We start from the raw sequence: 144,179 nt of genomic DNA, 5'->3' as shown, positions 1-144,179 counted from the left end.
GCAACAAAAACACATGCTGTCTTATGGTCAGAATGGATTTTATTTCCAAAATATATCAGGTAACTATGAGTCAAGTTTACACATTGCCATTGAACTAAAGGAAAGAGAGAGCTTTAATTATAATAGAGATTATAATCATAATTATGATTCTAATTGTAATCATACAATATTTTTGTAATTTAATGTGAACTCTTGCTGGGGTAAATGTCAGGCTCTCAGATCCCTTGTAATAAATGGAACAAGCTAGTAGATGTAATAAGCACTTTCGAGCCAGCTTAAAATCAAGGGAGCTAAATAGTTAGGCCTTGAAACAGGGCATAGGGATTGCAGTTTATGATTAACAGCCGCCTGCTGATGGTAGTGTAGGTACTTTTGTAATTGTTTTAATGATTTCAGCATCCAGCCAGCACTAACTGTACTTTTGATTGACTGCACACATCATGAGGAGTCAATATTATAAATGGTTCGCACAAGTTAAAGCTTATGTGCAGTGCTTAAAGACAAAGTGGTCTGTGGCTAGAAAAAGTGCAGGCATTTATATAACCTGGGAAGCAATGAAGAAGGAGAATGCAAGCTCCAAGGGATCTGGGCACAGTACTATGGCTTTGCTGTGGCACAAAGAGAGAGGCCCATTAGACATAAGCCAATCAAACAGAGAAGGACAACATAAGGAGTTGAATCCCAAGAATGCACAATAACCTCCATCAAATTGTTAGGATCAATGGATGTTTCTTATAATCACATGTTCAACACTACTTAATGCCCTACCATTCTCTTTGTGATCAATAAGGACTCATACCCAGCATCCCTATGCGTTATCAATTCTTACACATAGAATTACCTAAGTAACACCTTAAAGCAATATTTCAATATTTATATACATTACCCGAAATAAAACTAGGAAGTTGAATCATCCAAACAAATATACTAACACTTAATGACAGGTTTGTCTGTGTTTTGCAGGACTTGGTGTCATACAGCTGAGGCATGGGGGAGCTCATTGGAAGGAAATTAGATGTCCTAATGTGGTACTGGATAGTGAAAAGATAATTGATGCTGAGGCATGGCAGAAATTATCAGCAATGTTGATTGCCAAAGGCACAGTAAGAGCCTAGGATGTTATTTCTTAAAGAGCATGAAGGAATCTAACACTAAGTAGCACAGGGCTAGTTGCAGAACTATGACACATTTATGGACTCCACAATTTTCCAGTGACAGTGTCTAGTGTCCAAAGCATCTTCAACAGTAGAACAAGTAACAGGCACCTACCATCTAAATGTTGCAGTGCACAGTACAAGCCAAGATGAGGACAACATATGACAGTCAACCAAATGATCACACAACTAACAAATAGTACCTATCATCTACCATTCTGTTTCGTTTCATCATGATCAATATTGGACAATTAAGCACTTGAACATGAAGAAGAAGCTCCTTGAGTATTTAGTAAATCACATTAAATTCCATCACATGGAAGCAAAAGGCAAGACTAAAGCATTTAAAATGATCAAAAGTCAGAAATACTTAAAGAATGGTCTCCTGCTAAGATCTCTCCATCAAAGATGAAAGGCCCTTTAACGTCTGCTCCTCTTTTAACACCTGTTTGAGCTGCTGAGCATTTCTACTTTTGTTCCCATCTTCAACCAATTGAATTCCAGTCTGTTTGGTATCCAGAAGCTGCTTAATGACCTCACTCAAACAGCTGAGATCAATGGATGTAACTTTAAATGTCGTATCCCACGTGCTACACAATCAGCTTTTGGCACAGCTTAATTCACTCTAAAACTCTTCCCAGCAGAATTTCAGAAGAGAGTAAAGGTACAAGTGAGAGACATTAGATACGGGAAGTTTGCCAGGATCTGACAGATCATACAGTTTATGAGCTTTATAACATATGCTCTATTTTGAAATTCCTAATTAAGCCAATAAATTACTATACATTTCCAAATGAATAAGGAAAAATGGTAGCAGTAAACAGGCATGGATATAATAAGCAATATAAACCTATTTGTAATGTAAATTTCCAAATAACATAATCTATTTAAATTTGCCATGTTTCTGATAAAGGGTGTGTGCACAAAAATTCTGTGAATTTTTTCTGGTATCCACTGGAGACATCTTTATCACATAAGAGGTTCATTCGTGAGTCTTTTAACACAAGTCCTTGAGCCTGAGCCAGGTGATGTATGTTTTCAAGCTTTACTGCCTTCTGCCTGATGAGAGAGTTGGGGGGGGTTTGGGGGAGACATACTACACGGAGTGCTGTCACAAGGAAGCAACATTCAACATCCAGACCTTGCTCTCATCTCACTGCTGCCTTCGGAAAGGAGGCTGATGTGCCTTATTTCCCACACCACCAGGTTCAGGAACAGATATTGCCCTTCAACCATCAGGCTCCTGAACACTGTGGATAACTTCACTCACCTCAACTTCTGAACTGATTCCACAACCTATGGACTCAATTTCAAGGACTCTACAACTCATGTTCTCAGTATTTTTTTAATTTACTTATTACTTTTTTTGTATTTGCACAACTTACTTCTTTTCCACATTGGTGTTTAGTCAGTCTTTGTGTGCCGTTTTTCATCGATTCTGCTTTATTTCCTTGTTCTACTGTGAATATCTGCCAGAAGATGAATCTCAGGGTAGTACATGGTGACATGTACATACATTGATAACAAATTTACTTTGAAGAGAGGAGAGAATGCCCAGGTTAGAGGGGGTGTTTAATTACACTGGCTGTTTTCCTAAGGCAGTGGGAAGTTTAGCCTAAGTCCATGGAAGGAAGTCTGGTTTTTCTGTGGCCTGAGCTACGTCCACAATTCTGCTGCGACTCATGGTCTTGGACAGACTACTTGCCGTACCAAGCTGTGATGCATCTGGAAAGGATCTGGAAACAGCTGAAATCACGAGGTGAAGCCTCCCTCCCAGATGTGCTGAATAACTTCTATGCCCGTTTTGAGGCAGAAAATGACGTGGCGGCGAGGAAATCCACCCCTCCCCCCACAAATGACCAGTTGTTGTGTCTCACCATGGCCGATGTAAGGAGAACCCTGTGTAGGGTCAACCCATGGAAGGCTGCTGGACCAGACAACATTCCTGATAGAGTGCTCAGAGGATGTGCAGACCAATTAGCAGATGTTCTCACTGACATCTTCAACATCTCCCTGAGCAGCACCACTGTTCCAACGTGCTTCAAGGCCACCACCATCGTCCCCGTGCTGAATAAGTCTTCAGTGTCCTGCCTAAATGACCACCGTCCCGTTGCACTTACATCCATCATTATGAAGTGTTTCGAGAGGCTCCTCATGAGGCATATCAAGACCCTGCTGCCTCCCTCACTGGACCCCCTGCAGTTTGCATACCGTCCCAACCGCTCAACAGATGACGCCATTGCCATCACCCTCCACCTGGCCCTAACCCCCCTGGACAAAAAAGACACATATGTTCGGATGCTGCTCATAGACTTCAGTTCAGCATTCAACACAATCATCCCTCAGAAACTGATTGGAAAGCTGAGCCTACTGGGCCTGAACACCTCCCTCTGCAACTGGATCCTAGACTTCCTGACTGGGAGACCTCAGTCAGTCCAGATCAGGAGTAGCATTTCCAACACCATCACACTGAGCACAGGGGCCCCCCAGGGCTGCGTGCTCAGTCCACTGCTGTTCACTCTGCTGACCCACGACTGTGCTGCAACACACAGCTCGAACCACATCATCAAGTTCGCCGATGACACGACCGTGGTGGGTCTCATCAGCAAGAACAACGAGTCAGCTTACAGAGAGGAGGTGCAGCAGCTAACGGTCTGGTGCAGAGCCAACAACCTGTCTCTGAATGTGAACAAAACAAAAGAGATGGTTGTTGACTTCAGGAGGGCACAGAGTGACCACACCCCACTGAACATCGACGGCTCCTCGGTAGAGATCGGTAAGAGCACCAAATTTCTTGGTGTTCACCTGATGGAGAATCTCACCTGGTCCCTTAACACCAGCTCCGTAGCAAAGAAAGCCCAGCAGCGTCTCTACTTTCTGCGAAGTCTGAGGAAAGTCCATCTTCCACCCCCTTCCTCATCACATTCTACAGGGGTTGTATTGAGAGCATCCTGAGCAGCTGCATCACTGCCTGGTTTGGAAATTGCACCAGCTCGGATCACAAGACCCTGCAGCAGATAGTGAGGTCATCTGAGATCATCTGGGTCTCTCTTCCTTCCATCATGGACATTTACACTACATGCTGCATCTGCAAAGCAAACAGCGTTATAAAGGACCCCACACACCCCTCATACAAACTCTTCTCCCTCCTGCCATCTGGGAAAAGGCACCGAAGCATTCGGGCTCTCACGACCAGACTATGTAACGGTTTCTTCCCCCAAGCTATCAGACTCCTCAATACCCAGAGCCTGGACTGACACCTTACTGCACTATTGTCTTGTTTATTATTTATTGTAATGCCTGCACTGTTTTTGCACATTATACAGTCCTGGGTAGGTCTGTAGTCTAGTGTAGTTGGTTTTTTTTTTCTCCCTGTGTTATTTTTTACGTAGTTCAGTCGAGTTTTTGTACTGTGTCATGAAACACCATGGTCCTGAAAAACGTTGTCTCATTTTTACTATGTACTGTACATAGCAGTTATGGTCGAAATGACAATAAAAGTGACTTGACTTGACTTGGAATAAAGTCAGATAAATCTCAGGTCAAGGTAGTAAAGGAATGTTGAGTCCTATGGACTTTGCAAGAGTACAAAATTTCCTGGGTTTCACAATGGTCTTAACAAGTTCCTACCCTATGAAAGTGAAATGTATAAGCCACCTTGTTGAGCAAGATGCCTTTGGAATGGCTTTAATTGGATACAAATTAAGGAGACAAACTGTGCTGTACTACTTTAATGATGAGAATGAGCTGACACTGCAGGCAAATACCTCAGTAGAAAGGCTTCTTTATGAACCATGTTGCAGGAAAGTCAAACTCAGCATATGCAAGTGAATTTGGGGGATATGGTGATATGAGTTGAGAAGGAGCTTTGATCTGGGATGCTTCACCAACGTGTGGCGTGACCACAAAACACAAGGAGTTTTCTTCTCCCTCTCTCTGCACAAATGCTGCCTGACTCGCTGAGCTTCCACAGCAGCATTGTTTCTTCCAGATTTCCACCCAATGTGACTATTGAACACCTCTCGTCTTTCTTGACCTTTTCTCTCTCTCTTCATTCTCTAGCTAGTTGCCATAAATGACCCTTCTTAATCTGTCATCGCATGAGTTAATTTGAAAATAATTTTTGTTAGAGTATGTAACCAGTAATCAAAATTAAGATGTTAATGGCTATAATTGCAATTGGCTCCAGCTGAATTTTTTTTTGCTTCAAAAATAACTAGGAACTTGTTTCAAAAAAATAGTTAGGCATTTAAATCTTAAACATTTCAAATGTTTCATTGTCGCATATAGAAAGCACATGAGTGCTAGTGTTATACACCAACTAATTTGCAGTCATTCATTAATCAGAAGTTGCTGGATGAACCCACCTGAGACATCACAGGCATTTACATGAGAGGTTCTGGAATATAAACTCAAATAGGCTTGATGCCTCAGGCACCCTGTACATTAGAAACTGTTACAGTTTTGAAATCATCCCAAATTTAGCGATCAACTTGCAGGAAAGTTAACCCATGCTCTGGCGATCTTCGACCACAGGAAGCTGTTTGTTACATTGCTTTCTGTCCAAGTGAAGCAAGAGGGCAGTAGGATTTAGTTCTGAATTGCTTGGCTCATATTGTGATGTGCAATGAAGCATTTGAAGCCACGGCCCTACATGGTGATCTATGTTTGCCGCATAAAGTCATTGTTTCTCAGACAGTAGAGAACCTGGAGAGAGAGACACACACAAGAACATATGACTACGAACTACTAAAGAACATTATTAAATATCTGAACCTTGACACTAAAAATGAAACCTGGATTTAAACCTTGACGATAAGAGAGTTCCCCACTTCTTGCACTCTTAATGGAAAAATACTCCACAATGTAGGAAAGGAATTGGCCATGAGCAGGCTTAGCTACACCATAAATCAGAGTTTTCAATTACTATGACAATGACTCCAAAGATGTCTAATCATTGATTTTTGCCCTTTCTGTTATTGTAGTTACTGATACTGTATTGTTATTGGGTTGTATCTTTAATCAGAACTATTTCTCTAATCTAGCAGCAAAGTGTTGAGCCCTTCCGTACATCCAAGAGTAGAATATTAGACTTCCTGCGTTTGCTCTGATAGCCTTTCATAGAAACTATTCACATAAATCCCACTCCTGAAATTATGCATAGTTTTAATTATTTTGTCAACATTTTAATCAAATATTCAGCTGAATTTGTTAGCACTCAACACATATTATCAGTGATTAATTTCATAATTCATTTTTGCTTATTACTAATCAATGATGTCAAAGACATGGGCAAATTTCAATCCTCCACACAAAGAAGTGAAGGTAGTTGATGATATGCAAAAGAAACAAAGCAAAAGGAATTCTGGTACTAAATAAAATCAAACAAACATTTTATGCTAATGTCTTTGAAATGACTTCATATTCAGCACACATGCTCAAACATTTGGAAAAAGTGAAAAGATGTATTTACGTAATTCATTAGACTTATTCAAGTGGTGGAAAATGTTCAGTTTTACAGAATAACATTCTCAAATACTTAAAGCGGTATGTATCAATTTTTACACAATTTATTCTTCAATTTACAGTAATTTTACATCTTTGCACTGTTCTACTGCTGCAAAATAACATTTACACCACAATGATAGTAAAACTGATTCTGAGTCTTATTCTGATTTTGTAGTCACTGAGGTGTGGGAATTGCAAGGTCAAAGAAGTCCACAGAAATTGGAAGAAAAGACATCTTGTAATATGATTAGTGGCCATTAAATTGGGCAAAGTGAAGGTAGAGGTTGAAAGAACTGAGGGAAACCCTACCATAGATTATTATTAACAGTTGGAGAATATTAACACCTGTGCTGGTGAGCAAATCCTGAAAAACTGGAAACAAAAATCCAATATTTAAACTGTGATAGTATATTTCTTGACTGCTTCTGACTATGGGAACAAATTATTAAATCCCTCACAGTAGAAGATTAAGTCACATGATAAGCACATTGAGTTAGCAGACTGGACCCAGAATTGACATGTTCATAGACGGGAGAGGGTGGTTGTAGACAGATGTGTTCTTTATGATTTAATTTTTATTGAATTCTTTTACAAATTTTCCCCGAACCCTTGAGTCAGTATTGAAATTATGTAAATCATAGCTTACAAAATATAAAATTATCCACAAAATAAAAACAAACAAGGCAGAAGTAAATATCGATATAATAATCATGTGTATCTATTTAGACCTCTAATAACATAAAAAACTACCATTCAGCAATATGCTTCACCACTACATTCACCACTATTTCCCCCCCAGGAAGCCTAAATATTTGCCACAGACAGATGGTTTTTAAGTTGGATGTCTGTAACTAGTCGTGCTTCATAAGGATCAGTACTCGGAACTCTGTTGTTTATAATATACTGTGCCTATAAAAAAGTTTTCACACCCCTTGAAAGTTTTCATGGTTTATTGTTTTACAATATTGAATCACAGTGGATTTAATTTGGCTTTTTTTGACGCTGATCAACAGTAAAAAGACTCTTTTGTGTCAAAGTGAAAACAGATCTCGGCAAAATGATCTAATTTAATTACAAATATAAAACACAAAATAATTGATTGCATAATTACTCACCCCCTTCAAGTTAGTATTTAGTAGATGCACCTTTGGCAGCAATTACAGCCTTGAGTCTGTGTGGATAACTCTATCAGATATGCACATCTAGACACTGCAAATTTTCCCCATTCTTCTTTACAAAATTGCTCAAGCTCTGTCGAATTGCATGAGGATTGTGAGTGAACAGCCCTTTTCAAGTCCAGCCACAAATTCTCAATTGGATTGATGTCTGGACTCTGACTTGGCCACTCCAGGATATTAACTTTGTTGTTTTTAAGCCATTCCTGTGTAGCTTTGGTGTTATGCCTGGGGTCACTGTCTTACTGGAAAACACATCTTCTCCTAAGTCACAGTTCTCTTGCAGACTGCATCAGTTTTTCCTCCAGGATTTCCCTGTATTTTGCTGCATTCATTTTACCCTCTACCTTCACAAGCCTTCCAGGACCTGCTGCAGTGAAGCATCTCCACAGCATGATGCAACCACCACCATGCTTCACAGTAGGGATGGTGCGTTTTTGATGATGTGAGGCATTGGGCTTATGCCAAACATTATCGTTTAGTCTGATAGCCAAAAAAGCTCAATGTTGTTTTAATCAGAGTATAAAACCTTCTTCCAGCTGACTTCAGAGTCCCCACATGCCTCCTGGCAAACTCTAGCCAAGATTTCATGTGAGTGTTTTTCAACACTGGCTTTCTCTTTGCTGTTCTCTCATAAAGCTGCAACTGGTGAAGCACCTGGCCAACAGTTGTTACATGCACAGTCTCTCCCATCTCAGCCCCTGAAGCTTGTAACTCCTCTGGAGTTGTCACAGGTCTCTTGGTGACCTCCCTCACCAGTCCCCTCTTGCACAGTCACTCAGTTCTTAGTATTTTGAGGATAGCCTGCTCACAGATTTCCAGCTGTGCCATATTCTTTCTATTTCTTGATGATTGACTTAACTGTACTCCAATGAATATTCAGTGACTTGGAAGTTTTCTTGTATCCATCTCCTGACTTGTGCTTTTCAATAACCTATTTGCAGAGTTGCTTGGAGTGTTCTTTTGTCTTCATGGTGTAGTTTTTGCCAGGATATTGACTCACCAACAGCTGGACTTTCCAGATACAGATGTACTTTTTCTACAATCAGTTGAAACACCTTGACTGCACACAGTGATCTCCATTTAACTAGTTACATGAATTCTAAAACCAACTGGCTGCGCCAGTGATGATTTGATGAGTCATAATAAAGGGGGCGAATACTTCTGCAATCAATTATTTTGTGATTTATATTTGTAATTAATTTAGATGACTTTGTAGAGATTTGTTTTCACTTTGACACTTTCACAAAAGTCTTTTTCTGTTGATCAGGGTCAATAAAGCCAAATTAATTCCACTGTGATTCAATGTTGTAAAACAATAAAACATGAAAACTTCCAAGGGGGTGAAGACTTTTTATAGGCAATATCTACTGATGACTTGGATGAAAACACGGGTAGTCCCATGAGTAAGTCTTGAGATGCCGTGAAAATTGATTAAGTTATGGTTACCAAGGAAGGTTGTCAAAGTTCAAAGTGCAAAGTAAATTTATGATTAAGGTACATATATATTACCATGTACAGCCTTGGGGTGCATTTTCTTGCAAGCATTCATAGGAAAGTAAGAACTACAATAAAATTTTATGAAAAACTATACATAAATAGAGAAAGACTGACAAACAACCAAAGTGCAAGAGAAGCTGCAAGTAAAAATAATACTGAGAACATGAGTTGTAAAGTGGCTTTGGAAGTGAGGCTGTATGTTATAGAATCATTTCGGAGTCATAACGAAAGAAGTTTAACATGCTGGTTCACGAGCCTGATGATCCTAGAGTAATACTGTAACTGTGCCTGAAATTGGTGGTGTGGAACCTAAGGCTTCCCAAAGATAGTAGTGTGAAGAGAGCATGGTCTGAATGGCTGGGACCTTTGATGATTGATGCTGCTTTCAGGTGACAGTGCTTCATGTAAACGCACTCATCGGTGGGAAGGGCATTGCCTATGATAGACTAGCCCATATTCACAACTTTCTGTAGTCTTTTCCATTCCTGGGTATTGGTGTTTCCATATCAGGCTTTGATGCAAAACAGCTAGATACTCTCCACGGTGCACCTATAGAAGTTTGTCGAAGTTTTTGGTGACATGCTAAATCTACGCAAACTTCTAAGAAAGTTGAGGCCCTGTCATGCCGCCTTTGTGATGACACTTATGTGCTGGCCCCAGGACTGTTCCTCTGATAGGTTATTGCCAAGGTATTTAAAGCTACTGACCCACTCCACCCCCATTCCCTTGATGAGGGCTGTCTCACGAACCACCAGCTTCTTCCACCTGTAGTTGATAATCAGCTGTTTAGTTTTGCTGATGTTGGGTGAGAAGTTGTTGTTGCAGTAGCACTCAACTAGATTTTCATTCTCTCTCTTATATGCTGATTCATTGATTTGGCCAATAGTAATGGTGTTGTCAGCAAACTTAAATGTGGCATTGGAGCTGTTCTTAGCCACATAGTCATACGTATAAAGCGAGATGAGCTGTGGGATAAGCAAACAGACTTGCGTGCACCTGACCTGATGGAGGATGGTGATGAGTTTTGAGTGGATGGTAGAATGGAATGCTGAGCTGTAGTCAGTGAAGAGCATCTTGACATGTGCATCTTTATTGCCCAGATGTTCCAGATCTGAGTGGAAGAACCAATAAGGTGGCACCCGCTATTGACCTGTTGCGACAGTCGGCAAATTGGAGCGGATTCAAGTCACTCCTCAGACAGGAATTGATATACTTCATGACCAATCTCTTACGGCACTTCATCATGTCCCTGAGGCACGGTTACCACATTCTTCTTGGGCTTCGGTATAATTGATGCCTGCTTAATGCAGGTGGGTACCTCAGACTGCCGAAGTGAGAGGCTGAAGATGTTGGTGAACACTCCAGCCAACTGAAGGCACAGGCCTTCAGTACCTGGGCAGGGACACCGTTCGGGCCAGATATTTTCCATGGATTTACCCTCTTGAAAGATGCTCTCACATCGGCCTCAGAGACAGAAATCACAGGGTCGTCAGGGGGCTGTGGGGGTTCATGGAAGTGCCTCCATGATCTGTTAGTCAAACTGACCATGGAAGGTATTAAGTTCATCTGGGAGTGAAACGTTGTTGCCATTTATGTTGCTTAGCTTTGCTTTATGGGATTTGATGATATTCATGCCCTGCCATAGCAGTTGAGTATCCCTCTATGATTCATGTTTGGTTTGGAATTGCTTTTTTGCATGCAAGATGGCTTTCTGGAGGTCATACCTAGTCCTCTTGCACTTCTCTGGTTCACCGGTTGTAAATGCCACTGATCTATCCCTCAGCAGTTTGTGAATCTCAAAGTTCATCCAGGGTTTTTGGTTGCGGAAGAACCCGAATGATTTTGGGGGTATACACTCACCCATGAATATCTCCAAAAATTCTGTGACAGCTGTGGTGTATTCATTCAGGTAATCTGATGTGTCTTTGAACATAGCCTAGTGTATGGACTCAAAGCAGTCTCATTGTTGTTCCTCTGCCTCCTGTGACCACTTCTTTGCTGTCCTTATATTTAGTGCCTTGCTCTTTAATCTCTGCCTGTATGCAGGTAGGAGGACAGCCAGGTGGTCGGGTTTCCTGAAGTGCAGTCTAGGGATGCATCGCCAGGCATTCTTGGTAGTGGCCCGAACTGTTGGGTCCTCTGATACTGCAGGTGATGGGATCATGGTAGTTGAGAAGAGATTTCTTCAAGCTAGCCTGATTCAAAGGAATCAGTAAGATAGAGATCAGTTGAAAATCTGAGTGGATGAATGGCAGCTGGAGTTTATCTCAGACAAGTTAAACCCAGAGTTAAGTCTAAGAGGATGTTGCCAGGTCTATAGGCCCTGAGTTATAGGGAGAGGTGGGCCAGCCTGGGACACTGGAGAATGAAAAACAACCTTATAACAATACTTAAAATGATGAGAGACATAGATAACGTGGATGCTAATAGTCTTTTCCCCAGGGTAAAGGAATCCAAACCCAGGAGGCATAGGTATAGGGTGAAAAAAGAAAGAATTAAATGTCATCTGAGGGGCAACATTTTCACACAGAGGGGGGTAGATACATGGAACAAACTGCCAGAAAAAGTGGTAGAGGCAGGTACAATGGTCTTATTTATGAAGCAGCTGGATAGGACCATGGAAGGGACTTCCCAGCTGTAAGTACATTTAAACTCAATATCCTCTCCATCAACATCAGTAACTATCTGAAAAGCAATTTTCTTGTCTTTAAAAGAAGGTGGGGATGGTTCTTGAGATGGTGCAGAGTCTACAGTGATTACTAGCAATCATCTATTTTAACTCAACGTCATCCTGCTTCAGCACTTAACACCTTTCTAGACAATGTAGATAGAATTCTTTCAAACAGCAAGTGAGAAACATTGTCCTTTCAGACATTGTTAGCTATTTTGTTATAAAGTTGGAATATGCTGCCATCGTGTGGTAACCTAGGGTAATTGATTGACAAAACTACTATAATGCACAAAATATTTTATCTACCGGTAGTTAACATTAAGCTCGCTAATTGGTGTGAGCATAATTAAAATCATGAGCTATTGTTAGGAACCATTTAGTCCTTTGAATACTTTCAATGTTTGGTTAGACCATAATTGATCTGTACTTTAACTCCATTAAGTTCTCTTTGTCCTACCCCAACTCAAAAAAAATGTTTAAAGTTAGTCATGAAAACAAATATTTCATCTCACATGTATTGCTTTTATACAGAATATAAAGTACAGAAAGAGTTCATTTCACTCAACCAGTTTTGTTGACTGAAATTTTAAAAAATGAAGTGCTGGAGGAACCAGCATAACTACCATCAGGGAAGAGGTACAGGAGCCTGAAGATGCACACTCGGTGTTTGACATCAGATTTCTGTATGGTCCAGGAATACTACCTCACTATTTTGCTCTCTTTTTTACACTTTAAAAAAAAAATATTTCTTATTGTAATCTGTAGTAATTTTTATGAATTGTACTGTAATGCTGCTGAAAAACAACAAACTTCACAACATACGTCAGTGATAATAAATGTATTTCTGATTGTCTCAGGCATCAACTGTGGAGAAAAATGGACAGTTGATGTTGTGGGTTGAGGCACTTCATCTGGACCAGATCTTGTGAAAGATTCCAGCATCTGCATCGCTTCAGTCTCGTTGTTCTGCGTCGTGATCTGGTACAGCAATTCAAATGCACAGGAGTATAAGAAGATCTGGAGAGAAATAGACTCTGTTCAATACATCACGTTCACATCCATCACCACCATCTATCATCAAAGATCCCTATTAACTGAACTATGACCACTTTCATAGCTACATCGGACAGGAGGTACAGAATCCCACGTCCCACACTGCCAAGTTCAAGAACAGCTACTTTCCTGGAATTATTTGGTTCTTGAACCAATCAGCAAAAACAAATCAGTGCAGCTTTACAACACTATAGCTACTTCGCACTAAAAGTTATAATTGCGTTCTTTGTTGTAAAAATTGTTGAAGTTTTTCTTGTGAATGCTGCCTACACCCAGTCATCACTTTATTGGGGATAGAAAGTACCTAATAAAGTGGCCATTGAGTGTATTTCTGTATGTCTGTGGTCTTCTGCTGTTGTAGCCCATCCACTTCAATGTTCGACATGTTGTGCATTCAGAGTTGCTCTTCTGTGCACCACTGTTGTAACGGGTGGTTAATTCTGTTACCGTAGCCTTCCTGTCAGCTTGTCTGGCTATTCCCCTCTGACCTCTCTCATTGAAAAGACATTTTTGCTCACTCACAGGATTTTTTTTTTTTTTTTTTGCACCGTTCTCTGTAAAGTACAGAGATTGTTGTGTGTGAAAATCCCAGGAAAGCAGCATTTTCGGAGATACTCAAACCAACCCATCTGGCACCAACAATCATTTTGCGATCAATGTCACTTACTGTAGATCCTATTTCTTCGCCATTCTGACGTTTGGACTGAACAAAAAAATTAACCTCTTGACTACGTCTGCATAGTTTTATGTATTGATTTGCTGCCACCTGATTTACGAATTAGATATTTGCCTTAACGAGCAGGTGTACAGGTGTATCTAATAAAGTAGCCACTGTGTGTATACATTACAACCCTGCCTACATGTATAATTGGGCATTACTGCATAAACTCAACTTGACATTGACTTTAATGTCATACACCCTCTTTCTAGTTCTGCTTAACTGTTAGATATTAGTTAGATCAATGCTTATCCATCCAAATTTAACGGATGTACTTCAGATGTATGCAATTCATCTCACAATGTAACTTTTTCAAATTTTTGTATCCTCTATGTCAGAAAACATCTGAACAAGGTTTTAACCAATTCAGCTTATTTTCAACTTCACTTTTGAGCACTAATTCCTTTTTACAGAGTTACCAAGTTCAGTCCACTCTGGGATTAGTGGGTAGTGTCACGTACCCCATGACTGGGTTAAAGAACCAGCAGAAATGGAAAACACAATGGAGTCTGGTATTGCTATAAACTAATAGTGTTTATTAGTAACTAAGCAATACAGTAATATAAATGCAAATATATCAAACAGTTTAGCAATTATATATATATATGTGTGTGTGTGTGTGTGTGGAAATGGGATCAAAACTAGGCTCTTTCAAACCTAGGGGTAAATGGGTACAGTCTTATGATGATGAAGAGAGTTCAGTTCAGTTCGTGATATTTAGTTGAGTAACGTTGGAGAGAGAGAGAGAGAGATGAGAGGTGACCTGTTGCCATCGATCTTCCTGTTGGCTTCCGAAATCCTGTCGTAGTCACCGACTATGACCATGTAACATACAACCGTTCTTCAGTTGTGGAATTATCACCCAGGCAAGGGTGGATACACAGATAATTCCGACCAGTTGCACCTTTTCACACTGTGAGCCACTGATCGATTTCCCCGAATAGATCCTTCAAAACCCCACCTTCATGTGGGTGCACAAAGCTCGTTGAGTGTCCGACACAGTGTGTGTCTCATGGTGTGTCCGTCTGCGTGTCTGTCTGTGTAACAGGGATCTGGTTTTTATCTCCACATGTTGGACACCAGCTGTCCATCAACTTGCTCCTCCCTTCTCTTTCTGCAGGCACTCTAACAAGCAGGCACGTAACCTTGGGGAAAAGGTAAACAAGCTGGCAGATAACCATAACATCATCTTTCGAGCAGTTCCTGTTGATGCACCATCAATAACTCTCGGAGACTGGAAGTGAACGATAGGCTTTCATTAACAGCAAAAGGGAGCACAACATCTCGAAGACTGAGGGAGGAGCAGTGCCCCAATCACCTTTATACAGGGGTCTGTGGGAGGAGCCACAGGAGCAGTCAGCAGAGGGGCGTGTTCAGACAGGTATACATAGTTTGCCACACCTGTCTCTCTCTCTCTCTTTCTTAATATTGCTCTGGATACCTTCTCTCTCTTAATAGCAGCACAGTTCATAGGGTCTATTCTAGACCCCTTTACAAAGTAGGGTTACCCCTAACAATAGAATGGACAAATAAACCACTCTTTCCAGGAATGCTTGAAAAATTCTATGTTTTAGAGGACAGTTCATGAACTTAAAAAGGGAGCAAATTCGTAAGCCTAGAAGATGGAATTATTTGAACATGTATTGTTTATCTGTAACTCAAGTACAAAAGTAGTTTTATTTGGGATGGACCATTCCTGCAATCATCTAATGGGTGAAGCTGTGCCCACTGAGAATAAGTTCATCTTTGTTCTGATGATATTTTCCCAGCATTAATCATACCCAAGTCACAAATAACGCTTCCTCTTCTATCGTTAGTCTCGATAGACCATGGATTTGTGGGTTGGAAAGTTTCCAGGGCGCAAGCCTGGACACGGTTTTTTTTTATGGAAGACCGGCAGTTGCCCAAGCTGCAAATCTCCCCTCTCCATTCCACTGATGTTGTCCAAGGGAAGGGCATTAGAACCCATACAGCTTGGCACCGGGGTCATCGCAGAGTTAAGTGGGGTTAAGTGGGGTTAAGTGGGGTTAAGTGGGGTTAAGTGGGGTTAACCCATCGCGGGGTTAAGTGCCTTGCTCAAGGACACGCACGCAGCCTCAGCCAAGGCTCGAACTAGCAACCTTCAGATCAGTAGACGATTGCCTTAACCACTTGGCCACGCGCCAACACATTGGAGTCATAGGGAGTTGATGAAACTATGATCTATGTTAAACAACTACAGGATCACATTGTGCAGATATCAGAAATGAGATGGAATGAGTTGTACCTGCAGTGTGTTATTGATATCTGGTGCAGAACATTTGCCTCCCTTACTGTCGATATACAACATTATGGAAAACGACTCAATGGTGGTTCCTTCACTGCTAACAATCTATTTATTTAAATAATTGTTGATCAATGCCATTCCTTGAAAAAGAGAGATCATCTCTCCTTTTCTCACAAGGGACCTGAATATACCAACCCAGCACATTCGTTCCTGGTATTGATTGAGAGTATTTTAAATTGGGGTGATCACAAAGGACAAGTGGAATGATTTCCCAGCCAAGCCTCACATCATGACAATAACAGCCTAAATTGAATTATATTCCTGGATAGTGCATGTGCTTGAAGGTCAGTTAAAAGCCTGCAATACTGAGAGAAACATTGAATGTAATTTGAAAGTATCTCTCCAGAAGCGCGTTTCAGAAGTACAAAGCAGAAGTGTGCCTACTTGCTTCTACTAATCAGATATTCTGGATTTTAACTGTGTCATCACATGAGGCCACATGCCACTCAATTTAAGGCGGCTCACTAGGGCCAGGTCTCAAGGGAACACAGAATTTGTATAATTAGACTGTACCAGAAAACCTCCACCCACTGCCCTGAATACTCCAAAATATCCCTGGCACTTACAGACATAAGTAAGTGCAGATGCTGGAATCTGGAACAACAAAAAAATGCTGTGGGAAATTTGGCATTCAGATCCTGGCCTGTAAGCTTCCTAAGTTTTAGTGGTTCAATAAATTGACAGATTAGTTCCCTCTATTTCTCCATTTTCTTCATTTAAAAGCCTTTCTTTAACCAAGTACTTACTTACATGATATGTTGTCAAATTTACTTTGATATAATTCCTGAAAAGTATCCTAAAGCAGTTTTAAAATGTTGCTTTTGAATACATAATTCCATAAGATACAGGAGCAGAACTAGGCCATTTGGTCCATCAAGTCTGTTCTTCCATTTAATCACGGCTGATCCAATTTTCCTCTCAGCCCCAAAACTTTGCCTCCTCCCCTTATCCCTTCATGCCCTGACCAATCAAGAATCTATCAACCTCTGCCTTAAATATACATAAAGGCTTAGCCTCCACAGCTACTTGTGGCCAAAAATTCCACAGATTCACCACTCTCTGGCTAAAGAAATTCCTCCTCATTTCTGTTCTAAAAGGACACCCCTCTGTTCTGAGGCTGTGTCCTCTAGTCTCAGACTCCCCACCATGGGAAACATCCTTTCCACATCCACTCTATCAAGGCCTTTCACCATTCGATAGGTTTCAATGAGGTCACCCCTCATTCTTCTGAGCTCTAGTGAATACAGGCCCAGAACCATCAAACACTCTTCATATGACAAGCCATTCAATCCTGGAATCATTTATGTGAACCTTCATTGAACCCTCTCTACTTTCAGCACATCCTTTCAAAAATAAGGGGCCCAAACCTGTTCATAATACTCCTAGTGAGGCCCCACCAGTACTTTATGTAACCAGGTGAATGTTGACTATCATTCTTTTATTGTTAAAGTACACTTATGTATTCATCTTGGCAATGCAAAAATAGCTATCAGTACCTTTAAGAGAAGACAGTGAAGTCATTTTGCATGGGTGGAGTAGAACGAAGAGTTGCCATGTTCTAGAAAGGACGACGTTCGAATGCTTTTCCCAGGTTTGGTGAGGAAAGATTTTTATGAGTAAAATTGATCGATGCTGGAGTAGCATGATTGCAAAGTCCTTAATCAGCCTACTAGGTTAGTCTTTTCAATAATTCAACTACAAGGCAATATATTGTAAAAGTTCTTATAAAAGTTTATTTGTCTTTATTGTTTCATGACTGAATGTGAATGTAACAGAGTAATGTGAATGTGTTAATCTCTGTTCACATAGTGTGAGCGAGGAGAATATACTTGAAGGTCTAGCCTATATGTGTTTGGAAGTTAAGCACTTGTGTGCCAACTGTGAGTACATCTCTTAGTTAAGATGAGATGTATTTATTCATATTTTTGATGTGTTTAAGGCACAGGGTTGGTGGGATTCTAATGTTGTTTGTATTTTGTTTTTAGAATTGCTGCTACTGTATTGGTTTCATCTATTTTGTTTTAGTTATTTTCATACTGCATACGTAACAAGGGTATGGCCCAAAGTTAAGCTGAGATTGTAATAGCGGGAGCTTTTAAAAATATTTATTTTGACATTTTTATTTTGATACCCTCTTTCTGCAATAAAACATCTGAAATAGATCAAGGAATTTAAGATCTGAAAAAGTATTTTTATCTCTGTGTGTATTTTTCCCCAGGCTACAAAATTTATTAAGATTCAACATTACATCCTTGCTTTTATACTCTAGTCCTCTTGAAATGAATGCTAACATTGCATTTGCATTCCTCACCACAGATGCAACCTGCAAATTAACCTTTAGGGAATCCTGCACAAGGATTCCCAAGTCTCTTTGCACTTCAATTTTTTTGAATTTTCTCTCCATTTAGAAAATAGTCAACACTTTCATTTCTTCTACCAAAGTACATGACCATACACTTCCCGACACTGTTTTCCATCTGATATTTATTTGCCCATTCTTCTAAGCTGTCTTGGTCCTTCTGTAACCTCTCTACTTCCTCAAAACTACCTGCCCTCCATCTATCTTCATATCATTTACAAACTTTGGAACAAACCCATCAATCCTAATCATTGACATAGGCAAGATTTTCCCTTGAGAAAACCATGCTGACTATGACCTATGTGCCTCCAAGTACCCTGAGGCTTCATCCTTAAGAATTGACTCCAATATCTTCCCAACCATGAAAGTCAATCTAACTAGCCTACAGATTCCTGTCTTCTGCCTCTCTCCCTTCTTGAAAAGTGGAATGACATTTGCAATTTCCAGTCCTCTGGAACCATTCCAGAATTGACTGATTCTTGAAAGATCATTACTGATGTCTCCACGATCTCAGCAGCCAGCACTTTCAGAACCCTGGCATGTACACCATCTGGTTCAGGTGACTTATCTACTTTCAGACATTTCAGTTTCCCAATGACCTTCTCTCTAGTTATGGTAACTTCACACATTTCATGCCCCGACACCTGGAACTTCCACCAAACTGCTAGTGCCTTCTACAGTGAAGACTAATGCAAAATACTTATTCAGTTTGTCTGCTATTTCGTTGTCCACCATTAGTACCTCTCCAGCATCATTTTCCAGCAGTCTAATATCCACACTCACCTCTTTTATACTTTATGTACCTGAAGAAACTTTTGGTATCCTCTTTAATATTATTGGCTAGCTTACTTTCGTATTCCACCTTTACCTTCTTAATCAAGCCTGCTGAGTTCCTCCAGCATTTTGTATGTCTTGCTCTTTACCTTAATTACCTTTTTAGTTTCCTTCTGTTGGTTTTTAGAAGCTTCCCAATCCTCTGACTTCCCACTAATTTTTGCCATATTATATACAATACCCTCTCTTCGGCTTTTATGTTGGTTTTGACTTCTCTTGATAGCAACTGTTGCGTCATCTTTCCTTTAAAATACTCCCTCCTCTTTAGGATGTATATATCTTGAGCCTTCCAAATTGCTTCCAGAAATTCCAACCATTACTGCTCTGCTGTCATCCCTGCCAGTGTCCTTTTCCGATCAATTCTGGCCAACTCCTCTCTTAAGCCCCTCCAATTCCTTTTGCTCCACTGCTGAAATAGCAGGATAGCTAGAATGAATATCTGGCTTGAGCGGTGGTGCAGGAGGGAGAGTTTCAGACTCTAGGGCCATTGGAACCGCTTCTGGGGGAGGTGGGACCAGTACCGTCGGGATGGTCTACATTTGGGCAGGGCCGGGATCAATGTCCTAGGGAGACTGTTTGCTAATGCTTTTGGGGAGGTTTTAAACTAATATGGCAGGGGGATGGAAACCCACACAGAAAAGAAGAGGGAAGTGATGCAGAGACCAAAGCTAGAGTTAGTGAAGAAAAAAGTAAGAGTAGAATGCATAAAAATCAAAAGCAAAAATCGCATAAGTCACTAGATTCTAAAAGGACAATGAGTATAAGGGCACTTCATCTAAATGCCTGTAGTATTAGAAACAAGGTTAGTGAACTTGTGACACAGATCAGTACCAAGGTATATGATTTAGTGGCCACTACAGAAACCTGGTTGGAAACTGGAGATGACTGTGAATTAAATATCCAAGGGTATCAGTTAATACAGAAAGATAGGCAGGAAGGCAAAGGAGGTGAGGTGGTGCTCTTAATTAAGGATGAGATCAGGATAATTGTGAGAGTGTCATGGTCCGGTCTGAAGTCTGCATTCCGGTTCACGGTCCGGTCCGTGGACTCTGGACTCCGAGTCCTCCGGCTGTCTCTTGCTTCAGTTGGACTTAACCATAAGCACCTGATACTCATCTTGATTCTGGGAATATAAGTGGCCCTGGGATTGAGTGTGTGGGGGGGGGGGGGGGGGCATTTGGTCAAAGTTCCCTGGGAGCAAGCGGCCGGTGGAAGGCTAGAATGGCCACTTGCCATCTTTAGGTTGTGTTGGAGAACCATTGCTTCTTGGAGCCTTGCTGTCAGTAGTCGGAGCTGTCATTGTGGTATGGATTCAGCTGTTTCCCAGGCCAGCTGGGTGGCCGTCAGCCATTCCGAACTAGGTAGGGATCCGGTTGTTTCCGTAGCCAGCTAAGGTTGCTGGCCGTAACTGCGACTCGGAGCTACCCCGATGCAGAGATAGAACTGTCTGTTGTTCTTCTGTGTTTGTCTCTTCCTGTCCTTGCCCCGTGGGGTAAGTCAGGCCATTCTGCCGTTGCCCTGTGGGATGATCTGTCTTGTCCTCTCCTCCGTTGGGTAAGTCAGGCTGTTCTGCCATTGCCCTGCGGGGGGAATCTGTCTCGTCTTGCTTTTGCCTCTGTTGGGTAGGTCAGGCTGTTCTACTGTTACCCGACGGATGGACCTGCCCCACCTTGGTGTGGAGTGAAAGGGTCTGTGTACTGTCCAGTCTCATGTTAGTGTCCTGTTAAAGATGAGTCCCGGCTTGTCAAAGAATAAGTCCTGGCTGTATGTTGATGTACAGTTTCTAGTCTGCCTCCAAGCTCCAGCCTCCAAGTTATCCAAGTCTCAAGCCTCAAGACCCCAGCCTCAAACCTCAAGACTCAAGAACCCAGGCCTCATCACGTCTTCACTTGGTTTGGGGTCTGAGCCCGAGTCACGACCCAGGTTCTGGATCCTTGTGCAGTCTCGGGCTCGGAGTCCAAGCCCAGGCTCCTTGTTCCCAGTCCCTCGTCCTGGTCCTGCTTCACTAGCCTAGTCTGCGACCTGTCCCGTCCTTTAGTTTTGTCCCATCCTGTTCCTAGTACTTCAGTGTCTGTGTCCTGCATTTGGGTCCATTCCCAACGCCCCCCCTTATGACAGAGAGACAATATGAGATCTACGGAGCAGAACGTTGAGTCCATCGGGGTAGAGATTAAGAATAGTAAAGGGGAAAAAATCACTGGTGGGAGTTGTCTATAGGCAGTTGTCTAATAAAAATATTGCAGTGGCAGAGGTGATTAACCAAGAAATAACTGAGGCTTGTAAGAACGGAACAGCAGTTGTCATGGGGGTTTTAACTTCCACATAGATTGGGTGAATCAGGTTGGTCAAGGAAGTCTTGAGGAGGACTTCATAGAATGCATCCGTGATGACTTTCTAGAGCAGAGAGAAAATGCTATCGTAGATCTAGTTCTGTGCAATGAGACAGGTAAGATTAATGATTTTGTAGTCAGGGATCCTCTTGGAAAGAGTGATCATAGTATGATTGAATTTCACATACAGATGGAGGATGAAATAATTTGATCTAAAACTAGCGTATTATGCTTGAACAAGGGAGACTACAACAGGATGAGGGAGGAGTTGGCTAATGTGGATTGGGAGCACAGGCTATTTCGTAGGACAGTTGAGGAACAGTGGAATAGTTTCAAAGAGATTTTTCACAGTGCTCAATGAAAGTATTTTCCAGTCAAAAGCAAGGACAGTAAATGTGGGGAAAGCCAGCCTTGGATAACTAAGGAAATAAAAGATAGTATCAAATTAAGAGTTCATGTGTACAAAGTCGCAAAGAGTAGTGGGAGACTGGAGGATTGGGAGAACTTTAACAAGCAACAAAGAACAACTAAACAAGAAATAAGGAAAGGGAAGATAGAGTACTAAAGTAAATTAGCACAAAATATAAAAACAGATAGCAAAAGGTTTTATAAATATATAAAGTGGAAGAGGGTGGCTAAAGTCAACATAGGTCCCTTGGAAGACGAGAAGGGGAAAATGATATTGGGTGATGAGGAAATGGGTGAGACATTGAATGACTATTTTGTGTCGGTCTTCATGGTGAAAGACACATCTAATATAAGAATGATGTTATGGACGAACTGGGAGGTGAGGATCTGAGTAAAATCACTGTCACTAAAGAGATAGTGACGAGCAAACTAGAGGGCCTTAAGGTAGATAAGTCCCCTGGTCCTGATGGGATGCATCCCAGGGTGCTGAGGGAATTGGCAGAGGTTATAGTAGACACATTGGTAATCATTTACCAAAATTCTCTAGACTCTGGGCAGGTCCCAGTGGATTGGAAGACAGTAAATGTCACGCCACTTTTTAAAAAAGGATATAGGCTAAAGACAGGTACCTATAGGCCAGTCATCTTAACAACTGTAGTCAGGTAAATGCTTGAAGCTGTCATTAAGGAAGAAATAGTGAGACATTTGGAAAGGATGGGTTCCATAAGACAGACACAGCTATACAGGGTACTGGTGAGGCTGCACCTGGAGTACTGTGTGCAGTTCTGGTTTCTATACTTGAGGAATGATATACTGGCTTTGGAGACAATGCAGAGGAGGTTCACCAGTTTGATTCCAGAGATGAAGGGGTTAACCTACGAGGAGAGATTGAGTCGCCTGGGACTATACTCTCTAGAATTCAGAAGAATGAGAGGGGATGTTATAGAAACATACAAAATTTAGAAAGGGATAGATAGAAGTAGGAAATTTGTTTCCATTGGGAGGTGAGACTAGAACTAGAGGACATTGCCTCAAGATTCAGGGGAGAAGATTTAGGATGGGGATGAGGAGAAGCTGTTTTTCCCAGGGAGTGGTGAATCTGTGGAATTTTCTCCCAGGGAAGCAGTTCAGGCTTCTTCACTAAATATATTTAAGATACTGTTAGATTTTTTACATAGCAGTGGAATTAAGGGTTATGGGGAAAAGGCAGGTAGATGGAGCTGAGTTTACGGACAGATCAGCCATGATCTTATTGAATGGCGGGGCAGGCTCCATGGGCCGGATGGCCTACTCCTATTTCTTATGTAATACTGAGATCTTTGACTTTAGCTTCTCCTCAAGGTAAATTTGGTCACATTATGATCACTTTTCCTAAAGGTTCTTTTACCTTAAGCTCTTTATCAATTCCAGTTCATTGCACAACACCTAATCCAGAATAGCTGATTCTCCCGTGGATTCAACCATGAGCTGTTCTAAAAAGCCAACTCGCTGGGATTCTAGAAACTCCCCCTCCTGTAATACAGCAGCAACCTGATTTTCCCAAACTACCTGCATATTTAAGTCCCCCATGACTATTGTAACATTGCCATTTTGGCATGCATTTTCTATCTCCCATTGTAATTTGTAGACCACATAGAACATAGAAATCTACAACACATTACAGGCCCTTCAGCTCACAATGTTGCTCTGACCACGTAGAGACTGACTGCCTAGAATTTTTCCAATGCATAGCCCTCTATTTTTCTAAGTTCCATGTACTTAGAGGCTCTTAAAAGGCCCTATAGTATCTCCTTCCACTAACGCTGCCGGTGGTGCATTATATGCACACATCACTCTCTGTGTGGAAAAACTTACCCCCTGACATCCCCTTGGTACCTATTTCCAAGACAATAAAACTATGTCCCCTTGTGTTAGCTATTTCAGCCCTGGAAAAAAGCCTCTGGTTATCCAAACAATCAATGCCTTTCATCATCTTGTACACCTCTATTAGGTCACCTCTCATCCTCTGTTGCTCCAAGGAGAAAAGGCCAAGTTCACTCAAACCTATTCTCTTAAGGTACACTCTCCAATCCAGGCAACATCCTTGTAAATCTCCTCTGCACTCCCTCTGTAGTATCCACATGCTTCCTATAGTGAGGTGACCAGAACCGAACACAGCACTCCAAGTGGGGTCTGACCAAGGTCTTATATAGCTGTAACATTAGCTCACGACTCTTGAACTCAATCCCATGGTTGATGAATGTCACCACAGCATATGCCTTCTTAACAACACTGTCAACCTGCGCAGCAGCATTGAGTGTTTCAGATCCTCCACATGCCAAGAGATTTACCATTAATATTACATTTTGTCTTCAAATTTGACGTACCAAAGTGAACCTCTTCACACATATCTGGGTTGAAGTCCATCTGCCACTTCTCAGCCCAGTTCTGCATCCTTTCAATGTCCTGCTGTAACCTCTGACAACCCTGCAGACTATCCACAACACCCCCAACCTTTGTGTCATCACCAAACTTACTAACCCACCCTTCTACTTCTTCATCCAAGTCATTTATAAAAATTACAAAGAGGAGGTGTCCTAGACCAGATCCTTGCAGAAAACCACTGGTCACCGTCCTCCATGTAGAATACGAATCATCTACAACCACCCTTTGCCTTCTGTGGGCAAGCCAATTCTGGATCCACAAAGTCTTTTTGGATCCCATGCCTCCATACTTTCTGAAGGAGCCTTGCATGGGGAACCTTATCAAATGCCTTACTCAAATCTATATACACTGCATCCACTGTTCTACCTTCATCAATGTCTTTTGTTACATCCTTACAGCTGTTTAGGGGTCTGTATACAACTCCCATCAGGGTCCTTTTACCCTTGCAGTTCCTTAGCTCTGTCCATATTGATTCAACACCTTCCAACCCTATGTCACCTCTAATAATTTGATTTCCTTATTTACCAACAGAGCAACGCCACCCCCTTTGCCTTCCTGTCCTTTCGATACAATGTGTATCCTTGGACATTAAGCTCCCAGCTATAATCTTTCAGACAAGATTCAGTGATGCCTACAATATCATACCTGCCAATCTGCAACTGTGCTGCGAGTTCATCGAACTTACTCTGTATACTGTGTGCATTCAGATACAACACCTTCAGTCCTCTATTCCCCCTTTTCGATTTGGTCCACCTTTTACATTGCAACTTATCCTCTTGACTGCAGTTTTGCCCCATCATCAGCCTCTCCTCACTACACATTGTCTCTACCTCATCTTCAGCATTGTTTTCCACCTTTCCTACAACAGCTCAGGACACTAGTCACACCATGCTCAACCTTTTGATTCCACAACTTCACCACTAACTGTTCTGGCACTCTGGTTCCCATCCCCCTGCAACTCTAGATTAAACCCCACCGTGCATTATTAACAAACCTTCCCGCTAGGATATTGGTCCCCCTCCAGTTCAGGTCCAAACCATCCCTTCTCTGGAAGAGAGCATAATGATCCAAAAATCTTATGCCCTCCCTCCTACGCCAACTCCTAGCCACATGTTAAGCTGTATAATCTTCCTAGTCCTGGCCTCACTAGCACATGGCTCAGGTAACAATCCTGACATCACAACCCTGAAAGTGCTGCCCTTTAACTTAGCACATGTTAACTCCCTCCCAGAACCTCCTCACTCGAGTCATTGGTACCTCCATGGACAATGACTTCTGGTGTTCACCCTCCCACTTAAAAATGCTGAGGCCTCACTCGATCTGAGATATCCTGGATCCTGGCACCCAAACCATCTAGGAATCTCGTTCTCACCCACAGAACCTCCTGTCCATTCCTCTAAATAATGAATCCCCTATCACCACACAGTGCCTCTTCTCCCTCCTTCCTGAGTCACAGAGGCCGACTCGGTGCCAGAGACCCAGCCACTGTGACTTTCCTTTGTTAAGTGATCCCCACTGACAGTAACCAAAGTGATAGGGCTGTTGTTGAGGTGGATGGCCACAGAGGTACTCTGCACTGGCTCTTTAACCCCTTTCCCCTTCCTGTCCTACACCTTGGGTGTAACTACCTCTCTATATGTCCTATCTATCACCTCCTCAGCCTCCCAAATGATCCAGACTTCATCCAGTTCCAGCTCCAACTCCTTAATGCAGTTTGTTAGAATCTGCAGCTGGATGCACTTATATAACCATATAATAATTACAGCACGGAAGCAGGCCATCTCGGCCCTTCTAGTCCGTGTCGACGCTTACACTCACCTAGTCCCACTGGCCCGCACTCAGCCCATAACCCTCCATTCCTTTCCTATCCATATACCTATCCAATTTTACTTTAAATGACAATACTGAACCTGCCTCTACCACTTCTACTGGAAGCTCATTCCACACAGCTACCACTCTCTGAGTAAAGAAATTCTCCCTCGTGTTACCCTTAAACTTTTCCCCTCAACTCTCAAATCATGTCCTCTTGTTTGAATCTCCCCTAATTTCAATGGAAAAAGCCTATCCACGTCAACTTGATCTATCCCCCTCATTATTTTAAATACCTCCATCAAGTCCCTCCTCAACCTTCTACGCTCCAAAGAATAAAGACCTAACTTGTCAACCTTTCCCTGTAACTTAGGTGCTGAAACCCAGGTAACATTCTAGTAAATCTTCTCTGTACTCTCTATTTTGTTGATATCTTTGTTATAATTCGGTGACCAGAACTGTACACAATACTCCAAATTCGGCCTTACCAATGCCCTGTACAATTTTAACATTACATCCCAACTCCTATACTCAATGCTCTGATTTATAAAGGCCAGCATACCAAAAGCTTTCTTCACCACCCTATCCACATGAGATTTCACCTTCAGGGAACTATGCACCATTATTCCTAGATCACTCTGTTCTACTGCATTCTTCAATGCCCTACCATTTACGATGTATGTCCTAGTTGGATTATTCCTACCAAAATGTAGCACCTCACACTTATCAGCATTAAACTCCATCTGCCATCGTTCAGTCCACTCTTCTAACTGGCCTAAACCTCTGAATTTTTGAAATCTTTGAAGCTTTGAAAACCTACTTCATTATCCACAATGCCTCTTAACTTAGTATCATCTGCATACTTACTAATCCAATTTACCACCCTATCATCCAGATCATTAATGTATATGACAAACAATATTGGACCCAATACAGATCCCTGAGGCACACCACTAGTCACCGGCCTCCAACCTGACAAACAGTTATCCACCACTACTCTCTGGCATCTCCCATCTAGCCACTGCTGAATCCATTTTACTACTTCAATATTAATACCTAACGATTGAACCTTCCTAACTAACCTTCCAGGCGGAACCTTGTCAAAGGCCTTACTGAAGTCCATAAAGACTACACTTCTTGCAGTTGTAGTCGTCAGGGAGACTGGAGGTCTCCCTCACTTCCAATATCCCACAAGAGGAGCTATCCTGTCCTCGCTGAGCAGATATAAAGAAGTAAACAAAAAAAAACTTGAGCTTTTCTTTCCTTTGCTTTCTCTCAGTGAAGCCTCTCTACACGGAAGCCTCAAAGAGCATGATGAAAAGAAAAATAATTGTAGAAATTAATGCTTGTGTTTTGTTTTAACTGGATGAACATACATGAACAGAATTTATTGTCCAGCCTTAACTTGCGAAAGTGATGGTGAGGTACCTTTTTAAAACAATGCATTGATGGCACAAATATGGTGGCAAAGTAACAGACAGCAGTCTCAGACTGGAGGGGGATGAATGGTATTCTCCATTTATGGTTATTACTTTGTTTGGTCAATATTGTTTTGGTTGGCATGGTAATGCAACAGTTAGCACAATTCCTCCACAGTGCAGGCAATCACTGATCGAAGTTTGATTCTCGCTGCTGTCTATAATCTGTACATTTCCCCTAATCAGCTAATCATATGGCAACAACTCATTGCATATAAGCAGGCGCAGTCAAGAGGTAGTTGTTCAGACTGCACCTGTGGAATAATTGTTAGTTCCAGACAGTGTGGCTTGAATATCTCAGAAACAGCTGATCTCCTGGGATTTTCATACACAAGGCTCAAATATGTGCAGAGAATGGTGCATTAAAAAAAAATTAAAATCCATTAAGTGGCAATTCTGTTTGTGAGAACATGTTGTTAACAAGAGAGGTCAGAGGAGACTGGCCAGACTGGTTCAAGTTGGCAGGAAGGCTACAGGAACTCAAATAACCACGTGTTACATCATCAGTCTGCAGAGGAGCAACTCAATGCACAACACTTAGCACATTGAAGTAATGGGCAGAAAACCATAAGAATATACTCAGTGCGTACTGAGTGCATGTTACCATAAACTAACTTGAGATTCATTTACTTGTAGACATTTACAGGGTAGAAGAAATACAGTAGAAGGTTCACCAAAATATCCTATACATAAACAAACAAGTCCTGATGAAGAGTTTCAAAATGTCAACTGTACTCTTTTCCATAGATGCTGCCTGGCCTGCTGAGTTCCTCCAGCATTTTGTGTGTGTTGTATACAAAAACACCAATGGCAAGACAACTGTGCAAATAAAAATAATGAGAACATGAGAGATTTTAAGGTCCTGATGAAGGGTATCAGCCCAAAACGTCGACAGCGCTTCTCCCTATAGATGCTGCCTGGCCTGCTGTGTTCCACCAGCATTTTGTGTGTGTTGTTTGAATTTCCAGCATCTGCAGATTTCCTCATGTTTGAGATTTTAAGGTAGTTTTTTTCCCCCTAACATCGTTGGTCTGCACCCCATCACTGACATTCCTCGCGTTTTGAAAACTAGAACTGCAGATACTGGAAATATGAAATAAACCGAAACAAAATGCTTGAAACACCCAGGTCAGACAGCGCCTGTGTAAACGTCCTGGATACTTCAAAGGCGTTTTCAGCATTTTCTTGATTCTCCAATTCTCTCCACTTTCTCCTTGTCTCCAGCTTAAAACCCATTCTTACAGTGAGTCCTTGACCCACACTGTCCACTGCGGTCGTCTCGCCACGGTCGCTCCCATCACTTTGTTCCTGATTTGGAATTTCAGCATCTGCAGGATTTTACTCCAGAGTTCGTACGTCACCCCTTTCACAATTAAAAACCACAACTCCCATGACGCGTTTCTCCACCGCGCATGCTCGTTGCCTTCGAGGGCCTAGCAGAACAAGGAGCGCTGGTCCCCGTGCTCCAGTGAGCCGGCCAGTCGGGGGGTGAAGCAGAGGCTGTCAGGAGGAATTTTGCCTCTGTCTCTTCTGCACGACCGAAGTGGCAGCTTAAAGAAGCCGGAGGCCATGAACAACTCGTCTCAATTTCCCGCGCCCAGTTCTCAGCAGCGCGTCTCGGCGGCGACAACGACGTCGGGCAGGAACAAGGTGAGTCGGGACCGGTCTGGTCTCTGTCACCACTTGTCAATCAAACAGTCACGTGACCCGAGTTTCTTGGGTTCGCGTTGTTAAAGGGTTTTTCAAAACTGGCTTTTGTTGAATTGCTGAGTGTTGACATGCCTCATTCATAAGTTTAGCACATTCTTGGGCAGGACTGTTAGTAACAAGCCTGATGCTTGTACTTTTATTTTAAAAAAAGTGCATTCTACCAAAGCACTACTTCCTGGTTAATGTAAACTATTATACTGAACAGTGAACAATGTTGTATGTTTCAGGTATATTATCACTGTCTATGTCGTGAAATCTGTTGTTTTGTGGCAGCAGTATAGTGAAAGACATAAAAATTAGTATTTGTACTAATTAATAAATAAGTAAAACCTGCCAATGAAGAATAGTGAGGTAGCATTCATGGGCCATTCGGAAAGTTCATGGGAGAGGAGAAGAAACTGTTCCTGAATAGCTTTGTGTGGGCCTTCAGGATTCTGTGCCTTCTCCCCGAAGGTAGTACTGAGATTAGGGCATGTCCCAGAATTACCAAATCTCCTCCAACTCGTATTGAAGTACAGACGGTGGCAGGCCTTCTTTGTGATTGCATCAGAGCGTTGCACCCAGGATAGATCCTCTGAGATATTGATGCCCAGCACCTTAAAGCTGCTCACTTTTGCCAGCCTACCCCTTCTGTGTTCTCCTGATTTCCCCTTCCTGAAGTCCATAATCAATTCCTTAGTCTTGCTGGTATTGAGTGGAAGATTATTGTGTGACATTTGTCAACTAGCCTATCTACCTTGCTCCTGTACTCCTCCTTGGTGCCATCTGAGATTCTGCTTACAACAGTAGTGTCATCTGCAAATTTATAGATGGTGTTTGGGTTGTGTCTAGCCACACAGTAGTGAGTGTAGATAGAGTAGAGCAGTGAGTTCATTGTCAGTGAGGTGATGTTATCACTTATCTGTAACATTTGTGGTGTCCTGATGAGGAAATCAGGAATCCTGTTTCAAGATAGAGGTACAGAGGCCTGGACTTTGGAACTTCTTGATTAGTAGTGATGAGATAATGGTATTAAATGTCACACTGTAATCAATAAATAGCAGCCTGAAGTGCGTATTATTCTTGCCCAAGTGCTTCAAAGCTGAGTGAAAAGCCAGTGAAATTGTGTCTGCTTGAGACCTATTGTGGAGGTAGGCAAATTGCAGTGGGTCTGGGTTGTTGCTTAGGCAGGAGTTAATTCTAGCCATGACCAGCCTTTCAAAAGACTTTATCACCGGAAGTTTAAGTGGTACAAGTGCTACCGATCAGTCGTCATTGAGGCAGCTCACTCAGCTCTTCTTGGGCACTGGCATGATTGATACCCTTTTGAAGTACGTGGGAACTTCCGATTGCATCAGTAAGTGGTTGAAGACGTCCTTGAACACTCCAGCCAAGTACCCTATGAGGTACACTGTCAGGGTCTTGTGGTGGTTCACCTTCTTAGTGGATGTTCTGACATCGTTCTTCGAGACAGATCACAGGGTTGCCAGATGATGTGGGGATTCGCACCGGAGTAGTTTTATTCTCCATTTCAAATCATGAATTAAAGGTGTTGAGCTCATTGCGGAGTGAAGCATCACAGTCATTTATGATATTAGGTTTCTCTTTGTAGGAAGAAATGGCATGCAAATAATGCCACAGCTGTCACGCACCCAGTTGTGTCTCTAACTTCACATCAATTGCCTTTTCACTTCCATGATGGTCATACCTGAATTCCTTAAAGTATTCTGGATTAATGGTTTTGAATGCCAGAAACGCAGCCCTCAGCAGTCTGCAAATCTCTTGGTTCATCACTTGCTTCTGGTTTGAGTATGTTCTTGAAGGCACGCACTCATCCACACAGGTCTTAATGAAATTGGGGATGACTATAGCATATTCATTCAAATCCAAAGATCAATAGCTGAAAATAGTCCAGTCCACCGATTTAACCCAGTGCTGTAAATGCTCTTCTGCCTCTCTTGACTATGTTTTCATAGACCACACCACCTCAGTCTCTGTCAAAATGCTGGAGTAGAAGTATTCTTGAGTGATCAGACTTGCCTATGTATGGGCATGGAACGGCATACGATGCAGGGTAGCTTAAAATGTTCATACAATATGAAGCTGAATACAATATGTTCATACATATTAAAGCTGAAAATACAGTATATAACAGATTTAGTAGTCCATTTTAAAGGGAAAAAGTACTCTGTTAATTGTAGGGCCCTTAACAGCATTGAAGAAATTTGGAGTTCAGTCCATAGCTTTCTGAAAGTGGCCACATCAGTAGCTATGGAATGGTTGCCTTGTTCAATTGGGACATTATGTATAAGAATAAAGAAGGCACGTTGTAGCTATCACAAACAGGAGAAAATCTGAAGATGCTGAAAATCCATGTTATGCACACAAAATGCTAGAGGAGCTCTACAGGCCTGGTAGCATCTGTGGTAAAGAGTAAACAGTTGACGTTTTGGGCTGAGACCCTTCATCAGGATGAATCTCGTTATAAACAAAATCATTGTAGCTAGATAAAAATTCGCGTGGGTCTCACTTGGGAGTATTGTGTGCAATTCTAGCTGCACCATTATAGGAAAAATGTGAAAGCTCCGAAAAAGATGTAGAAGAGGTTTGCAGGATGCTGCTGGATTAGACAGTATGAGCTGTTGGGAGAAGTTGAATGAGTGTGTGTTTTCTCTGGCATGTCGGAGATGGAGGGGAAATCTAATAGGGTTTTGAAAACTATGGAGACGCAGCTCTGCAGATGCTGGAATCCGGAGCAGTAAATGATCAGCTGTACCAACTCACCAGATCATGTAACATCAGAAGACCATAATACATAAGAGCAGAATAAAGTCTTTCAGCCCGTCAATTGTGCTCTGCCATTCCATCATGGTTGTTTTATTACACTCATCCCCTATTCTCTTGCCTTCTCCCCATAACCTTTGACATCCTTACTAATCAAGAACCTGTCAGCCTCCACTTTGAAAATGCACAAAAACTTGGACTCTACAGCTGTCTTTGGTAATGAAATCCACAGATTCACAACCCTCTAGTTAAAAAAATTCCTCATGTCTGTTCTAATGGGACGTCCTTGTATTCTGAGGCTGTGTCTTCTGGTCCAGGACTTCCCCACTAGAGGAAACATCCTCTCAACTCTGGGAAGAAAGGAATTGCTGACATTTGCGGTCAAAGCCTTTCATCAGTATGATGAAAATTGTATCTGAAATCCTTGCGGAAAATTGGGAATAGATGTGGATTGTCTGAATTCTTTTCCCGGGGTAGAAATGTCAAGTACTAGGGTACAGGTCTACAGCAGATGCTGTCTTATTGACTCTTCACACAACCCTGGAACATCTGGACAGCAAAGATGCATACCTCAGGTTGCTGTCTATCAATTACAGTTTGGAATTTAACACCATTGTTGCCTCAAAACTAATCAGTGAACTCCAAGCCCCAAAGCCCCCTTGTGCAATTGGACCTGGATTTCCTCACTTGTAGACCTCAGTCTGTTTGGATTCACGAAAGCCTCTTCTCCACAATTTCCATCAGCACAGGAGCACCACAGTGATGTGTGTTTAGCCCCCTGCTCTACTCACTGTGTAGCTAAGTACAGTTGCAACTCCACATACAGGTTTGCTGATGACACCACTGTTGTGCACTGTATCAAAGAGGATGATGAATCAGCATACAGCAGAGAGATTGACAACTTGGCTGAGTGGTGTAATAACAGCAACCTCTTATTGACTTAGTGTCAATAAGACCAAAGTGTTAAATGTAGACTTCAGGAGAAGGAAACCAGAGGTCCATGAGCCAGTAATCATTGGAGGATCAGAGGTGGAGAGGGTCAATAACTTTAAATTCAATCTCAGAGGACCTGTCCTGGAACATCATATAAATATTATTGTGAAGAAAGCACAGCAGTGCCTTTACTTCCTGGGAAGTCTGTCGAGATTCAGTATGTCATAGAAAATCTTGGAAAATTTCTACAGACGTGTAGTGGAAAGTGTGCTGACTGGCTGCATTACAGCTTGGTTTTGGAACACGGATGCCTTTGAGTGGAAAATCCTACAAAACGTAATGGATTTGGCCCAATATATCAGGGTAAAACCCTCCCATCCATTGAGAACATTGCCATAGACAAACAGCATCCTTCATCAAAGATCCCCACCTCACAGGCCATGCTCTTTTCTCACTGCTGCCATCAGGTAGAAGGCATAAGAGCCTCAGGACTCACACCACCAGTTCATGAAGAGTTACTACACCCCTCTTGAACAAAAGGGGATAACTACACTCATTTAAGGACCATGTTATATTGTTATTTCATGCTTGTTATTTATTTATATCTGCCTTTGCACAGTTTGTTTGCAGTTTATAGTTACTATTCTATAGATTTGACTGCAGAAAAAGAATCTCAGGGTTGTATGGCTTATATGTACTCTGATATATGGCACGTGGCCAAGAGGTTAAGGCGTTCGTCTAGTGATCTGAAGGTCGCTAGTTCGAGCCTTGGCTGAGGCCGCGTGTGTCCTTGAGCAAGGCACTTAACCACACATTGCTCTGCGATGACACCAGTGCCGAGCTGTATGGGTCCTAATGCCCTTCCCTTGGACAACATCGGTGGTGTGGAGAGGGGAGACTTGCAGCTTGGGCAACTGCTGGTCTTCCATTTAAAAAAAAACACCTTGCCCAGGCTTGCACCCTGGAAGCTTTCCAAGGTGCAAATCCATGGTCTATTGAGACTAACTCAGGCCTACTACTACTACTCTGATAATAAATTTACTTTGAACATGTGTTTAAGTTGAGGGGGGAGATTTAAAGGAGTTGTACAAAGCAAGTTTTGTTTTTTCCACAGAATGTTCGGAGTCTGCAGTGGGGAAGCAGATTCAATAAGAGGCTGTTAGATAGACACGATCTTCAGGGAATGGATCATGTACAGGCAGAAGAGATTATGTTTAATTCTGCATCATGTTTAGAGCAGACATTGCTGTGCTCCACTGTTTAGGGTGTTCCTTTTTGCATGTCATGCAGCATTGTGTTGTTTTACGTAATCGTCCAGAACGAGGGGTCACAGTTTAATGATAAAGGGGAAGCCTTTTAGGACTGAGATGAGGAAAAACTTCCTCACACAGAGAGTGGTGAATCTGTGGAATTCTCTGCCACAGGACACAGTTGAGGCCAGTTCATTGGTTATATTTAAGAGGAAGTTAAATATGGCCCTTGTTGCTAAAGGGATCAGGGGGTATGGAGAGAAAGCAGGTACAGGGTTCTGAGTTGGATGATCAGCCATGATCATACTGAATGGCGGTGCAGGCTCGAAGGGCTGAATGGCCTACTCCTGCACCTATTTTCTATGTTTCTATGTTTATGTTGTTTCCTTTTAATTTCAAAATAGATTTGAAGTGGATTGCTATTTCTACATGCAGTAGCGCTCAGTTAAATATACTTTAGTAGCAGATGATCAGAGAAACTGAATTACATGACAGCCATTATGAAGACACAATCTTGAAAGCTGTAAAAAGCTGAACTGGGAAATATATCTACTGCCTTTCTCACGTTGACGGTTCCTTGGTGAGAAGAATAATTTGTTTCCACTCCGATTTTGTGGCTTCTGAGGTGGCTGATAATGCCAGTGTGGGAACTGCAGAAACCTTCCTGTTTGAATATCACAACCTAAATATTTACAGTGCATAGAAAAGTATTTACCCGACTTGGAGGTGTTAATGTTTTATTGTTTTACAACATTGAATCACTGTGGATTTAATTTGGCTTTTTCGACACTGATCACCAGGGAAAGACTTTCATGTCAAAGTGAAAACAGTTCTCTACAAGGTGATCAAAATTAATCACAAATATAAAACACAAAATAATTGATTGCATTAGCATTCACCACCCATCTTCAATATGCCACACCAAATCATCACTGGTGCACTCAATTCATTTTAGAAGTCACATAACTAGTTAAATGGAGATCACTGTGTGCTGTCAAGGTGTTTCAATTGATTGTAGTAATTATGCACCTGCACCTGGAAGGTCCGACTGCTGGTGAGTCAGTATCCTGGCAAAAACTACACCATGAAGACAAAAGAACACTCCAAGCAACTCCACAAAAAGGTTACTGAAAAGCACAAGTCAGGAAATGGATACAAGAAAATTTCCAAGTCACTGAATATCCATTGGAGTACAGTTAAGTCAATCATCAAGAAATAGAAAGAATATGGCACAGCTGTAAATCTGCCTAGAGCAAGCCATCCTCAAAAACACTGAGTGACTGTGCAAGAGGGGACTGGTGAGGGAGTCCACCAAGAGACCTGTGACAACTCCAGAGGAGTTACAAGCTTCAGGGGCTGAGATGGGAGAGACTGTGCATGTAACAACTGTTGGCCAGGTGCTTCACCGGTTGTAGCTTTATGAGAAAACAGCAAAGAGAAAGCCAGTGTTGAAAAACACTCACATGAAATCTTGGCTAGAGTTTGCCAGGAGGCATGTGGGGACTCTGAAGTCAGCTGGAGTGACATTTTATGCTCTGATTAAAACAACATTGAGCTTTTTTGGCTATCAGACTAAACAATAATGTTTGGCGTAAGCCCAATGCCTCACATCATCAAAAACACACCATCCCTACTGTGAAGCATGGTGGTGGTTGCATCATGCTGTAGATGCTTCACTGCAGCAGGTCATGGAAGGCTTGTGAAGGTAGAGGGTAAAATGAATGCAGCAAAATACAGGGAAATCCTGGAGGAAAACCTGATGCAGTCTGCAAGAAAACTGTGACTTAGGAGAAGATGTGTTTTCCAGTAAGACAATGCATTCCCCAAGCATAACACCAAAGCTACTAGGAATGGCTTAAAAACAACAAAGTTAATATCCTGGAGTGGCCAAGTCAGAGTCCAGATGTCAATCCAACTGAGAATTTGTGGCTGGACTTGAAAAGAGCTGTTCACTCACGATCCCCGTGCAATCTGACAGAGCTTGAGCAGTTTTGTGAAGAGGAATGGGGAAAAATGTGGTGTCCAGATGTGCAAAGCTGATAGAGACCTAACAAATTTCACCACGCATGCCAGTGATAATAAACATTATTCTGATCTCACCCATGCAGACTCGAGGCTGTAATTGCTGCCAAAGATGCATATACTAAATACTGACTTGAAGGGGGTGAATACTTAAGGAATCAATTATTTTGTGTTTTATATTTGTAATTAATTTAGATCACTTTGTAGAGATCTATTCTCACTGTGACTTGGAAGATTCTTTTTACTGTTGATCAGTGTCAAATATGCCAAAATAAATCCACTGTGAGTCAGTGTTGTAAAACAATCAAACAGGAAGACTTCCAAGGGGTACAAATACTTTTTATAGTCAATGTATATTTATAGAATTTTATTTACATTCACCAAATGATTTGCAACTTGTTGCTAGTGTCACTTGGCAATTTTTGTGCAAGCCTGTGATTAACTGGATGAAAATTGTATCTCAATATGTTTTAATGCCTTTAAATCTTTCTAAGCTGTCTTCTATTTATTAGTTCAATGAATCTTATTTTTTTATATATCAAATGGTATGTTATACTAAGATGTTTGTGTACTAAAGCATTATTTTCCTCCCTAAAGGTACAACTTAAGCCGGGCCGAAGTCTAATGGATTGGATCCGTCTGATAAAGAGTGGGAGGGACATGACGGGGTTGAAAGGAAGGTTTATTGAAGTTACACCAGAAGAGCTTGCAAAACATAATACGAAGACTGATTGCTGGATATGTATCAGAGGTAGGCCAGAAGACTTCATATTATAGGCTTGGCTTTATGAATAACAGTAGCTTGGATACAATTAAAACAGAGATGAGAATGGTGGATTATGACTTATTAAAAACATGCTTTAACTCTCTTGGTTTCAATAAATTAAAAAAAACTTTCGTGGGGAAATTTTCATTTATAGAATGAATCTAGTTTTACTGAATAGTGAAACAGAATATAATGGTTTATGACCAGATATTGGTCACAACTCTTAATTGAACACAAGGTAAAGCAGTGGTACACAAGATTTACACAAGGTAAATCTCCTTCCAGCAGTTGTCTCCAATCTTCACACTCCCCTTCCCAATACCCCCTCCTGCTTGATCTGATCTTTTTCCCTTTCTTTGTCTGCCCCCATCGATCATTCACCTGCCACCTTCCAACTCTGCCCCCATTCATCTCATTAACTGCCTGTCTCCTCACACATCTCAGTCCAACAATTGCTTTGAATTCCTTCAAAGTCCAAAGTGCGTTTGTTCAGAGTATATCGTATACAACCTTGATATTCATCTTCTTGCAGCCGCCACAAAACAAATAAACAGAATAGAACCCACTTTAAAAATAATCTCATATAACAAACACCCAACTTGTGAGAACAAACAAATCATGCAGACAATAAAATGTAAACAAATAACAGGAACATGAATCACAGGATCCCCGAAAGTGAGTCTGCCGCCACGGAGCCAGTTCAGTGTGGCAGCTGGTCCAGGAGCAAGTCCAATGCTGAGGTGAGTAAAGCCTTTCGTAGTAGTGAGCTGAACTCCGGTCTGTTCTTCACCCTCCGTCTCAACAACTTTTAATTTTTTTTAAATCTGGCTCGGTGCTCAAATCTGATAAACGTCAGCTCGTTTTATGCTCTTGGGCCTGGGCCCCACCACTTCAATTCTGATCGAAGTTTCAGTCTGGTTCCAAGTCTATCCCAGCAATGGTATTCACGGCTGCACCTGCATTCTGAGCGTCCAGTTCGCTGGATCCTTCTGGATACCGCAAGAACGCCAGGTCATGCAGACTGTTCAAAAGCACAACTCCAAGAGAGGCATTACAGGCTGTGGATTGCAGTGATTGTAGTCTGGAAAAAGTATAATTAATAGAATAGCTAGCAGTCTTGTTTGCTGCCTGTAAAATGTCGCTGTGTCCTGCCAGCGCCATCTTGCCAGGATCTGTATCATCACTCCCCTTTTCTGTGATGTCCATGTTCTGGCAACAAGTCCCTGATGTGTGGTGTTCTGCCGGGATCTGTATTGGGACCTCTGCTGTTGGTTACACACTGTGATCTCTCACAAAGAAATGCTAGGGTGGCAGGTGCATGGAAACATCAAGTTCTCTTCCACGTTACATGGAAGTGTGTAATTCTTTCATCTTCAATGAATTGAATCCTGGAAATTCTTGCCTAAGAGTAGTCCAGGAAGATAGCTTTTTACGGGAAATTAATTGTGGCCAATAATTGTAATGTCCTGTATATGAATCAGGACAATTACATCAGGTGTGCAAATTGTATTTACATAACTGTTGCTACAATGTCTGTGGCACCTTTTTCTGTTCAACTTTGTTCAAATTCCCCTATGGACAAGACGGAATTTAATTTTGCTGTTTATCTCTGTAAAATTCACTTAACATTAATCCTGTTCAAACTAATGCTAGAGTGCTTTACAGTGACGAGAGAGAGACTTCTCGTTCTCCACATCTCACAGTCTTGGTTTTGTTGCATTTTGAGGATCACTTCACTTACAGTAATTTTCCCTGAAAGCCCCAAATATACCTTCATCCTCAATAGCAATAGTCCAACACCTATGCACAAAGGACAATACTGAAGCATTTACCGTGGTTGTGACTGTGAATTGAGCTATTGGAAACACTAAAGCTGGGAGATGTGAAAGGATTTTATTCATCATGACAAGCAGGCAATCATTTGGAGTCACTTTCAGTGGAAATTCAGTCCATCAAATTTTTATACAGAACAAAGATAATTGCAGGTGATTCAGTACAATTTCAATCGTTATAATGGCATTATTTAATTCAATATTGTGTGTCTAACCCATTGTTCCCTTGGCAAATGGAGCACACTCACTTTCAAGACACTTCTGACAGTTCTAACACTTCTGCTAAAACAGTAATTCACACAGTTGGTCCAAAAGCTCTGAGGACAGAGAAAACAGACATCCAGACATCCATGTTGTGAGGGCTAAATCTCACAGCAAGCTCTTGAATATGATTTCAGTTTTTTGAATTTTTGCTGTCAGCTTTTTACCTGGGCACAGTAAAAAAAAATGTTCCTAACCCTTAACATTTCTTCCTGCTTTGACATGATTTAACCATGCCATTTTCTACCAGCTGTGTTTTGTCTAGATGGTTTCATACTTTTTGGTCCAGTGGTAGACACAAGAAATTTCTCTAAAAACTTCCCTTCTTTTGTTTCATTACCACTGTAACAGATTTATCCTTGTCTCGTTAGTTTTCATCCACATGTAGCCCATCAAAGCTATCGCCTGATTCCATATATTCTAGTTCCTTGCCTTTTCTGAGCTAAGTAGCTGTAACTCAGTCCGCTCCATTCCACTGCTTCTAATTTATTTCACAACTCACTTGTCATTGATTGGTGGTTGAGCAGTTCTTTTTTCTCATCCAAATGTTAGGAACATTTTTAGTTCATCACTCAAAGATAGAGAGGCTGAACTAGAATTTTTATATTTGATTCTGCGAAGGAGATGCAAACACCAGAAAGCCCAGCAGCATCTCTGCTTTCTGTGAAGGCTGAGAAAAGTCCATCTCCCCCCCTCCCCCATCCTCACCACATTCTACAGAGGTTGTACTGAGAGCATCCTGAGCAGCTGCATCACTGCCTGGTTCGGAAATTGCACCGTCTCAGATCGCAAGTTCCTGCAGCAGATAGTGAGGTCAGCTGAGAAGATCATTGGGGTTTCTCTTCCCACCATTACAGACATTTACACCACACGCTGCACCTGCAAAGCTAATAGCATTGTGAAGGACCCCACGCACCCCTCATACAAATTCTTCTCCCTCCTACCAGCTGGCAAAATGTACTGAACCATTCGGGCTGTCACGACCAGACCATGCAACAGTTTCTTCCCCCAAGTCATCAGACTCCTCAATACCCAGAGTCTAGACTGACATCTACATCATTTATTATTATATTGAAATTTGTCCTCTACTGTGCCTATTGTCTTGTTTATTAATTATTTATTAATTATTGTACTACCCTGGACTGTTTTGTGCACTTTATGTAGTCCTGTGTAGGTCTGTAGTCTAGTGTAGTTTTGTGTTGTTTCATGTAGCACCATGGTCCTGGAGGAACATTGTTTCATTTTTACTGTGTACTTTTTCCAGCAGTTTATGGTCAAAATGACAATAAAAAGCAACTTGACTTGACTTGAAACACCTATCACCCACTGAAATATTTCATGATTGCACCTCTACCTCAGTGCATTTGTTGTTTAAAGCTTGTCTTATTGATATCTCTAGATAATAATGCCATCCTGACTAGTTTCCTATCCTCTGTATGCTCAATTTCTTTGACTCTGCTTACAGCAAGTCCTTGCCTCTCTATTCACTGACCTGTTCTAAGGCAGTGTATTTGGCAACACCTCAGCTTTAAAATTCTATGTTCTTTCAAAAATCCTTTCAACGTCTTGCTGTTATGGCATCATGTTCTGAATTATTGTCCCAGAATTGATGCCCAAATTTTGAGACGTTCAAGCCCCAAATCTTAAATTTGCCACCTTAAATCTGTTGCACAACCTTTCTCTTCCTTTAAGATATTCTGTAAAAATTGTCTCTTTAATTGTTACCTCTTAAAAGGAGTTATAAAAGCCAACTCTGTTATCAAATGATATAACATTAAAATCTGTGATACAGAGAAATAAGTTAATGTTTTTTGATTTAGTTGAACTTGTTGAAAAACTATTTATAGAAAATGCAAATATGGATGCTTCAAACAAACTTGAAATGTTCCAGTGAAACTTCTATAATGAAAGTCTTTGAGAAAAGAGGGCAGAACAAGTGGCTTAAAATGAGCCTGTTTAATTAAGAACCTTGTGAAAATGAGGATGAATAGAATCCAATGACTTCCTAAGAGTAGAATCCAATGACTTTCCTCTTCTATATCAGTTTCTTGCATATCATCATTTGGAGTGAAAGGTAGTATAGCCAAAACAAATCAATGCACATGCTGGAGTATAATGTTCCATAGATGATTTGTTGTTTGAATATATTGTATACCACGTATTGCCACTGCTAGTTTCTATACTGTTTGAGTCTTACTTTACTGATCGACGTTTTAATTTCAAACAGTCTGAAATATACAGAATTTCTATACCTTCTCTCCCTTTGAAAAATATTTTGGCTGCTATTGGCTCAAATGTTGAAGACACATATTTGTGAAAGTGCAAAGTTAGTTAGTTTCTTTAATCAGCTGATACATTAATTCCTAATAAGTGCTAAGGCTTTGTCTGATTATAAGTCTTAAAATATTCTGGAAAGTTTACTATATTAAAGATGCTGCATCCAATATGAGTGAAATATCAGCTTGAATTTTGAGAGAGACAGCTCCCTGGGAGAGTGCCAGCATGTCAGGACATCTTGACGTGTTTGTGAATGTAGAAAGCCAAATTCCTCTTTTAAAACCACCTACTCTCCTCTTGAGTACTGTAACCTAAGATTGCAGAAGTGTTTTAATACAAGCTGAGTAATCTGATTAGTAAATCTGTGCCAGGTTGGAACTGCAGCAGTAAGGCATATCCATTCATTTCAATGGCTAGAAGGGACTAATCTGATTATCAGAATCAGATTTAATATCACCGGTATGTGTCATGAAATTTGTTACCTTTATTGCAGCAGTACGATGAAATACATTATAAGTAAAAATAGAGGAAAAAAAACTTGAGTTACAATAAGTATTTATATGTCTATTAAATAGTTATGGTAATTAAAATTAAAAATATCGTAGTTCATGGGCTCAATGTCCATTGAGAAATTGGATGGCAGAGGGGAAGAAGCTGTTCCTGAATGGCTGCGTGTGTACCTTCAGGCTTCTGTACCTCCTTCCCAACAGTAACAATGTGAAGAGGGTATGTCCTGAGTAATGGGATCCTTAATGATGGACAACACCTTCCTAAGGCACCACTCCTTGAAGATGTCTTGGATACTGCATAATTTGTAATTTGGATATTATGTAATTTGTGTATATGTAAATGTTTAAGATTATTTAGTTTTTCAGTTATAAATAGTTTTTTAACATTTTGAATAATTCTCAATTTTTTGTATATTTTTAATGTTTCTTAAATGTTTGACAGCAATACCATCCAGATAAACCAGTGGGTGTGGCTGATTGATCTTTCAGTTTTATCCCCCAGTTTTGTGTGTGAGACCACTGGTTGTGGTCAACACTCTCCTGACAATTTTACTTTCCCAATATATCCTCAATCATTGTAAAGTTAAGATGAGAAATGTGTTACTTCCACCAACAATATGCATGGATCACTGTGGATTATTAGGCAGTAATCCAGTGTTGTGGAGATGCCTTCAGATGTAACTGTAGATTTGCGAACTACTAGATTTGTTATGGTGGAACATTTTTCTTCCAGAGTTAAGATGACTCCAATGTTGGAGTGCTTTGTTTTAAACAGAATGTGTTTAAAACTGTTCATTAAAGATTATTTAGTCACTGTTATATTATTTGTGGGAGCTTTGTGTGAAGCATGGAATCATGTACATTTACATCACAAAAGAAGACTTTTCGGCTTGTTATCCCCATGCCAGCCTAAAATAGATTAATACCATTTCTTAATTCTTGTTCCATTTTCTTTATAGGTTATGCTTGTGTGCTGCATAAATGTGATAAGTGTATTTGTTCTCCTTATTTTACTCAGCAGGAAGTTCTTAAAAGCCCACTCCCTACTACCATTTGAGAGAAATAATTATTCTTCTGCTCTCGTCTAGCACCAATCAATATGTCTAATTCCCTGCTTGAAGTGTGGAGATTAAACACAACACATTCAAGAGTAACTCACACGAAATGCTGGAGGATCTCAGCAGGGCATGCAGAATCTTTTGGGGTGGAAATATGCAACTAACATTTTGATTTGGGACCTTCATCATTATAGAGTAATTTGACTGTGTAAATGTATGGATTAGCTGCCATATTTACTATATTTTAAAGTTAATTGATTGGCTAAATGCTGTGGGCTGTCCATAAAGGGACATGGAAGGTGCAGTTTAAGTTCTTTTTATGGGGATAGGAATATCTTGTGAAAAAATATCCAGTTTCTACATGATGATTATAGAAAACAAAAAGGAAGCTATTCTGCCCATTATGTCCTTACTGTCAACCACATGGACAATTATTATATAATTTACAAGCTTCTCCATTATGACCTCTATATTTAAGTCTAGTTATACAGTATATACCGTGAGCAGCAAGGACACAGCCTTGAAATTGTGAAAATGGCAACTATTACATTTTCTTTCCTGCCACAGAATGCACTGTAGATCCCATTCACTCTTACTTTTATGATTAACTGGTTATTCAAGACTTTATCTAAGTCCATGTAGACTGCATCAATTGATCTGAACTTGTTCACTCTCCACTCTGCCCTAACCCTTACCTCCTCAAAACGTTCAATTATGTGATTCAGGTGTGATCTTCTCGGACTATCCCTGATTAAACTCAATTGTTTTATAACATGGCATAGAAGTTGTTTCAATAATTTGCATTTAAGCTAACTTACCAATAGAGTAATGTGTGCAACATGTACTAAAAACTTTTAACAATTCACATTATTTATCTTTGTAGGCCTGGTTTATAATGTGACCTCCTATTTGGAGTATCACCCCGGAGGAGAAGAGGAGCTTATGAAAGGTGCTGGAGCTGATGCAACAGAATTATTTGATCAGGTGAATATATGAGGTAGAAAATAATCACAGCAATTTCTCAAATTAGAACCAGAGATACATCTGTGGGGATTATTGAAGTCAAATTTGCACATAGAATTTAAACTGCAACATTCAAGGTATGCCATACTGCATTTTGAATAATGGTAAGTTAGAATAATAAGCTTCAATTATCAATAACAGTTTTCTGTTTAAGAGATCTTAATTTAACTCCTTACACTGTTTCCTTAGGTTTAATGCACTTTGGCCTAGAGCTTTTAGAGCACTAAAATAATATAAGAGACATGATTTTTGGGTGGTTGTTCTCTTGCTGCGAGCTTAAGTTGTACATTAAGCCTGAAACATTGAATACACCTGAACAGGCATCACAAGTTTTGCTAATAAGTGTGCCATTCAGGAGTCAGGTCCACAATCAGAATAATCAGTGGGACTGATGATGGAAGGGTCGGTAGTGCTAGGAGAGGGACAGTCATGTGAATTACATGAGTTAGTTTCTCCAGAAGAGAATCATTAGGCAAATTCCTAGGATATAAGAGTTGTTTTTATCACCAATGGCTATAAAAGTTAGATTAGTATTCTTCTGCATTTACGAGGGGTGATTGATAAGTTTGTGGCCTACGGTAGAAGGAGTAAATTTTAGAAAACCTAGCACATTTATTTTTCAGCATAGTCCCCTCTTACATTTACACACTTAGTCCAGCGGTCATGGAGCATACGGATCTTGGACCTCCAGAAAGTGACCACAGATGGGTGATTGATAAGTTCGTGGTCTAAGGTAGAAAGAGATGAGTTATACAGCTCTTGTTACGTGCACATGCAGTTCAACTCTTTGAGTGATTATGCATAAAGTTTGAAGTTAATAATTCATCTCCTTCTACCTTAGGCCACAAACTTATCAATCACCCCGATGAGTTATTAACTTCAAACTTTCTGCATAATCACTCAAAGAGTTGAACTGCATGTACATGTAACGAGAGCTGTATAACTCATCTCCTATCTTAGACCACAGACTTATCAATCACCCATCTGTGGACACTTTCTGGAGGTCCAAGATCTGTATGCACCACAACCGCTGGACTAAGTGTGTAAATGTAGGAGGGGACTATGTTGAAAAATAAATGTGCTAGGTTTTCTAAAATTGACTCTTTCTTCCTTAGCCCATGAGCTTATCAATCAACTCTCGTAGAATCAGAATTGGGTTCTTATCACTGACTTGATTGTGAAATTTGTTTTGTTGCAAAAGTTAGTATAAGGGACAAAAGGTAAATAGTACAAAAGGGGAATAATGAGGTCGTGCTCATGGACTGTTCAGAAACCTGAAGGAAGAGGAGGAGAAACTTATTGAAACATGAGATCCTAAGAGGGCAATACAGGGTAAATATGTGGATGTGTCCTGCATTTTGGGGGGGGGGGGGGTTGGTGGTGGGAAGAGGGAGTCTTGAATGAAGCGACATAGATACAAGATAAGGAAGGTAGTCATTTAAAAATGAGGTGTGTTGGAATTTCTTCTCAATGGGGATAGTAAATCTCTGGAATTCTCTTTTCCAGAAGTTGCAGATGCTCCATCAATGGAGTTATTTAAAGTGGAGGTCAATATAATTCTGATCAGGAAACTGAGTGAGACATGGATACTCAGGAGAATACTTGAGGCTTAGGACAGTTCAACCATGATCACATTGAATTGTAAGAGAGCTGAGGGAGAAGGGGGAGAGATGTAGTGAGAAACCCCCCCCCCCAACCTTTCCCTTCACCCGACTTAATCTATCATCTGCAAGTTTGTACTCCTCCTCCTCCCCCTCCCCACCTCCTTATTCTGGCTTTTACCCCCTTTCTTTCCAGTTCTGATGAAGGGTCTCAGCCCAAAATGTTATCTGTTTATTCCTCTTCAATGCAGCCTGATCTGAGTTCCTCAAGCATTTTGTGTGTGTTACTCTGGATTTCCAACATCTACAGAATCTCTTGTGTAATATGTTCTGCATTCAGCTTTTCCATTTTCCTTGTAGATTAGATTAGATTAGATTCAACTTTATTGTCATTGTGCCAAGTACAGATACAAAGCCAATGAAATGCAATTAGCATCTAACCAAAAATGCAAATAGTGTTATTTACAAAATAACTGTGAATAAAAAGTAAGTGCTACAGCACACAAATATAAAAGTACAGAGACAGTACAATATGGGTGCAATACGGCTTAGTGCTGTGATGTGAGGTTCAGCAGGGTCACAGCCTCAGGGAAGAAGCTCTTCCTGTGCCCACTAGTGAGAGAGCGGAGGCTCCTGTAGCGCCTACCGGATGGGAGGAGAGTAAAAAGTCTGTGGTTAGGGTGGGATGCATCTTTGATGATGCTTTTCACCCTGCCCAGGAGACATTTATGGTAGATGTTCTCAGTGGTGGGCAATTGGGTGCTGATAATCTGCTGGGCAGTTTTCACCACACGCTGGAGTGCTTTGGGGTCTGATGTGGGACAATTGTCATACCACACTGAGATGCAGTTGGTGAATAAGCTCTCAATGGTACAGTGGTAAAAGTCTGTCAGTATCCTGGGACAGAGGTGAGCTTTCCTGATGCTTTGCAGGAAATAAAGGCGCTGTTGTGCCTTTTTGATCAGGATGGAGGAGTTCAGGGGCCAGGTGAGATCCTCAGAAATGTGTACTACCTCAATGTACTTGTGTTGTGAAATAATCTGTATGGATGACGAACAAACGTTTATCACTGTATCTCAGTACATATGACAATAAAAAAAACTGATTTTTATTCAGACTTTTCTCAGAGCTAAAAAAAAGTTAAAAATAAATTTATTATTGGACTACATATATAACCCTGGGATTCATTTTCTTGTGGGCATAATTACAGAATAATGACCATAACAGAATCAATGAAAAAATGCACCAACTTGGACCTTCAACCAGTGTGCAAAAGACAACAAACGGTACAAATAAATATCATTAAATAATAATAAATAAATAAGCAATAAACATTGAGGACATGAGATGAGTCCTTGAAGTTGAGCCCATAAGTTGTGGGACCATTTCAGTGTTGGAGCAAGTGCAAGTGAAGTTTATCCCCTTTGGTTCTAGAGCCTAATGGTTGAGGAGTAATAGCTGTTCCTGAACTTGATTGTGTAAGTCGCAAGGCTGAACAACATCCCGGAAGTATAAATCCTAACTGCATTCTCAGTGCCGTCACATCTTTCCTGAAATCTGGTGACCATTATACAAAGCTATGGGCAGACTGGTGTTGGGTCCTGTTATAAGAGCTGTAGAATGATACTGTTTTGTGCATTGAGTTTTCAATAACTTTGATATCATTTTTCCCCAGGAGATATTTTGAGATCCATTTTAATGAAGTTGTGAAGGCTTGGTTAGAATGAAATATTGCAGAGATTTTAAAGTTACAGTATATAAGACTGCTGTAGTTAATAAGCATCAATGCTTAGAGCTGAAGAGAATCTTACGAAGGATTTGCTAGAACATGGCCTATGGAGTAGTAGGAACTGATAGCACTGCATGAGAAAGAGAAGATTAACATTTAATGCATGGAAAAATGGAGGACTATGGAGAGAGTGAATGATCAGGCACATATAGGTAGCTCTGAGCTACTTCAACAAAAATACAACTAACATCGGTATTTTGTGCTACAATCCTGGCTCTCGAAGTTTTAGCCCATGTTTGCTGATTTGAAACTGTAATGCCAATTTCCCTAGTGAAATTTGAACATCAAAATTCACAATGCTATATTTCAATTTCAAAGCACCAAAGGTGATTAATAATTCTGGGCATGCTCCCAGCATGTGTAAAAGGCAGCAGGTTTCAAATTACAGGAAACTTGATCTCCTTTTGCCCTTCTGATATAAATGCGGTGAAAATAATTGAAGCAAGACAGAACTATGACTGGTATTTGCATTTGAATCTCAATTAAGGCAACAACAAAGTACTGATTTTTTTTGGGGTAAATTTATATTTGGCCCCATTCTAAATCCTTAAACCAGGCTGAGAAAAAAGGCATATCTTCACATGAAACATTTGAAATTTGAAAGACTGCTGGTGCTTTTAAATTCCAGATTGTTGATATGGACCCAGAATCTCTGGTGAGAAACAGCAGTAAAGCTATGTATGCTTACTGTTTTAATGTATCTGAGTGCTGAGTTCAAGTTGCTAACGTGATTTTAAGAGGATTCTTCATTCTTTTTAAATGCATCTGTATGAAATAACACCCAGAAACTATTAAAAATTATGTAAACATTTAGGAACATATTAAATCAAAGAAAGTTGTTTTGAAGTCCTCATTCTCCAGGCAAAGAATCAGCACTGAAATTACATGATTTCTGAATTTTTTTGATTCTTGTGCAAAATCGGAGAGGTTGATTCCCAGAAAGACTGCTCCATAGTTTGGAATCGATTCATTTACTTTTGGGTTGTTGAATGTTCAGCCCTAACAACAGGCCAAGCCATTCAAAAAACAAACTTGCAAAATTGAGACATCTAGCTTTAAGTGGTTCACTGGGCAGACCCCCTCCCCACCACTGAGCTCATCTACGTGGAGCTATGTTACAGGAAAACAGGATCCATCTTCAGGAACCCCCACCATCCAGGCCATGCTCTCTTCTTGCTGCTGCCATCAGGAAGAGGGTTTTCGGACCCTCAGAATCCACACCACCAGGTTCAGGAACAGTTATTACCCCAACCACCAGGCTCTTGAACCGGATGGGATAACCTTGCTCAACTTCATGCGCTTCATCACTAAACTGTTCCCGCACCTATGAACTCACTTTTAAGGACTTTCCATTTCATGTTTTTGAAATTTATTGCTTAAGTTTCCTTAAGTTTATTATAGATGGGGTATAGATAGCTCCCTCTATCTATTAAATGCTTCCTATCATGCTGCCCACAGTAGCTGACAAACCATTTGGGAAGACAAATTTAGAAATTGTGTTTTAACGTAACCTGATGAAGTGATGCTTTGTAATGCTCAGACTATAACTTTCAAGACCTGAATATATGTATGTAAATTGATAATAACAGGCAACTCTAGTAAAAGCGTCTCAATGCTAAAGTCAAACAGGAGAAAATCTGCAGATGCTGGAAATCTGAGCAACACACACAAAATGCCAAAGGGTGTCAGCCGGAAATGTCGGCTGTACTCTTTTCTTAGCTGCTGTCTGGCCAGCTGAGTTCTTTCAGCATTTTGTGTGTGTTACTCAATGCTAAAATCTCTATTATGAGAACCTGTTTGAATCTGAATTTTCATCTCTAAAATTATACTCCTAAAATGTGCATTTCCATCCTGATTCACCAAAATGGCTCATCATGCAGGTGGTCATTCTCATAGCTTGGAATACCCACCTATTACCGAAAACATCATTATGCCATGAAGCTGTTGCTAAAGAGTTTATTGGCTTAAAGTATTTTCTCATCTTCTGATTCTTATTTTAAATATTTCACAACTTTATTCACATTTTCATCTGTTTTAATCCATGTTATAAGATAAATTCAAACATCTTTCATAAAATCACATTACATCTTTATTACAGAAACAGAAAATTCCTCCTAAATGGTCTATTTCTGCTGTTTATATTTGAATAACATCCTATTCTTCCTCTGCCTTTGCCTTCCTAATCTGTTTATCAAATTTCCCTGTAATTGCATCTTTGCTGTTTAGCCCAAAGAAACACTGATGAATGGAGAGTTCTATGTTGTTTGGTCAAAGACATTTTTCCTAAGAATCTTATTGAAATTACCAGTGATCAGAGAAAAAGATTAATTGGCTTTAAGCTTTGTGAGTTATTTTGCAACCTATCCAAGCCTTCACTCCCTTTTTTTACAATGTGATTCTTATTCTTTTGTGAAACCAATTTATACAAAACCACTTTAATAAATGACTATTTCCCTTTTGAATTCATTTTGTTGTGTCCTTGGTCTTCCAGTTTGAATAAATGGCAAACCTATCCTATTTGTGTTTTTGTATTTCCAATTTTTTTTATACTGAAACATGGTGCACAGAAAAACGTGATAGTTTCTCAATCATTGATGTGATGACTTTCAAATTTCAGATTCACAGCTGGGTCAACTATAATTCTATGCTGAAGGAATGCCTTGTAGGAAGAATGTCTTCCAAGCCCATTTATGCTGCTAAAGGTAGATTACATTTTCCTTGTTTTCATAGTGCCTCAGAGGTTGAGCCACTTTAAAGGTAAAACCATATCATAAAAGTAAAAGTAATTCTAAATGAGTACTCCTTTGATATTTGTTATTATGCAATGGTGTACTGAACTTTTGATAATACAAGGACTCAAAATTCATTAATTCTGAGAAAAGGACATGCTGATAACAAGCATGATTAATGCCTGCCTGCTAGACTGTAGACAGGCTGCTTTCAAAATTTGTTCTGCACTTTCAAAGCTGCAGTGACTCATGCTGGCCCTCACTGAACTATAGGATTCCATTTTAGGAATAACTAGTATGAGTTCAGTCTAACCACTGATTAAAATCAGCCCTTGCCTCCTGAGGCAGAAATGTTTTGTGGTAGTGAACATTGGTGAAAATCAGCTCACACCTGGTGAAGATCTGCTGCAAGAGATGGGAGATGGCTGCAGCTGGTGTGCTTGATCAATTTTCAAATTTTGCTCCAGAGGCATAGAGTAAGATGGAATATGTGGGCCCCACTGTCATAGGGTAGGGTGCCCAGAGGTTTTCAAGGTATGCATTCAATCTGCAGTGGGAGGAGGCAATGTTTGATAGACTGCGAGATGATTAACTTCAAGAATCTGAATGCAGTGCCAGAGAAAAGGATTAATTGGCTTCATGCACTTGCTATAATTCCAGCGCATTTTGCATCAGGACATTAAAACTTTTCCTAGTACTGTGTACAAATTTAGGAGGCTTGACTCCCCTCATTTGCTCTTTCCCTTGCCTTGTGTTTAGACTTGTACAACAATTTAAATGAATCTTGTTATGCATGTAGCTGCAGCTGATATGTATTTAACAATGATCCGTGACCACTAGCAGGCACGTATATCACCATTATTCAAGCACTAGCCCTGGATGCTAATTAAATCTAATATATCTATGTCTTATTGAAATGGTCTGCCTAAGTATTACAAATTGTTTTGTAGAAAGCTGATCTACTTACAGTGGTTAACATAAGAAAATATGCTGATGCTTTCAATGGTGATGTGGGTTTCAACTGCACTAACATCACCACATAGATAATAAGGGAGGGAAGCATGCTTCTTGGTAATTATGGTACTAACAATGTTGTGCTTTCTACAGTAGCATCTCCAGTAATGGTCATTAATAGTACTGCTTGGTGGGAAAATATTGACAACCAATTCTATATTCATCATTCTAGTGGCAAGAATCTGTAACAGTTCAGTTAAAATTACTCTGCAGAAGGAATTGATGTTTGTATTAAAAAAAGCACAGATATTGGAAATGTTCAGCAGGTTAGGCAGTGTCCATTGAAAGAGTTGATATTGTGGGTTGATGACCTTTCAGTGGAGCTCTGAACTTTGTTACTAAAACAACACACACAAAATGCTGGAGGAACTCAGCAGTCAAGCAACACCCTTGGAAATGAGCAAACAGTCAATGCTTCAGGCCGAGATCCTTCTCATGACTGAAAAGGAAGGGGGAAGATGCCAAACTAAAATGGTGGGGGGTGGGGAAGGAGGACAGCTGGAAGATGATAGGTGAAGTCAGGTGGGTAGGAAAGGTAAAGGGCTGGAGAGGAAGGAACCCAATAGGAGAGTGGACAGTAGGAGGAGGGGACTCAGAGTGAGGTGACAAGTGAGTGAGAAGCGATAAGAGGCCAAAGTGAGGAATAGAAGAGGGGAGTGGGATGGCAAATCTTTTTACTAGAAAGAGAAATTGATATTTAAGCCACTGGCTTGGAGGCTACCCAGACTGTATATAAGGTGTTTCTCCTCCAACCTGAGGGTGGTCTCATTGTGGCACGAGGAGGCCATGGATCCATATGTCAGAACGGGAATTGGAATTAAAATGACGATCCCATTAGATTTGCACCGGAAGTGTTCCTTATCTGGAAGGACTGTTTTGTGCCCTGAATGGAGGTGAGGGAGGAGATGAATGAGCAGGTGTAGCACTTCGACTGCTTGCAGGGATAATTGCTGGGAGGGACAAATGGACAAGGGAATCATAAAGGGAGTGATCCTGCAGAAAGCAGAGGTGGGGAGGGAGGAAAATGTGTTTGGTGGTAGGATATCTTTGGAAATGGTGGAAGCTGCGGAGGATGATGGCTTGGATGTGATGCTGATGGGGCGCTAGGTAAAGACATGAGGAACTCTATCACTGTTAAGGGATAAGGAAGATGTGGATGAGCACGAATATCCGGGAAATGCAGAAGATGCAGGTGAGAACAGCATCGATGGTGGTTTATACACCCCCACCCACATCAGTTAGTTGTTAAACAAGTTTTTATTTGCAGAGAAGAGAGAATGTCCAATGTAGGATGGACTATAGGCAACTGACTGACTCAAGTGATGTTAATGGCTGTAAAGGAGTTGATAAAGCATAGACAATAAGAAATAGTATGTCTGCGAAAATGCAAGTAGAAGGAAAGAAGTGAAATGAAAAATCAGGCAAGTTTTGGTTAGGCTGCACTTGGAGGAATGTGTGCAATTCTTGTCACACCATTATGGGAAGGATGAGAAAGCTTTGGAAAAGATACAGAAGAGATATATCAGCATGCTGCCTGAACTAGAGGGTGTAACCTATAAGGAGAGATTTGCCAAACTGGTGTTTTCTCTGGAGTGTCAGAGGTGGCAGGAAGATCTGGTGGAAATTTATAAAATGGTGAGAGGAGTAGATAAGATAAACAGTCAAAATCTTCTTCTGGTCTTTAGCTGCCAGTGAAGCATAGGCCATTGATGCCCTCCTGTCTCCATCATCCTCTGTTCTGAGCCAGTTTCTCGAGGGTGGGTCAGGAGTGTCCCCGTTGTCTAACTTTGGCCTCGACATCTTGCCTCCATTGTTCCTTGGACAGCCCTTTTTCTTCTTTGCTTGGAAATTTCATTTTAACGCCTGTCTGGTGATGTTGTTGGTTGGCTTCCACCACCATTTCCATTTGTGTATTTGTATCTCTACGGAATCCTGCTTGATCTTTTTCCACAGTGTCTGGTTACTTTGTCTGCCTATCTGACGTTCAGGGTTCTTCTGAGGCACTGGTTGATAAAAGCCTGCCATTTTTGTAGTGTCGTCTTTGTTCTCTAGGTTTCAGAGCCATGTAGGAGCAATTTTAACATTTTGAGTGGAAGATTATGATTTTGGGATTCCTTGATATGACTGGATGTCCACACTTCAAGATGTTGAAAACTATGTTGAAAAGCTTGTTAATCCTTGCTTTGATATCCTCATCTGTTCCAGGATATATTCACAATGCTTCCAGGATAGATAAAGGAAGTTACATCTTCTCAGGTTGTATCTCTCATCACAATGGGTCTATTGCTGGTGCAGTTTATCTCCATCACTTTTGTTTTATCTATATTTGGTCTTAGACCCAACATGGCAGAGTTGGTGTTGATTTCTCTTGCATTTGTTGGTTAGAGCTAGACAATAGGGGAAGGTCATCCACAAGCTCCAGGTGATCAAGTTGCTGCCACACATTCCATTTTGTTTTTCACTGGTCTGTTTCATTGTTGTTCCTTACCATGCATCAGGCAGCAATCTTCCTGTTTCTTTACCATTTGTCTTTTTTTTAATGAGTCCGAGTTGTTAGCTTGACACTCAACCCAGCATGGATGGAAAGTGTGCATGGAGCCGAATGGATTTGAACCCGAGACTGCTCTCCTCGAAGTCCTGTGCAGATGCTACTGCACCACCGGCCGGCTAGAGTGTCTGCTTCATAATCCAGTCCATTATCAACACGAGCGTAGAAGGAGCAATGAAACATCCCTTCACCCCAGTGTTGGCTTTGAAGCTGTCTGACTGTTTTAAGACTTTGCATGACAGTTTGTTGTAGGAATTCCTGATAATACTGATAAATTTCTGTGGTATTCCATAATGTTTCATAAGTTTCATAGGGCTTCCTGTCTAAGCTATCAAAGGCTTTCTCATAAGCAATGAAGTTGATGTAGACAGAAGTATTCCATTTGATTGACTGTTCTATGATTATTCTTAAGGTAGCTATCTGGTCTGCGCAAAAGCAATCTTTCTTAAAGCCTTCTTGCTGGTCCCTTAATGTTGTGTCAAAAGCTTGTTGAAGGCATTGCAGGATAATTCTGTTTAGCTCCTTTTCGACCACAGATATTAAGGATATACTTCTGTAGTTTTTAAGTTTGTAGGTTACCTTCTTTGGAAGCTTGATTATGTGACTGCTCTTCCACTCTTGTGGCATCTCTTCTTTGTCCCAGATGTTGCAGAATAAAGTGTATAGGATACCTCCAAAAGTTTCGGGTCTGCCTTCAATATCTCTGGTGGTACACTCTCTGGGCCAGCTGCTTTTTCTCACTTTAGCCTCTTGATTGCCTGCATGATTTCCTTCTTCAGTGGTTTGGCACATTCAACATCCAAGACTGATGGTGCTTTTGTAATTAAAGGAGATTCTAGAGGAGGTGGTGTGTTTCAGAAGCTCATTGAAGTACCGTGCCCAATATTGGAGCGGTTTGTCTTGAGTTAGGACATTATCATCTTTAGCCTTCACTTGTGCTAGATCACTTGGGTGTTGATCTAGCTGAGTTTGCTAGCTAGTTTCTTAATAGTATCGTATAGTTCTTTCATATTCCCATTTGCTGAGGTGCCTTCTGCTTGTGATGCAAGGGTGTTGATGTACTCTCTCCTGTTCTTCTTGATGTCTTACCTTACTTCCTTGTGCATGCTGTACCCTTTGTGCCTCCACTTTCTCGTTCCTAGTTCTGCTTCCATTGCATTTTTCTTTTAGTGTTCTTTTCTTGATTGTTTCCATCATTCTTGGTGTAATCCACTCCTGATGCTCAAATGTCCTTTTCCTCAGTGCACATGCACACATTTCATTTATTGCCTCTTTGACAGCAGTACATTCTTCTTCGATATGAAGGTCCATAAGTGTCAGGAACCTGTTGGAAAGCGTGAGGGCAAATCTCTGAGCTGTCCCTTTGTCTTTCAGGTAGCTCACATTGTAAATTCACTTTTGAATTGAATCACAATTCAATCACTGATTGTGTGGTGCGTAGCTTCTTTTTAGCTTCATCTGTACTTTGGCAATCAGAAGGTGGTGGTCTGACCCGGCATTTGCACCACATTTCACTCTCACGCCATGGAGTGATCTTCAAAACTACTTTGAGAAGCATACATGGTCGATCTGGCCCTCGGTTACCTTGTTGGTGACATCCATATTGCCTTGTGTATTTGTTATTTGGGGAAAATGCTTCCTCCAATAAATCATGCCCCACTTTCATTCATTTCTCTGAGACTGTTTTTCCCCATTACCTGTTTGTATTCTGTATTATCCTACCTGGTATTATAATCTCCCATGATAATGGTTAGGTCTTTTCCCTTCCCTCTGCTGAAGGCTCCACTGAGTGCATTGTAGAACTCATCTTTGTCTTCTTCATTAGTCTTGTTTGTTGGTGCACAACATTGGATAACTCGGGCTGTTATCTTTTTGTGTTTGGTTTTAAAGCTAGCAATGATGATTTTGGAACTGATGGCTTCCTACGCAATCATGGCTCTACATGCTTCTGGTATCATCATGAAGGCTACACCGTGTTTGTGTGTGTGTGTGTGTTTGTTTGTTTCCCCGATGGCCTGAGTAGCTGATTCTTAACTCGTTTTCCAGTCGAGTATCTCTAGATGATGTACTGTTCATCTAATCTCTCTCAGTCCATGATGTGACAGCTTGTACCTTTTCATCCCATTTGCTATGATGGTGGATTTTCCTGTCTGGTACGTGGTTCTCACATTTCAGGTACCCAAGGTAGATATGACTTTGGTGACAAAAGAGTTGTCAGCTGTGCAGCATCCTGATGACTTACGCTGCACTGTCATGTGTTCACTCGATGATGAGACTCTTCTCACAAAGTTGATGGTATGGTTGTTCGTCATATTTCTATAATCCAGTGTACCCACTGTACAGCTTCACCAGAGCCCTGTTGGCCAGTCTTACCCATTTCCACCTTTCAAGATGGGAATATAGGGTTGAACTTTGAGGGATGAAATCTTTTTACCAGATTAGAAATGCCTTGTACTTGAGGACATGAATTTAGGGTCAGGCGAAAGTTTAAGGGAGCTACCTGGAGCAAATTTATTTACCTAGAGAGCGATAGCTGGCTGGAACATGCTTCCATGAGTGAAAATAAGAAGCTGTGAAAAGATTAATTAAGCTTCATATTTTGTCTTTGCATTAATATTCTGCACAGTACACGTATTGTACACAGTTACTGTAGTGTTTAAAATTATATAAATATATGGAGCTAACTGGGTACGTTGGAGGTTTTTCTCATTAGCTGATCAGTGAAGACTTCCAGGCTTCTAAGCATTCTGCTTTTTTTCTAGCTTTCAGTTCTTAAAATGCTCTAAATGTTTAAATTAACACTTAAGTAATCTCCCCTCACTATCATTCTTTCCCTGCCACCAATCATTTGATGTTTATTCCTTTTTCTTCTCACTCTTGTCCATGTGCCTCTTCCCGCACTGTAATTTCATATGCATTATACATTAAAAATCTTGTACAGATGCAATGATTTCCTTCATTACTGTGAGGTTAAATTACTAAAACGTTTATTAGCAGGCATTTGGGTGCATTTAATTAGCTTCCATTGCGCCATCGGCAGTATTGAAAGATGAAGAGAACATTTTTTTGAATAGGTACTTTTAACTAATGGCAGCACGTTGGATTTAAGCTTGTATTAAGGACACAATATTATCTATTCTTGAATGAGTAGATTTTATTTCTGAGTGGGGAGGCTTTCTTTTGGGGAGGGCATTTACACTCTGCCTGCCATTCATTAACTTACCATGTTTTTTTTGTAGCTCTTCTCTTGAATTGGTGTTATTCTTGGAAATAGGCCCACTTCCATTCAAAACGGAATCCTCTATTTATAGCCGTGTAAATTAATCTTTTGCTGATGAAAGTGTTACTTGTAAATATGTTGTAATTTGCCGTGCCATTCGCTTGATGTTTTTCTGTGATGTCAACTGAGTCATGGAAGATGATTCAACCAAATCCTGAAAGCAAAACTGAAATATACTCTGAAACTCTTACTGGGAGTGTTATCTTTGGTAATAATAAAGGATTACTTAAGGATGGTTTAAGAGTTTCATTCCAGCAATAACTTGTATCCTAGGATTATGTATGCATATTTTATGCTCTGTATGTTCAATAGCTTTGTTGTCTCATTCATGACTTCTGCATAACCAGAGAAGCACAATTAGATTCTGGGGTGTAATATGACCTCCAGTTTAAGGCTATGTCCACAGTAGACCGGATAAATCTGTAACCAAAGCTTTTTCTCTTTGTTTTGACCCTCCGTCCACACTGAAACGGTGTTTTCCTCCCCCGAAATGGAGCTTTTCTAAAACGCCTTCCAGAGTCTGTAAATTTGAAGACTCCGATTGGCTGGAGCAGTGTGAATGGGGTAACTGGAAATTTCTAGAAATGCTGTCATGATGTGCCGGAACAACCTAACAATTTCAGAACAGACGGCAACGAGACTGAAGCCAGAAGAGTTAGAAATGTACTCACCAAATACTTTGACCCATAACTTACTGGATAAATAAGTATACTCACTTTGCCCTGTTTTCTGTCCTTGCTTGTATGGAGGTGATTTACCTATTTATGCAAGTACTTCTACAGCAATAGATGTGGTACAGCCTAATGTAAAATTGTATGGAAATACAAGATAACACTGATGCAGACATGTTTTATACATTTAACAAGGTGCTTTACTAATGCAACAGAGTTGGTCAGTTTTTCAATGTTAGTCGTCAGCCGGGTTATACTGTCCGTGAACTCCCTGTCGGTTGCCTCCATACACTCCAGTATTTGTTTATTTTTAGTTTTAAGTCCTTCTGCGCGGGAGCCAACAGCTGTCTGTTGTTCGGTAATTCCCTTTTATGTTTTTCTAGCTTGTAACTGCACAAACGTGCACTTTCACAGTGAGATTCGACACCAAACACCTCGCTTGTTTTCTGTAGATGTGTCCTGCGCATGCCCAGTAGGAGGAGATTTGCCCAAATACCTGTTTAATTTAATGTGGACGGAGGTATTTTCAAAAATGCTTGGTGTGGATGCCTATTGTTTTTACGCGAAACCGGTGTTTTCAAAATAATCCGGTCTAGTGTGGACATAGCCTAAGTTGTATAGAATCAGTTCTAGTGAACATATTGTAATTGAAAAGAATGAATTTTCTGTAATGCAGTACCTGTGTGCCTTTGAGTAAATTGGTTTTTTTTGTGTTGCTTTGCTGTTCCATTGTTTCATTTATTTTATCTTTCCTCCTTTCAGTTTCTGTGAAACAACCAGGTTTAACAGTGCAGAGGGAGACATTGCTAAATGGTATGTTATCAAAAGAAACAGGAAACAATGAAGTACAAAAACATATTGCTATCAAAGACTATTTCTGTGTGAGATATCTGCACGGGGTGTCCATGTACAATGACACTCTGTCCCAGCAGCAGCTGCTGGAGGCATGTACTGCCTGTCCCTACCAACCACCCTACCAAAGGCAAATTTCCCCCAAAATGCCTCCATTCTTTAAACCTACTTCAAGTGTTCCTACCAAGGTAATGGGTAGATCACTCTTGCCGTTCCTAGGTTAGATGGAAAATTTGTTAGCTGTTAGTAAGTTTTCCTCATGCAAGGATATATCAGTCAAATTTTCAATCAAACTTTATTTAAATTCATGTTTTTTTTTTGGCTATACCCTATACACAGTAGGGTTATATTTACTCAGCTTCTTTAATACTTGGGGGAGAGTGGTGTGATCCTTAAGACAATGTATGAGTGACTCAAGCCATCTTGATAACAAAACTTAATTGTTCAGGCAGGCTAAGCAGTTTAACTTAGCATCTGTCACACCAATGATTTAATGATATTCAGGTAGTTCAAAATAATATTGGAGAAGGATCTAGTGATTTCCTGGAGTATATGATGAATAAATGCTTCTTGGTCTTCCAGCCGGGTACAAGTATCAATTTCAACCAATGTTTTGATGACAAACTCTGCCATCTTTATCAGGGGTGATGCCTGGATATGTCTAGTCTGGTGGTATTTATCCACCCGTCGTCCATCCCTCCTGATTGGTTAGACCTCATCCAATCAGATTTCTGCTGTCTCACCTTGTTTACAATCATATTCCAGTTCTTACTTAGAGCGAGACCTTCATCTTTGTTAAAATTCTTTTCCTCTTGCTTTATTTTCAAAGGCTTCCTTCACCAGGTGGTCCCAAAAGCCTTTGGTGCGGCACAGTAGTTTTGTGCTGTCGAAGTCATTGCGAATGCAGAGCTTTACTCCCACCAGTTTCTCCAGGTAACCCAAACAGATACATGTCCTGTGCTCCTTGATGCAGGTTTCCACTATGCATCCCATCTGGCTGATAGACGCTGATCCATGTTCACGGGGAATCTTGTGAGCGCCAGCTGATCTGAGATCCAAGTCATCTTTGACCCGCATAAACTCTGACTTGAGCTTTCTTACAAGTTTGTGGATGGTGTTAATACAGCATTTCTTTAGGATCTTAATGATTCTTCCTAAAACCATGGAAATATAGGGAAGACCGTAGTAGTGATGCGTTCCTCCTTGTTGTTGGGTTCCCTGGTTTTTCCGTCAACCCTTTTAAGGGCCTGATTGATTTCCTTCAGCTTGCAGCCATTCTTTAGGAAAGTCCTGTATAATCGTTGTATTTCTTTATAGAGACTCTCTGGGTCCAAAGTAGTTTTCACACAGTTAGTCAAAGTAGAAAGAACCCCTGCACATTGGGAGGCATGATGGTGGCTGTTATTGTTGAAGTCCAAGTCACTGTGAGAGGGTTTCTGATAGACGCCATTTTCGAATTTACCGCTCGTTTTCTGTCATATTACAATGTCCAGTAATGGGAGGCAAACATTCTTCTCCATCTCCGTCATAAATTGAAAGTTTGGATGTAAACTTTTCAGATGGTTGTGGAACAACTGAATCAACCTGTCTGAAGAAGCATTTGAGGTGTAAGGATGATGAACTTAGAGCCTTCTCCTCGAAGTCCTCCATGTAGAAATCAGCAACAGCCAGTGAGAAGGGTGATCCCATGGCCACTCTGTCTGTTTATTCATAGTAGGTCCCCTTCTAGAGGAAGTACATTGATGTAAGGGTATGTTCAAAAAGGTCAATGGTACCCTTAGCAAGCCTTGACTGCAGGAGGACCAAGCAGTCCTTAATGGGAACTCCTGTGAATGAGGACACCATGTCGAAACCAGCAGGATCCCATGGATTCTATTGTGAGGATGACCTCCGCTTTACTGAAAAAATCCAGACTGCCAGCTGACATATCCAAGATATTTCTCCCTCAGGCGCTGGAACACCAAGACGTTACGGGCTCCCTGAGATACACAAGAAGGGTTCCCTGCTAATACCTATCATTAGTGGGATAGATTCTCCAGCTTACTACCTCACTAAACATCGAATGACTATCCTGATTCCCTTTGTTGGGGGCTGTGAGCATCACATCACAAATTTAACCAACTTTGCAAAAACAATAACAAATCAGCGCCAACGTGGTGTCCCTATTCATCAGAGTTTCTGTTAAGGACAGCTTACTGGTAATTGAAATGTTGGTTAAAGCAATACTTGTACCCGGCTGGAAGCCTGAGAAGAACTGATTATTCAAAATAATATTGTTCCATTGTCTATGATGTAAACCCAAACAAACATGGATCACTAGGTTGCTTAATTTCATAGTGACTGCTTTGGCTTTGGCTAGCCCAAGAGATCTGGCTGCCCTGTCTGATCTAACTGAATCTTGCTGCATCTTGTGGGAGATTAGGGATGGTAATGGGAAGGATTTTGTTCTGGCGTGGCACCAAGTGTCCATGCAGTGATGCAACTACTCATTAATGAAATCATTGTCTTATGAAGGAAACTGGAGCAGCAGAATTGTATAGAAGCCTGATTCACGTAAGGAATTTCAAATTTCCCAAGAATCTGAACTGCAATATTCCCAGAGGATCTTTTTCTGAATTTTTTGGTAATTTTATGGTAATTTTTTTCCATAGGTGCAACTGTTACGGATGGTTTGGAAAAACGACCTCGAGATATTTCCCCAAGGCAAGTGTCATATTTATCTGTTCTGTGACTCAATTAAAACTGCTGTTTTTGTTTGAACTGCAGTTGCCCCTGTAATATCTTAATTTAATAGAAGATCTCAGCAGTAATATGATTGGTGAATCACAGATGAATTAACACCTACCTGCTTGGCTTTTCCAATGTGTTTGTTCTAAAAAGAGATGAATGTATAATAAAAGTTCTATAGTGGAGCAAATTCCTCATCAGTGAACTAACTAATTATTTTTGGTACAAATACTGTAACAACTGAGTACTTCTACTTCATTGTATATTGTCCTGAGAAACCTATTTTAAGATTTGAGTAGAAATTGCAACAGCAAATGTATATATGATGCTGTGTAAGTTCCAGAATATCACAATGTTAAATGCTGGAATGTGCGTGGAATTCTGTAGCATTATCTTTGAATAATAAGTGTGTTTGTGCACTATGCATTGTTTTATCTATCGCATTTCAAGGCAGTTAGGATAGAGCTAATACATCCTGTACCCTGAAATGGATTAATTCAAGAAATATTTCATCAAACTTAAAGCTGGCACCTGGCAAAAGCATGGAAGTAGAGATCAACTTGGTGATGGATAGTGCTCTTTGAATCAGTATATGTTGTTTTCCTCAAAAATAATAAATAAACTGAAATCAAAGAAATTCATATTTTCAACTCATCTCCAACATGGCCACCTCCCCTGGCAGTGCTTTCCAGGTACCTAACACTCTTCATTTAAAACACACAACTTCCATTGCTAATCTTGTTTAAGCTTTATCCTACTCATCTTTAAAGCTATGTCCTGTCATATTTGACATTCCTACCTACCCTGTGTAAAAGACTGACTGTCTACCTTATCGACACCTCTCCTAATTGACCAACTTCTGTCAGGTCAAGCTTCTGACTCCAGCTCTCCAGACAAAACAGTTCAAGTATGGTGAACCTCTCCTTTTCATTAATATTACCCAATCTATGGAACATCCTGGTGAACCTCTTTTGTACCCTTTCCAAAACTACTTTTTTGCTGAAATGAGTGACCAGAATTACACATAGTACTCTAAATGAGCCTAATTGAAATTCTATACAGCAGCAAAATGACTTGCCAACTTTCATTCTGAGCGCCCTGATTGATAAAGGCAAATGTGCTGTCTGCCACGTTTTACCACACTACCTGCTCGTGTTGTTACTTTCAAAAAGCCGGTGACTTGCAGCCCGAGATCTGGGTCATACTATTTACTATCTACTTTGTTCTTGCATTTGACTTCCTAAACTGCAACACTTCACACTTGCCTAGATAAAATTTCATCTGCCATTTCGCCACCTGTATTTCTAATTGATCTCTGTCCAGCTGTATCCTGTGATAATTTTCCTCACTATCCACAATTTTACTAATTTTTCTGTCATCTGCAAATTCACTTACAGGCCAGTTATGTTTTGATCCAATATCTCGCAACCAACAGAGGTCTCAGCACTAATCCCTGTAGAGTGTGTGGTCCTCCAGTCAAAAATAACACCCCTCCACCCCTGCCCTCTGTCTGCAAATCCAATCAAAGCCAGTATGAATTTAAGCTTCAATATTTTAACCATCACTGAAAGTGTTCATTTAATCCAAGTCACCATATCTTTTCCAGAGGCTGCCACAACCCTTAATCCATTTTAAGTTGGTTTACTTTCAAGTTCAAGTCAGTTGTTTTGATTTGGCAATCCACTCCAGTAATCTAAACACAAAGCTCTGGACGTCTGCTGTGCAGTGCAGCGGTAAGGCAGTGCTGTTTACCTTGTGATGCCAAGTTCGAATTTGCCGATTTGCTGTTAGACCAGGGCCCAATTGTTGAGACAACAAAGTTTAAACCTTAGTCAATGTCACTGAGACAGCTGATCTGATCATTATCACATTGCTGTTCTTGGAAAATTAGTATGTGCAAATTGGCTATTGTACTTCCTACGTTGCAACAGTGACTTGCTGTCCCCTGACTGTGAAATGTACCATTTCTACATGAAAGTGTTTCTATTTCCATCCGTAGTATATTGATTGTAGATTCCAACGCACTCTACAGGATGCTCAGCAGCATCTCTCCAAGACTCTAGACAACACCTTCCAAAATTAGCTAGAATAAAAAGGGCAGCAAAAACATGGGGACACCACCACTTGGATGTTGCATGTCAAGACATGCACCATCCTGACTTGAAAATATATTGTCATTCCTTCATGGTTACTGTGTTTAAAATTTTAAAAACTTCACTAGCTGTATTGTTCATGAGCCCACACCTTAAACACTCCAATTGCTCAAGAAGGTAGCTAACCATCACCTTCCCAAGGGAAAATGGGGATGAGGAATTGAATGTTGGCTCAGCCTGTGAAGCCCACATCCCTTCAATGTATTAAATAAAATTATGTTAACTGCATTCCATAAAGTCTGCTCCCTATCATCCCACTGTCACCAAGCTGCATTGATTGCTTGTTCCTGAAGAAAACTCCATTATTCAGTATTAATTTTTTTTGTTGAGGTACAGTGCAGAATAGGCCCTTTTGGCCCCACAAGCTGTGCCACTCAGCAATGATCAATTAACCTCCAGTCTTTGGACTGTGGGAGGAAAGCTATGCGATCACGGGGAAAACATACAAACTCCCGGCATGCGGCAGTGGGAATTGAACCCGGGTCACCTGCACTATAAAGTGTTGTGCCAACAAGTACGCTACCGTACCGCCCCCCCCCCCCCCTCAAGATTTCTCCAGTTCTTGTGCTTTTCCAGTCTCCATTGCACTACGCTTTACAAAGTGGACATTACTTTGTCAAGTCTTTGCATCTTATTGTCTGCCTGCACTGTTTCTCTGTGACTGTAACACTATATTCTGCATTCTTCTACTGCCCTTCCCTTCTACCAGCTCAGTGTACTGACCTTGTGAAATGATCTGTATGCATGGCATGCAAAACAATAATTCTCACTAACACCCATTACCAATTGTCATTTTGTCTCACATTGGAGGTTTATTTAGCACCAAGCACATCTCTATCCTTCCCCATCTTTGAAAGGTTGTATCTTTTTTTCTGAATCCTTTCCTAAAAATCAGATGCCTGTTCTGTTTTTTTCTCTGTCTAGTTAGATTCCATGTATGTACTACTTGTTTTGTAAGTGACGATAGATGGTTTATTTTTATTCATTCATTTACACATTCACTAGATTTATTTGCCAATTTATTTAGCAGTAACAACTAAAATGAGTGCATATAACAAAGGTGGGGTTTGTCTGGAAAAGTAGCCCCTTGTTAAATTTTTTCACGATAACTTATTTGTTCCAGACTGTGGTTGAGTTGACCAATGAGACCCTGAGTGGTGATATGGCCTCTAATGGCATTAGTAGTGGGGGAGCTGCAACAAACACCATTCACATACTCTTATGGAAACATTTGCTAGATTGCAAACTGCCTTCCACCACTTCCCTCCTCATCTCCAACTCACTTACAGCTTTGTCATCTGTCGGTGCTTCTGAGAGTCTTGTCATCAGTTAATAAAGAAAAAAATTCTAAGTGAACTAAGTGCTCTATCTTCAACAATAATTAAATCACCTAAAAATGTCAAAGCACTTCATAATAATGAAAACAAATTAAACCAAAGACAACTAATTTAAAGAGTGTCTTATTTTTTCCCTTGTAACTATACTGTTCCCCATTTGAATTATTGGATTGGTATAAGATTTCAGAGCAAAATCCCCAAGTGTAATGTTGGGGACTTTCAGCAAATATTGACTGTTGTTGAACACCATCTGGAGAAATGTAGGCAATTCCGAACTGTTAGAAAAATTGGACAAAATCTGAACCATAGTATTTGCTGAAAGCTCTATTGGTAACCTGGTTTCTGTTTTACTTTGCTGACCTCGTAACTTGAAAATCGGTATCATTCATCTTGTACAAATTAATTTGTGAGGTGACTTCAAGATGTCGATGACAACATCAGATTTCTTTCTAAATGAGGGGAGGGTTACAATTAAGAAAGGAAAATAGTAAGTTTGAAAAGGAAAGCCAAAAGGAAATTTTTGAAGGAGCTACACTACTGCCTTGAAGGTCCTTTTCTCCTCTCCTTGATGTTCAACAGGTTTTGTTTTAAGAGAAAATACTACTTTTAAGCTTTTTTTTCATCATAAGAACTTAAGAAATAGGAACAGGAGTAGGCCATCTGACCCATCGAGCCTGCCCCGCCATTCAATAAGATCGTGGCTGATCTGTCCATAAACTCAGTTCCATAACCCTTAATTCCCCTACTATGTAAAAACCTATCTAACTGTATCTTAAATATATTTAGTGAAGAAGCCTTAACTGCTTCCCTGGGCAGAGAATTCCACAGATTTACCACTCTCTGGGAAAAACAGTTTCTCCTCATCCCCGTCCCAAATCTTCTCCCCTGAATCTTGAGGCAATGTCCCCTAGTTCTAGTCTCACCTACCAATGGAAACAACTTTACTATTTCTATCTTATCTATCCCTTTCAAAATTTTGTATGTTTCTATAAGATCCCCTCTCATTCTTCTGAATTCCTGAGAGTATAGTCCCAGGCGACTCAATCTCTCCTCATAGGTTACCACTTTATCTCTGGAATCAACCTGGTGAACCTCCTCTGCACTGCCTCCAAAGCCAGTACATCTTTCCTCAAGTATGGAGACCAGAACTGCGCACAATACTCCCAAGTGCGGCCTCACTAGTACCCTGTATAGTCGCAGTATGACCTCCCTGCTCTTGAACTCAATCCCTCTAGCAATGAAGGCCAACATTCCATTTGTCTTCTTAATAACCTGTTGTACCTGCAAGCCAACTTTTTGCGATTAATGCACAAGCACTCCCAAGTCCCTCTGCACAACAGCATGCTTCAGTCTTTCACCATTTAAATAGTAATCTGTTCTTCTATTATTCCTTCCAAAGTGGATGATCTCGCATTTACCAATGTTGTATTCCATCTGCCAGATCTTAGCCCACTCACTTAACCTACCTATATCCCTCTGCAGACTCTCTACATCCTCCGTACAATTTGCTTTTCCAATCAGTTTAGTGTCATCAGCAAATTTTGCTCTACTACACTCAGTCCCCTCTTCCAAATGATCGATGTAAATGGTAAACAGCTGCTGGCCCAGCACTGACCCCTGCGGCACCCCACTCACCACTGACTGCCATCTGGAGAAACATCCATTTATACCAACTCTCTGCCTTCTATTGGTTAACCATTCCTCTATCCATGCCAATACACCTCCTCCGACTTCATACATCCGTATCTTATTTATAAGTATCTTGTGCGGCACCTTATCGAACACCTTCTGGAAATCCAAGTATATGACCTCCACCTGTTCCCCTCTATCCACTGCACTCATATCCTCAAAGAACTCCAGTAAGTTTGTCAAACAGGACCTGCCCTTTCTGAATCCATGCTGAGTCTGTCTAACGGAACCACTCCTTTCTAAATGCTTTGCTATTTCTTCCTTAATAATCAATGCCACCTTTTCACCAACCAGTGTTCATTTCATCAAGGTCTAGCATCACATACCAATTTGTTTAGACTAATCAAATGGGCATCAAGATCCATACTTAATTTACAAAGCTCCAATCTAAAAGCAAAAGCCTTGGTCTTGGATGATAAAAATTTTAACTATGCTAAATCATTCCTGTACAGATCTGGCTCATTGGCTAACTCTGCTAACAGCCACGTGACTGAGCAATGAGAGGGCCTCCTTTCATAAACAACATGCATCTATGGTCAGTATGATTTGGGGTTCAACCAAACAGGAAAGTTTGATGTTCCGATTAAAGAAACCTCAATTTGAGCAAATGCTGTGTAAATACTGCCCATACACAATTATCAGTCGGCAAGAAATAACAGATCATACACCGCATAAAATTATAAAGAAAATATATTTACGGATCTCAGCTTTATCAAACAGTTATTAAGAAAAAGAAAATAAAATAAATAAAGGGCCCATTACATTTAAACTAGAGTAAATGTACACATAACCATTGGAGCTCATCTCTTCCAACAGCTGGGTATAACTATTACTCATAGTGCTGAATTCTCTTCACCAATCACTGGTAGAGCTTCCCAGTCTGGGCTCCTCCATCTCACGAAGCACTCCTTGTAATCACGTCCTTCTGTTGGTTTGAATCCTAATCTCCCAATCTCTTTACCACATCTCCCACCAAAAGACCATGAACCAGGCTACTGTCCTTCAGAAAACTCTTCCCCACGGCTATCTAGAACCTTCTCTCTCTTCCCATAATCCTGATTGGCTGACTTGCATTGCTAAGTTGGACAACATGGGTCCTTTTCTTAGCTGAAGCCAAAACATAATATGAGCTACCTCACAAGCATAGCAGTAGAAATCTTAACCAGGTCATTACACTTACCACTACTGTTTAACTTATTGTATCCAATGCAGTACTCTTGAGTCTCCTCGTTCCTCGAATTTTCAGTCATTTATTCTTTGCGCCAGTGGAAATATACAGTCACATAGGCTTGACCTTGAAAATGTATTTTAAAATATGAATTCAAATGTTATTGTCATACAACCTAAACTTTTTTCTTAACAATTTTACCAGATATGAATGGTTTCAGACAGAGGATATGATCACAATTGTCATATACACCAAACAAAAGGTATGAACTCCAGAATAAAACATTTAGGGTATTACCTTTAGATAGATGGCATGCAGTCCCCCTGAATGCTCCCTACAGGCATCGTGTGTACGATGAGGTGTACTTGAAAGCTTAACAAATAATTCTGAAAATCAGTTTGGAGTAGCAGTTATTTTATTGTTCCACAAAGCATTTGAAAAGCTTTTCAATATTTAATGAATTAAGCGATAAATTATTTAGCTAAACACAGCTTTGATTTTAATTTGAGATCTGTTTCATTTATTTTAGTGAAATAGAGGCCTACAAATTTATACAAGCATCATAACATTGAAAGTCTTGTTAACACAAAATAAAGTAATTTTAAGCATGCTTCTGGATATCTTGTGCAGGTCCACCATTATTTGGCTATCCTTTGAGCAAAATTTTTGCTTGGTGGCATTATTTTTCCTGTGTTAATTTTGAGAGTTGAAAGTGCCCAAAATTTGTTATTGGTAAGATTTTAATAATTGTTGCAGTTCTCTCTCAAAAATGCATCTTTTATTTTCTAATTCTGAATGTTCAGAAGAAGCTTTATTTAAGAGAACAGTCACACTACTGTGCACACTACTTTAACCTTTGCACATTCTGAAGACTGACCCTTCCTCCCTTCTGTGTAATTTAATCTCACTTTCCTACAAATAAAAGTGACTTTGAATCCCTATGTATCAAGATATAATTAATAATGTCAGTGTGTGAAAGACCCTGCCATGTCCTTCCCAAAGTAAGTCCAGCACTCATGACCGAACCACAGGAAGCATTCAGGGACTTTGCACCAAGCACCATTTGCAACCAAGCTTGATGGGCCTGCCTGCTGTTTTTACCTACGCTTCTCACAGGAGCAATATTCGTACCAATGAACCTTGTGTTATAGGCGAGTAGCATTCTTACAAAATGGACCATGTCACAAATTTCTGAAATACAAAGCCATGATGTGTACGTACATCAAAAAAAAGTTTTTGTGTTATTTCCCTGAGAGTGAATTTTATTCCATATTTCAAATTGTTGGGTGGTGAGTAATTTGTGAATTCTGTGAGGTTGAATTTCTGTAACTGAATGGATGTAACGCAAGGGTCAACTGTATAGGTTATGTTACCTCACTCTTATTAGTGACTGACTCAAACTCTGAGTGCAAGCTTATACACACACAAACTGTTCCCTCACTAGGAACTGTCATCCTGCAGCATCAAATCAGCCCCACCTTGGTGATGACACTACATTATCAGTTTGCTGATCACTCCTGCATTAAGGATGTCTTTGGCACTCTGTTCCACAAGACCAGACCTCGTGTTGCTCTCCATCAAGCCACAGGAACAGGCAGCTTGGCCACCATTTCCTGCCACTGCAGGCTTCCCAAAGTCCAAACATTCATTTGACTGCATTTATGTCATTGCAAAGATCTTCCTGGTAACCTTATATCAGAACCACTTTGTGACTCTGGAACGTGTCTGCTATTTGAACGAAAGATTTTCGTCCTGTGATTGATGTGATGCACCACCTTGATGTCCTGTCAATAAACTCTGGAACCCCTATCTGCCTTCAGGAATTACAAGGGTACCTGTGGTGATGGAGACAACACTTTCCAGTAATTTGAAGAGTGTTGTGTTCATGTGTCTTTCTGAGCTGACTGATGATCTCAGCTATTTATCTATGTTCTTCCTTGCATGGAATAAATGGCTTTGGTAGAAGCTGCTATTTATTGGAAATACTGTATTTCTAACATTTTTATTGAACACAGCATTTTCTAGCAGTGTTCGTTACATTTATACAGATGTAAGCACACCCAAATCTATCACTCATTACATTTCTCTGTCGCACTGTTACTTTCAATTATCTTTAAAATCCTCGATACAATCGAGGTTGTGCATTCTTCGCCATGTCCAAAAATTAATTCCACTGCAATGTTTACCTCAACTGCTTCCCACATTTCAAGCTACTGACAAGGAATATATTGCACCATGGCCATGTAATGGAAGGCTGATGGTAATGTTGTTACTGTGGCACCCATGGTATGGATTGCTCAGCTCTGGAAAAATAACACTGCAGTAAGACCACACTTCTGAGCTCTGCATACTGATAAGACATTTGGAGTGCTACATACAGTTCCAGTTGCCCTGCTATAGGAAGGATGTCATCAAACTGGAAAAAAGTACAAAAGTGATTTTGAGGATGTTGCCCGCACTGAACGGTTTGAATTACAAGGAGAGACTGAATAATCTAGGACTTCTTTTTTCCTCTTGGAGTACAGAAGGCTGAGGGGTGACTTTATAGGGATTTATAAAATCAACAATGGCATTGATAAGGTGAATAGCCATAGTTTTTTCCCTAAGGTAGGGAAATCTAAAATTAGAGGGCATAAGTTTTAAGTGAGAGGGGAAAATTTTGAGACCTGAAGGGCAACATTTTCACACATTGGGCAATGTCTGTATGGAATAACCTGTTAGGAGAACTGGTTGAAATAAAGGTAGAAACAATTATCACATCTATAAGACATTTAGAGAGGTACATGGTTAGAAATGGGTTAGACAGATATGGGCCAAGTAGATGCAAATGGGACTAGCTCAGTTAGGCAACTTGGTTGCCATGGACGAGTCAGGCCAAAGGACATACTTTGCATGCTGTATAGCTTTATGACTCTGCCCCTCACTTCTATGGTGTGCTCTGTGGACCCTGAAGATGTTTGAGGTGCGTGCAGTCAGAGGATGCCCTGTCAGGTTTAAAAAGGATTGTTCTTTTAAATAGAAGAAAAGCATTAAGTTAGTAGAATTTGCCTCTGGTTCAAGCGTGTTCAATAATAGTCTTTATATATACCTTTCTTCACATTATATAGCATGGGTGTCACATAACGGGGTGTCATTTGGTATGCTCTTAATGCAGGGAATAGATCAGATGCATTAATGTGGGGTTCATCCAGACATACACTAATTTTGTAAATTCCTCTATGTGAAATGATACCAATCTCCAGTGCAACATATTCCCTGTGAAATTGAAATTGCACCATGTGCTATTCAGAAAATGAATTTGTGCAATCCATTTTCTAGATATAAAATGAATACCTCCTTTCACAAGTAGAAAAGGATTTGGTGTGACCACTTGTATGATGACATTTGTACTAATAATTGCATTCTGAATGAAAAATGATCAATTATTGTAGGCATCTGTAAATCATTTAAAATTTTGGTGTAAATTTTTAATTTTAAGCAGGTCATTTATTAATTTGTACAAAATTCTTTTGTAGGACATCAACTCAGATTCTGTGATTGTTGACTTGGAAGGTAGTGTTCTTAGAACAGAAGTTCGTCAAGAAGAACATTCTTATATCCTTCATTTAGGTATGTAGAAGCTTCAATGGAAATATCTAATGAGCCAATTCAGAAAATGAATAAACACAAATGATTGATACATTAATCACTGATATTCTATTTTTTTTAAAAACTTGTTATATATTACTGAATATTGGTCTGCTACAATACAAGGTTCACATTGTTGCGGTTAAATGGGAATATTGAAATAATTCGAGATTATATAGTGAGCTCAGGAAATAATCAATTGTTTTTGTTAAAATTGTATATGTAACTTTAAGAAACATAACTCTCCCTCAATTTCCAGGTCACATATTAGGTGTTTTGAGTCTTCAACATATTTAATACACTTGTATACAAAGCCACCCAAATACGAAGACTTCAGATGGCACTTTAATAATTGATTGGCACATGCATTGTCTCTGAATGTGATTGTGTTAGAAGGCCTTCATAATGCATATAAACTATGCTTCACTCTAACCTAAAAAACGCCTACCTAACTTAGTCTGATGTCTGTCACTATTACACAGATAAATCAGTTTTAAGTTCTTTATTTACATCTTCACTTGGATTAACAGGCTATTATCCAATTGCTCACACTAGGTGAGAAGAGGTACTTTCTGTGAAAATCAAAGAATCAGGGTCATCCTTGTACAAAAGTTCCTTTTTGTTACATACAGTATGTTTTACCTTTAAAGCTGTCAGATGTACAAGTAAAGGTCACTGTAAACAGCCTCGAGGCTGTGAGTTCCACGCTATGCTGTAAATCTAAAATAGGTAGATCTGTAAATACAGGGCTTGTACCAGAGAAGTTGCCATGATGACTGCCTGACTGGTGTTGATAACCCAAATGGTATTTTAATTGACATGGACCAGCCATTCCCACCCTTTTTGTATGTTACTTCAGTTACACACTTTGTGATGTTTAATTTAATGTTGTCTGAAATGGTCTAATATGAAACTCAGTTGTGTAATTGCATTCCAGCACATTCTCATTCACCTTTTATAAATCAAAAATGTAACTTAGCCATTACAATGACAACCTAAGAAAAATAACCCAGCAGAGTTCGGATAACTCTGGTCCTGTTCCACACTGTGCCACTGGACAATTCTGCAAACCATAGTTTAAATTCACCTCTTATTAGTGTGAATGACAGTTTCTCTCTGAAAGTCTGTCAGGCTTATAGATTTTCTTTGACATTAATAGTGTATACTTGTTTTTTTATTGACTTTGTTTTGGACTAACAATGTTCCCACTTTTTTTAATGTAGAACTGAGTCATGAAGTAGTACAAGAGAGTACATCTGGTAAGCAGAGTTTTAATAATATTGTATGTTTCAAGAAAATACTGGCTACATGAATATCATTCAGAGCTTCAGAATTTTTTTCTTGCTTTCTCACTCTGTGAAATTCTGTGCGTTTTGCACCTAACAGGGAAAAATGCTTGTTTACTTTAATTTATTTTGTTTTCAGTTAATAATCCAGAAAATATGTACCAATGCTATATGTGGGAAATGGTCTTCTATTACATATCTGAATTTGAAGATGATTTTATGAATTTATGATCAAGGCTTTGGCTTTTTTGGATCCATAGCACAAATCAGGCAACTAGCTGGAAATTCTGCAAGTCATTTTTATGATTATTTTGGCCACACCTTAAAATTACATGAGGAATTTACCAAGAGTTTGCATGCTGTTCTGAGTTTTGTTGTATCACTTCCTGTGCAGCATGTTAATTCTAATTTATTCATTTAGTACGCTGTCGCAACAAAGTGGGAAAAATTGAACTACACTTGAAAAAAGTTAATAATACAGTATGGAATGATCTTGGACAGCCTCGAGAACACCATAACACATATGAAAAGAATGCTAACAGGGGTATGTATACATGATGTTATTTGAATGATTCATAAGTTGATCCATTTATATTATTTATGATGGATGTGAAAAGTATAAAGTTTAGGTTGAGTACCTTGCAGCTAGTGTGAATGTGTTGGGCTGAAACCTAGATTAGTACACAGCGGTAGTGCTTTATAAAATCTCCAGATTACCTTAGTTGTGCTAGTTGGTGTAATCCCAGTGTATAGATCTTTGCACTTTCTCCAGGGATTGATTTTGAACAAAGTCTTCAATCCTTTTGGAGGATCAGTTGAAGTTAAGTTCAATTAGTTTGTTTCCAAACAGGATTTTCCAGCTTTTCATTTCCCTTTTGGGGATCCTTAAGTTGTCTATACCAGGGAAAAGATCCAGAGAAGTGTCACTTTTGACTATGGTAACCTTGCAACAAGTAAAGAAAACTTATTTGCTACGTTGTATGTTAGCACTAAGGACGAATTCCAGGTCATATCTGTAATATAAGAAATTTTACTTTTGTGGCACGCCTTACTCAGACCTTACGATCCTTTGTTGTATATTAACCTCCAGCTGAACATTTGTACGAAATGGAGTTTCATAATCTTCAGATGCCCCAGAACTTTACTCTCCCATTTCAGTTACAGAATGTCATGAGATGGGAAATGTGAGGAAACCTTTTGAGATTTACTATTTGAGGACAAATTGATCTGTCAAAAGTAATGAAAACTACTGAAATATAACCATTATTGTACAAGATGGAATTTTTTTTTAAACACAGGCCACACATGTTTTTACAGGGTGATTTCAAGAGATGCTCTTCAAACTGTTTGTGATAGTAGTTCACTAGCTTTAAATCTTTTTGTTATCATCATAGTTAAATCAATATACACATACTGTACAGGTACTTATCAAAGGCTTTAAATACTGCACTGCTGAGTGTGATTACTCACAATGCTTTCATGGAGCAGCCTGATTCAAGCCAATGACTTTGTACTCAGCTTCAGCCATAGTTTGATGTAAGTTTGGCCTATCAGGGCAGCAAAAGATAGGGTCAAGTTCCAAGGTCTGAGGTGAGCGTGAAAGGTAAATGACTGCAAGGAAGGAATGCATTGGCATACATCAGGCTGAAGACCGTCAACATCAGAATGAGGCAAGGCTCTTTGTACGAAAGTCCTGACGAAGGGTCTCGGCCTGAAATGTCGACTGTACTCCTTCCTACAGATGCGGCCTGGCCTGCTGCTTTCCACCAGCATTTTGTGTGTGTTGCTTGAATTTCCAGCATCTGCAGATTTCCTCATGTAAGGCTCTTTGCTAAAGCCCTTCTCACATAAGAATTATAATCTGTAATTTAGTGATAACTAATCATGCAAACTTTTGGAATACAAGCTTTCCTACCTTGGTATAAGTGACCCTTGCATAACAAGGATATGATCAGATAGTATTTTGTGGCAGAGAAAGTTAAGATATATCAAGAAACATTTTGTCAACCTGTGGGTTTATGTGCCAGAAATTTGTGTAACAAATTAGGAAAAATTATGCCATAAATCAGATTCAGAGATTCAGATTCAGTTTATTGTCATTTAGAAACCACAAATGCAATGCAGTTAAAAAATGAGACAACGTTCCTCCAGAATGATATCACAAAAGCATATGACAAAACAGACTACACCAGAAAATCCACATAACGTTTGGCAATCCCCAATCCAGAGTCCTGAGAGGCTGCTGCGTATTAATATCGCGCTACCGTCTTAGCGCGTTCCCCGGAAAGGAGCTCCAAATCCCACAGACAAAACAAGACCAAAAACTAAGGCTACAAGACCTGCATAAAACCACATAGTTACAACATATAGTTACAACAGTGCAAACAAATAGCATAATTGATATAAAAACAGATCATGGGCACAGTAAAAATAGTCCAAAGATGTTAAAAGACTATAAGTTCAAAAGAAATCACCACACAGTTTCCACAAGTCCCCAGGGTCCTGACAGACTCGCCATCCCACGCCGGCGGCAGAAGGGAATACCCCCGCTATGGACTTCCACGGCGCCGCCCGACTCAGCCTCGCAGACGCAGCACACAATAAAAGCTCCGTCGAACCCAGCCTCGCAGACACAGCACACACCGCAGTGGACTCCGAGTCCATCGAACCTCCGAGCTGACGGCCATCCCCTCCGGCACAGCTTCTCCGAGCACCATCGTCTGCCGAGCCAACGGCCATCGGCAGCGCGACCCCGAGGACTGGGGGCCTGTTCTTCCCAGCAGAGTCCCGGACCTCACAGCAGCAGCAGCAAAGAAGAAGATCTTCCTGGAGATTTCCCAATGTTCCTCTGTGCTCCCACGTCCGTTTTCAATCGATTATGATTGCGCACGGCACCCCACTTCTCAAATAACAGATAATCAGCTCCGGAGTGGCCACTGCAAGCTGCGTCGCGCCGCCATCTTTGATTTGCTTCAAGAGATGCTGGAAATCCAGGGCAGCACACACAAAATTCTGGAGGAACTCAGCAGGTCAGGAACTCAGAACCTATGGAAACCTTGACTCCTTGGGTCGAGACCCTTCAGGACTGGAAAGGAAGGGGCTGATGCCAGAATACAAAGGTGGGGAAGGGGAAGGAGGACTAGCTAGAAGCTGGTAGGTGAAGCCAGGTATGTGGGAAAGGTAAAGAGTTGGAGAAGAAGGAAACTGATAGGAGAGGAGAATGGATTATGGGAGAAAGGGAAGGAGGGGCACTAGGGGAGGTGATGGGCAGGTGCGGAGATGAGTTAGGAGGCTAGAGTGGGGAATATAAAAAGAGGGGAAGGGTGGGGGTGGGGAATTCCAGAGGGAGAAATCAATGTTCCTGCCATCATGTTGGAGGCTACCTAGATGGAACATGAAGTGTTGCTCCTCTACCCTGAGGATGCCTCACTGTAGCAAAAGAGGCGACCGTGAACTGACATGTCTGAATGGAAATGGGAATTAAAATGTCTGACCACCTGCAAGTTGCGCTTTTGGCGGATGGAGTGGAGATGTTCGACAAAGTGGTCCTTCAATTTACATTAGACCTCATTGGGATACAATCGGTGACCCCAACAGATTCACAGGTGAAGTAAAGCCTCACCTGGAAGGACTGTTGGGCTCTGAATGAAGGTAAAACAGGAGGTGAATGGACGGGTGTAGGATTTCTGTCTCTTGCAGGGATGTGCGCCAGCTGGGAGATTAGTGGGGAGGGACAAGTGGACTAAGGAACCGCAGAGGCAGAAAGCAACGGAGGTGAAGATGTGTTTATTGGTAGGATCTCATTGAAGATGGCCCAGGGTGGTGGAGACTAATGTGTTGGATGTGGAAGCCATGGAGTGGTAGGTGAGGACAAGAAGAACCGTATTCCGGTTAAGGCAACAGTAAGATGGGGTGTGTGCAAGTCTAGAAAATGAAGGAGATGTGGGTGAGGGCAGCATCAATGATGGAGGAAGGGAAACCCTGTTCTTTGAAGAAGGAGGATACCTCTGATGTCCTGGAAGGGAAAGCATAATTCTGGGAATAGATGCTGCAGAGACAAAAGAACTAAGAACGGGAATAGCATTTTTTTGTACAGGAGACAGGGTGGGAAGAAATATAGGCATGATAGCCATGAGAATTGGTCGGTTTATAAAAGGTGTTGGTAGGCAGTTTGTCTCCAGAGATGCAAACAGAGAGATCAAGAGTGGGGTCAGAAATGGACCAAGTGAGTTGAAGGGCAGAGTAGAAGTTGGGGGCAAAGTTGACAAGCTCAGCATGGATGCATGAGGCAGCACCAATGCAGTCATCAGTGTAGTGGGGGAAGAGTTGAGAAGTATTACTGGTGAAGGCTTGGAACATGGATTGTTCTGTGTGGCTACAAAATAGCTGGGGCTCATGCGGGTGCCCAAGGCTACCCTTCGTGTTTGCAGAAAGTGGAAAAAACAGAAGGAGAAATTGTTGAGGGGTGAGGACCAATTCTGCCAGATTGTTGAGGGGTGGTGGTGGTGGGGGAGGAGAACTTGTTATGTTTTTTTGCTGAGAAAGAAGTGGAGAGCTTTGGGCCTTCCTGGTGGGGGGTAGACATGTATTGGGACTGGATATCTATGGTGAAAATGAGGTGGGCAGGATCATGGAATTGAAAGTTGTTGAAAGGTGTGTCATATTGGAGAGAAAAATAATGAGAATTGCTTTTATTAATATCCTGCCAAAATTACAAGTCCTCTGTTGCTCCACTCCCAAAACAGATCTTTTTTACCGGAAATGCAGTCTGATCTCCAAGGTGGATGTCTCACACAACACCAGATTGTTCTGCTTTCAACTACCCCCTGGATGTCACTTGACTGTACCTGTTGGGCAACACGTGTATCTTAAGAGCTGTATTCAAGGTACGTCAACGCCTCCCCTTGTACAGTTCACTAGAGCACTCAATTTAAAAGCAAAATACAAATACAGTAATCATATAGATGACTAGCTGAAAATTGACTAGTTCTTTCAAACTGCATCTAAAGGAAAAAAGATTAAACGTGAAAGCTTTAGGTATTGTATAGTTTCTCAGTCATTGGGTGCCCTGTTGTTGCAAATCTGCTTTTATGAAACAGTGATTCATTGTTTGTGGATTCCTGTTATTTGTACTGAATAAAGCCTTGTCAGCATGAAAATGTATCTACTTTTTGTTGTGATTATAGGCAGTGAGTTCAAAATTACACCCTAATTGATTAAGATAGCATCAATAGATGATGTAGAGCTTTCAGACTCATTCTGTTACCTTCAACGTTAAAGGTTTCTCATTCATTCTTAAAGAACACCACTTTAAAGACGTTGCAATTAATTCACTGTGTCATATCTAAGCATAACAGTGTGATGTGTTTATGCTTGGATTTTTAGTACATGTTGTAATTATGTTTATTATTAATCGTAAGATTATTTTCCGGTAAGATGGTGACGCGCTCGGAATTCAGTGTCCACTCAGGCTCCAATCAAAGGTGTATTTGTTTGTCCTGTATATCTTTTTTTACAATCGCAAGTCACTGCTAAATGCTAAAAATGTCAAGTACTGCAGGACCACCCCATCAGTGAGTGTCTCAATGGCGATACAGCGGGACTTGTTGAAAACCATTGTTGTGTTGTGGACTAGACTTGTGCGTCGTTGTGCTGTGGTGGTGCGCGTGAATGTCTGGACATTTTTATTGGGATCACAAGACCCTGGTGGACATTGGTAGTGTAGAATGCTGCCTCTGGTTCCATGGCAAGACTGACAGTGGAGTAACTGCGTTGCCTCAGTAGTGGCTAGAACTAGGTGGAAGTTGTGGGCTCATCTGTTGCAGGAGAGGAGACATTGAAGCGGCATGGGAGAGCAATGTGCTGTTGGTAATGTGTATTGTACCTTGGCCCCAGAGGAATGCTTTCATTTGTGTCTTTATGTATGGTTTAATGATAACTGAACTTGAACTTAGTTTCTCCTTAGCAGTTACTCATTCTGGATGGGTTAAGTATGATAGAGCATCCCTCTGTTGCTTCTGCTTGAGTGCAGGATCACAGCTGACCTGATCCATTTTGTTATCTGATCTTTAGATTAGCTTTTAGAATCAACACTTAAGCTGGACTTTCCTTATCCCAGCAATCTTGAAATACCACTGGAAGAATGCTTCCAGAACTTTCCATAAGATGATAAGATATAGGAGCAGAATTAGGCCATTGAGCACATTGAGTCTGCTCCACCATTCCATCATGCTTATTTATTATCCCCCTCAACCCCATTCTCCTGGTTTCTCCCTGTAAACTTTGATGTCCTTACTAATTCCAACGGTCCAATCAGCAGCAGGAACAGGCCACAGCGACAAGGTTTCTCACAGGTCAGTGATGGTTGTTTAAAAGTACAGAAGGTACAAGCCATTGTTGGGAGTAGGCTAGTGGTGACTGGTGAGTAGGAGTGTCAGTCTTTGGCTCAAAGGAGGCTTCAGCTCGAAAGAGGTGTTGGCACCAGGTAAACTTCTGTTAAGGTTCCCTTTTTTTAAAATCTCTTACTGTACCTAGTGTAGTATGTTGGCGTGTGGCCTAGCGGATAAGGCATCGGTCTAATGATCTGAAAGTCGCTGGTTTGAGCCTCTGCTGGGGCAGCGTGTTGTGTTCTTGAGCAAGGCACTTAACAACACATTGCTCTGTGATGTCACCGGTGCCAAGCTGCATGGGTCCTAGTGCCCTTCCCTTGGACAACATCGGTGGCGTGGAGAGGGGAAGGCTTGCAGCTTGGGCAACTGCCGGTCTCCCATACAACCCTGCCCAGGCCTTCCAAGGCGCAAATCCATGGTCTCTCGAGACTAATGGATGCCTATTATTACCTACTGTAGTAAATGGCTGTTGTGTGTTCTTCATGCTGGATGTTAGGAGTCCTGGGAGACCCAGAATCTCCCAAGAAACCACATCTGCATCAAGTGCATCCATCTGTAGCTCCTTAAAACAGTGTTAGGGATCTGGAGCAGCAGCTGGATGACTTTGGGCTTGTATGGGAGAGTGAGGAGATAATTGATTAGAATTACAGGGAAGTAGAAACCCCGGTTGCAGGAGGCGAGTAGCTGGGTGATTGTCAGGAGAAATGGAAATACGAATAGACAGTTTGCACAAAGCACCCCTGTGGCCAATCCCCTCAAAAATAAATATACCGCTTTGGATACTATTATGGCAGATGACCTTCCACAGGAATGCTATAGAGACCAGGTTACTGCCACTGAGCTTGGTCTGTGGTGCAGAAGAGGGGAGCGGTCTTGATAGGGGACTCAGTAATCAGGGGAACAGACAGGAGACTCTGTGGACATGAACGGGATACCCAAAAGGGATGTTGCCTCCCAGATGCCAGGCTCAGGGACGCCTCGGATCGTGTCCAAAACATTTTGGAGAGGGAGGGAGAGCAGCTATATATATTATATATTGGTACCAATGGCAAAGGAAGGAAAAGCAAAGAGGTACTGAAAAGAGAATTCAGAGAGCTGAGAAGCAGGACCTCCTGAGTGGTAATTTCTGGATTGCTGATTGTGCAGCGCGCCAGTGAGGGTAGAAACAGGATGATTTGGGCAAATTAATGCCCGGCTGAAAACCTGGTGCAAGGGGCAGAGCTTCAGGTTCTTGGATCATTGGGATCTCTTCTGTGGTAGGTATGACCTGTTCAAAACTGACAGGTTGCACCTGAACCCAAGCAGAACCGATGTTCTAGTGGGCAGGATTTTTAAGAGTTGTTGGGGAGGGTTTAAACTAATTTTGGGAACTGAGTGAAGGGACTCTGGATAGGACGGATGGTAAATAAGCAAAGATAGTGTGCAGTCAGACTGTCAAGGAAGGACAGGTAGATGATAGGGCATAATTGCAGCCAGCAGGGTGAGTATGAGTACATTAGGGATGCAGAATCAAAAAGGGTAGCAAATACAGTACTCAGTGTTATATCTCAATGCACAGAGTATAAGAAATAAGGTGGATGAGCTTGTTGCTCTATTACAGATTGTCATGTATGATTTTTATGGCTATCACTGAATTGTGGCTGAAGGATGGTAGTAGTTGGGAGCTGAATGTCTAAGGTATACAATGTATCAGAGGGATAGGAGAGGAGGAGGTAGGCAGAGGAGGTGGTGTGGCTCTGCTGGTAAAGAATGGTATCAAATCAGTAGAAAGATGTGACATAGGATCGGGAGGATCCTTTTTCAATAGCTTTGACTTCCCTTATCAGTCATGGTTGTACTATTTTACCATTTGAGTACTTCTTCATTTTTGGAAGATACATGTCCTACACCTTTCTCATTTTTCCCCAGAAACGCACACCATTGCTGCTCTGCTGACGTCCCTGCCAGCAGCTCCTTCCAGTTTACTTTGGCCAACTGTGATTTCCCTTACTCCACTGAAATACTGCTACATCAGACTTTACTTTCTTCCTATCAAATTTCAAGTTGACCACAATCACACTGTGATCACTGGTTCCTAAGGGTTATTTTACCTTAAGCTTCCTAATCACCTCTGGTTCATTACATAACACCCAATCCAGTATAGCTGATCCCCTAGTAGCCTCAACAACAAACTGCTCTAAAAAGCCATCTCGTAGGCATCTCAAACTCACTCTCTTGGGATCCATTTCCAACCTGATTTTCCCCAATCGACCTACATGTTGAAATCTCCTACAACTTTCATAACATTCCTCTTGTGACACGCCTTTTCTATTTACTGTTGTAATCTGCAGTCCACATCCCAGCTACTATTGGGAGGCCTGTCTATAAACTGACATCAGTGTCCTTTTACCCTTTTAGTTTCTTAAATCAAACCACAAGGATTCACCATCTCCCGATCCTATGTCACATCTTTCTACTGATTTGATACCATTCTTTACCAGCAGAGCCACACCACCTCCTCTGCCTACCTCCTCCTCTCCTATCCCTCTGATACATTGTATACCTTAGACATTCAGCTCCCAACTACTACCATCCTTCAGCCACAATTCAGTGATAGCCATAAAAATCATACATGACAATCTATAATAGAGCAACAAGCTCATCCACCTTATTTCTTATACTCTGTGCATTGAGATATAACACTGAGTACTGTATTTGCTACCCTTTTTGATTCTGCATCCCTAATGTACTCATACTCACCCTGCTGGCTGCAGTTATGCCCTATCATCTTCCTGTCCTTCCTTGACAGTCTGACTGCACACTATCTTTGCTTATTTACCATCCGTCCTATCCAGAGTCCCTTCATTCAAACAATGTTATTGCCGAAATCTAATGAAATAGAAACTTTAATTCAAAAAGGAAAAACTAAAAAATTTATTTTTTGTATGTATAGCTTGATTCAAAAACAGGCAATTAAACAAGGAGTCCATAAGTCAAAACAAAAATGGGAAAGTGACTTGAATATTAAAATTGAAGAAACAAATTGGTCAAGACTATGTCTTGATAGTATGACAAATACAATAAATGTCCAGTTAAGATTAGTGCAATATAATTTTTTACATCAATTATATATTACACCACAAAAATAAATAAATTAAATCCAAATTTATCTGATCAGTGTTTCCGATGTAACCAAGAAATCGGTGCTTTTTTACATTCTACTTGGTCTTGTTCTAAAATTCAACCTTTTTGGACAAAGTTAAGAGTTTTATTGGAACAAAATATTGGAACACAACTTCCACATAATCCAATATTATTTTTATTAGGCGATATTGAAGGGATAAAATCGAAACCCAAATTGAATAAATATCAGAAAGAATTTATAAAAATTGCACTGGCAGTAGCCAAAAAGGCTATTGCAGTTACTTGGAAATTGAATGCATACTTAAGTATAGATCGTTGGAAGAATGAAATTTCCAGCTGTATTCCACTTGAAAAAATTACTTATAATTTAAGAGATAAATATGAAACATTTTTGAAAATTTGGCACCCTTATTTACAAAAGACAGGATCAAATATATAGGTGCTCTGAAGATAAAATAATTGGTTATTTGGGGAAAGAAATAAATATATATACTAAAGTTATTACGAACTCCGTGGAGCATGTGGGGATCTTCCGATATCCAGGCACTCTTTCTTTCTTTCTTTCTTTCTTTTTTTTTCTATAGGGATGTTAGCGGGAGGGACTAAGGGGAGGGGGGAAGGGTATTTTTTTTTCTCTTTCTGTAATTATTTGAAAACTCAATAAAAAAAGTTTTAAAAAAAAAGAAAAAGGAAAAGAAAGAGCATACAACAAAGCCAAAATTAGTGGGAAGATGGAGGATTGGGAAGTTTTTAAAAACTTAAGGAGAGCAACTAAAAAATCATTAGAAGGTAAAAAATGAAATATGAAAGCCAGCTAGCAAATAATATCAGTAGGTAGTAAAAGTTTTTTCAAGTATGTTAAAAATAAAAGAGAAATGAGTGTGGATATAGGACCGCTAGAAAATGAGGCAGGAGAAATGATGATGGGAGACAAGGAGATGGCTGTTGAACTAAATGAGTATTTTGCATCCGTCTTCACTGTGGAAGACACTAGTAGTGTGTGAAGGAAGAGAAGTGGGCGCAGTTAGTTATAAGAGAGAAGGTGCTCAAAAAGCTGAAAGACCTAAATGTACATAAGTCACCTGGACCATAGGAACTGCACCCTACGGTTCTGAAAGAGGTAGCGTTAGAGATTGTGGTGGCATTAGAAATGATCTATCAAAAGTCATTGGACTCTGGCATGGTGCCAGAGGACTGGAAAATTGCAAATATCACTCCACTCTTCAAGAAAGGGGAAAGGCAGCAGAAAGGAAATTGTAGACCAGTTAGCCTGAACTTGGTGGTTGGGAAGATGTTGGAGTCAATTGTTAAGGATGAAGTGATTTATTGCATAAAGAGATCTTTAAAAATAAAATAAGGATGGTGATTTCCCAGAGAGAGAGCATGTGGTCCATTAGTTATTGAGGCTTAGCATTACCCAGGCCAGGCAAGGAGAACAATTGTTCGACACACTCTGATTCAGAGAGTTCAAAAGTCTGTAGTAGGTGAGTTTCCAAAGTGACATATTTATTGCATGTAGGTGGGTCTTCCAGTAGTTCTACTATGTAGTAAAATTCGGCATTATCATGGAAATGGCCTTCCACCTGAGAAAACCACACAGTAGCATGGTGCTCCCAAAATTCTGCCAGCTTCAAAGCGATTGTTTTGGTCATGTTGATGAGTAACTCTGGAATTGTCTGAGAGCTTCAGGGTCACCAATGTAAGATTTTGTGAAAGTTATCTTATGTCCTTAACAAAAGCTGTAGCCCTTTATTTCCAATATGAACAAATCAAACACAGATGTCATTACATTAGACACCGTCTCTTAAAGTGAACACTACAAGTCAATGACAGTATTTGTGAATTATGTGGAACGGTTTTTATTATGGACAATATTTATTATCTGTCAACACACACAAAATGCTGGTGGAACACAGCAGGCCAGGCAGCATCTATAGGAAGACGCACTGTCGACGTTTTGAGCCGAGACCGTTCGTCAGGACAGATTTATCATCTGTTATGCCTTACATTACCCTACTCCCTCGAACCTATTCATAGTGAATCCCTTTCAACCTTATAGTATATAGTATTAATAATAAGACTCTAGGCAGTGTGGAGGATCAGAGGGGTCTTGGGGTCTGAGTCCATAGGACGCTCAAAGCAGCTGCACAGGTTGACTCTGTGGTTAAGAAGGCATACGGTGCATTGGCCTTCCTCAATCGTGGGGTTGGGTTTAGGAGCCAAGAGGTAATGTTGCAGCTATATAGGACCCTGGTCAGACCCAACTTGGAGTACTGTGCTCAGTTCTGGTTGCCTCACTACAGGAAGGATGTGGAAACCACAGAAAGGGTGCAAAGGAGATTTACAAGGATATTGCCTGGATTGGGGAGCATGCCTTATGAGAATGGGTTGAGTGAACTTGGCCTTTTCTCCTTGGAGTGGCGGAGGATGAAAGATGACCTGATAGAGGTGTATAAGATGATTAGAGGCATTAATCATGTGGACAGTCAGAGGTTTCTTCCCAGGGCTGAAATGGCTAACATGAGAGGGCACAGTTTTAAGGTGCTTGGATGTAGGTACAGAGGAGATGTCAGGGGTAAGTTTTTTACGTAGAGATTGATGAGTGCGTGGAATGGGCTGCCGGCAACAGTGGTGGAGGCAGATACAATAGGATCTTTTAAGAGACTCCTGGATAGGTACATGGAGCTTAGAGAAATAGAGGGCTATGGATAACCCTAGGTAATTTCTAAGATAAGGACATGTTCAGCACAGCTTTGTGGGCCGAAGAGCCTGTATTATGCTGGAGGTTTTCTATGTTTCTATGATGGAGTACTTGGTGACACAGGACAAGATAGTACAAAGTAATCATGGTGTTCGTCAGGGAAAATCCTGCCTGACTGAACTTGTTGGAATTCTTTAAGGAGATTACAAGTAGGATAGATAAAGGGGATTCAGTAGATATTGTATATTTGGACTTTCAGAAGGGTTTTGATAAGTTGCCACACATGAGGCTGCTTACCAAGTTAAGAGCCCATGGTATTACAGGAAAGCTACTAACATTGTTAGAACATTGGCTGATTGGAAGAAGGCAGCGAGTGGGAATAAAAGGATCCTTATCTGCTTGGCGGTCAGTGACTACTGGTGTTCCGTAGGGGTTGGTTTTGGGACCACTTCTTTTTATGCTGTATGTCAATTATTTAGATGATAGAATAAATGGCTTTGTTGCCAAGTTTGCAGATAATACAAAGATTGGTGGAGGGGCAAGTAGTGTTGAGGAAAAAGGTAGGATGCAGAAGGACTTGGACAGATTAGAAGAATGGGTAAGAAAGTGGCAAATGAAATAGTGTTGGAAAATGCATTGTCATGCACTTTGGTAGTAGAAATAAATGTGCAGACTATTTTCTAATCAGGGAGAAAATCCAGGAATCTGAGATGCAGAGCGACTTGTGAGTCCTTGTGCAGAACACCCTGAAGGTTAACTTGCAGGTGAGGAAGGCAAATGCCATGTTAGCATTAATTTCAAGAGGTCTAGAATACAAGAGCAAGGATGCAATTCTGAGGCTTTATAAGACACTGGTGAAGCCTCACCTTGTGAACAATTTTGGGCCCCTCATCTTAGAAAAGATGTGCTGGCATTGGAGAGGGTCCAGAGGACGTTCACAAGGATGATTTTAGGAATGAAAGGGTTATCATACAAGGAATGTTTGATGGCTCTGGGTCTGTATTTGCTGGAATTAAGGATGGGGAGAATCTCATTGAAACCTTTTGAATGTTGAAAGGCCTAGACGGAGCATATGTGGAAAGGATGTTTCCCATGGTGGGAGTATCTAGGACAAGAGGGCATAGCCTCAGGATAGAGGGGCACCCTTTCAAAACAGAGATGTGGAGAGATTTCTTTAGCCAAATGGTGGTGAATTTGTGAAATTTGTTGCAAAATGCAGCTGTGGAGGTTAGGTCATTGGATGTATTTAAGGCAGAGATTGATAGATTCTTGATAGGACATGGCATCAAAGGTTACAGGGTGAAGGCCAGGAACTGGGGTTGAGGAGGGGATAGAAAAAAATAATCAGCCATGATTGAATAGCGGAGCAGACTCAATGGGCCAGATGCCCTAATTCTGCTTCTATGTCTTATGGTCTAGAATAGAAGAGCAGGGAAGTAATGCTGATGCTTTATAAGGCACTGGTGAGGCCTCACTTTGTGTGTTAACAGATTTCCTCTCTTCATCTGAGAAAGGATGTGCTGGCATTGGAGAGGGTACAGAGGAGGTTCACAAGGATGATTCTGGGAATGAAAGGGTTATCATTTGAGGAGCACTTGATGGCTCTGGTTCTCTACTCACTGGAATTTAGAAGGATGGTGGGGGGGGGGGGGAAATCTCATTGAAACCTTGCGAATGCTGAAAGGCCTAGTCAGAGTAAATGTGGAAAGGATGGTGGAGAAGTTTAAGACAAGAGGGCACAGTTTCAGGATAGAGAGGCATCCATTTAAAACAGAGATGTACAAAAATTTATTTAGCCAGAGGGTGGTGAATTTGTAGAATTTATTACCACAGGCAGTTTTGGAAACCCGGTCGTTGGGTGTATTTAAGGCAGAGCTTGATTGGTTCATGATTGGACACAGCATCAAAGGTTATGGAGAGTGGGTGGTGAGTGGGCCTGAGGTGGGGAAAAATGAAAATGAAAAATGAAAAATGAATCAGCCGTGATTGAATGGCAGAGCAGACTTGATGGGCTAATGGCATAATTCTGTTCCTACATCTTATGGTCTAATCAAGAACCTATCAACCTCCACTTTAAATATACCCAACGACTTGGCCTCCACAGCTGTGTCTGGCAATGAATTCCACAGATTCACTACCCTCTGCCTATAGAAGTATCTAGAGGCCTGTGGAAGCACAAAATAGAAACAAGTCTTTTATTCTAAATGGTTCTGTATAACTTCTTTGTCTTCAGTTTCTCAGCTTTAAGGTCTCATTATATTACTACCAACATATTCTGCATTCCTTCCAGATGTAGAAGTCATCAGGCCCTATACCGCTGTGTTGCCAGCCTTGTATCCAGAACCAAAGAATGATGACCAGAGCTATGCAAATATCTACTTAATGATCAAAATTTATCCCGATGGATTGCTGACACCAATTATTGACAAGCTTCAAATTGGTAAGAAAACAAGTTTTTTTTGTTAGTTTTCTGATGCACTTTTTCGTCCTCATATAATGGCAACGCAAAATAATTTTACCAGTTTTGCTTCTCAGTGCTGCATCCTCTGTGATGAAGGTGTTGACAGGCTGTTTTCATTTTTTCTAATTCACACCAACACTGAGAAAGGAAGAATATATTATATTCAAGTCAGGGCATTGTGAGCCTCGGGAATGTCAACACTGTCAGGTTTCCCACCATGTATCTGTTGCATTTTTCCTTAATGATCGAGGAGTTCACTGGTTTAGGAGGTACTTCTAAAGGAGCTTTGTCAAATTTGGGCTGTAAATCTCATAAGTAATGCAGGCTCCATTTGCTTTGAGGAAGAGAATAGTGCACAATGAGTTCTCTGCTTCACCCTGGGTAGTTCTGAGCTTTGTGAGTAATGCTGGGGCTGTGTCTACCCTGATAATTGGAAAGTAGTCTGTCACAGTCTTGATTTATGATAGAAAGACTTTGGAGAATTAAAAGGTGGATGCATTGCCATTGAATATGAAGACCCTGATGCATGATTACAACCTCAATGATGACATTGTTTGTCGAGCTACGTTTATGATCAAAGAACACACTGGAGGTGGATGGCAAGGATTCAGCAATAACATTTCCATTCAAGGATATGGGAGGTATCTTTCCCTTATTGGAGATGATCATTGATTTGTTAATACTCCTGAAAGGCCTTTTAGGACTGAGGTAGGGAGAAATTTCTTTGGTCAAAGGGTGTATTTTTGGAATTATGTAATGTGCTCACAGATGGCAAGATGTTCACTTATTCATATCAGCATTGAAGAGTGGGCATCTATACTAGGCATTTAAGTGGTAGCTTTTCTTCAAGCAAGTTGAAGCTAACATTGTTATTGTAGTGCAGCTGAGGGAGATCATTGCATAGTGATTACATTTTGTCTTTTGGCACAATCTAATATGTTTTATGGCTAAAAGTTAAATCTTGCCTGGCAAATTTGTTGGAATTTTTTTGAGGAAATAACAAGCAAGTTAGACAAAGGAAAGTCAGTGGATGTTCTGTTCTTAAATTTTCAGAAGGCTTTTGACAAAGTGCTGCACATGAGGCTGCTTAACAAGAGCCCATGGTATTACAGGAGAGATGATAGCATGGATGGATTTTAAAGCTACTGACCCTCTCCACCTCTGATCCCTTAATGAGGACTGGCTCATGGACCTCCAATTTTTCCTCCTGTAGTTGATAATTAGCTCTTTGGTTTTACTGCCTTTGAGTAAAAGTTGTTGTTTGGTACCATTCAAGCAGATTTTCAGTCTCCCTACTATATGCCGACTCGTCACCACCTTTGATTTGGCAATAACAGTGATGTAGTCAGCAAGTTGAAATACAACATTGGAATTGTACTTATTAGCCACACAATCATAAGTGCAAAGTAGGGGGCTACATACACAGCAGTTTTGTGCACTATACTAATGATAAGTATTGAAGATGATGGCCAATCCATATAGACTGGGGTATGGCAGTAAGGAAATCGAGAATCCAGTTGCACAGGTAATATTGAGGCCCAGGTCTTGGAGCTTAGTGATGGGTTTTGAGTTTGAGAGGACATTAGTATTGAATGCTGAGTTGTCAGTGAAGAGCATCCTTATGTGTGCATCTTCATTGGTCAAGTGTTAGAGAGCATCACTGGTGACATTAGACAAATTGGAGTAGATCCAGGTCACTCCTCAGGCAGGAGTTGATGTGCTTCATGGCCATCCTCTTGAAGCCTTTCATCACAGTGGATATTAATGCTCCTGGAGGATAATTATTGAGGCAGGTTACCACATTCTTCTTGAGCAATGGTATTATTGAAGCCTACTTGAAGTAGGGGAGTACCTTAGTCTGCCGAAGCAAGAATTTGACGGTATCCATGAACACTCCAGCCAGTTGATTAGCACAGGTCTTCAGTACTCGGCCAGGTATGTTGTTTGCGGTAGATGCTTTCAGTGGATTCATCCCTCCTGAAGGATGCTCTGACATCATCCTCAGAGATTGAGATCACACAGTATTCAGGGGTTGTGGGCATTTATGAAGGTGCTTCCATGTTTTGTTGGGCAATAGAAGATATTCAGCATAGAAGTCATTGAGCTCATCTGGGAGAAGAAGCTTGTTGTTATTTATGTTGCTTGGTTGTGCATTATAGGAAGTGATGCCATTCAAGCCCTGTCACAGTTGTTGAACATCCTTCTTTGATTCAAGCTTATTTGATTCAAGAATTGTCACTTTATATGAGAGATAACCTTCCCCAGGTTATATCTGACCTCTTGTACTTTCCTGGGTCACCCAGTCCTGAATGTCACTGATCTAGTTCTCAGCAGCTTTCAAATCTCTTGGTGAATCCGCAGCTTCTGGTTGAGGTGGGGGGGGGGGGGGGGTAGGCTCGTCATATTATGATTGAGCAACAAATTTCATTGGGTAGTCTTTGCATATTATTAAAAATACTGTAAAGTTCTGTCCCTGTGGCAGGGAGCCCTACATATTAAATGCTTTGAAGCTATATTTGTCAGTCATAAAGTATTAATGTTTCGGGGTATAGTGATCCTCCTGACATTAAGTGTCTTTATAACTTCTCAGAACAAGCAAAGATCAATAACAATCAATGTCTAAATTAAGCAGTTCTCATTATTGCTTGCATTTTACATTAAATTCTGTTAATATTGACTGTTTTATGCTGAGTTTTTATTTGCCAATCTTCTAATTAAGCACTAAAAATGAGAAACTGTTTTCGTTGCATTTTTCAGATAAATTCTATCCAAGTAATCACAGTTACAGTTTAAAATACATGCACATGCTTTAGAATTCATTATGGCTATTAGATGTTACTCCGGCTACAAATTGGCTGTTCTGAATATTATGCACTCTAATTAACCCTTTGGCAAGTTTATTTACCCATGCACTGTCAATCTGGATCAGCTAGCAAAGAATTTACCACCACTGGGTATAGTTTAGCCAGTTATTTGAAATGGAGTAATCTGGCCACATTTTAAGTACAATCATATTTTTCTTCAGGGTGTACTACTTTTTGGCTATAAACTGGGCCATTGGCTATTTGGGAAGATTGAAAGTAAAAATCAACATTAAAATAGAAATCTGCAAATTTATCACAAAACACAGGGAAAAATGAAAACTCGATGTAGAAATCAAGGTATTTTTTTAAAGCTTGCTCATTTGTATTCTCTTGTTCATCCATATTGTCATCTCAGAATACAAACAACAAAGTCCAGAATGTGGAACGTATTGAGACTTGGCAAAAGCATGTAGCATTTTCAAAAAAAATTAGCTGTTCAGAAGGGCATTTAATTTGTTGTGGTCCAGGTAGCAAATAGCCTGAAAATGATTATTACTAAGTCACTAGACCACTTTGGGTAAAGTTTTCAATCAGTGTAATCCAAAACCCAGACCCATGTCACCTTCATTGCGATTACCCATCCCCGTTTCTTCAAAGAAATATCAAACTGGGACACGTTGGTACCTAATGCTCAATTGGAAAATAATTAGATCTACTTAATAATTCAGGACAAAAAAGCAAATCAATTATAATGTAGCTGATATTGTGAGGTAGGGTGAATAACTGAAATATGGATTTATAAAGATTAGTGCTGAAAATTCAGTATTGCACAAAGGTAGTGGGATAGCTGTTATGTTTTGAAATTCCAAAACTAATTTAAAGCAAAACATGAGACTCAGTATAAATATGTACTCTGCTTTTTACTTTTACTGAGCTGTGCACATACGATGTGGTGGTGTGATGATATACGCCATTCATGTATTTTTACATATAACCTGTAATGAATTCTGTAAGCAAACTGTGTGTGTGTGTGTGTGTGTGTGTGTGTGTATACGTACTCAGTGCACTTTGCTGAAGTGTTTCCCTCCTGAAAGGTTTGCAATGATATTCTGGGCAGAGAGTATTGCTCTAGTTTCCATATTGGGTTGATGGTGAAATCAGGGCAGATACTGGCAGGCCATGGGATTTGAATACTGAAAAAGGACTAGATGGGATAGAGTTCATCAAATGTGTTCTGGAACATTTCCTTAATCAAATCATAGAAGTCCCAATGAGAGTGTGTGATATTTGATCTGCTATTAGGGAATGAGACGTGGCAGGTGTAGGGGAACTTTGCACCTAGTGATCACAATTGCATTAGATAACTACTCAGGGCCTGACAAGGTGTTCCCTTGTTCTCTACAGGAGGCAAGTGCAGAAATTGTTGGGGCCCTAGCAGAGATATTTAAATTTCATCCTTAAAAACATGAGGTACCTGAAGATTGGAGGATAGCCCATGTTATTCCACTATTTAAGGAAGGCTCTCAAAATAAACCAGGAAATTATAGGCTGGTGAGTCTGACATCAGTAGTGGGAAAGTTATTGTAAGGTTTTTTAAGGGACAAGATATATAAATATATGGATAGACAAGGACTGACTGATTAGGGATAGTCAACATGGCTTTGCGCATGGTGTCAAACCAATCTTAGTGATTTTTGAGGAAATTACCAGGAAAGTTGATAAAGGCAAGGCAGTGGATGTTGTCTATATGGCCCTTAGCAAGGCCGTCAACAAGATCTTCCATGGGTGGTTGGTCAAGAAGGTTCAGTCAGTTGGCATTCAAGATGAGGTAATAAATTGACTAAACATTGGCTTAACGAGCAAAGCCAAAGTGTGGTCATAGATAGTTGCCTCACTGACTGGAGGCTTGTGACTATTGGAGTGCTGCAGGAATCTGTGCTGGGTCCGTTGTTGTTTGGGATTTATATCAATGATTTGGATCAGCACATTTTCAGACGGCACCAAGGTTGGGGACGTAGTGGACAGTGAACAAAGCTATCATGGCTTGCAGCAGGATCTGGACCAGCTGGAAAAATTGTGGATGGAATTTAATGCAGACAAATGCGAGGTGTTGCACTTTGGTAGGACTAACCAGCATAGGTCTTACACAGGAAACTGAGGAATGCGGTAGAGCAAAAGGATCTGGGAATACAGGTCTATAATTCATTGAAAGTAGCATCACAGGTAGATAGGGTCATAAACAAAGGTTTTGGCACAATAACTTACATAAATCGAAGTATGTATAGGAGATAGGATGTTTTGTTGACATTGTATAAGACATTGGTGAGTATTGTGTACAGTTTTGGTCACCTAACTACAAGAAAGATGTAAATAACATTGCAAGAGTACAGAGAAAATTTTCAAGGATATTGCCGGAACTGGAGGACCTGAGTTATAAGAAAAAGATCGAATAGGTTGGGCTTTTTTTCTTGGAACTTAGAAGACTAAAAGGAGATTTGATAGAGGTAAACAAAATTATAAGGAGTATAGGTAGGATAAATGCCAGCAGGCTTTTTCTACTGAGTTGGGTGGACCTACAACCAGAGGTCATGGGTTAAATGTGAAATGTTTAAGGGAAACTTTCACTCAGTGGTTCATGAGAGTGTGGAACGAGTTACCAGCACAAATGGTACATGTTCAATAGTTTCATTTAATAGCTGAGAAATGTGTACAATATACATCCTGAAATTCTTGTTCCTCGCAGAGAACAGAAGAATGAATGACAGTAAAAGCATTAGAACCTCAAAACCCCACTACTCCCCCCACACACAAGCAGTAGCAATGACCCTCCCCCTCCACCAATTCAGCAAAAAAAGCATCAGCACCCTCCACCCACCAAGCAAGCCCCCAATAAAGACCATGATCTGCAGTACAACAAATACTAAACATTCACTTAACAATTCGACATACCACAGGCTCTCTCTCTCCCATTAATAAAGGGGAAAAAGTGTCCCCTTTCACAGCAAGAGGGGAGACATAACAAAACAACTCGCTTACTTACAGTGTTAAAAGTCTGCCTCACCACTTTGTTTCCCTGTTATATGACCTGAGATTCGGCAACAAACTCTTCCCACTACTGAGAAAGGGAGAGAGATTCACCAAGTACAGAGCCTCTGACAGCTGATCTACTGCTCCCAGTGTTCTATTTTGCTCCTGAGGTGCTTCAGTCAGTGGCGCCAGCATAGAATTAACCTGTCTACAGGGCTGTGAAACCTCAGAACCCCAAAGGTGCACTCATCTCCTAGGCCGCGTCCTTGGGATTTCAAAAAGTGTCCAGTCGAGAGCCCCTGAGAGTAGGTCCCACCACTGCAAAGAGCTGAAGTCTGAGTGTAACTCCAGGTCAGGGTCTTTAACAGAACCCCATCCACCCCGAAAAGGAAAAAGCGACATCAAAAGTAGAAATTAGCAGGCCAGGCAGCATCTATGAAAATGATGAAGGGTCTCAGCCAAAATCGTCGACTATTTACTTTTTTTTCCATAGATGCTGCCTGGCTCCTCCAGCATGTTGTGTGTGGTGCTAGGATTTCCAGCATCTGCAGGTATTCTCGTGTGTGAAAGGTAGAAGTTAAAGTGTTTTCGTAGATGAACTCAAAGGAATCATCATTGAGCCCCATTGGGCTCAATTTCAACATTTAAGAGAAGTTTGGACAGCTGCATGGATGGTAGAGGTGTGGAGAGCGATGGTTGATGGGAGCACGCAGCTTAAGTGGTTTGACAGGACTAGATGGGCTGTAGGGCCTGTTTCTGTGCTGTACTTTTCAATGACTCCGGGAAGCCCAATGAGGAGAATTACTTATAGATCTAGTAATGATAAATACATTGTGCCCGATAAAGAATGTATGCCTGGGGATTAATTAGCATTCAAAATTGTAAGTTTATACTTAAAATAATCAAAACAAGAAAAACAATTCATAAGAAGAAAATACTGATGTTAGAGGTATGAGATTGGAATTGGGGAAAGAAATAAAAAATACTAAACAGCAGTTGTGGGAGAACAATAGTAAGATGTACAGTGGATTCTGGTTAGTTGGGCTATTGGTTAACCAGCACAGCTGCTTATTGGGGACAACTTCTAAAAAACAAAAACTAATTGAAAAAATAGCCACAATTCTGTTTGTTTATTTGGGACACTATATAATTGGGACCAGAGACAGTTGCTAAAATATTTCCACTAGCATACGTCGCATGCATGTGTGTGGCTGTTTAACACTACACCATACTTCGAGCAAGCAGTTTTTAAAATAGCATCAGTTGCATGTGTTTGTGTTCCAAAAGCAGTGATTGTTTTGTCACTGTTGGTGAGAATTGAGCAAGGCAATTTGGAACCGTTTTGCTCACTGTGGTCTCAAGCATTCAGGCTTATATATTAGGAAACAGCTGGAAGTGAAGCAGCTGCACTCGAGTGCTCGGTGGAGGGTGCAGATGCTTTTTTGCTGCTGTGGGAGGGGGTTGTCACTTTGCTGTTGCTTATGATTGGGGGGAGCTTTGGGGTTCTAAAATTTAACTGTCATTCATTCTTTGGTGCACTCCTGTTTTTGTGGATGGTTGCAAAGAGAAAGAATTTCAGGATGTATATTGTATACATTTCTCTGACATTAAATGCACCTTTGAAACCTTTGAAATGATTTTGCTACTTCAACAAGTTAGGAATTATGAAGAATTTGAAGGTATCAACAATAGTCTTGAAAGTTACAATGAAAATGAAGATTTGGAGGATGCATTTGTCAAAAGCATTATACGAAATCAGTCCATTATCTGCCTTGGTGTCTTCACTGATTTTGTTGATTGTATGTTAACACAGCAGCATGCAATGGATGAATTCTGATAGCTTTTTCAAGATAATGCAGTTTTATAGTACTGTAGAGGTCTAGGTAGTGTTCTACGTTCTTCTGTATTTAAGTACATAAATTGTTATTCAGTTAAATAGTAATTTGTCTTTTTTTTAATACCTTTTTAACTATTTCCGTGAAACTTCAGCTAATTGGGACATCTGCTTAATTGGGCCAAAATGTACTGGTCCCAATGTATCCCAATTAACCAAAATCCACTATTTAAAATTTTTTAAAAGTGACCAGGTGAAATATGAAGATGATCAGGAGAAATTTTTCTGCTTAAAATCTCAGGGGGGAGGGGAAGGGTGCGGGATAGTATGGAACAGTAATCAACTTTTTTTTAAAAGAGGGGTAAAAGAAAACTTGATGTTGTTTTTGGAAGATGTCACTGTGTATAAGTAAATTAATACCATGGTAATATAAAAGGAAAACAGATGACAACAAAAATTTAGTGTATAAAGGATCATCAGTGAAATGCAAAAAATGATTTATCATAAAATACTGATTAAATAAAATAACCAATTAGAATAAAGCCAGAGAATTGAAAATTTAAAATATTTAATTGAGCCTTTTTCTTTGTCTCAGGCCTTTTTAAATATTTTGCTCCCCTTTCTTTTGCTCTTTCTATATTACTTTGGCAATTAAAGATATTGTATATATAAAATTCAAAACCAGAAATTGTTAGAAGTATTCAGCAAGTCATCCTGCCTCTGTGGGAAAACAAGGTGAAGCAGCCATTGGGTCAGAACTGAAAAGAGGACAAGCTGGTAAATCTGCAGGAGGTGGGGTAGGGGAATGCCTCAAAGTGTAAAACTGGGGTGACCAAGCTACAAACACGGCTAGCAGGTCAGTGACTGACTTGGAGCAGTTATAGTGAAAACGTTGGCTGAAGAATGGGAAGTTGCAGGAGGATGTGTCCAGGCCAGGAATCTCCTACATCTGGTGGGTGTGAGCTGTGTTGCTTTGGATGGCTGAAGCTGACAAAGGCAGCATGTTACCTGAAGTTGCAGAATTCAATATTGTATTTAGTAGTATTAGTACAAACACTTGAGTTGAGTATGGTGTTCTGATGTCAGTGGATTCCCTTAGTGGAGTGTGCCTGTACATGACTGTGGGGAGGCCAATGCATAGGCAGCAACCACACGATTCTTGGCAGGTCAGGGTCCAGTGATGTAGAAGAGGACTACTGGGGACCACACTGCCATTGTGATGTGGCAGTTCAACTGTTGAGGTCTTAGTTGGATCGCTCTTTGTCTAGAAACCTCCCCTTTGACCTTACCGCTACAGCTGACCCTGGAGCTAAGGCTGAATTCCAGGCAGTATCAAACACAGTATATCAGGAGCTCTTATGTCTCTCTACCACAATAAGGTGACAATCATTGGAGAGGATATTGAGTTTAAAAGGTGTAATGTACTCAGTCGGAAGTCAAGGTGCTCTGCTTCAAACTTTGCATTGTGCCTCACTGTGACAGTGCAGGAGGCTACAAACCAGGGAGTGGGATTGGAGTGAAAAATTAAAGTGGCAGGCAGTGAGAAGCTGAAGGTTGCCCCTGCAGAGTTAACACAGATGTTTTGTAAATCGATCACCCAGGCTGTGTTTAGTTTCTCCACTAGGAACACTGAATGGAATACACCAGATTGGAAGAATGGCTGCTTCACCTGGAAAGATTGTTTGGTTCCCTGGATGGTTGGTAGGAAAAAGGTGAAAGGGCAAGTGTGGTAATGTCTGCAGTTGCAAGGGAAAATATTGTAAGAATGGGAGTAGTTGGTGGGAATGGAAGAGTGGACTAGGAAATCAGGTGGGGTATGGTTCTTGTGAAGTGCTGAAAGTGGAGAGGGGCATATCTAACTTCTCCAATTCTGGTGGAGGGTCGTGGACTTGAAGATTCACTGTTTCTCTCTCTGCAGATAGTGCCTGGCCTGCTGAACATTTTCACCATTCTATCTTTAACATATTTTAATAGTTTGTCAGGCCTTCTGTTAATGAAAATAATTTGTTAGTTTGCAAGCGTCTAACAATATTTTCAACTGCTTCTCTCAAAACATTCAATTGTTTTATTTTATCAAAGGTGATTCTGTGTCCTTGAGTAGCCCAGACGGCAACTTCAAATGCACTCAACTTAAAGGAATAACAGAACTTATCCTTTTGGCTGCTGGTACAGGGTTCACTCCAATGATTAAACTTATAGGCTTTGCCTTGAAGTTTTCGTATTTCAGGTGAGCTTAATCAGTGTGACTTCAAACTTGTCAAATTGTAATAACTTTTCAGTGTTACAGGTTTTTGTTGCATTCAGCTGTTTTGGTCTTGTATCACGAGCCGCTGAAATCCAGTATAACCTTTTTAGTAGGAGGCAAAAGGAAATATGATCCATGCTAACTGTGCAAATGATTTGTTAAATGCATTTTTAATGTAATCTTGAAGAAAAATTACTACAATTAATATATAGTTCAAAGATATTTTGGGCAAGGGGAAAGTCACATTACTTCATGCACAATAATACAGATATCTGGAATAGAGGGGACCATATGTTAGAGGTACTTACTGAGCAGACAGTTATTTTGGAATCATAGAAAAGTAGTTTTAAATCCAAATTACTAAATTAATGTTTAAATGATAAGACGACAAACAACCATGCTTCCTACAGATCCCGAACCACATTTCCCGAGGAGTCACTGGATTGCATAGAGGGAGGGAGAGTTCAAAAGAAGCCAGCAGGAGCAGTTGTGTGCCACAGTTCCTGAGGACACTTTGGGTGATGCATAATTAGGAACTTGGCAAGATCCAATAAAAAAAGTTAGGCTTAAGCAGACCAGCCATTGTGTGAGTGGGCCAGTGTCAAGGCTTTGGATCATTGATGCTTTGATGAGAGGCCTAGGCTATAGGTAGGTTCCCCCCCCCCCCCCCCATTATTTTTCTTTCTTATTGCACATTATTAGTGGAGATGATAGACAGGATAGTGAAGTGCTCCTCTTGTGACATGTGGGAAGGCAGGGACACCTTCAGTGTCCCTGACAACTACAGCTGCGAGAAGTACATCGTGCTGCAGCTTCTAAGCAGACTGTGTTAAGGAGTTGAGCTGGAACTGGATGAACTCCAGGTCATTCAGGAGGCTGAGGGGTTGACAGGCAGGGCATACAAGGAGGTAGTTATACCCAAGGTGCAGGACACGGGTAACCGTGTGACAGTCAGGAGGGAGAAAGGGGATAGGCAGTCAGTGCAGACTACCCTTGTGACTTCCCCTCAACAATAGGTATACCTATTTGGATACTGTTGGGGATTGGTGGGGGGAGCCCCTAGCAGAGGTACGCCATAGTGGTCAGGGCTGTGGCTAAGAAGAGAAAGGGGGAGATAAGAGGTGAGCTGTAGTGATAAGGGATACTTTGGTAGAGGATCAAGTCCTCTTACCCCTCCTACCCATGTCACTTGTACCGACAAGGCCTTGCAAAGTGCATTCAGGGAGTTGGGTGCTAAATTAAAGTACAGGGTTGTGATCTCAGGATTGCTAGTGTGGCCAGAAATTATATAGATCTTTATAGTTTATAAAGGTCAGATTATATAGTTTAACATGTGGCTAAGGAGATGGTGCAGGAGAGAGGGCTTCAGATTTTTGGATAGTTGAAGGTAGGATCTTTATACAAGGGTTTGTACCTGAACTCAAGGGGTACTATTGTCCCAGCAGGAAAATTTGCTAGTGCTGCACAGGGGGTAAACTAGAGTTGCAAGGGGATGGGAAGCAGAGCAGATAGTGGAGTGGTTATGGCAAAAGATCTTGTTAATCTTGTATACAAAGTCAGGATTCAAAAGCTTGAGCATGGTAGGACTAACGTTCTGTGCTGCGAGTATTGTTGGAAAGGTGGATGAGCTTGGGGCAAGGATTAGCACGTGGATTTACGACATTGTAGCCCATTAGTAAGATTTGGTTGTAAGAGGGGTAGGGCTGGCAGCTCACTTTTCCAGGGTTCTGTTGTTTTAGACATGATAGAGCAAGATGAATTAAAGGAGGAAGGATGCATTACTAGTCAGGGAGAATGTCGGGAGTGCTGTGACCAAAGAGCTTGTAAATTTAGGTTTTATCAGCAGAACTGAGGAATAAGAAAGGGATTCTACCACATTAATGGGATTATATTATATTCACCCAACAGTTCGAGAGATTTAGGAGCAAATTTGCAGAGAGATTGTAGACTTGCAAAAAAAAAGTGATAGAAGGTGTTCTTAACTTCCCACATTTTGACTGGTAATTCCATATTGTAAAAGGGCTGGATGGGAGAGACTTCGTCAAATATGTTGAGGTAAGTTTCCTTAATCAGTACATGAAGTGCCAACAAGAGTGTGATACTAGATCTATTAGGGAAGGAGAGAAGCAGGTGACAGAAGTTTGTGTAGGAGAGAGCACTTTGCATTTAGTGATTATAATGCCAATAATTTTAAGGTAATTATGGGAAAATGTAGGTCTGGTCCTCGTGTTGAAATTCTGAATTGGAGAAAGGCCGATTTTGATTGCATCAGAAAGGATCTGGCAAGTGTGGATGGGGACAGGTTGTTTATTGGCAATGGTGTGCTTGGTAAGTGGCAGGCCTTCAGCAGTGAAATTCTGAGAGCACAGAGTTTGTATGTTCCTGTCAGAATAAAAGGATAACATGTCGATGGGACTAGGTAGCTTAATGGTTCAGCATGGACTAGATTGGCTGAAGGGCATGTTTCTGTAGTGTTCTATCCCTTTATGGCATGCTCATCCTGTCATTATTTTCATCCTGTTCATTCCACTCCATCCTTGTCTGTCTTCAAAATTTGTTCACTAAAATGCTTCATTACAACCTTGCCAATTTTGGTTCTGACAATTTGTTTTAGTATTTGTTCATTATACTGCCATGCTATCGAGGTTGTCATGGAAATGCTTTTAGAGCAGTGCACTGGCAATATCAGGTGGTTCAATGCCAGAGCATCAGTAGAAGGGATGTTGAACTAAATTGTAAAACTGACATTTGCTTTTTTTATTTTAATAATTGGGAACAGACCCTTCAATCATTCATATCTCGATATCGGTGACTAATAATCATTTGCTGAGAATTATTTGGACACATATTAAATTGAACAGACCTCATTATCCTAGATCAAAGGTTACATTTATAGTCTCAGCAATTGGTCCCCATTGCAGTTTTGTCCTTGTCTTGATAATACATTTTTTATTTATCAAGAAACCACTGCATAGACAGGAAAGGATCTCTTCAATGTTTTACTGTATCCCATCTTTTTTTGTTTTCAACATTGTTTACTGCAGCTTTCGGGTGTGCCTTCCCCTAAATCAATAAGTGGAAACTACAAACTGCCTGCACTGCCATTATTTCAATCAAATGCCTTTAGTCAATTAAAAATTCAAGTAACAAGAGGGCAATGTTGCATTTTTTTTTGTTTCAGAAAAATCCAGTTGCTGTTTTTTAACAAGGAAGAAAGGGATATTTTGTGGAAGGATCAATTGGACAATTTAACCTCAAAAGACGAAAGGTAAAATTATCAAACTAAGATGCATATTTGTACTGCATAAATGAGCCCTTTAGCCCACTATATCCATGACAAGTTTTGTATTTGCCCTACCCTAGTATCATTTATCTGCATTTGGTCTTTAGCCTTCTTTGCCTTGGCAATTTAAGTGCTTATCTAGATGCTGCTTAACTGTTGTGCAGGTATCTGCTACCATCACCGACTCAGGCATTGCATTTCAGATTCCAGCAATTGTAAGAGTTAGGAAAAAATCCCCCTTGGATCATAAACCTTCAATCTCTCACCCTGTACCTACACAGTCTTATCTTAAACATCCTCACTAAGGGTAAAAGGGTTTTTTTTTCTATCTACCCTATCTGTCCCCTCATCATTTTATATATCTATGTCAGGTTGTTCCTTGGACACTTCCAGTCCATGAAAAATAAATAAGCCTATCCATTCTTCTTTTATAACTGAACTGGTTCAATACAAGTAACATTCTGGTTAATCTGCCTAGAGTCCTCTCCCGAACAATCAGATCCTCTTTATGATGTAGCAATCAAATTGCCCAGTACTGGAGATTTGGCCTAATCAATGATGTTAAATGATGTCCCCCTCCTCTATTCTAAGCCACAGCTAATGAAAGCAGGCATTCTATCTGCTTCTTCATCACCTTATCTGCCTATGCTGCCCTATTATAGTATCTATAAACTTGTAATTCAAGGTCCCTCTGTTCATCAACACACCATAGGGTCCTTCCATTTACAATGAATGTCCTACCCTTGTTTGACCTTCCAAAATGCATCACTCTGCACTTGCTGGGATAAATCTCACCTACCATTTCTCTGTGCACTTTCCAGATGATTAAGTTTTCTTATGGATAAGTCCTTGATTGGAAGTGTTAAGTTGGGAGAAGGAACTGAGAAACTAGGTTGGGTGACCTGTGAGAGTCCTATTTTTAAAAAAAAAGGCCATCTTGGGTATTCCTGCAAGAATGAAAGTCAAGGAGGCTTGGGAACCTTGGATAACAGGAGAAACTCAAGTTTTACCAAAATAAAAATGGAAAGGGCCTTGAGAAATATAAGGAAAGTGAGAGGTGCTTAAATAATGAATTAGGGCTAAAATGGGCCATGAAGTGCCCATGGCAAATGTAAAGTAGAAGAGTTCCAAGGCACTTTATACATATTTGAATAGTACGAGGATACCCACAGAATAGCAAAGGAGAGTATCTATGCCTGGAGTCAGAGGAAGTGGGTGATGTCTTAAAAAGGATACTCCTCATCATCACCCATATCCACCCAAAAGAACATGGGTCATGGTGAGGAGTGTTAATGTTCATTGGCATGTCAGTAATAAAAAGGGTCAAGATTTGGGTCTTTTGGAAAAACAATAACGTGAATAAGGCTCCAGAGCCAGATGGAATCTATCCTCAGAAACTGAGTTTCTGTCAAGGTTCCCGTGATCTCCTCCTCTACTTCCTTCAGTCACAAGCGAGATTCAGAAGACACGAGCTCTGACCAGAGACCAGTCCAGACATTGCAAGTTTGAGAGGAGGCGATCTCACTCAGGTCCATGGCCCGAGTAGAAAAAGGGAGCATTGTGTCACGGCGGTACACTAGAACTTTGACCAGTGACCAATCTGTGTTGGAGATAGATTAGCAAGAGCAAATTAAAGGAAGGCAGGTTCAAGCACAGTGGCCACATCTGAGCGGATAGAGTCAGAGTGGTAATCTTGAGGTGTTAGCTCTTCGAAGCTTAATCAATGAGAAGCTTCAGTCAGAGAAATCAAAAAAAAGCTCTAGGTTAAGATTTTTTTCCCTCCCTTCATGTTCAGGTAGGACTGTAGAAGTGCCAAGCAGGATAGTGGAATGCTTCTCTTGCGGGATATGGAAAGGCAAGGAGACCTCCGGTGTCCCTGAAGACTACAACTGCAGGAACTGCATTCAGTTGCAGCTTTAACAATCCATGATAAAGAGTTGGAACATGATGAACTCCAGATCATTCAGGAGGCTGAAGGGTGATAGATAGGACATATAGAGAGGTAGTTACACCCAAGGTGCAGGACACAGGAAACAATGTCAGGAAGGGAAAGGGGGTGACAGAGCCAGTTCAGAGTATCCCTGTGGCCATCCCCCTCAACAACTGGTACATCACTTTGGATATTGTTTGGGGGGTGGGGGGGATTCGTTAGGGGAATGAACAGGAGGTTATGTGGGCAAGCACAAGATTTCTGGATTGTATGTTGCCTCCTGGGTGCCAGGGACAGGGCATTTCAGGTCAAGTCCTCAGCTTTCTTAAGTGGGAGGGAGAACAGCTAGAGGATGTGGTGCATGTAGGTACCAATGGCATGGGTAGGATGAGTGAAAAGGTTCTGCAAAGGGAGCTGAGGGAGTTAGGTGCCCAAGTTAAAGGGTAGGACCTCCAGGGTTACAAGTCCCATAATGCCTGACAAAGTCAGCATGGTTTCCTTTAGGGAAAACCCTGCCTGATGAACCTGTTGGAATTCTTTGAGGAGATTACAAGTAGGATAATTAAAAGGGATGCAGTGTATATTATATATTTGGATTTTCAGAAGGCCTTTGACAAGGTGCACACGAGGCTGCTTGCCAAGTTAAGAGCCCATGGTATTACAGGAAAGTTACTTACATGGTTAGCGCATGGCTGATTGGAAGGAGGCAACCAGTGGGAATAAAAGGATCCTTTTAACTTGCAGGTTGAGTCGGTGGTGAGGAAGGCAAATGCCCTGTTAGCATTAATTTCAAGAGGTCTAGAATACAAGAGCAAGGATGTGATGTTGAGGCTTTATAAGGCACTGATAGGGCCTCACCTTGAGTATTGTGAATGATTTTGGGCCCCTCATCTTAGAAAAGATGTGCTGGCATTGGAGAGGGTCCAGTGGAGGTTCACAAGGATGATTCCAAGAATGAGAGGGTTTTTTGGATCGGGACAAAAAGGGTGGCAAGAGAGCTAAATTCTGAAAGAAGGTAAAGTACAAGAAGGGCGAGACTGCGCAGGCGCGTGACGTAGACAGGACAGCGCGAGGCATTTAAAAAGACCACCCTATACAGCGGGCAGCAGAGTGTAGGGCTTTGGCTCAACAGGCTTAGGTGGTAACGGGAGGAGGTGAGAGCAAGGCACCAACTCTTTTTTTTCTTGGCGAATCGGCCCAGACAGTCGGAGGAACAGCAGGGCTCACACAGCTAACAGTAGGAGCTAACGGTTTAAAAAGTTTGTGTTTGGCGAGACAAGTGGGTGAGTAGACTTATTTTTCCTTGTTTTATTCCTGTAGAATTAGGTAGCATGTCTGCAGGGTTAGTGCTTTGTTCAGGGTGTCAGATGTGGGAATCCTGGGAGACCTCCAGCCTCCCTGATGGCCACATCTGCACCAGGTGCACCAAGATGCAGCTCCTCAGAGACCGTGTTAGGGATCTGGAGCTGCAGCTTGATGACCTACTGCTTATTAGGGAAAGTGAAGAGGTGATAGACAGGAGCTACAGGGAGGTAGTCATCCCTAGGCTACAGGGGTAAGAAAACTGGGTGACTGTCAGGAGAGGGAAGGGAAATGCCCAGATAGTGGAGAGCACCCCTGTGCTGCCCCCCTCAGCAACAAGTATATTGTTTTGGATGCTGTTGAGGGGGATGACATGACAGGGGACGGCCATGGTGACTGGGTCTCCGGCACTGAGCCTGGCATTGCTGTGCAGGAGGGAAAGAGGGAGAAGAGGAATGCGGTAATCATAGGCGATTCCATAGTCAGGGGAACAGACAGGAGATTCTGTGAGCCTGATAGAGATACCCGCAAGGTGTGTTGCCTCCCAGGTGCCAGGGTACGGGATGTCTCGGATGGGGTCCAGAATATTCTGAAGGGAGAGGGCGAGCAGCCAGCTGTCTTGGTACATAGAACCACAGAACATTACAGCACAGAAACAGGCCCTTGGCTGTACCGAACCATTTTTCTGCCTAGTCCCACTGACCTGCACCCGGCTCATATCCCTCCATACACCTCTCATCCATGTACCTGTCCAAGTTTTTCTTTAATGTTAAAAGTGAGCCCGCATTTACTACTTCATCTGGCAGCTCATTCCACACTCCCACCAATCTGTGTGAAGAATCCCCCCCTAATGTTCCCTTTAAACTTTTCCCCCTTCACCCTTAACCCATGTCCTCTGGTTTTTTTCTCCCCTAGCCTCAGTGGAAAAAGCCTACTTGCATTCACTCTATCTATACCCATCATAATTTTATATACCTCTATCAATTCTCCCCTCATTCTTCTACGCTCCAGGGAAAGAAGTCCTAACCTATTCAACCTTTCTCTGTAATTCAAGTCCTGGCAACATCCTTGCAAACCTTCTCTGCACTCTTTCAACATTATTAATGTCCTTCCTGTAATTTGGTGACCAAAACTGCACACAATACTCCAAATTCAGCCTTACCAATGCCTTATACAACCTCACTGTAACATTCCAACTCTTATACTCAATACTTTCAATTATAAAGGCCAATCTACCAAAAGCTCTCTTTACTACCCTATCTACCTGTGATGCCACTTTAAGGGAATTATGTATCTATTCCTAGATCCCTCTGTTCTACTGCACTCCTCAGTGTCCTACCATTTACCTTGCATGTTCTACCTTGGTTTTTCCTTCCAAAGTGCAATACTTCACACTTGCCTGCATTAAATTCCATCTGCCATTTTTCAGCCCATTTTTCCAGCTGGTCTAGATCCCTCTGCAAGCTTTGAAAACCTTCCTCACTACACCTCCAATGTTCGTATCATCAGCAAATTTGCTGATCCAATTTACCACATTATCATCCAGATCATTGATATAGATGACAAATAACAATGGACCCAGCACTGATCCCTGTGGCACACCACTAGTCACAGGCCTCCACTCAGAGAAGCAATCCTCCACTACCACTCTCTGACTTCTCCCATTGAGCCAATGTCTAATCCAATTTACTACCTCACCATATATACCTAGTGACTGAATCTTCCTAACTAACCTCCCATGCAGGACCTTGTCAAAGGCCTTACTGAAGTCCATGTAACAACATCCACTGCCTTCCCTTCATCCACTTTCCTTATAACCTCCGTGAAAAACTCTAATAGATTTGTTAAACATGACCTACCACGCACAAAGCTGTGTTGATTTTCCCTAATAAGTCCCTGTCTATCTAAATACTTGTAGATCCTATCTCTTAGTACTCCTTCCAATAATTTACCTGACGTCAAACTTACCGGCCTATAATTTCCCTGATTACTTTTAGAGCCTTTCTTAAACAATGGAACAACATGAGCTATCCTCCAATCCTCTGGCACCTCACCCCTAGATAGCAACATTTTAAATATATCTGCCAGGGCCCCTGCAATTTTCATCACTAGTCTCCTTCAACGTCCAAGGGAATACCCTGTCAGGTCCTGGGGATTTATCTACTCTGATTTGCCTCAAGACAGCAAGCACCTCCTCCTCTTCAATCTGTATAAGTTCCATGACCTCACTACCTGTTTGCCTTATTTCCATTGACTCCATGCCAGTTTCCTTAGTAAATACAGATGTAAAAAACCCATTTAAGATCTCCCCCATTTCTTTTGGTTCCATACATAGCTGACCACTCTGATCTTCAAGAGGACCAATTTTATCTCTTACTATCCTTTTGCCCTTAACATACCTGTAGAAGCTCTTTGGATTATCTTTCACCTTGACTGCCAATGCTACCTCACGTCTTCTTTTAGCCCTCCTGATTTCTTTAAGTTTTTTTTAAAAACACTTTACTCAAGTACCTAATTTGCTCCGTTTCCTATACATGTCATACATCTCTCTCTTCTTTATCAGAGTTCCAATATCCCTAGAGAACCAAGTTTCCTTATCCTTAATTCACTTTGCCTTTAATCCTGACAGGAACATACAAACTCTGAACTCTCAAAATTTCTCCTTTGAAGGCCTCCTGCTTACCAACGACATCCTTGCGAGAGAACAACCTGTCCCAATTGACGCTTCTTGGATCCTTTCTCATTTCTTCAAATTTGGCCTTTTTCGAGTTTAGAACCTCAACCCGAGAACTAGATCCATCTTTATCCATGATCAAGTTGAAACTAATGGTGTTATGATCACTGGAACCAAAGTGTTTCCCTACACACAGTTCCGTCACCTGTCGTAACTCGTTTCCTAACAGGAGATCTAATATTGCATCCTCTCTAGCTGGTACCTCTATATATATATATATATATATATATATATATATATATATATATATATATATATATATAGAGTTAGAAAAATTTCCTGAACACATTTTACAAACTCTAACCTGTCGAGACCTTTAACAGTCTGGGAGTCCCAATCAATACGTGGAAAATTAAAATCCCCTACTATCACAGCTTTATGTTTCCTGCAGTTGTCTGCTATCTCTCTGCAGATTTGCTCCTCCAATTCTTGCTGACTATTGGGTGGTCTATAATACAACCCCATTAATGTGGTCATACCTTTCCTGTTTGTCAGCTCCACCCATATGGCCTCGCTAGACAAGCCCTCTAATCTGTCCTGCCTGAGCACTGCTTTAACATCTCCCTGACTAGCAGTGCCACCCCCCCACCCTTCATCCCTCTGCCTCTATCATGTCTGAAACATCGGAACCCTGGAACATTAAGCTGCCAGTCTGCCCCTCCTGTAGCCAAGTTTCACTAATGGCAACAACGTCATAATTCAACGTGCCAATCCATGCCCTCAGCTCGTCAGCCTTCGCCACAATACTCCTCGCATTGAAATAGACACACCTCAGAAGATTATTACCACCACACACAACCCTTCTATTTGTGACTTTGCATGAACCTTAAACATCATTTATTTTCACCCCTGCTCCACTATCTACTCTGGCACTCTGGTTCCCATCCCCCTGCAAATCTAGTTTCAACCCTCCCCAACAACACTAGCAAACCTCCCTGCAAGTATATTGGTATCCTTGTAGTTCAGGTGTAACCTGTCTCTCTCGTACAGGTCCCACCTGCCCCGAAGAGGTCCCAATGATCCTGAAATCTGAAACCCTGCCCCCTACACCAGTTCCTCAGCCACGTGTTCATCCTCCAGAGCATCCTGTTCTTACCGTCACTGGCACATGGCACAGGTAGCAATGCTGAGATTACCACCCTCAAGGTCCTGCTTTTTAACTTCCTACCAAGCTCTCTATATTCACTCTTCAGGACATCCTCACTCTTTCTTCCTATGTCATTGGTATCAATGTGTACCATGACATCTGGCTGCTCACCCTCCCATTTCAGAATACTGTGCACGCGATCAAAGACATCCCTGACCCTGGCACCCGGGAGGCAACAAACCATCTGGGAGTCTCTGTCGCGACCAGAGAACCTCCTGTCTGTACCTCTAACTATCGAGTCTCTATCACTACTGCTCTCCTCTTCCTCCCCCCTCCTTTCTGCACTGCAGAACCCGACTCAATGCCAGAGATCCAGCTTCCGCAGCTTGTCCCACATAAGTCATTTCCCCCCCCCCCCCCCCACCCACCCCAACAGTATCCAAATCAGTATACTTGTTATTGAGGGGAATGGCCACAGGGGAGCCCTGCTCTGCCTGCCCTTTCCCCTTCTCTCGCCTGACGGTAACCCATTTACCTGTGCACTGCTCCTTTGGCATAACTACCTCCCTGAAACTACTATCTATAAACTTCTCATTCTCCCGAATGATCCAGAGGTCATCCAGCTCCTGCTCCAGTTCCCTAACACGGTTTGTTAGGAGCTGCAGCTGGATGCACTTCTTGCAGACCGGAGGTCTCCCTGACTTCCCACATCCTGCAAGAGGAGCATTCCAACATCCTGCCTGCCATTCTCTCTACTCCAAACGAACAAAACAAAACTTACCAGAACCTACCCTTGCCTCTGCCCGGTTACGCTGAAGCCCGTTGAGCCAAAGCCGTCCCACTCCGTCTCAGTCCACTCCGACGATGGCCGCTGTACGTGGCTGTCTTTTTTTTTTATATTTTAAAAACCTTTGGTGCACTACGTCACGCACCTGCGCATTCTAGCCTCTTTTCCCCGATCAGTTTAAAAAAATGACTTCTCTCTGAGAAGTCTTTAGTCCTTCACTCTCCGCCTGTTGCTTCGATTTAAAAGACATGTTGGTACCAGTGACAGAGATAGGAAAAGGGAGGAGGTCCTGAAGAGAGATTTCTGGGAAGGAAGCTGAGAAGCAGGACCTCCAGGGTAGTAATCTCAGGATTGCTACTTGTGCCATGTGCTAGTGAGGGCAAGAATAGAAGAATCAGGCAGATGAAAGCGTGGCTGAGAGACTGGTGCAGTTGGGCAGGGCTTCAGATTCTTGGATCATTGAGATCTCTTCTGGGGGAAGTATGACCTGTCCAAAAAGGATGGGTTACACCTGAACCCGAAGGGGACCAATATCTTGGCGGGAAGGTTTAATCGAGCTGTTAAGGAGGGTTTAAGTTAATTTGGCAGGGGGATGGGAACCAGAATGATAGAGCGGAGGAGGGGGAAAACAGAAATAAATCTAAGATAGCAGTAAAGATGTCAGGAAGGTCAGGCAGGTGATGGGGCAAATTTGCAGCCATTGGGATGAGTTGCATTGCAATCAAAAAGTACCAAATACTGGACTTAAGGTGTTATACTTAAATGCACGTAGTATAAGGAATATGGTGGATGATCTTGTCGTACAGCTACAGATTGGCAGGTATGATGTTGTGGCCATCACTGAGACGTGGCTAAAAGATGCATGTCTCTGGAAGCTGAACGTCCAAGGATACATAGTGTATCAGAAGGATAGGCAGGTAGGCAGAGGGGGTGGTGTGGCTTTTTTGGTAAGAAATCATATTAAATCATTAGAAAGAGGTGACATAGGAGCAGAAGGTGCAGAATCTTTATGGGTTGAGCTAAGAAATCGCAGGGGGAAAAGGACCCTGATGGCAGTTATATACAGGCCTCCTAACAGCTGCAGTATTGTGGACTACAAAGTACAACAGGAAATAGAAAAGGCTTGCCAGAAGGGCAGTGTTATGATAATTGTGGAGTATTTTAACATGCAAGTGGATGGGGAAAATCAGGTCGGCACTGGATCTCAAGGGAGAGAATTTGTAGGATGTCTACGAGATGGCTTTTTAGAATAGCTTGTTGTCGAGCCCACTAGGGGATTGGCTGTGCTGGATTGGGTAGTGTGTAATGAACCAGAGGTGATTAGAGAGATTGAGGTGAAGGAACCCTTAGGAGGCAGTGATCACAACATGATTGAGTTCACTGTGAAATTTGAGAAAAAGAAGCCAAAATCCGATGTGTCGGTATTGCAGTAAAGGATATTAGTGGCATGAGAGAGGAACTGGCCAAAGTTGACTGGAAAGGGACACTAATGGGAAGTACAGCAGAGCAGTGACTGGAGTTTATGCAAGAAGTGAGGAAGGTGCAAGACAGATATATTCCAAAAGAGAAATTTTTGAATGGAAAAAGTCCTCGAGGAGTCCTCGTGCAGGATACCCTTAAGGTTAACCTGCAAGTTGAGTTAGTGGTGAAGAAGGCGAATGCAATGTTAGCATTCATTTCTAGAGGAATAGAGTATAGGAGCAGAGATGTGATGTTGAGGCTCCATAAGGCACTGGTAAAACCTCACTTGGAGTACTATGTGAAGTTTTGGGCTCCCTATTTAAGAAAGGATGTGCCGATGTTGGAGAGGGTTCAGAGAAGATTCACTAGAATGATTCCAGGAATGAGAGGGTTAACATATGAGGGATGTTTGACCGCTCTTGTACTGTACTCCTTGGAGTTTAGAAGAATGAGGGGGGACCTCAGAAACATTTCGAATGTTGAAAAGCATGGACAGAGTGGATGTGGCAGAGTTGTTTCCCATGGTGGGGGAGTCTAGTACGAGAGGACATGACTTGATGATTGCAGGGCGCCCATTCAGAACAGAGATGCGAAGAAATTTTTTTAACCAGAGGGTGGTGAATCTGTGGAATTTGTTGCCACAGGCGGCAGTGGAGGCCAAGTCATTGGGTGTATTTAAGGCAGAGATTGATAGGTATCTGAGTAGCCAGGGCAGCAAAGGTTATGGTGAGAAGGCGGGGGAGTGGGACTAAATGGGAGAATGGATCAGCTCATGATAAAATGGCAGAGCAGGCTCGATGGGCCAAATGATCGACTTCTGCTCGTTTGTCTTATGGTCTATCATACGAGGAACATTTGATGGCTCTGGGTCTGTACGCGCCAGAATTCAGAAGGATGAGGGGGATCTCACTGAAACCTTTCATATGTTGAAAGGCCTATACAGAGTAGATGTGGAAAAGGTGTTTCCCATGGTGGGAAAGTTTAGGACAAGAGGGCACAGCTCAGGGTAGAGGGGTGCCATTTCAAAACAGATGCAGAGAAATTTCTTTAGCCATAGGGTGGTGAATTTGTGGAACTTGTTGCGACATGCAGCTGTGGAGGCCAGGTCATTGGGTGCACTTAAGCCAGAGATTGATAGGTTCTTGATTGGACATGGCATCAGAAAAGAGAGGGATATGGTCTCTGTGCAGGCACTGTAAATGGGAAGGCGGGGAACTGGGGTTGATGAGGAGACAAGAAATAAAAGGATTAGCCATGATTGAATGATGGAGCAGGCTCGATAGGCCAGATGGCTTAATTCTGCTCCTATATCTTATTGTTATAATCTCAGGATTGCTACCTATGCCATATGCTAATGAAGCCAGAACTAAGAAGATTATACCATTTAATATGTGCCTAAAGAGTTGGTGTAGGAGGGAGGGCATAAGATTTTTGGATTATTGGACTCTCTTCCAGACTTGGTGGGACAGTAGAGACAGTTTGCACCTGAATTGGTGGTGGACTAATATCCTAGTGGTAAAGTCCTTGTGCAGGTCATTGGGAGTCAGCAATTTCAATGGTTTCAGCATGGACCAAAGGACCTGCTTTTCTGCTGCATTTTTGTATGGCTCTATGATTCTATGGGAAACCACCAGTGTTATTCCTTTGTTTAAGAAGGACAACATAAACAAACAAGAGAATTATAAATTGGTGAACTTTACATTAGTGTTCGGAAAATTACTGGAGAAGATCTTCGGGAACAGGATTTACTTGCATTTGGAAAAGCATGGACTTGTTGAGAAGTCAGCATGGCTTTATTTATCTTTGGAATGGCCATAAAGTTGATTGAATTTTTTGTTGAGGAAATAACAAAGTTAACTGAAGGATATTGCCTGTGGTAAAGTTCTTCATGGTAGGCTGGTCCAGAAGATTAAGGCATAAAGTATCCACAGTGAGTTGGTAAGTTTGAACCAAAATTAGTGTTGTTGAAGACGACGTGTCAATGGTGAAGGGGCCGATGTCTGTGACCATTGGTGTTCTAGAGAGATTAGCGCTGGGACATCTGCGTACTTAAATGTCAGAATTTTTTTAAAAAACAGGGTTAATGGGTTTAGGGTACCTTGGTTTTAGGGAGATATTGAGGCCCTGGTTAAGAAGGAAATGCATTGTAGGTTTAGGCAGGAAGGAGCCAATGAGGCACTTGAGTATATGAAATACAAGAGAACAGGCAAGGAGAAAATCTGGAGGGCTAAAAGGGTGGTGAGAATATGGAACAAGCTGCCGGTGGAAGTCGTGAATACAGGTTCAATTTCAACATTTAAGTGTAATTTTTAAGAAGATAAGTTTGTGGATTGGAGGACTAAGGTCCAAATGTGGGTCAACAAGACTAGGTAGATTAATAGTTCATGGAATCAATGGGCTGAAGGGCCTGTTTCTGTGCTGTCATGTTATTTATGTGGAGACACGGGAGAGGGTGCAAAGACACTCATCAAGAAGTTGCCTGAATTGGAGTGTTTTTGCTATTAGCTAGGCATGTACAAACTTGGCTTGTTTTCCTAGGAGCATCCTAGGGTGAGGGGTGACCTGAGAGAACTGTATACAATTATGGGAGGAATAAGTTGGAGTAGATAGTCAGAAAAGAGGGGGATATGGTCTCTGTTCGGGCACTGTAAATGGGATTAGTTAATTGGCATCCTAGTCAGTAAAGACATGGTGGGCCCAGGGCATGTTCAGGTTCTGGACTGTTTATGTTCTATGTCTTAAAAATCATCCTCATTGTCCACAGTGCCACTGATACAACTACAACTAATTATTTTCCTCATTTCTATTCAAATCATTAACATATCACAAATTTCAAGGTTCTACTATCAATCCCCATGGTATACCATTGGTCACAGATTTCCAATCAGAAAAGCAAACTTCCACCGCCTGAAGCATCTCACTGCTCACAACTCAAAAATGCTTCATTTATTATGACTGTTTCCTATCCATTAAATAATCCTGAGACCATACAACATATGACCACAATACCACTTAATTAATCTCATGTTACTCTAATGATGGCTTTTTGAAAGTTGAAATATACCACATTGTGTTGTTCACCCTTATCTACTGTAAATTTTGTTTTAGATGTTTGTTTTCTGCTTTAGTGTCAGTAGGAGAGCAAATGTTCGATTTCTAAACATTCATTTTCAAAAATATTAAGTGCTATGGAGAATTATTTGTAAGAAAGTAACATATTAGAGAACATGTTTCAAGTAAAAATTTGATTACTTTATAGGTATATATCCCAGTGCATAAATAAACAAAGATAACAAACAGATGCTACTGATAAATGACATAATGAGTTGAATGAACTAAACTGATCAACTGAAACAAAAGTGGGTGTAGAAGGAATCAAACTGGGTGAAGGATAATCAAACTAAAAGGTGAGGGTGTGGTACATGTGACAGTTTAACTTTCAAATCATCAATTCTTACACCATGGAAAGAGTGAGCACAGCAACAAGACACAAGGTGGTCATCCTGAATCAGTAAGGTCTCTCCCAAGCAGAAATTTTGCAGCAGACAGTAGATTCAAGATGGGTTGTCGTAGCTCTTCTGAAGAAAGATAAAGAAACTGGAAAGATTGAGGACCAGAAATGCAGTGGTCAGCCACAGAAGCTGAGTGCAGCAGATGAATTGAATTGACTTTGTCTTACATCCTCATGTATGTGAAGTCTCCATCTAAATGCGTAATGTGCAATCATAGCAACTTATAATAATTTATAATAAACAGAGCAGTCAATGTAACATAAAATGCACTCAAATCAGTGGGAGTTAATCAGTCTGATGGCCTGTTGGAAGAAGCTGTCCTGGAGCCTGTTGGTCCTGGCTTTTATGCTGCGGTGCCATTTCCCAGATGGCAGCAGCTGGAATAGATTGTGGTTGGGGTGACTCGGGACCCCAATGATCCTTCGGGCCCTTTTTTCACACCTGTCTTTAATACATCAAACTGACATCACTTCTAAATCGGAAGAAGTCCAGCACTTAATCAGCTCTAAACTCAAAAACCACTGGAACCCAAGAACAGCCCTCTAAAGACCAGGGAAATGTTCTTCATGGAAGAGTTGCTGACAAAAAACTCATTCCTCGAAGGTGGAAACAAAGTCAAAAGAGTCAGCTTTGTGAAAAACATAAGGACTAGGATATTGAACAATAGTAGCAAGTGCTCTGGACTGACAAATCAAATTTCAATATGTTTGGCTCAGACAAGAGGCAGCTTGTCCATAAAACGGCTGGAGAGTGCTACATGGCTGAGTGTCAGCAGCTAACAGTGAAGTACCATGGAGATTCCCTGCAGGTTTGGGGCTGCATTTCTGAAAACGGAGTTGGTGATCTGGTCAGAATTAATGGAATCCTCCGTGCTGAGAGGATGCTCTCACAGAGGACGTGAAGAACTATCTTCAGAAGAAAGAACAAGGAGTTCTGCAACAGATGGTATGACCTCCCAAATTCTGATCTCAACATCATTGAGGCTGTCTGGGCTTACCTGGAGAGACAGAAGCAAGCGACAGAGTCAAAGTTTGTAGAAGAACTGTGCCAAGTTCTCAAAATGCTTGGAACAACCTACCAGCTGATTTTCTTATAATACTGCACAACCTAAGAGAATTGATGTAGTTTTAAAGGCATAGGGTGGTCACACCAAATATTGATTTGATTATCTCTGTGATGTTTCGAAACTTTTCATTACTTTTGAAAGCATCTCTGCTTTACAGATTTTTTTTAACATCTGCTTAAGACTTTTACACAGTACTATATTTGTGTATTGGGGTGGAGATTCATCTCTACCAAAGAGGTGTAAGGTGCTCCTTCCCTCCACAAGCCTGCAGGTCACTCTTGGGCAAGGTATACCACCTCCTTAGCCCCATGCTCAGGGTCACAGAGTCATGGGAGCAGGGGGGGGTGGATGTTCGTATAAGTACGTGGTGCATATCACAGTCCTGGTTACGTGACCACTGATGCCAGGCAGACAATCTCTGAAGAATAGTGATAATGGCTGGTGTTACTAGTCTTGTAAAGGCATTGCCCAGAAGAAGAAAATGGCAAACCACATCTGTTTTTCAAAAAAAAAAATGCCAAGAACAATCATGGTCAAGACCATGGTCGCCCACATCATGTGACACGGCACATAATGAATGAATGAACAGTTCCATATTCTGTTAGTTACAATTGCAAAAACAATGTAACAGATTTATCATGACTTTCTCTTCATTATTCCACCGTGACTGCTCACCCTGTTGTTATTTTCTAAGTGACACATTACTACGTCTTTAAAAGGTTTTGACAATTTTTTCAGTAAATTTTGTGGAATTAGCATAAATAATGAAGGCAGTTTTTCACCTAGGAGTTTCAAACTCAGTACACAAAAGACTAAATGAGAACAAAGAAAAGTCACATTTAAAGTAAGTATTTGTATATGTACTGAGGTGCCATGATCTCCTGGACTAAGTACCTATTCCTAGAAAGTAAAATTAAGCCAGGTACACTATTTCCCAGCAGCATTAATTCAATGTTCAAATGACTGCCTCTTGATGTTTTTCCTCTAATTTCCCCGGATTCTGTTCAGTAACTAGTGTTGGATGCAGTAGCAGAAATATGGTTGGCATGAACCCATTTGCCATGACCTTTCTGAATTTGCATTTCAGCACATAATTAGCCATTCCATTAATCAATGTTCTTGTACTCTAATGAATTTACTGTCTTCTGTGGGTTTTGTTATTTGAGACTGTGCATCAACATTCACAATTACTTAGTTGTTTAAATGTTAATATATCATATATTTAGAGCATGCTTTTCTTCAGATATAGAATATATATTGCAATGGTGCTGTAGTGTGAAGTCCATTTCATTTGAGTATGGTTTCTTTGAATGAGTATTAAATAGAGAAGGGAAGGTTTCAGCTTGGATCCCTAAAGCACGGCACTTGTGGAACTCTTTTCCTTTTGCCTTACAGTCACATTCCATTCTGTGCCACCACTTTGCATTTAAAATTGTGAGAAATTGATTTGGAACAAGCTTGATCCTGTATGACTTGGACTTTTTAAAAAAGGAATCTGCATCTAGAGAAGTTTCAATATTTGTGTGCTTGATACGTGCTCCAACACATTTAATAATATTGCACAAGCATGACCTTACCTCATGCTTTTTATATTTTCTACTATAGTAATGGCTTCAAGTCAGTGAAAGTCATTTGCTACAGTGCCAGTAACATGCATTTCACAAAATTTGCTGGTTTGCAAAATTGAAGCTCATGGAAGTAGAAAGGTCAGTGTCAGATTGGATTTAACAAACAATTTGGGTTAATGATAGAATGCAGTGACTTGAAGTAAAAAAACTAAACAACTAATCTTTCATGTGGGAGTGCTTCATCAGAAATGGGAAAGAAAAAAGAGACTAGTTGTTGGGATAGATGAGATAATGGAAATATTGTTCATGTGGTGAGGCCAGGCTTGCCTTTGGGAACAAGCTGTAGATGAAATTAGGTTGGGCTAATAAGGGCTGATAAAGGGCTGGAACATAAAAACTGGAATACAAAAACCTTGGAATGCAGAGCTCTAAAAAATACCTGGCAAGGCAGACAGTGCTATTTAAGAGAGAAGAGCTAAGTACACATTACAGAGTTGAATGGTTTCCTTCTGTAATGGCCTTATGACTCCATAAACATTTTGACTGCACCATGATTATTAATAACCATGGTGTTAGATCAAGATCACAGATTTATTGGATGCAAGAGTCCCATACTTTAAATAGTTTTACACCATTGAATGCTTGCAAGATATTTGGATATTTCTAATAATTAAGAATATTTGGATTTTTCTAATAATTAAGTACTTTCAAAAGGATCAATAGCGAGATTTTATTATTGACCTCTAGGAAGTTCCATACTACTTTTGCTAAGACACCTGGTCTAAAATGATCAAACTTTGCTCTTTATCAAGCAGAATATTTGCTACTCTTCAGTTCTCAAGAAAGTTAGAAATACTGCCTTGTTAGTAACCTTTATCCATCTTGCAGAGTGCAATTCATCCAACCCTGTTAATACAGATGATTAACCAAGAAGGTCTTTGTATGTGTCTACTGTTGGTGTCATAATAGGTTAAATATTTCATAAAAGGCCATGAAGATGGTAGCAGCAGCAGTTGGCATTTGAGTATTATACTTTTGCAAAAGGACGAGCAGTTTGACAAAATTAGATTTTCTTCTGCCGTCCAAGAACAGACTGCTATGAAGTGGCACAATCATTTAAACAAACCCTCAAGCTTGACCACAAAAACTGTCTATCACTGAACTGCTGTGTTCTTTGGATTTTTAAATTGTATTATTTTCTCTCCTCACTTTAATCCAAATCCCGAGTTTTCCACGGAAGAGCCTGTACTTAATATCCTCTCCCATGGAAAGTCCTGTGGTGCTAGTGATTTGTCATATTTAAGAGGTTAAAAACTTCTCCTGGGCTTGTGTCTAGACATGACAGGATATAACTGGATTGCAGTGCAGTACACCTAAATGGGCAAGGGCCTAGAAGTTCTTGGAGTGGATCCATTATCATCTGTATCAAAGTTCATTTATAGATTCCTGAAATTGTACTGCGTCAGAAAAATGGCTTACAAGAAAAGGTCTCTAACCTAAACTGTTAGGTGTTTCTCTGCCCCCAGATGCAGCCGAACCTGTGGAGAATTGCCAACATTTTTGTTCTTGTTTCAAAAGGCCTTTGAATCTCTGCTAATGGTCTAAAGTCATAGGGGATTTCTCCCTTGACATCTTGGAGTTCTGTTATTTCTGCTGTTAAAACAGTGAAAAGTGGATTAATGGAGCTGCATCCTATGATTTTTGTTGAGGGTGAACTCCTCATCTATAATTAATTAAATAACCATACAAAATAGATGACCAAAAATAGCATTTAGAACATAGAGCATGAACACAGAACAGGCTCTTCGGCCCATGATGTTGTGTGCCCTTTTAAACTACTCTAACATCGATCCCTGTATCTGTTTCTACCACCACTCCTGATGGCGTGTCCTATTCACCGCCCCCCCCCCCCCCACCATACTCTCTAGCCAACTAATTTAAACAGCCCAGTAGCTTTGTTTGGATACATGCGTGGCTTTTGCTGGGCTTGTTGACATCCTAGGTGGTTGGAAAATCTGTTAATTGGAATTCAGATTGTATTGTTTTGGCAGTTAACAACAGAAAAAAAATGCATTTTCACAATTTAATAAGCAAGGGCTTTCAGCCTGAAATGAGCTTAATCTGAACCATCCTGTTTCATTGATATGGCAATGGCAAAGTAACTGCTTTTAATGTCTTTCTCAATTGTAGTATACAAGTCGTGACTTATCAAATCACTGGCCTGTTTCTAGAATTGTCAGTTCCAACATTAATGTCCATCCAAAAGCACATTTCAGAATTCATTAGTAAATAATTAATTCCTCATCAGTGGGATACTAATCAGTCTATATTTTACTGGGGAAATAAATGTAAATTTCGGAAGGCTGGGGTGTCTTGTGTTATGGAGTTCATACAGCTGTTGAATTTAAATGCAAGCTGAGAAATTAGCAGTCATTCTGCACCAAGCATAGTAGTGAAATGTAGATGTACAGTGATCTCTGCCCAGGATTTGAGCCAGCAGCTTGCAATGGTATGAGGCCATTAGACAAGGTACTCAGATCACTGTAGTCTTGGGGGTCAGAATGTGAGCTTATGGTCAGGGATACTAAAAAGACGTCCTTTTCTTCCTAGACCCCCCCCCCCCCCCGCCATATATTTTCCCTCATCTCCATGAGTTTTTTTCTTGTAATTGTGTCTGTGCTAGACATTGAGAATCTGACTTCAAGACTAATAACCTTCCCATGGTCCACTGCGGTAGCTAGGTTTCCATACACAGACATCTCTTGTATTGTTGATTGCAAAATGTATACTTTTCTGCAAATACTTTTCATTCTGCCAACTCTGCTATATTACACTGATAATTTCTCAGAGCAACTAGTTTGTCAGTAAGATTTGAGGTCAATAATAACTTACTGAAACCTGGTTGAGAGAGGGGCAGAAATGGGTGATTAGTATACCATGATTTCCAAGTTTTAGAAAAGATAGAGGAGGTAATCAGGGACATTATCACAGCTGCACTCAGGGGAGACATAATGGAGGGGTCAGACACGGAGTGCATTTGGGTAGAACTCAGGAATGGGAATGGTGCAGTCACACTGATGGGATTGTACTACAGATCCCCCAATAGCCACCTGGACATCGAGGAACAGATATGTAATCAGATTAGGGAAATGTATATTTAAAAAAAATAATAGGGTTGTTGTCATGGGGGATTTCAACTTCACTAATATAAACTGGGATCTTTTTAGTGCAAGGGGTTTAGATGGGGCAGGATTTGTTAGGTATATCCAGGAAGGTTTCTTAAATCAGTATGTGGATGGTCCAAAGAGAGCAGGGACCGTATTGGACCTGGTGTTGGGTAATGAGCCTGGCCCGATGACTGACCTTCCAATGGGTGAGCAGTTGGGGGACAGTGACCACAACTCCTTAATTTTCAGGATAGTTATAGATAAGGATAGGGTCAGTCATTGCGGGAGAGTTTTTAATTTTAGTGGGGCAAATCACGAGGGCATTAGGCAGGAATTAAGAGAATTGGGATCACCTTTTCTCTGACAAGTGGAGGGTGTTTAAAGTCAATTGCACAGAGTACAGGAAATGTATGTTCCTGTTAGAAGGAAATACAGGGATGGAAGAATAACCTCTCTTAAATGTCCAGAGAGGTGATGAATTTAGTCAAGGAAAAAGTATGTAAAACTTTGGAAGTCAGGATCAAACAAAGCACGAGGAGTTTAAAGTAGCCAGGAAAGAGCCAAAGAAGGGAATTGGGAAAGCCAGGAGGGACCGCGAAAAGTCCTTGGCAAGTTGGATTAAGGTGAATCACAAGGCAATCTGTATATACATCAAGAGCAAAAGGATAACCATAGAGAGAGAAGGGGGGACACAATGCAACGATGAAGGGTGGAACATTTGCTTGGATGTGGAAAATGTGAGTGAGTTTCTTAATTAGTACTTTGCTTCAGTATTTAGCAAGGAAAAGGATATGGAGAACCAGGAGATCAGGGCTGAGTGCATAAATACATTAGAGTGTTTAGAGATCAAGGAAGAGGAAATCTTGGACCTCCTAGTGGGTATTAAGGTGGTTAAGTCCCCAGGGCCTGATGAGATTTACCCCAAATTATTGAAAGAGGCCAGAGATGATATGGCTGGGCCCTTGACCAGCATCTGATGTTCTCTCTAGCTACAGGTGAGATCCAGGAGGACTGACAAGTGGCTAATGTTGTATCTCTATTTAAGAGGGGAACAAGGGAAAATCCTGGGAACTATATATCCTTTGAGTCTCATATCAGTTGTAGGGAAATTGCTGGAAAAAATTAGGGATAGGATATGAGCATTTGGAAACTCATGACCTAATTGGGGAGAGCTAGCATGGCTTTCTGCATTGCAGGTTATGCCTCATCAATTTAATAGAATTTTTTTGACAAGGTGATGAAAGAAATGGATGAGGGTAGGGGAATGGATATTGTCAAATGCCTTACTAAAATCCATGTAGATAAAGTTCCTGTTGGAAAGCTAATCCAGAAGATTAAGATACATGGGGGCCACGGTGAATTGGCTGTTTGGATTCTAAACTGGTTTGCATATAGAAGATAGAGGGGAAATGGTTGAAGAGACTTATTTGAGCTGGAAGTGGTGTTCTGCAGGGATCTGTGCTGGGATCGCTACTGTTTGTGATGTATATAAATGACCTGCATGAAAATGTAGATGGGTAGGTTAGTAAGCTTGCGGATAATTCCAAGATTGGTGGAGATGCAGATAGTGTACAAGATTGATGGACTTGGATACAGTGTAGAAGACTGGCAAAAATACAGCATGATGTACACCAGTTGTAGATATGGGCAGAGAAATGGCAGATGGAGTTTAACCCAGATAAATGTGAGGTGTTGCACCTTGGTAGGGCAAATGCAAAGATACAGTACACTATTAAGGACAAGGTGTTGCTGAGCAGAGAGATCTTAGGATCCAAGTTCATAACTCCTTGTAAGTGGCTACACTGATCGATAAGGTGGTTAAGAAGCCTTATGGAATGCTTGCTTGCTTTTGTTGAGGAATTGAGTTCAAAAGTCAAGAGGTGTATTGCGTACAGTTCTGGTCGCCCCACTATAGGAAGGATATTGAGGCTTTGGAGAGGGTGCAGGAGAGGTTTACCAGGATGTTGCCTAGTTTAGAGGACATGTGCCATCACAAGAGGCTGAATAAACATGTGTTGTTTTCTCTGGAGTGCCAGAGGCTGAGGGGAGATCTGATAGAAACAGAAAACCTACAGCACAAAGCTGTGCCGAACATATCCTTACCTTAGAAATTACCTAGGATTACCCATAGCCCTCTGTTTTTCTGAGCTCCATCTACTTGTCCAGGAGTCTCTTAAAAGACCCTATCATATCCACCTCCACAACCGTCACCAGCAGACCATTCCACGCACTCACCACTCTCTGCGTTAATTAAAAAACTCACCCCTGACATCTCCTCTGTACCTACCGTACTTCCTTTCTTTTCAAATATTTTTATTATTATCCAAAATAACAAGAGTACATCAAAGTAGATAACACTTACAATGAGTCAAAGGGAAAAAAAATGTTTTAAAGATTGAAAAATATGGTGACACAAAAAAAAGAAAAAACTCCTACTAAAGCAAAGTGAGAAAAAAAAAACCATTAGGTGTTCAACCCTGGAGCCATGCATCATACTAAAAGCTTCTAAAAATAAACCTCAAACCACCAGCAAAAAAAAACAACAAAATTTACAATTAGATTGTGAAGGAACTCTATCAATTAACTCAAATGGTAGTAATGAGCAAATGAACCCCATCTTTTCTCAAAATCAAACATAGGTTCGAAGGTTCGACTTTTAATTTTCTCCAAACTAAGACATATCACTTGAGAGAACCATTGTGACAGTGGGAGCTGAGGTATCCTTCCACTTCAACAGAATGGCCCTCCTAGCTATCAATGTAACAAATGCAATAATATGATGGTCAGAAAAGAAATACTACGGATATTTTGAGGAATTATTCCAAAGAGCACAGTTAATTTGTTAGGTTGTAAATTAATTAAGTGCTTTAGAAATTGTAGAAAAAACTGACTTCCAAAACTGTTCCAGTGTAGAACAAGACCAAAACGTGTGTCAGTGTAGCTGTCTCAGTTTTACATCCATCACAATAACTATCAACATTAGGAAATATTTTAGACAAACATTCCTTCGTCAAATAGTAATGATGTACAATTTTAAATTGAATCAGTGAATGACTAGCACAAATCAGAGTTAACCAACTTCAGAATCCGTGTCCAGTCCTCTGTCATAAAAGTCCAATTAAGTTCCTTTTCCCAATCTTGTTTAATCCTAAATAAAGGACGCTTATCCCATTGTAATAATAAATTATAAATTCTTCCAATGGAACCCTTCATTAAAGGGTTCATACTCATAATAGTATCTAACAGGTCGGCATCCAATATGTGAGGAAAATTACTTAAACTTTGTAGTTTAATTTATCAAAATTATTTTTTTTAAGCCTTCTTTGAGTGATCCGATTTTTTTACTTTGGAAAAAAGGTATTAATTCATTTTTGCATCTATTTAAAGAAGATAGACTGATGTCTTTTGAACAATTTGTTAATAAATACTCTTTCATACTCACACTTTTTACAATACCTTCAAGTTAAACATTTCTGTACCTACTTCCAAGCACCTTAAAACTGTGCCCTCTCATTTCAGCCCTGGGAAATAGCCTCCGGCTATCCAAACTATCAGTGCCTCTCATCATCTTATACACCTCTATCAGGTCACCTCTCATCGTCCATTGCTCCAAGGATAGAGGTTTATAAGACAGAGAGGCATAGATAGAATTGACAGAGTGTATCCGTTTCCCAGGGTTGAAATGTTTAATACCAGATGGTATGCATTGAAGGTGAGAGTGGGTAGGTTGAAGGGGGGATGTGAGGGGTAAATTTTTTTCCCCCCTCAGAGTTGCAGATGCTTAGAATGTGCTGCCTGGTATGGTGTAGAGGCAAATTCATTAGAGGCTCTTAAGAGATGTTTGGATAAGCACATGGATACAAGGAAGATGGAAGGATATGGACATGGTGTAGGTAGGAGGGATTGCAGTTTGGGTGTACTTGATTTGCTTTTTAGCTAGTTCTGAGCATTGTGGGGTGAATGGCCTGTTTCTGTGCTGCACTGTTTTATGTTCTAGTGATTTCTAGAGCATTTGCCTCATCTTTCCTTGTAGAGATTTGCAACTTAAAACAATTACAGAAATCATAACAAAATAACAGACATGTCTGAAAATAAAACACCTGCAACCAACTTGCAAGTAGCTGGAGATTCTTTTAAATATCACTACTTGCAGGTTAGAGCCTTTATGCAATTGTAAACATAGTCAGTTGTAAATGTTTACAATTGAACATTCTTTTAGCAGTATGAAACTGGAATGTTGATCTCCAAATCAGTAAGTTGATTAATGTCATGACTGTTCTCAGTTTTGCTGATGCCTTTGTGTTGGTGCAATTTGCACCCAAGATGCAGGTCTTCACTTTGCTTAATAGAGCAGCAAAACTAATATCCATTGTAAAGTTCAGAAAAATTGTAATGACTTCTCACATTGATTCTAAAGTGAGAAGTTGATACAATTTCTATACTACCAACAAGATATTAAGAGAAAAATTTAAACATTTTGTCTGTTTAGGTTTCAGGTTGAATATATTCTCTCAGAGCCTCACTCAGAATGGACAGGAAAACGGGGCAAGGTTGAAATGTCTCTCTGCTCAGAACTTGTGGCAAGGCGAACTGAAGAGGGGAAAAGCCTCGTGTGTGTTTGTGGTCCAACTTCCTTCACTGAGCAAGTTGTTCGGTATGTATTCCAGTATTCAGCCTTTGGCTCGATAACCCTTGGCCAGCTGCATTTTCTGAACTCTGACTCATGATCAGCCCTGAATTTGAAAAGAAGTGATGCGCAAATATAATGTAAAAGAACACTTAAAGGAATCAGTGGCCATTGTGAAACAAGATGCATCCATCTTTTCAACCCACTTTCAGCTACCAAGTGTTAATACTAATCATTTTTCATTAAATGTTTTTGTCCCTTTACCTCTCCTTTAGAAACATAGAAAGCCTACAGCACAATACAGGCCTTTCAGCTTACAAAGCTGTGCCAAACATGTCCTTACTATAGAGATTACCTAGGGTTACCCATAACCCTCTATTTTTCTAAGCTCCATGTACCTATCCAGGAGTCTCTTAAAAGACCCTATCATATCCGCCTCCACCACTCACCGCTTTAAAAAAATTACCCCGACATCTCCTCTGTACCTACTTCCAAGCACCTTAAAACTGTGCCCTCTCATGATAGCCATTCCAGCCCTGGGAAAAAGCCTCTTGACTATCCACACGATCAATGCTTCTCATCATCTTATACATCTCTATCAGTTCACCTTTCATCCACTGTCACTCCAAGGAGAGAAGGTCGAGTGCACTCAACCTTTTCTCATAAGACATGCTTCCCAATTCAGGCCACATCCTCGTAGATCTTGTCTGCACCCTTTCTATGGTTTCCACATTCTTGCTGTAGTGAGGCAACCAAAAATGAGCACAGTACTCAGTGGGGTCTAACCAGGATCCGACTAGGGTCCTATATAGCTGCAACATTACCTCTTGGCTCCTGAACTCAGTCTCATGATTAATGAAGGCCAATGCACTGTATGCCTTCTTAACCACAGAGTCAACCTGCACAGCTGCTTTGAGCGTCCTATGGACTCGGACCCCAAGATCCCTCTGATCCTCTACATTGCCAAGAGTCTTACCATTAATACTATATTCTGCCATCATACTCTATCTACCAGATTGAACCACCTCACACTTATCTGGGTTGAACTCCATCTGCTACTTCTCAGCCCAGTTTTGTATCCTATCGATGCCCGGCTGTAACCTCTGACAACCCTCCACACTATCCACAACACCTCCAACACCCCTTTATTGTAAAATGCACCTCGCTGACCATCCTAAATCCAGATGACTTGATATCAACTGTTGTTAATTTAAAATCTTTTGATATATAACTACAAGAATTTGGTGCAGTTTTTCAAATTAAATATCAACAATCTAGTGATTTCTAATAAGGTAATTTTATTGTCAAAATACATATACTGTATGTTACCATATACTACCCTGAGATTCATTTCTTTGGAGGACCTTATAGGAGAAAAAGATATAATAGTATTTTACAAAAAAAAACAAACTGAAAGACTGACAAACAATTGATGTGCAAAAGACAGACTGATAATAAAAATAATACTGAGATCAAAAGTTATGAGTTGTTGAAAATGAGTCTGTAGGTTGTAGAATCAGTTCAAAGTAACGGTGAATGAAGTTATTATTGCCAATTCATGAGTCTAATAGTTGCAGGGTAATAACTGTTCCTTAACCTGGTGGTATGAAACCCAAGCATTTACCACCTGCTGATGGTACCAGTCAGAAGAGGGCATGGCCTGGATTGTGGGGGGGTCTTTGATACTTTCTTCTGTAGTGTTCCATGTAAATATACTCAGTGGGAGGACATGTAATCTGTATCCACCATTTCCTGTAGCCTTTTCCATTTGTGGGCATTGGTGTTCCCATTACATGTCATGACACAGCTAGGATACTCTTCACTGTGCATCTATAGAGATTTGTCAATGCTTTTGATTTCAGCGTTTACATTTATTGGTCTCTCATTTATTGCCCTTGACAAGGTGGTGGTGACCGAGCATCTTAAAATGGTGCAGTTGTCATGATGGCACTTCCTCAGTGCTTTTTAGGCACAATTTCAGGATCTAGACTCAACACAAATAAACAACCAACAATCCACTTCCAACTGAGGGTGTGTGCTAGTCGTGGCATGCACAAATGCTTATGTAGTGAATAAGATGTCAATCAACTGAGCGGCTTTGGTCCAGGTAGTGTGGAACTTCATTGTTGGCACAAGTTACTCGTAAGGTAACTGAGGGATATCACATTATACTCCTGACTTGTGCCTTTAACATTTCATGAGGCGAGTCATTTGCCATCAGTTTCTGTGACTGATCCTGTTTAAAAAAAAAAAGGTACATTATAATCCTCTCAGGACACTTATGGACCAAGTGGTAATCTTTAGAAATGGCCATCATATGATAGCTTGGTAGTATGTTACTTTCTGTTTAACAGCCTATATCAGCATATTGCTCAGGTGTTGCTCTATGTAGCTGTGAACCACTTCATTTGCTGAGAAGACGATCATTATTAGCAGATGTCCCCCATAGTTCAGAGGAGTTGCCTTCCTAGAAAACCATACATAGTGATTTTCCATAATGCAAAATCCTTTTCCCCAGTGAATCCCATGTTATAATTGGAGATGTATTACTCTCAACAATAAGTAGGGGGGGACACTAATGAATATTTGCTTCAAAACTAACAAGACAATCTCTTAAGTGGCCAGGAGTTGCAAAGGAGACCCAAGTGAATTGCAGATGCTCATCACCTTCTAGCCTTCAGTTTGAATCGAGACATACATATATTCGATGTAGGAGTTTAAAAGTGCAAGGTAGTTTAATGACACAACTCACAACAAGCAAATGGTATTTATGTGGATTTACGGTTTGTCCTGAAACTTGCTGGCCTATTTCATACAGCTTGAGTACTGAATAATATAGAAAAGTCTCAGAAGAAATCACTCACACACACAATCAAGAAATGAGTTGGAGGAAAAAAAAATAAAAGCAAACAAATAGTTTTTTTTTTTATTCTCCTCATATTCTGTAAGAACAGACTTTATTCCATTTCTCAGATTTTTGGATTGTGATTTATGAATTCCATGACCCAAGTGGCCATAAGATGGTTGTCGTCAAAATTCACCAAAGAACACATCCACTTCTGACCTTGTAGTGGAAGGATGGCTGTTGATGACACTGCCTAAAGGAAATCCTACAATGATATGATGTCGAAACGATCGACCTCAATTTTCACAACATTTTCCTTTAAACAAGGTATGATTCCAATCACTGCTATTTTCACCATTAGTGTACATACCACAGTCAGTCAGATATCACACCCATGTACTCTCTCAAATTTGATTCTTTTGCCTGTATTTACACAGGATGTATACATCCCAAAGTGGAAGAAGTATTCTAAAGGCAAGTCAAGATGACACAACCATTGCTAGCAAGAGAAGTCAAAGCAGCATCAGAGCCAAAGAGAGGACAAATAATTGGGCAAAAAATAGTGGAGAGTTAGATGGGAAACATTTAAAAAACCACAGAAGGCAACTAAAAACGTCATTAAGACAAAGATGAAATACAAAGGTAAGCTAGCCAATAATATTGAAGGAGGATGCCAGAAGTTTATTTAGATACAAGTGTAAAAGAGGCGAGTGTAGATATCAGACTGCTGAAAAATCATGGAGAGGTAGTAATGGGGGATGAGGACATGGCAGATGAGGTGAATAAGTATTTTGCATTCATCTTCACTGGAAGACATGAACAGTATGCCAGAAGTGTGTAGAGTTGGTAAAGTTAGAGAGAAGTTTCCTGGGAAACTGAAAGGGCTGAAGATAGATCAGTCAGATGGTATATGCCCTAGTGTACTGAATGAGGTGCCTGAAGAGATTGTGTAGGCCTGAATCTTTTCAGAACCAATTGATTCTGGTATGCTTCCCAAGAAATGGAAAATTGCAAATGTCACTCCACTCTTCAAGGGGGGTAAGAGGCAGAAGAAAGGAAATTATAGGCTAGTTAGCCTGACCTCAGTGGTTGGGAGATGTTGGAGTTGACTATTAAGGATGTGATTTTGGGGTACTTGGAGGCACATGATAAAATAGGCCATACTCAGCATGGTTTCCTCAAGGGAAATATCTTGCCTGACTAATCTGTTTGAATTCTTTGAAGAAATAGCAAGCAGGATAGACAAGAGACCTGATAGGTGTTGTGTACTTGGATTTTCAGAATGCCGTTGACAAGGTGCGACACATGAGCCTGCTAAACAAATTAACAGCCCATGGTATTACAGGAAAGGCAAGAGCATGGATAAAGCATTGGCAGATTGGTAGGAGGCAAAGATTAGAAATAAAGGGAGCCTTTTTCTGGTTGGCTGCTGGTGTTCCGCATCGGGATTGCTTTTTATATTATATGTCAATGACTTGGATGACAGAATTGATGGATTTGTGGCAACGTTTGTGTATGATATGAAGATAGGTAGAGGGGCAGGCAATTCGGTGGAAGTAGAGAGGCTGCAGAAGGACGTGGTTAGGAGCATGGGCAAAGTAGTGTCAGATGGAGTACAGTGTCAGGAAGCGTATGAAAACCTGAGGTGCAAAGGGGCTTGGGAGTCCTTGTGCAGGATTCCATAAGGTTAATTTTCAGGTTGAGTCGGTGGAGAGGAAGGCAAATGTGTTGCAAGTGTTTATTTCAAAAAGACTAGAACATAAAAGCACAGATGTAATAGAGGCTTTATAAAGCACTGGTGAGGCAGCACTTGGAGTATTCAGAGCAGTTTTTGGCCTGCTGTCTAAGAAAGGATGTGCTGTCATTGGGGAGTATTCAAAGGAGGTTCACAGAAATGATTTGGGATTGAAAAGCATGTCATATGAAGAGCATTTGTCGTCTCTGGGCCTCTACTCACTGGAATTCAGAAAAATTAGGGGTGAGCTCAATGAAAGGTATAAATGTTAAAGGCCTCGATAGAGCGGATGTGGAGAGAATGTTTGCTTGGGGAGTCTAAAACCAGAGGACAGCCACAGAATAGAGGGCCATCCATTAAGAATGGAGATATGGGGTAATTTCTTTAGCCAGAGAGAATCTGGAATATGTTGTCACAGGTAGCTGTGAAGGCCAATTCATTGGGTATATTTAAGTCAGAGGTTGATAGATTCTTGATTAGACAGGGCATGAAGGGAGAAAGCAGGAGATTGGGACTGAGAGGGAAAATGGATTCATAGGCCTAAAGGCCTAATTCTGCTTATAGCTTATGGTCTTATTTGCATGATGAAGTCTGAAGTCAAATTGTCCTGGTGCAATCTAAACTGGGCATCATTGAGCCCTTACTGTTCTTGATGGTGTATTTGCAGATGTGTGAGGGTGCTATTAGAGTAGCTTAGGCAAGTGGTTGATAAACATTTTATAGATGGCATGTGCTGTGATCAGTGTCTGCTGTTGGTACAAGGAATGGCCAAGCAGATGTTGATGTGTGGAAATGCTGCCCAGCAAGAACTTGCATTCAGTGACTGCAGCTTAATGACATTCAAACTCACTGAATCAATGAGAGTTAGTATTGCCACCCTCCTTGAATTACTTCTTGCTGGTAGAAAGGCTTGGGGGGAGTCGAGCAGTAATGATTCACAAGAATATCCAACTGGTATAGTCAGGGTGTTATTGTATGTGGATCCTGGTCAGTGATGAAACGGAGGATAATGTTGGGAGTATATAATGGCAACAATGGTAATACAGCAGTTATGTCCTATTCACTCCATCTGTCTACTTTTAAATCATCAATCAGTAAATAATGAAATCTATCAATTCTAAATGTTATCAAATGGCTCTTATTCACAATTAACCTGCCCAATGTGATGTTTGCTAGGCCCACTCAACCTCAGTCTTGATTGGAGTTGTACTTGTCACAAAGGATCGTTTATGTTTGTGAATGCTGGAGGTAAATAATCCCCCAGGCCTATGACATTGTCTCAGGTGTTAGAGCAGTGTCCCAGGCCCAACCTCAATGACCTTCCTCTCATCATGAGTTTCCAAGTGAGTATGTTCCCCAACAACTTCACAATGTTTAATTCCATTTTTAACTCCTCAGCTAATGAAGCAATCCATACTTGTGTGCAAGAAGATCTGGATAACTTGCAGGCGGAGACTAAGTATCAAATAAAATTTGTGCCGGAAAAATACTATGCAATGACTCTCACAAACAAAGAACAATCATCAAGCCTTGATCTTCAATTACACTACCATCACCAAATTTCCCCATGATCAATTTGGGGGTTTCAACACTAATTGGAAACTCAACTGAACCAGCAGTATAAATATGGCAGGTGCTTCCTTCTGATAGCTAAAGGCTTTCTACCCTCAACTCGTCTGGAATGATCCCAATTTACATTTGAGTGCAATGACAATAACTCTCAAAGCTTGATACTATCCAGGACAAAACAGCCTACTTGACAGACACTTCACTGATTATTCAAAACATTAATTCCCTCAATCATTAGCACACAAATGCTCCAACATGTACCATATACAATGAACACTGCAGTTACTCTCCTATACTGCTCTGGCATTACCTGCTAAAACCCGCAACCAATAAGGAACATCGTTACCTGCATGTTCCTGTGCAGGTCGTCCATCCTCATTTGGAAATACATCACTGATCCTTCATCATCGTTGGGTCTAACTCCTGAAAATAGCATCAGGAAAGTACTTTCATCAGAAAGACTGAAGTGGTTCAAAGGACACTTAGGCAAAGGCACTTAATGTAGGCCTTACCAGCAAAACCTTGACCTGGCCAGACTTTGTTTAATACTTCAACCCATTCAAAAGATCGTGGATTCTGGGTAATTGGAACACATCAAGCCCAATTAAGTGGTTGCCCCAATTATCCAAAGTTTCATGGAAATAGTTGAAGGTAGAAAAGACAAATTGCCGTGTAACTGAGTAACAAATATTTAAATGAATATAAAATAAATTAGAACATTACCAATAGTACTCCAAAACTCTAAAAGTTATTGACGGAAATTCAGTGTGCCTAGCTTGTTCTTTTGATTGACTCAGAATGAACAAAATCAGCAGAGACACCTAGTGCAGATAATGGACTACTTTCCAACAATGCTTTAGATCAGTGATTCCCAGTGGGGTGGTACCACTCCCAAGGGCGGTTACATAAGGGGTCAGTAGGGGAAATGGATGTCATGGGGGGGGGGAAGAGAAGGGGTAGTAAGAGACCATGAGACCTTGTGTGATTGGTCAATTGCACTAACTGGAAAAATATAAAGTTAGCTTGCTGAACACCAGCTCTGTCCTGACTAACATTCAGATTCCAATCTGAATCCTTGTCAATGTAATTTTCACTGTTGTGATTGTTTTAATCTTTGCCTCGCCATTCCTTTAATGATGGATAAATATGCATGATACAATCCAAGTCTCAAGGCGGTGAAGCCTTGAATTCTAATCATGCTAAGAAACAAACTACATCAATACAATCTTACATAACTGGATATGGTTGCAGGAACATTTCCATAAAAGACACCCTGAAAAGGCTACTCATGATGTTACTCAGTTCCAGAAGATTAAAGAAGCATTTGAAAAATGTGTGCTCAAGTCAATTGCCAAGAAAGCCATATATGACCTTGATGTTGGACTCATTCCTTCTTAAAACATTTCAAAAATGATAGCAAAGTGAGGAAAATTGATACAATCTGTGAAAGATTAATAATGCCTGATAGACAATAGGTGCAGAAGTAGACCATTCGGCCCTTCGAGCCTGCACCGCCATTTTGAGATCATGGCTGATCAACTACTATCAATACCCGGTTCCTGCCTTGTCCCCATATCCCTTGATTCCCCTATCCATAAGATACCTATCTAGCTCCTTCTTGAAAGCATCCAGAGAATTGGCCTCCACTACCTTCCGAGGCAGTGCATTCCAGACCCCCACAACTCTCTGGGAGAAGAAGTTTTTCCTTAACTCTGTCTTAATTGACCTACCCCTTATTCTCAAACCATGCCCTCTGGTACTGGACTCCCCCAGCAACTGGAACATATTTCCTGCCTCTATCTTGTCCGATCCCTTAATAATCTTATATGTTTCAATCAGATCCCCTCTCAATCTCCTTAATTCCAGCGTGTACAAGCCCAGTCTCTCTAACCTCTCTGCGTAAGACAGTCCAGACATCCCAGGAATTAACCTCGTGAATCCACGCTGCACTTCCTCTACAGCCAGGATGTCCTTCCTTAACCCTGGAGACCAAAACTGTACACAATACTCCAGGTGTGGTCTCACCAGGGCTCTGTACAAATGCAAGAGGATTTCCTTGCACTTGTACTCAATTCCCTTTGTAATAAAGGCCAACATTCCATTAGCCTTCTTCACTGCCTGCTGCACTTGCTCATTCACCTTCAGTGACTGATGAACAAGGACTCCTAGATCTCTTTGTATTTCTCCCTTACCTAACTCTACACCGTTCAGATAATAATCTGCCTTCCTGTTCTTACTCCCAAAGTGGATAACCTCACACTTATTCACATTAAACACCATCTGCCAAGTATCTGCCCACTCACCCAGCCTATCCAAGTCACCCTGAATTCTCCTAACATCCTCATCATGTCACCCTGCCACCCAGCTTAGTATCATCAGCAAATTTGCTGATGTTATTTTCAATGCCTTCATCCAAATCGTTGACGTAAATTGTAAACAGCTGTGGTCCCAATACCGAGCCCTGTGGCACCCCACTAGTCACCACCTGCCATTCCGAGAAACACCCATTCACTGCTACCCTTTGCTTTCTATCTGCCAACCAGTTTTCTATCCATGTCAATATCTTCCCCCCGATGCCCTGAGCTTTGATTTTACCCACCAATCTCATATGTGGGACCTTATCAAATGCCTTCTGAAAATCGAGGTACACTGCATACACTGGATCTCCCTCGTCTAACTTCCTGGTTACATTCTCGAAAAACTCCACCAGATTAGTCAAGCATGATTTGCCCTTGGTAAATCTGATGTATCAGAAATGCTCACCGCTGTTCTCAAAATGGATACCAGTATTTAAAAATCAATTACTCTGAGCAATAACTCTGCAGCTCATCATATTGATGAGATGAGTGAGACAGAATATCAACCATGCATAGAGCTACAAAAATTTTTTGGGATATAACTAGATGAGTCAACTGTGAGACAACAAGGCATTGCTAATGCTAACAGCATAGAAACATAGAAAATAGGTGCAGGAGTAGGCCTTTCGGCCCTTTGAGCCCGCACCGCCATTCAGTATGATCATGTCTGATCATCCAACTCAGAACCCTGTACCTGCTTTCTCTCCATACCCCCTGATCCCTTTAGCCACAAGGGCCATATCTAACTTCCTCTTAAATATAGCCAATGAACCAGCCTCAACTGTTTCCTGTGGCAGAGAATTCCACAGATTCACCACTCTCTGTGTGAAGAAATGTTTCCTCATCTCGGTCCTAAAAGGCTTCCCCTTTATCCTTAAACTGTGACGCCTTGTTCTGGACTTCCCCAACATCAGAAACAATCTTCCTGCATCTAGCCTGTCCAATCCCTTTAGAATTTTATATGTTTCAATAAGATCCCCCCTCAATCTTCTATATTCTAGTGAGTATAAGCCTAGTCGATCCAGTCTTTCTTCATATGAAAGTCCTGCCATCCCAGGAATCAATCTGGTGAACCTTTTCTGTACTCCCTCTGTGGCAAGAATGTCTTTCCTCAGATTAGGGGACCAAAACTGCACACAATATTCTAGGTGCAGTCTCACCAAGGCCTTGTACAACTGCAGTAGAACCTCCCTGCTCCTGTACTCAAATCCTTTTGCTATGAATGCCAACATACCATTTGCCTTTTTCACCGCCTGCTGTACCTGCATGCCCACCTTCAATGACTGGTGTACAATGACACCCAGGTCTTGTTGCACCTCCCCTTTTCCTATTCGGCCACCATTCAGATAATAATCTCTTTTCCTGTTCTTGCTACCAAAGTGGATAACCTCACATTTATCCACATTAAATTACATCTGCCATGAATTTGCCCACTCACCTAACCTATCCAAGTCACCCTGCATCCTCTTAGCATCCTCCTCACAGCTAACACCACCGCCCAGCTTCATATCATCTACAAACTTGGAGATGCTGCATTTAATTCCCTCGTCTAAATCATTAATATATATTGTAAACAACTGGGGTCCCAGCACTGAGCTTGCGGTACCCCACTAGTCACTGCCTGCCATTCTGAAAAGGTCCCGTTTACTCCCACTCTTTGCTTCCTGTCTGCCAACCAATTCTCTATCCACATCAATACCATACCCCCAATACCGTGTGCTTTAAGTTTGCACACTAATCTCTTGTGTGGGACCTTGTCAAAAGTCTTTTGAAAATCTAAATATACCACATCCACTGGCTCTCCCCTATCCACTCTACTAGTTACATCTTCAAAAAATTCTATAAGATTCATCAGACATGATTTTCCTTTCACAAATCCATGCTGACTTTGTCCGATGATTTCACCTCTTCCCAAATGTGCTGTTATCACATCTTTGATAACCGACTATAGCATTTTCCCCACCACCGATGTCAGACTAACTGGTCTATAATTCCCCGGTTTCTCTCTCCCTCCTTTTTTAAAAAGTGGGGTTACATTAGCCACCCTCCAATCCTCAGGAACTAATCCAGAATCTAAGGAGTTTTGAAAAATTATCACTAATGCATCCACTATTTCTTGGGCTACTTCCTTAAGCACTCTGGGATGCAGACCATCTGGCTCTGGGGATTTATCTGCCTTTAATCCCTTCAATTTACCTAACACCACTTCCCTACTAACATGCATTTCCCTCAGTTCCTCCATCTCACTAGACCCTCGGTCCCTTACTATTTCCGGAAGATTATTTATGTCCTCCTTAGTGAAGACAGAACCAAAGTAGTTATTCAATTGGTCTGCCATGTCTTTGTTCCCTATGATCAATTCACCTGTTTCTGACTGTAAAGGACCTACATTTGTCTTGACCAATCTTTCTTTTCACATATCTATAAAAGCTTTTAGTCAGTTTTTATGTTCCCTGCCAGCTTTCTATCAATCTTTTTTCCCTTTCCTAATTAAGCCCTTTGTCCTCCTCTGCTGGTCTCTGAATTTCTCCCAGTCCTCGGGTGTGCTGCTTTTTTTTGCTAATTTATATGTTTCTTCTTTGGACTTGATACTATCCCTAGTTTCCCTTGTCAGCCACGGGTGCACTACCTTCCCTGGTTTATTCTTTTGCCAAACTGGGATGAACAATTGTAGTTCATCCATGCGATTTTTAAATGCTTGCCATTGCATATCCACCGTCAACCCTTTAAGTATCATTTGCCAGTCTATCTTAGCTAATTCATGTCTCACACCTTCAAAGTTACCCTTCTTTAAGTTCAGAACCTTTGTTTCTGAATTAACTATGTCACTCTCCATCTTAATGAAGAATTCCACCATATTATGGTCACTCTTACCCAGGGGGCCTCGCACGACAAGATTGCTAACTAACCCTTTCTCATTGTCTCCTCTTGTGCTGTCCCATTTAAGCGGTACAGTGTCCGAAACAAAGGTAATCTGGCTATTTTCCTGATAAGTTTCTGGTCTTTGAATTGTCGCAAGAAGCAGCTGGCCCAATTAGCTGATGACGTAGTTAACTGGAACCCACTGTAATTCTATTGTTATCCTCTATTTCCTCTCATATCAGTACTAAGTGGTGACTCAAATTTTCCACCTGCCTTGGTTTAATGCAGCCTCAAATGCAAATGGGGGAGAGGGGGAGAGGGGGAGAGGGGGAGAGGGGGAGAGGGGGAGAGGGGGAGAGGGGGAGAGGGGGAGAGGGGGAGAGGGGGAGAGGGGGAGAGGGGGAGAGGGGGAGAGGGGGAGAGGGGGAGAGGGGGAGAGGGGGAGAGGGGGAGAGGGGGAGAGGGGGAGAGGGGGAGAGGGGGAGAGGGGGAGAGGGGGAGAGGGGGAGAGATGCTATGTAGTATGTTACAATTGTTTTGATTTTTGCCTCACTTTCATTCACATCACTTTTATGATTCTGCATTGTTGGCCTTCAAATGCTGCCATTGGTATTTAGCATTCATTCTGAGTTTGGGTGCAATGTGATATGATGAACAGATGCTAGTAAGATAAGAGAGACTTGCAAATAGTTCATCTTTCACCATGTATAAAAAAAAACAGAAGAGTGCTTGCAGACGTTGTCAATGCAAAGCATAAACATTTATTGAAAAGTTAATTAAAGGCACATCTGTGGTTTGGTAATAATTTTAAGAACAGCAGATAATTAGATTTTTAAATCTTTTATGCCCTGTATGTGGAATTACATAGGTTGATGCAATTTCTGTAGTTTTTACTTGGTGGTAACATGACAAAGTGTGGAAATGAAACAAAAACGAAGTTCTGAAAACACTCAACATCAGTGGAAAGCAAAACCATTAAAGGAGAAACACTGCATATCTGACACCCTTCATCAGAACATGAGCCATTACCCCACATAGATCTCTTGGCTCTTGGACCATGATCCATTTTCCATTGTTCCAGAAAATGCCTCTCAATCAAGACTGATTTTAATTACGACATCTACTTTTGCCTTAAATCAGCTAGAACAGAATTTGGTCATATGAGAACTGTGTTTAAAGGTTAAGTCCTTGCACCCAGCACAAAGTTCTACCTTATTCTATGTAGACACAAGATTCTACAGATGCTGGAAATCTTGAGAAAACACAAATTTTTGGAGGAACTCAGCAGGTCAGATAGCATCTATGGAAGCAAATCAAGAGTTGACATTTCATGCTAACTCAGTCCCGATGAAGGGTCTTGACCCAAAACATTCATTTCCCTCCAAAGATGCTGCCTGGCTGGCCGAATTTCTCCAGCTTTTGCATATATTGATTTTAATCTCTTTTTGGGACTTAGGCTATCAAAAGCACTTCAAAGCATGGAGAGTTACCACCGACATTGTCTCAGCAAAATCTTCTAAAGCTCCTAGCAGGATAAGCAAATCAACATCTGCATATTGGCAAACATCCCAGCCTTGATGCTCAGCCAATTCTAAAAGATGAGCAATGTCATTTAAATGCAGGAAAAGGAAATCTAAATTCCATCACAAGAGGTTGCCAGGGAAAATGAGGCAACCGTGGCTGATAAGGGAAAGTGAAAACAGCATGAAAGGAAAAGAGAGCACACAATATTACCAAAAAACAGTGGGAAGCTAAAAGGTTAGGAAACTTTTTAAAAACCAACAGAAGGCAAATAAAAACAAGGAGAGTAAAGCTGAAATATGCAGGAAAACTAGAAACTAGCCAGAGGATACCAAATGTTTTTCAGAAGTGTATAGAGCAGGTTTCAAAGGTACATTAAATGTCAAAGAAATGTATACAATATACACCCCGAAATGCTTTTTCTTCGCAACAATCCACAAAAAAAGTGCCCCCAAAGAGTTACAAGAATGCACATTGGACCTTTGGAAAATGACACTGAAGAGGAAGTAATGGGGACAAAACATGGCCAAAGAACTGAATAAGTATTTTGCATCAGTTTTCACTGTGGAAGACACCAGTAGCATGCCAGAAATTCAAGTGTGTTAGGAGCAGAAGTGAGTGTATTCACAATAATCAAGAAGTTGGTAAGTAAGCTGAGTCCGAAGGCAGACAAGTCACCCAAACAAGATATATGACACCTCAGGGTTCTAAAGGGGTAGCTGAATAGATTGCAGAGGCTTTATTAGTAATCTTTCACGAGCCCCTTGATTCTGGAATGGTTCCAGAGAACTGAAAAATTGCAAATATTATATATACATACATACACAGTTACAAGAAAAAGTTTGTGACCTCTTTGCAATTAGCTGGTTTTTCCTGCATTAGGTGCTCATAAAATACAGTCTGATCTTCAGCTATATCACAAGAATCAAACACAATTTGCCTAAACTAATCCACAATTTTAATTCTTCTCATCAATACTGAGTACGCCATTCAAACATTTATAGTCTGGATTCAAAAAAGTATGTCAAAGCTATTTGGAGTCAGGTGTTCCAATCAATGAGATGAGATTGGAGGTGTGAGTTGTAGAGTTGCCCTACCCTACAAAGACAACAAAGTCAGGGTACTGACAGAGCCTGCTCTTCTCAAGAGAGATTTGTTTACATGGACCTTACCTCAATCAAAGCAACTTTCTAAGGACTTGGGAAGAATTGTAGAGATGCTTGAAGCTGGAAAGGCTACAAAAGCATTTCTTAAGACCTGAGTGTTCATCAGTCCACAATAAGAGAGATTGTCTACAAATGGAGGAATTCAGTACTGTTGCTTCTCTCCCTAGGAGTGGGCATCCTGCAGTAATCACACCAAGAGCACAATGTGCAATCCTGAAGGAGGTGAAAAGGAACCCAAGGGTAACAGCAGAAGACCTGCAGAAATCCCTAGAACTTGCTAATGTCTCTGGTCACATGTCCACTATAAGAAAAACATTGAACAAGAATGGTGTTTATGAAAGAAGAACACCAGAGGAAACAACTGCTCAAAAAAGAACATTGCTGCACATCTTAAGTTTGTAAAAGGCCACCTGGATGTTCCACAATGCTTCAGGGACAACGTTCTGTAGACAAATGAGACAAAAGTTGAATTTTTTGGCAGAAAAAAACACCACTATGTTTAGGGGAAAAGAGACATAGCACACCAACACCTCACCCCATCTGTGAAGCATGGTGGAAGGGCTGCTTTACTGCCTCAGGACTTGGACACTTGCAGTCGTTGAGGGAACAATGAATTCAAAATGTTATCAAGACATTTTACAGGAGAATGGCAGGGTAGCAATCTTGTCACCTGAAGCTTATTAGAAGCTGGAAAATGCAACAAGACAACAATCTAAAAGACAGGTGTAAATCAACAACAGATTGGTTTAAAAAGGAGAAATCTATGCATACTATCCTTTGGCCTTAACAGTTGCATACTTACAGACACTGATTGCAATGCTTCAGTAGTAAAACCCAACCATCTTCCTCAGGTACTAGTTAGTCAAATGCCAAGTTCCCCTAGAGACACCTCCTTATGTACCTTCTCGAGTGAGCAAGGCAGAGCTTAATGCTCAGTACTAATTGGCTGGATCTGATTTTCCTATTCCTGATTAATTATTTTGAATTGGCCTTGTTCTGATTGGTCGATCTTTAAGGCCAAACACTCTTTCAGAATGTGTGGTCCCAGACTGGAGCTATCTCTACACTCTCAGAACCTATGTTTGGGTCCCCACATGCTCCAATCCAGTGATTCCCCAATTTATCTCTTACAGGTAGTCTCTTTCAAGGATGTTGGCCTAATCAAACCTTGGTCTACATAAGCATGAGAAGCAGTGTTCATCAATCCCACTCCCTTCAGCTCTCAAGTTTTTATGGCACTTACAAATGTATACTTTTGGCATGGTGATAGAGGTATGGAGTACCCAATTTTGTTTTGTCAACAACAACAAAACAGTACATTGATTAGTAAGGGTGTGAAATTTTATAGGGAGAAGTCACTGGTGCAGCCTATTAGTTTTAGAAGTCACATAATTAGTTAAATGGCAATCACCTGTGAGCAGTCAAGGTGTTTCAATTGACTATTGTAAAATACACCTATATCAGAAATATCCAGCTGCTGGTGAGTCAGTAACGTGGCAAAAATTACACCATGAAGACAAAAGAACACTCCAAGCAATTCCATGAAAGGTTATTGAAAAGCACAAGTGAGGAGATTGATACCAGAAAATTTCCAAGTCACTGAATATCCAATGGAGTACTGTTAAGGCAGTCATCAAGAAATGGAAAGAATGTGGCACAGCTGTAAATCTGCCTAGAGATCACTGTCCTCAAAAAAAGTGAGTGACCATGCAAGAAGGAGACTAGTGAGGGAGGCCACCAAGAGACCTATGACAACTCTGGAGGAGTTACAAGCTTCAGAGGCTGAGATGAGAGAGAGACTGTGCATACAACTGTTGACCAGGTGCTTCACCAGTTGCAGCTTTATGAGAGAGTGGCAAAGGGAAAGCTATTGTTGAAAAAACGCACATTAAATCTTGGCTAGAGTTTGCCAGAAGGTGTGTGGGAGACACTGAAGTCAGCTTTTTAGCCATTAGACTAATCGATATGTTTGGCATAAGCTAAGCACAGCACATTATCAAAAACACACCATTCCTACCGTGAAGCATGGTGGCAACTGCATCATGCTGTGGGGATGCTTCACTGCAGAAGGCCCTGGAAGGCTTGTGAACGTAGAGAGTAAAATTAATGCAGCAAAATACAGGGAGATCCTGGAGAAAAACCTGATGAAGTCTGCAAGAGAACTGCGACTTGGGAGAAGATTTGTTTTCCAGCAAACCATGACCTCAAGCATAAAGCCTAAGCTACACAGTTAATATATCTACACAGTAAATACTACAAAGTTAATGTCCATGCACTCACCACTCTCTGCGTAAGAAAAAAAAACTTACCCCTGACATCTCTGTACCTACTTCCTAACACTTTAAAACTGTGCCCCCTCATGTTAACCATTTCAGTGCTGGGGAAAAAGCCACTGAACTATCCACACGATCAATGCCTTTTATCATCTTAGACACCTCTATCAGATCACCTCTCATCCTCTGCCACTCCAAAGAGAGAAGGACGAGTTCACTCAACCTATTCTCATAAGGCATGCTCCCCAATCCAGGCAACATCCTTGTAAATCTCCTCTGCACCCTTTCTATAGTTTCCACATCCTGTAGAGAAGTGACCAGAACTGAGCACAGTACTCCAAGTGGGGTCTGACCAGGGTGCTATATAGCTGCAAAATTGGCACTGTATATGTACAATATCCCAACAGCAGTACTGTAATTTGCAAAAGATTCACTATACTCTATGATATTCCCCTTGTTTTATTAATAGTTAAGCATAAAGATTATAAACCGTGACATTTTGCTAATTTGTCTGAATCACTGGTGAAGACAGAGACCATCACAGCATTTAAGTATTATCAAGATGAGCACTTAATTGCCAAGGAACAGAAGTTTTGGACCAGGTGCTGTTAAATGGAATTAGAGTGCAAGGGTACTCATAGACCAGAAAGTCTGCTTCCGTGCTCTGTGATTATGACTAATATCTGCTAGTTTTTAAATTAATAATTGTGCCTATTATTACAATATTATTACATGTGCAAAATAAGACTAAATTGTAAAAATAATTCTAAATGGGCAGTTTGGGGGGGGGGGGGCCATGGTGAAATAACAAAGCGATGCTATTACACCTCGGGGCATTCAATTCCAGTGCTGTCTGTGAGGAATTTGAATGTTCTCCCTGTGGCCTCATGGGTTTTCTCCGGGTTTCCTCCCACAGACCAAAAACGTACCATTTAGTATGTTGATTATTGTAAACTGTGATTAGGCTAGGATTAAATAGGGAGGGTATTTGGTGGTACGGCACATTTGGGCTGGAATGGACTGTTCCAAGATCTATCTCTAAATAATAATAATTTATGTTAGGGATAACTTAAATATTAATTGCTATAGCTTTCTGTGAGCTATTATCAGAATAGTGTGTTATGCTGAGTTTTTCATTTTAATATTTTGATATATTCACTTACTAATTCTTTGCAACGTAAAAAGAGGCCGTTCAGCCTGCCAAGGCTACACAGGAACAAGGAGTACACAAATAGCACTGGAGGTCAAGATTGAATCTGAGTGGCTGAAACTGTGAGCTGTTTCAGTGGTATGAGAAGGAACAGTCAGCCCTGTGCACTCACACAGTTCAAGATTGTTTAATGTTATTTGCAGTACACGAGTGTAAATGAGAAGAAAATAACCGTTAATCCGGCACAAAAAAAATCACACAGTAAGAAAAAAAATTTAAAAACCAATAAATCCTTAAGATAGCTTCTATACGTAGCTTGATTGTAGGTTCATAAAGTGACACTGGGCACAGGAGTACCTGTACATAAAGTGACTGACAGGAAATGATAAATTAGTGCTGATGGTGGGTGTGGAGGTGCTTGGGGAAAGTAACTGTTTTTGAGTCTGGTAGTCCTAGCGTGGATGCTCCATAGCCTCTTTCCTGATGGGAGTAGGACCAACAGTCCATGAGCAGGGTGGATAGGATTCTTCATGATGTTACTGGCCCTTTTTAGGTACCTTTCTTTATACATGTCCTTGATTTGTTGGGCAGTTTTGACTACTCATTGTAAGGCCTTCCTGTCTGTGGCAATACAGTTTCTATATCATGCAGTGATGCACTTTGTTAGGGTGTTCTCTACTGCACTTTATACAAGGACATGAGTGTAAGTTTGTATAGTCCAGCTGTCTTCAGCCTCCTCAGAAAGTAGAGGCTTTGGTGACCTTTCCAGATTGTGTGGGATGTATTCTGGGACCATGAGAGGTTGTGCAAGATATGTATGTTTCTGTGGATATGTAAACCTCTTTTCACTGGAAACTTAATTCTTGATTCCCTATTAGATTTGGTAAATTAGTTTCAAATATTATCGTGCAGTACAATTTCAGATAGAATGAGCTTTGTGAATTGTTGGCTGTACACATATTTTGTACTTGTAAAGTGTACAACACAGGACAAATTTCAACCCACAATTGTCTGGGAAATGTCTGAAAAACAATTTTGAATTGCATAAAACTTTGATATTTTGGTTCTTGTAAATATCATATGTTTGACTTCTTGTTTTTTTACCTCTTCTACAGCTTCTGCACAGAATTAGGAATTACCAATGAAGAGATTCATGCTTTCACTGCATAACAGTTCCAAAAAAAAGCAACAGGAAAGCTGGTTTGCTGTCAACTGAACAACATGCCAATTGAATTATATTGAAAATGGTTTATATAATATTTTTAATACTGCTATGCATAACTCCTACCTTTGTTTAAAACTGGATGTATTTGATAGAATTATTCTAAATACATTTTTTAAAATTAACTTGCACATGTAATTTATGTTCTTGAGAATGATCTGATTATACCAAGTGAAAACTCTTTAAAGGATGATATGGTGTTGACTGTGCTTATGTTTGTATTAATGGTATTTTCAGTAAGTAAAAGGTAATGTAAAAATAGAACTGAAATATAATATGCTGATGCAATACTATGTGACCTCAGACATCTTCCTGCTGTATTTGGAGAAGGTGAAGTCTGCCTTCTGTACTTTATAATTTGTGAATGGCTTAAATGGACAGAGCCTTTGAGCCATGTCAGACTCTGCACTGATATCAAATATTGTCAGCTCTACAGAGAGTGATATATTATCACCAGAAAATTTATATACTTTTTCTTTTAAAAAAACTTATTAAAACTCTTATGCAAAAGTAAATAGTATGATCTGTTGAATCCTATATATTCTACAATGGAAATGATTCTACCTTCAAATATAATTATACTTGACTGCACAAAACAAAATTGGGTCAAAAAACATGGTAAAACACAATTTATGATCTGAGCAAAGTTCTTAATTTTTATCTTGACTTCACAGGGAACATAGTGAGTTTCAAGAGGAGTTGAGTTTCAGTATAAAGGAGAGAAAACTGAATCAGTGTTAGGTGATTAGTATTATAATTCAAAGCCATTAAGGATGGACATGATAAGTGTAAATTAACCCATGTAATAAAGAACATAATAAGTGGCAGATTTTTGCTCTATGTTTGGAGTGAACAGGGGTAAATGCAAGTATTATACTTTATTAAGAATTTGAGAAGATTTGGTATGACAATGTCTCATGCAAGTTTCTTTAGATTTTTGGTGGAGAGCATTCTGATTGGAAAAAGGATCTAGTGCTTTCCTGGTGTATATGACTAAAAACTAATCTTGGGCTTCCAGCCAGGTACAGGTATTGATTATAACCTACATTTTAATGACAAACTCCACCATCTTCATGATGTATCACAGCCTGGTATGGAGCCTTCAATACACAAGATCTCAAGAGACTGCGGAGGGCTGTTGATTCAGTTAGTTCTATCACAGGCACAACCCTTCCCACCATCAAGGACACTTTCAAGAGGTGATACCTCAAGAAGGCATCATCAATCAGTACTTAGGACATGCTTCTTTTTGATACTATAAATCAATAGAAGGTACAAGAGCCTGAAGACCCACACTCAACAATTCAGGAACAGTTTCTACCCTTTAACCACCAGATTTTTCAATGGTCCATGAACCCACAAACACTACCTCCTTATTCATTTTTGTGCACAGTTTACTTTGAAATTTCTGGTAATTTTATGATTTTGCATTGTACTGCTGCTGCAAAACAGCTAATTTCTTATATAAAAGTTATAATGAGTATACTTCAAGGCACATGATAAAATAGGCTGTAGTCAGCTTGGTTTCCTCAGGGGAAAATCTTGCCTGACAAATCGAGGAATTCTTTGGAAGAAACAGCAAGCAGGATAGAAAAAGAAGAATTGTTTGATGTGTACTTGGTTTTTCAAAAGGACTTTGACAAGGTGCCACACATGAGGCTACACAAGCTACAAGCCCATGGTATTACAAGAAACATTGGCTGATTGGCAGGAGGGGAATAAAGAGAGCCTTCTCTGGTTGGCTGCCAG

General features: G+C 40.8%; 1 protein-coding gene across 4 annotated transcripts; it reads left to right on the top strand.

Annotated features, from left to right (window-relative positions):
* The first annotated feature begins 29,180 nt into the window (after positions 1 to 29,180).
* cyb5r4 (cytochrome b5 reductase 4) lies at positions 29,181 to 142,945 on the top strand. 4 transcript variants are annotated; one of them, XR_012100264.1, is made up of 17 exons: positions 29,181 to 29,397; positions 37,023 to 37,176; positions 44,012 to 44,112; positions 50,159 to 50,243; positions 58,546 to 58,596; positions 61,287 to 61,338; positions 67,914 to 67,971; positions 71,225 to 71,318; positions 72,560 to 72,595; positions 73,044 to 73,166; positions 77,368 to 77,508; positions 87,126 to 87,275; positions 97,041 to 97,188; positions 100,388 to 100,474; positions 123,593 to 123,757; positions 126,704 to 126,902; positions 142,324 to 142,945. XR_012100264.1 is itself a non-coding variant. In XM_073056458.1 (16 exons), the coding sequence occupies exons 1-16, from the start codon at positions 29,317 to 29,319 to the stop codon at positions 142,376 to 142,378; spliced, it is 1,581 nt and encodes a 526-aa protein (XP_072912559.1). In that variant the 5' UTR covers positions 29,181 to 29,316; the 3' UTR covers positions 142,379 to 142,945. The 4 variants fall into 4 exon arrangements, 2 of the variants coding, with proteins under 2 accessions (XP_072912559.1, XP_072912560.1); XR_012100265.1 differs by lacking the exon at positions 142,324 to 142,945 and adding an exon at positions 127,013 to 127,217; XM_073056458.1 differs by lacking the exon at positions 126,704 to 126,902.
* The last annotated feature ends 1,234 nt before the right edge of the window (positions 142,946 to 144,179 follow it).

Source organism: Hemitrygon akajei, chromosome 9, assembly GCF_048418815.1.
Source record: "Hemitrygon akajei chromosome 9, sHemAka1.3, whole genome shotgun sequence".
NCBI lineage: Eukaryota > Metazoa > Chordata > Chondrichthyes > Myliobatiformes > Dasyatidae > Hemitrygon > Hemitrygon akajei.
Note: the sequence above shows the minus strand (reverse complement) of the source record. Positions and strands in the feature narration are given on the sequence as shown.

Coding starts and splice junctions, on each gene's coding strand:
- cyb5r4 (XM_073056458.1), top strand. CDS start 29,317: ATGAACAACTCGTCTCAATTTCCCGCGCCCAGTTCTCAGCAGCGCGTC. Junction 72,596..73,043: donor AGTACAAGAGAGTACATCTG/GTAAGCAGAGTT, acceptor TTATTCATTTAG/TACGCTGTCGCAACAAAGTG. Junction 97,189..100,387: donor TTGAAGTTTTCGTATTTCAG/GTGAGCTTAATC, acceptor TTTTTGTTTCAG/AAAAATCCAGTTGCTGTTTT.